The sequence below is a fragment of the Xenopus tropicalis genome, chromosome 3, assembly GCF_000004195.4.
Source record: "Xenopus tropicalis strain Nigerian chromosome 3, UCB_Xtro_10.0, whole genome shotgun sequence".
Lineage (NCBI taxonomy): Eukaryota > Metazoa > Chordata > Amphibia > Anura > Pipidae > Xenopus > Xenopus tropicalis.
In genome coordinates this window covers 21,966,440-22,095,144 of record NC_030679.2, presented here as the reverse complement: position 1 = coordinate 22,095,144, position 128,705 = coordinate 21,966,440, and the positions used below count along the sequence as shown (strand labels likewise).

Genomic DNA, 128,705 nt, shown 5'->3' with positions numbered 1-128,705 from the left:
AGGTAAAGAACTTTCCCCTCACCCTTTAATTTGATTGCCCACAAGGCCTAGGTAAATGGCCCCAACGAAGCATTGGATTCTTGATCTAAAATGAACCCTAGGTTATGCATTTAGTTGTTAATCTCTTTACAGATCTGTTTCTAATCCATGCAGACAATGCTTTCTGCTTTGTAGTGTGTCGGGGGCTGGACTTCCACTTTAACAAACGGTCTCTGATCTGCTCCCAAACTGTGGAATTCTTTGCTAGCCAATATCGGACATAACCTTTCTTATTAGCAGCTATAAATTTAATTGTCATTTTAGCACATCCGCCAACGTAACTGGGTACCCATCCTCTTATCCGCTTACACATTTCTTTAATCTTGTGTTCCACCTATACCTACTCCTTTTAGGCTGCAAGTCTTTGTGGACAGGGTCCTCTTTACCTACTTTTAATTAATTACAGTAAGTTTTTCATTGCTTCTCCCTAAATTTTTCATCCCACTGAACATTATCCACTATGTCAGGATCAAAGGGTTATGTCTCCTGGCTTCTAATACCCCACCTAGCCAATACCAAGTCATGTCGCCAGGGACTGCTAGTCAACCATGGTCCTGTACCATAGAAGGTGAAGGAACAGCCTATGTTTAAGAGCAACTATACCTGCAAATGCTTCAGCAGAGTATGGCATAAACATATGATATATCTTGTCACAGGTTAGTAAACCCAGTAATTTGTTCTTGGTAAAGAAGAGTTCCATTTGGCCAGCCAAAGTAAATACCTTGATGATCAGGTCACACCCTCTAATACAATAATCCCCAACCAGTGGCTCAGGAACAACATGTTGCTCCCCAACCCCTTGGATGTTGCTCTCAGTGCCCCCAAACCAGGTAGTTATTTTTGAATTCCTGACTTGGTGACAAGTTTTGGTTGAATAAAAACAAGATTTACTGCCAAATAAAGTGTCACGATCTCCCTGAGGAGACGCTGTAGAGTACCAGGAAGTTGGGAGCCTGAAGACTGGGTAACCCGGAGTGTAACCATATACCACAGAACTGATGTCAGAGGCCATGATGATCAGTGAAAGGAACTTTAATAAACATAGTGAAGTAAGTAACAGTGCACACTATGGAGATACACACTTGAATAGTTAAAAATAGCAGGCAGAGACATAATCCAAATCAGGCCAAAAGTCAGGGCCAGCACCAATCAAGCGAAGTCGAGGACAGGCCAAGGGAAAATGCTTTCGCTGCACCCAACTAAACCTCCACTTGGCCCTCTGTGTGTAATCATCTGCTTCACTTAAACATGGCTAGAGGTCACCAAACCAGTGGATCTTCAACCGATTTGGCACTGGCCCAACTTTAATCAATTAAATCATATATGAATCTCTACTTACTGGTAGGGGATTTCCTTTCTGATCTGTGCAATAAAATTTGATGAATAATGTTGATTCAGTGAGAATATTTTTCTATTAAGCTGTTTGTGGTTGTTCTTTTATCTTCAGACCACATGCAACAGCCCTATTAACAGAACGTGAATGGAAAATGAAAGAACAAACATTGTGAAACAGTGGTTACAAAAATACCATAAAGGAATACTGACCTAGATTTATTAATAAGCGTGAGGTTAGAAAAAGCTTCATTTTGGTAAAATGAAGGAATCACATGATTTAAAAAAACCTGATTGCTTGAGTAAAAAAAAAAAATGTATAAATATATATATATATATATGTCATACAGCCCAATTGTCCCAGTTTGGACTGGGCCAGCGGCCATGCCTGGAACAATATGTGGTGGCCCTCCCCTGGGGTGGCAGGGTGGGGCTTGCATCTTGGGTGCCTTTACCTTTTGATCTGACTCCGGTGGGAAAAGTTCCTTCCTAAATCCTAAATGACAATAAGACTGGTACCTAAATCAGCCTCATATTAGGTGTAATAGTAAGTACCCTGTATTTTATCCCTTGCTAGAATGACGTCCAGCCCTTTCTTGGACTGGCTATTTATTTTATGTGCCAGTAAGCTTGTTTTAGGGAGAGAATTCTATAGCTCACGGTTCTTACTGGAAAAAAGCATGTATTCACTGATTATATTTATTTTGGCTGTTCAGTTTGATTTAAGTTATTAATGTGTATATATTATAGTTTAATACTAAATTCTGAACCTGCAGAGATATCCCCAATATAGCCCTATAAAGCCTGTGCCTTTTATTAGTGCCATCTTTTGTTAGCAGCAATACCAGCCAGTTGGGGTGATGACACATGACATAAGGGCCATGGTGGTGGTAGTGACCTAAAGGTGGAGTTGTGATATAAAGGGAAGGATTAGGTGGGCATTTGGTGAGTAGAATGGGAATATGGAGCTGCTGGGGGGATAAAGGCGGAGCTGGGTTGGGGCAGAATGACTTGGAATGACAAAGTACATTGCTGGTAAATCTGCAATACCAGCCATTGCCTTGGCTAGTATTTTACCAGCTAGACCAGTAGAGTACTAACCAGATGTCAACCCTAGTACCATCTGACTGTCACTTTATACATGGTGTAGATTTTGTACAAGCATCTCATACATATAAATGGTGTAAATTTCCTTCCAACTCTCCTAGCACTTTTTTCCATCTCTCTTCTGCAAATGTCCAAATGTGCATTTTCTGGCCCAAATCTCCCTTGTGTACTTTGTGGCAGGTGGAAGCCAACAGAAGGCATGGGCTATATTAACACTTTCTCCATTGATGTTTATATGCCAGCAAAGACCCTGTGTTCCATAGCCCTTAAAATGTTTAGAATACCCTTTAAATTTAAGACAGTCTATTTTTTTGGTTTTCCCCTGAGACCGTCTAGTCTCTCTGTGCCGCAACCTTCAAGCCAACTTAATCATTATAGTTGCAGAATCCCCGATTGTAAATTTAAATGTCATCTGACCCCCTTTTCTGTAAAATGGTGGGGTTTAATTCTGATTGGAGTTGCAGCAAGGCAACCATTTCTAAGTCTATCTGTCCTTTGGGTAGATAACAGCATGTTGATGGATGTAGCACTGATTAGAAGGATTCTTACTGGAGATTCCTTATGTATCTGTAAGTTAGTTTGGGTCTCCCAAGGAGGAGTGCAAAAGAGTTTGGCTGAAGGGCCTTATATGGGCCTAAAAATGTTTAGAATACCCTTTAAATTTAAGACAGTCTATTTTTTTGGTTTTCCCCTGAGACCGTCTAGTCTCTCTGTGCCGCAACCTTCAAGCCAACTTAATCATTATAGTTGCAGAATCCCCGATTGTAAATTTAAATGTCATCTGACCCCCTTTTCTTTCTACCAAGTCAGGTGACAGTATTGTCTAGAGATCTGCTAAATGTGCAACAAGTTGCAGTGGAATTTCCCTTCTTGCTTCCTCTTACACCTTTACTTCCTTATGCAAGTGAAATATACGTACGTGATAGCAATATAACCTTCACTGCATGTCAACATTTTAAATGCTTTATAGACTTTGCATGGCAGTACAAAAAAATTAAGTGGACCAGGTAAATGCTTCAAAATGTCGCTGGCCTGTGTGACAGAAAATGTGGCGTGATTGTATCACAACAAAGTAAAGCAGGTTTCAGTGGCCCCACGTCATCACAGCTGAAGCACAGTATAAGACGTGGCAGTGTGCAGGCAGCACTAAATATAGCAAATCAAGATGATTTCAAACCAGATGTTTCTACTTTCAGTGCAAAATGTGTGTGGCCTCTGTATAGAATTAAAGAAACTTGGTCAGTTAAAGGTTAGAGATGAGAAGTCATATGATTTAGGTGCCCACTGTCATAGGGGCCTTTTGGGAGGAAGCAGGTATTTTTACTAGACACATAAGGGATGCCCAGTCTCTTGCCCTCAGCTTTGGGTGCTGCAGAACTGGCATTACTAATTTGTTTCTCCACCCAAATGTGGACTCCAGCCTTTCCGCAATCACTGCATGATATTTGTAGTCACTCTGCATTTTGTAGACTGTAGTACACAATGCAAGAATCAAATTAAAGCATTATTATCCTGAAAGGGCTGCATTATGATCCACTGATTGGCCTGTTGACCATATGATCGGATCAGCCTGATTTAGCCCAGCACAGGCCAAATTGCACACTGATCCACTCCAGTAGATCCTTATGTTTATAGCCTAACTGAGCTTCCAAATTAGAAGTGCAGAATATTCCAATTAAGAAGTGCATTAGTGTCCGTATAATAGGAGTATCTGTGATGAAACTGTTGCTTTTCTTGGGAGAGGGCCACATATTTCTTACTGTGCCTCTGGTGCAGAACGCCCTATTTCTTGAGGGGTTGAAATGTGTTTGGTATTATGTGTCATTCATATTTCTGAATAAATAACCTTTTCAGAGCAGACGATGCCCCATTGATAGCTACTCTCTGGCCATATAAAGAGAATTTCTGATTTTCTAGAACTTATAGTTTAAGGTGTATGGCTTTCCTCTCACTTAATTGTAACAAGTACATTTATTTAGCCAGATCTGTCCCTCATTAAACCATGATATGAATTCACCACAATTGATTGAATGAAAAAAACTTTTCTATAACTGCACGTGTTGGGGGCAAGTCTGTAGGGTTCTTTGGAATAGGTCGTCTGAACCTCAATTCCTTCGTGAAAGATTCTGGCGAATACCAAACTGAATCCAAATTAGCATTTGCAAATTCAGATAAGTAAGCTTTAAATAGAATTTTTAACTTTGTGTTGATATGACAAAAAGTCACATGATTTGAAGGATACCTATTTGGTTTGGCCAGAGGCATGGATTTGGCCAAATTGGAATCCTCCTGAAAAAGCCCAACTCCTGGATTTGGTGCATCCCTAGTATAAGTAGGATGGAGTTTGCCAGAGTTCTACCCTATGTATTTTAAGCCAACAGCTTCTTGTAGGAATTTCAAAATGACAGTATATTCTTGGTATACATGTTGTGGAACTTTGACTTTTAGGGTTGTATTTCTATGGATTACCCAGTATTTTGCCATCAGCTAATAAAAATGTAGGAACGTCATCCAGAAAAGGCAAATGTACACAGAATAAATTTCCCATATCCCTAATAATAAAATAAATAAAACACGTGCAAGGCTTCCCTATGCCCCATATCACACTATTGTGCTGCTGTTTCCTTGTGGCTTTATAAAGACCAATGCTGAGCAAGAAATGTGTGCACAACAGTGTAACCTACGGGCAAGTCTTACTATGGATAAAATACTGTACCTGATGCTATATTCAAGTGCAATTTTGGACATAACTAGTGATGGGCGAAATGTTTCGCCAGGCATGGATTTCCGCGTTTCGCCATTGGGGGATTGTTTCGCGAAACGGATGAAAAAATTAGCTGTGGAAAAATTCGCTGCACGTCCAAAAATTGTCGCCAGCATCAAAAAAGAATAGTCGTGCGACAAAATAATAGCCGCGGGCGAGAAAAGAATAGCCATGCGACAAAAGAATAGCTGCGGGCGACAAAATAATAGCCGTGCGACAAAAGAATAGCTGCGGGCGACAAAATAATAGCAACGCGACAAAATAATAGCCGCGGGCAACAAAAGAATAGGCGTGCGACAAAATAATAGCCGCGGGCGACAAAATAATAGCTGCACGACAAAATAATAGCCGCTGGCGACAAAATAATAGTCGCGATCGGCAATTTTTTTTGCTGCACAACATTTTCGCCGTTTCGTGGATCTTTTGAAAGATTCGCGAATTTTTCGGCGAAGTGAAACGGAACAGATTCGCTCATCACTAAACATAACCTCCATTTTTTTCCCCACAATGCACCATTTTTTCCCACAATTCATGCATCATTGTGGGACTGATTGGCGTTGAGTGCAACTATACAGAGGCAAATGAAAATGGTTTGAGATACAACTGACTGCGTAAAAAGTACAAGTGCATCTGCGGAGCCCTAGAATTTATTTCAATTCCACGTTGTTGCCAGTCAAAAGGATGGACTTTTCTGTTGTGGAGTTTCTCAGCCTCATTGCAGCAGTGCCCTGGTCATATAAGGTTGAATTCAACAGACATGTGGCTTTTTTCAACCTACTGTAAATGACTATGTTAGTAACGCAGACTCATACAAGTGTTGTCCCAGTGCCTACTTGCTAATCAGCTGATACGATCTAACATTACAAACTGTATAGAGCTGATTCACTCTCCTCGCTGCCTGATGAATCACCATGAGAACAGAACTACTCGGATGAGATTTGATTAATATACGGAGTAGTGGAAAGGAAATTATTCAAATAATGAGTGATATTTTATGCACAGTTTTCAATGATCGGTTTTAGGGGAAAAATATGTTTATACGCGGAGGTGGCTATTATTTATTTTCCTTTCAAAGGACATATGTTCTATGTATGACTGCAAGCTGGTTGCTTCTACGGGTCAGCTTTTTCTCGAAGAGCTGAAGTAAGCAATATAGCCCTAACCTTTGATGGACTAGGGTAGTCTGGGTGGCTAAAGCACTCATTGATGTGTGTAAGTTATCCAACCACTATAAGACTGTAAGGTGTATGGGGCAGGGTCCTCCTTCCTCTTATAGCTTTATAAGAGTTAGCACTGTAATGTTATAAGGGAATGCTGCCAGCTGACTTCATCAATTTGGTTTAGTTCTGTGAATTTTGTTTGATTTTATTTTTGTCTCATATTAATGATTTTACTCCAGGTATGTTGCATCATGGCAGAACCTATGAGCCCTATAATATCTGGAACCCTTACGGGTTAGCCTTTATATCCCAGAATATCTATCTTCTGACGCATCCCATGAAAGTCTTGCGAACTGTCATCAGTTGGGGCTTGGATAATTTCCTGAACAAGTATAATATCCAAGGCTACTGTGATACTAAAATCTAAATATTGGTATATATAGTTTATGTATAAGTAGTATACAGGTCTGTAAGAGTGTGAGTATATATGTCCACGGGGGTTGTTTTGGAGGGGTTGAACTTGATGGTCTATTTCAACAAATGCCAGAGGGGCTGCTGTAAGATGCCATAGACCAGTGGTTCTCAACCCTCCTAATGCCACGACCCTTTAATACAGTTCCTCATGTTGTGGTGACCCCCAACCATAAAATTATTCCTAAGACCATCGTAAATATGTGTTTTCTGATGGTCTTAGGCAACATCTGTGAAAGGGTTCTTTGACCCACAAAGGGGTCCCGACCCACAGGTTGAGAACCGCTGCCATAGACAGTCAGTAATTAGTGGGCTGGTGGGGGCTGTTTGGGCCTCTCTGTACTTGAAATGCCGGGGCCTATTTTGAATCCCGATCGAGATATGGTCCATATAATTTTTTGCCTTTGTAGAGAATTTAACTAGTATTTAGTAGAATTAAAACAACTGGACTTTTCTGAGTGTTTTCCTTGAAAATGTTTCACCACTCATCCGAGTGGACTCTTCAGTTTAAATGACAGGTAGAGAATTCTCCGACATTTAAACCCTTGAGCGTAGTACAGTCACAGGCATCCAATCATAATGGTTCCATTTAACTTATTCAGTAAGGTGTTGGCTGAAACTGACAGGTGTAAGAAGGTATGATCCAGTCACAGTAGTACCATGATTCTCATTGATGCAGGTGTTAATCCTTCAAAGTATGTGACTGGAAGTGTGAATTGTTGTGAAACCTCCGTTGTAAGGATGTCAAAGCGGCATTGTATGTTGGTGACAAGCGGTGTCGCAGGCCCCCTCCTCTGTTCTGGGATGGTTTTTCCAGGATGGCATAAATGGCCTCTTTCACACCTCTTTCAAACCATCTGTCCTCTCGATCCAAAATAAGCACGTTACTGTCCTCAAAAGAGTGTCCTTTTTCCTTGAGGTGTCGATAGACTGCTGAGTCTTGTCCTGAGGAGTTTGCCCGCCTATGTTGGGCCATTCTCTTACAGAGAGGTTGTTTTGTCTTCCCAATGTACAAGTCAGAGCACTCTTCACTACATTGGACAGCATAGACCACATTACTTTTCATGTGCTTTGGTGTAGGGTCTTTAGGGTGCACCAGCTTTTGCCTCAGAGTGTTGCTGGGTTTGAAAAACACAGAAATGCAATGTTTTTTTGAAAATGTTTTTTTTCTGATGTTCCAGCAACATATGGGATGACTATGTTGCTTTGCCTGCTGTGTTCCTCCCTTCTGTGTCTTGGTCTGGTCCTTTTGCTTGTCTTTGATTTAGTTTTGATAAAGGCCCAGTCTCTTCATGACAAGACTCAGCAGTCTATCGACACCTCAAGGAAAAAGGACACTCTTTTCAGGACAGTAACGTGCATATTTTGGACCATGAGGACAGATGGTTTGAAAGAGGTGTGAAAGAGGCCATTTATGCCATCCTGGAAAAACCTTTCCTAAACAAAGGAGGGGGCCTGTGACACCGCTTGTCATCAACATACAATGCCGCTTTGACATCCTTACCCCGGCGGTTTCACAACAGTTCACAGTTCCAGTCATGTACTTTGAAGGATTAACACCTGCATTAATGAGAATCATGGTACCACTGTGATTGGATCATACCTTCTTACACCTGTCAGTTTCAGCCAACACCTTACTGAATAAGTTCAATGGAACCATTATAATTGGATGCCTGTGACTGTACTACCCTAAAGGGTTTAAATGCCGGGAAATTCCCTACCAGTCATTTGAACTGAAGAAGCCACTCGGATGAGTGGTGAAACGTTTTTAAGGAAAAAACGCAGAAAAGTCCTGTTGTTTTAGACTTAATTCTTCTAGATACTGTATATCATGACCTGGATGAATGAGAATCTTCATAGACAATGTAACTACTGTAGTGAATGTCTTGGCTATTGATGAGCAAGTTTGCTCTGCCCCTTTTGTATTTTCATGAAATTCTTGAAAGTCAGTAAGATCAATAGACCATTAAAATGGTAGAAAATTTGCCACCTGGGTTTGCAATGCTTCCAATGGAAACATAATGAACTCTCACCCAATGTTTCACCTTAGGGCAAGAGTACATTAAGGTCTTTGTCGCCCCTTGGAAGCAAACTTTGGGCGACAATTTGTCCAAAACTACCTTTTCATGCAGAAGTATAAGCATGTATAAAACACGATTCAATTTTTTTTATTATTTATAAAAGTAAATGCAGTTAAAAGCAATGTTTGTTTACCCCTTTCTGTTCTGATGCACCGAATCCAGTATTTTCGAATACGTCCAAACCCTGAATCCTTCGTAAAACAATTGGGCCTAGTACCGAACCGATTTGGAATATGCATAGGAACACTAGGGAACAGGAGGGCTAAACAGAACCACGCACAACACAAGCATTTTTGCCCAGGAGCGTGGATTCAGGCAAATCCAAATCCTGCTGAAAAAAATCTGAATCTTGTTCAAATCCCGAACTGAATCCTGGATTTGGTGCATCCCTACTTGCAACACTGTTTCAGAGCCAGGAGAGCAGAGAATGTATAGGGCTTTCAATAGCAATTACATATACAAATAACTTTAAAACCATTGAGAATATTGAATATGTTTACACAATAGTGGAAATTTGCTTAGAAGTGTATATTTTTCTGCATGTAGTCTTTGTGAGCACAATGTTGCACCCATTTTCATGCTTCGTAATTATGCTTGTGTATGAGCAATTTGCTGCAGTATTTGAAGACAGTTTGAAACTTGTCTTTATCGTTTTATTTCGGAATTCTATGGGTGTTTGCAATGTAGCGCGCACGATTTGGCCTTAGATTAGAATTGAAACCATAATTTACATTATCCTATACAGTCGCTGACAAACAGCTTCCCATGCGACTTGTGGATGGAATTTACAAACTAATTAAATTGAATTTATGTAGAAAGGTAAAGCTTCTGGGCTTCCTTGATTCAGTATAAGGTATACATTGGTGGAATTCCCCATGTTCAGCCAACACATCACGGAAAAATGCTTTATAAGGTTCTGTTTACTGAGTGTACAGTTCCAGGCTTTTTTTAAAATGCATTAAATGCAGAGTACAATAGAAAAGAGGGGACCTAGTTTCTATCCACGATTCTTTATTACAATGCATAATGGCTGCCAAGTTCAGCTGTTCCCCTGAGACCCCAGCACATCTAAGTTAGATATTTGGGATACCCATGAGCTAACTGAGACATAACACTTTTAGGACCCAGGAATGAAGGCAGCAGTACAGATAGGGTACCATAGGGTTAATATGCCTTTATGGCTTTAAACCCTACAACTTCCTAGTTTATGCTGTTACTGGGCAAAGACCCATGTATCCAGTTATATTTTTGCATATGTGCCTTATTGGTTTACAGGTTGACTCCACCCTTTGCACTCCAATATAGTGTTTAGCAAAGGGGTGGGTCTTCCTCTTTGGCTGCCTCTGTATGTCTCAGGTGGAAGGTCCACTGAACCTAGAATCAACAGGGCCCCAGTAAAGCCATTCCTACCCTAGAGTATCCATCTACACTCTAGTAAAGTCAGGGACAGGGACCCTGTAAATGAGGACCAGTTATATAGTTATACTCTGTTGAGTACTTTCTAGGAAAGTGAGGTAGTTAGGTGAAGGAAGCAAGAGCAGATTTTGGCTCCAACCAGGAAAGTAGCTGGAAGTACAGGCACTGTTGCCTCAGCATAGGGCCAAGGTTAAGACACAGAATACTGGCTAGTACCTAACCCTGATCCACAGTCGGCTGTAGGACTCTTAAAGCTAGAGGTATTCAACCTGAGGACTGAGTTATCTATCCAGACTGCCCTCCATAGCGGTCCCGAGCTGACCAGGTGCTTTACCCTGCCCAGTCTCCCAAAAAGAGGTTGGATAAAACGGTGGCATCCTCTCTTGTTGTCCTCAGAGTGTACTACAGATATGGGACCTGTTATCCAGAATGCTCAGGACCTGGGGTTTTCCGGATAAGAGATCTTTCCATAATTTGGATCTCCATACCTTACGTCTGCTAAAAATCATTTAAATATTGAATAAACCCAATAGGATTGTTTTCATCTAATAATTAAATCCTTAAATAAGGATTAATTGTATCTTAGTTGGGATCAAGTACAGGTACTGTTTATTATTACAGAGAAAAGGGAATCATTTAACCATTAAATAAACCCAATAGGGCTGTTCTGCCCCCAATAAGGGGTAATTATATCTTAGTTGGGATCAAGTACAGGTACTGTTTTATTATTACAGAGAAAAGGGAATCATTTAACCATTAAATAAACCCAATAGGGCTGTTCTGCCCCCAATAAGGGGTAATTATATCTTAGTTGGGATCAAGTACAGGTACTGTTTTATTATTACAGAGAAAAGGGAATCATTTAACCATTAAATAAACCCAATAGGGCTGTTCTGCCCCCAATAAGGGATAATTATATCTTAGTTGGGATCAAGTACAGGTACTGTTTTATTATTACAGAGAAAAGGGAATCATTTAACCATTAAATAAACCCAATAGGGCTGTTCTGCCCCCAATAAGGGGTAATTATATCTTAGTTGGGATCAAGTACAGGTACTGTTTTATTATTACAGAGAAAAGGGAATCATTTAACCATTAAATAAACCCAATAGGGCTGTTCTGCCCCCAATAAGGGTTAATTATATCTTAGTTGGGATCAAGTACATGTACTGTTTTATTATTACAGAGAAAAGGGAATCATTTAACCATTAAATAAACCCAATAGGGCTGTTCTGCCCCCAATCAGGGGTAATTATATCTTAGTTGGGATCAAGTACAGGTACTGTTTTATTATTACAGAGAAAAGGGAATAATTTAACCATTAAATAAACCCAATAGGGCTGTTCTGCCCCCAATAAGGGGTAATTATATCTTAGTTGGGATCAAGTACAGGTACTGTTTTATTATTACAGAGAAAAGGGAATCATTTAACCATTAAATAAACCCAATAGGACTGTTCTGCCCCCAATAAGGGGTCATTATATCTTAGTTGGGATCAAGTACAGGTACTGTTTTATAATTACAGAGGAAAAGAAAACCATCTTCAGAAATTAGAATTATTTGCATTAATTATTCATATACACTATTTATAAGAACTGCTTATTATAGAGTAACATCAGCTGTTTATATTGGGATCTATTACTGAATTTTATAAGTGTCTCATACATGAACTTTTCAGCAGAGGAATGACTGGTTATTGGGTCCCACAGCAACATCATTAAGCCCCTACACTTATAAAAATGATGTAACGTATGCAAAAACTCACATTACTTTCAAAGAAACTTATGTAACTTACATATGAACTCTTAACCCCTCAGTTAAAATACTGACTTATTAGCACATTCATTATTTTTACTATTTTTATGAACTACTACTAGTTATTGTGTCCCACAGCAATATCATTAAGCCCCTAAACGTATGCAGTTAACATAGCTTATGCAAAAACTTACATTATTTCTATATGAAGCAATGATAGCAAAGAGCAGGTAGGTGGGAAGGGGTTAAACTTGAGGCAAACACCACTGGCCCCCAATAAACTGAATGACTTATAAGCACATAAATCAATAGAACTCTTTATATGAAATAGAAACAAGTGAAGTGGGCAAAATTTTGGTGCTATGCGCTTGTGTTCATGGGGACCCCCAAAGTTTCTGATAGCGGCCCTGAGTACCACAAATCTGTCAGAACAATTTAATACCAATTTGAAGGTGGTGTTTTTTGTTGTTAACAATATTTATATTTTTGGTGTTATTTTTGGTGTTAACAACACCTAATTCAGAAAAGCGATTTTGCATTAGTGAATTTATTCCTTGATTTGTCTCATTGCCGCTTTCGTCATCTGCGCCTGATCCGATTAGTAATCAGACGTGCAGTGTGTGAATATTACAGCTGTTTGGTTGTAAAACAATGATGTGGCAACCCATAAAAGTATATGCCCACAGATACCCTACATAGTTCTGACTCATGAGGCTAATGTTTCATATAGGCATGAAGCTGCTACTTGTGTTTGACTTTAAAAAAAAATGTCATTGTTTCCAGTGGGAGAAAATAATCCCAGTGTGTGTTTGTTTTGTCACAGTGGAAACGGTATTCTCTATGTGTTAATGGTTTAACATCCTGTTGGTTTAGATCAGACTGAATAATGCAAATACAAATTAAAACTATAAAAAATGCACATTTCCTACTCCCTTGTATTATGTATCATTACACATTCTGCAGGTGGCTTCCTATATACTGTATTTATGGTTTAAGGGCTCTGGCACACGGGGAGATTAGTCGCCCGCGGCAAAACTCCAGACGCGGCAGCCCGATTTCGCGCAAATCGGCGAAAAAGACTCGCAAGTCTTTTTCGGCGATTTCCTGAAATCGCCCTGCCGCGTCTGCCATCCCGCCGGCGACTTACATGTTCGCCAGTGGGATGGCTGGGGTAGGCAACTCGGGGAGATTACTCGCCCGCGAACAGGGAGTTTTGCCGCGGGCGACTAATCTCCCCGTGTGCCAGAGCCCTTAGGATGAAGACACACAGAGCTACTAGTAGCAGCTACTTGTCACGGCTACTAAAATAGACAATGCTGATAATTTACTGATAATTGTCTCTACATGTGTTTTAGCAGAGGCAATTTTCAGTATTGTCTATGGCAGGGTATTTTCTGGAGTTTAGTAGCCTTGAAAAAGTAGCAGCTACTAGTAGCTCAGAGTGTCTTCACCCTTAGGGCTCTGGCACACGGGGGAGATTAGTGGCCTCGATAAAACTCCCTGTTCGCGGGCGACTAATCTCCCCGAGTTGCCTACCTCTGCCATCCCACCGGCGAACATGTAAGTCGCCGGCGGGATGGCAGACGCGGCGGGGCAATTTCATGGAATCGCCGAAAAAGACTCGCGAGTCTTTTTCGGCGATTTGCGCGAAATCGCGCCGCCGCGTCTGCCATCCCGCCGGCGACTTACATGTTCGCCGGTGGGATGGCAGAGGTAGGCAACTCGGGGAGATTAGTCGCCCGCGAACAGGGAGTTTTATCGCGGGCGACTAATCTCCCCCGTGTGCCAGAGCCCTTAAACATATAAAGCTACCAGCTACCACTTTCCATTGTATGTTATTAAATTGAACATGGAGAAGACACACGAGTGAAAAAAGTTATAGAAAATAGTCAACCCCTACTGGAGCCACCTAGGAGCATGGGAAGTGGTTGGGACATGACAGAGTGTGGCACTGACGTGTGGACATGGCATGACATAGGCCAAAATCCTCCCAGATTCCCCTGCCGGACGTTTGTATTTCACCTATGAAACTGACGAGTGAAACAAAAGTAGTGTTTCTAGGCATCTATATGTTCTTATTGTATAGGAGTGATTATTAGAAGACACTACTAAAGGGTTTATGGTGGTTCCATGTACCTTTTGCTGCAAGGCAGTGGTTGGGTTGTGGATACAGCTTTTGTGGGTCCCCAGGAGCGAATTGAAATGCAGAAGACAATTAAATTGGTCATGCAATATTTTATCTGTGTAACCTCTGCTCTGAATAGTACTTCCCTACAGAAAAGATTGGGTTCAGTTAAATACATTCCCATAAGGTGGAATTCACAAAAAAATACACTGCAGGGGGGAATGCAGTTAAAACCCCCATGTGGGTGGGTGGAGCTTGACGGCTTGCTGGATGCTAGCAAGGGATCGGAGCTCATCGATTATCTCGGAACTTAATCCTGCTCCCTAACCTTCAGCAAACAGTGAAGAACCTAACAGATGGCAAGTTCAAAAGGAAGTAAGTAACCAATTCCAATGGCATCCTCTTAAGTCTAGTAAGTTTTCAAAATGGCGATGCTTCACGTACTAACAGCCCTAAAGGGGACAATTTGTGCCCTCTAATGTCTGATCAAGGCCAACTTAGGCACCAGTTTGGACGTCCTTTTGCACAAAATTTACAGGCAGAATTTAAATCTTCTGCACCTGACAAAGCAGCAGAGATTAACTCCTTGGGCACCAAAACAGATGCTTTTGAATCCAAACACTTTTCTCTGCTCATAAAACTTTGCAGCACCATGTAGAATCCCTACAACATGCAGTGACCAGTCACAGTGTAATTATTTTCATATTACCAGTGTGCCATAAACTTATACAGGCACACAAAAATTCCTGGAACTTTTGTTGTCTTCTACCTGAATACGGTCCTGAATTACTTATAGTGGACAGGGCTACACACAAGTGAACCACCTGTCCTAAGACATCTTCAGCATTTTGCTGTTATCACACACAGTTGCAGCAAACAAAGATAAACTTTATTTAAAGAAGAATAATGAAATAAAAATATGTATTATAAACAGTAATCCTGCCCAGGGGAAATTATTATTATTAGCCCCTATTAACCACTATTAGCCCCTAGCACTGTCTCCTAAGGTGCCACAGTCAATCCACACCGAAAGGGACAATTGAAGATTGGCAATTTGTCCCTTTCTAAGAGCTCTTTTAACACCACAGGTAGCACTATCTGCCCCAAAGTACCTCTCCCTTTGGATAGTTTCTCCCACATAGCAGACACATTATCAACACCTGTCCTCACACAGGGGACACACACTGAATTGATTTTAATTGCCATATAGATGATCCTTCTCAGTCCTGGCCATCTCAATTTCTACTTCTAACCTCCTCCTTTGACCTCCAGCAATGGACTAATACACTACCAATAAAGGTGGCCATACACGGACCGATTTTTTACTTACAAACGACCGATTCCCGAACGATCCGATGCTATCGTTAAGTTATCGTATAGTTGGTGGTGTACGAACGATCGTCGGCCCACTAAACGAGCCGACATTATCGTCCCCAAAATCGATTGGCCAGGTTTAAAAATTTTGGTCGTTTAACGATAAAATCTGCCAGTTGGTGTGAGTGTCAGACATTTGTCTTTCAACGATTGTTCTCTGCGCATGTCACGATTGCCAGCAACGACATCGATCGTACGTAGATGTACGATCGTAGGTATTTTACGATAATGATGCGACAAAATCTTTCCCGAATTATCGTTGCCCGTGGATGGCATGTCGTATGGGAACTCGATCGCCATACGATCGTTTGTCGATATAATCGTTCATCGCACAACGAGCGAAATCGCCTCGTGTATGGCCACCTTAAGGATGGTCATTTTCTTGCTCTGGTATTTTCCAAAAATCTAGATCTCTCTGAATTTAACAGTGAGCCTTTTCCTCTTTCAGATCATCATCTTATGTCTTTTTTTATCTCACTTCTCCTACTTCAGGTGGCCACACACGTGGAGATGTTCCAATCGGCCAGTAACGTTGAGGGCTGAAATGGCAGATAAGGAGGTAGAAACAATAGGATTTCTACCTCCTTCTGCCGATTCAGCTCTGAAGGCAGATTTTGCTCAGGTTTTGTACGTTATTATCGGTGCGTGTATGGCCAGCCTAAAACCCTGATTGGCAACACTCAAATGGTTGATATAACTGCTCTCTCAGTTCTAACCTCTCCTCCTTCTGTGCTTCCTCTGATCCTGAGTTACTGGTAAATACCTACAACTCTATTTTATCATCCTCAATAAAAGCCCATGCCCCTCTGCAGCTGCAATGCAGTGGTACCCACAATCCCCATCCTTGGCTTAAGTCCCAGACAAGATTTCTGCGCTCCTGGGCACAATCTGCTGAGCGCATTTGGAGGAAATCCCATGCAAAATCAGACTTCCTCCACAATAAATTATGACCTGCCTCAATGCTGCCCTATCCCAGGCCAAGCAAGCAGACTATAATACACTTGTAAGTTATAATAAATCAAACCCACGCTTATTTTCCATATTTCATCCTTCATCTAATGAATCACTCGCATCAGAACATACCCCCCAGGGCTTTGCTGACTGCGAATAGTAGTCGATTTTATCTGCAAACAATTTTCCAAACCATCAGATACCTACAATCTCAACCTTCCTAAATCTCCTCTTTCCGTATTCAGCTCCTTTGATCTTGTAACAGAGAAGTTTTTCAGTTTCTCCGTTCCTCTCCGCCTACTACCTGCTCACTGGATCCTATGCGCTCACTCTACTTAAACAGTGTGTCCCTGCCCTAACTCCAGCTCTTACTCATATATTGAATTCCTCTCTGGCTTCTGGTACTTTCCCCTCTCTATTCAAACAAGCATGTGTCAAACCCATTTTTAAAAAGGCTACGCTGGACCCGTCCTGTCTATCTAACTATCGTCCGGTCTCTCTCCTACCCCTAGCCTCTAAACTCCTGTAACTTTCTCTGCACCCACAATCTGCTGGACCCTATGCAGTCTGGTTTTGGCCTGCGCACTCCACTGAGACAGCCTTATACAGAGTTGCAATCTCCAGACTGCCAAGGCCAAAGGTCACTACTCAGTTCTCATTCTCCTGGACCTGTCTTCTGCTTTTGATGCTGTTGACCATTTTGTCCTTATGCAAATTCTCTATTCTCTGTGAATCTGGAATCAAGCTGCAGGGCAGGGACCTCCTTCCTACTGTGTCTCTTACCACATGGCACTTAATCTCTGTGTATTTATACTTATTTATTGTATTTATTATAACACTTGCCTCCCTGTGTGTAATTGTGTATATTGTAAGATTGTAGAGAGCTGTGTATCCTTGTAGCGCTTTATAAATAAAGTTATACAGACATACAGATCCCACAGTTTACTGCAAGTTTATATGCTACTGATAATCTGTTGTATTGATAATCTAGATCAGTGCTGTCCAACTTCTGTGGTACCGAGGGCCGGAATTTTTCTGGCCTCCGTGGTGGAGGGCCGATAATGGGAGCTAGTTTTGACCACTCCCCTTTTTAAAACCACACCCACTTAAAACCACACCCATGTTATCGCATGACCATAGCCATATTAATGGTGGTAGTACAGCAAAAACCTGCCATACTCTGCCTTCCCTACCCTGCCTGTGTGTGCCATACTCTGCATGCCCTACCCTGCCTGTGTGTGCTATACTCTGCCTTCCCTACCCTGCCTGTGTGTACCATACTCTGCCTGCCCTACCCTGCCTGTGTGTGCCATACTCTGCCTGCCCTACCCTGCCTGCGTGTGTCATACTCTGCCTTCCCTACCCTGCCTGTGTGTGCCATACTCTGCCTTCCCTACCCTGCCTGTGTGTATGGCACACACAGGCAGCATACGGCAGGCAGAGTATGGCACACACAGGCAGGGTAGGGAAGGCAGAGTATGGCACACACAGGCAAGGTAGGGAAGGCAGAGTATGGCACACACAGGCAGGGTAGGGCAGGCAGAGTATGGCACACACAGGCAGGGTAGGGCAGGCAGAGTATGGTACACACAGGCAGGGTAGGGAAGGCAGAGTATGACACACACACAGGCAGCCTACAGTGACACAATGCTGGCACTGCTCCTACAGCCCATGTCAAGGCTACTATACAAGGTACTCTCATTAGCTCCAATAAAAAGAAAGAATGCCTCAAGTTTCTGCATTAGCAAAAGATATTTCTAATCTAGAACAACAACATAGAGCACTTCCTGCTGCTTCCAGTTGCAGAAATGTTCAGAAATATAAAACTGTTAATCCTGTCATAAAATGTTGTTTTTTTCTTGTAAAGTAGTACACAACATCCTTTGTAGTAATTGGCTGAACACACCACTGCCACAGACCAGAGGGGACTTGTAGTTCCACATATAGAGGAGAATAAACTGGAGGCCCACACATTCTTGCAGATGAACAAGATGAACTTTATTCGCAGCCATCAGAGCAGCTTCTCTGGTAATAGTTGTCACATAATTTCCAATACTATTATCAATAAACAGAGAAAGGATTCCCAGGACGTTGGGCCCACATGTTCTACTTTTCTGCTTCTCCAGGACGCTGGGAAAAAACTCGGTGAGCCCCTGCCCTTGTGGGCTCCTCTGCCCCTGACCCAATCAATGTTGGAAACTGCGAGCCCTTCCCCACCCAATCAGTGCAGCTACGTGAAGGACGACAGTCGGCGCATCTGCATGTATGGGGGAGGGGTGCTGGGGGCATTGGGCTCAGCATGGCCCTAGAGGTGGCAACCCCAGTTGCCCTGGTTGCAGGCACACTCGGATATCGGTGCTCAAACATGAGAGTTTTCATTTCAGAGCTGATATCCATCACATCCGCACCCAGGCAAAGTAGGAGGCTAAAGCCAATGTAAGGGTTGATTCTCTGCCTGTGTTTTTCCACAGCCCAAGAATCAGCCCCATGTGGCAGATGTAGAATCTGCCTTATTATCCATACCCTACCTTTGATTGTTAAAGGAACAGTTCAGTGTGAAAATGAAAAATGTATAGACTGCGCAAAATAAAAAATATTTGTAATATACTTAGTTAGGGAAAAATCTAATCTATAAAGGCTGGAGTGGGCAGATGCCTAACATAATGGTCAGAACACTTCTTCCTCCTTTACAGCTTTCTAAGCTCTCAGTTAGTAAGTGACTTAAGGGGGGGCACATGGGACATAACTGTTCAGTTAGTTTGTGAACACACAGGTCAGATTCAATAGCAAACAAACTGAACATGTCCCATATGGCCCTCCTCAAGTCACCGATTGGCTACTGACTGCTAACAGCTTAGAGAGCTGTAAAGGAGGAAGTAGTGTCCTGGTTGTTATGTTAGACATCTGCCCACTCCAGCCCTTATAGATTACATTTTTCCCTAACTAACTATATTGAAAACATTTTTTATTTTGTGCCGTCTATCTATTTGACCCAGTTTCATTTTTACAATGAACTGCTCCTTTGACTGTATCTCAGATACTGTAAAGTCTAGTTAAAGGGAGGCTTAAATATATACAGGTAATGCACTATGTTTTGGTTCTGTTAGATGACATTCTGGAATAACAAAAGGCTATATGGTCTCCATATCAGGCCCAGACTGGCAATCTGTGGACTCTTGCAAATGCCAGAGGGGCTGCTGTAAGATCACAATCACTATTAGGCCTATGGGGCGTTGTATGGGCCTCTGTGTACTTGGAATTCTAGGGCCTGTTTTGAATCTGAGTATTCCATATAGCCTATTAACCCTCAAGTACCTCTACCTGAGGTCTCTGCTTTGCAACCCATTGATTATTGGCATCTAGTGTCTCCCTCCCCCAACGCGCTGCAGGTAAGTTTCTTTTAGGAGCACTTGGGGAGGGGGTTGGAGGGTGTTGGGGGCCTCTGCGGGGGGGTTAAAGGCTGCAGGGGCCAGTGGGGGGGGGGTACAGGGGCCCCTGAGGCAGAAGTCCTGGTGGGCCCTGTGCCCCCCAGTCCGACCCTGTGTTCTGATATTGTTTTCTGAATCTTGTTTCAAAACTAAAATAAAGAATTATGAAAACAAAGCAGTCTATACCTCCCAACTATACTGATTTTGGTGGGACAGGCCTGATTTTAATAGCTAAGCCTGCAGTTAAATTCTTATTGAAAAGTTCCTCATTTCCTTTTGATCTCCTGTACCAAAAAAAGATACAAAGTTTCTCAAACTTAATTAGATAAATACCTTTTGGCAGAAAGCCCTGAATATTCAACCCCCGCACTGAGATACAATTGTAACTAATAAGCTAAACAGTCTTTTGGGGTAATTGAGACTTACAGCTTAAAGAACAATTTCATCTTCATTAGCAAAACTGTAATAACACATAAAACAAGACCCCAAAACCCCCAGAAATGTGTTTAAACTTTAAATAACCTGCCAAACTTTGTAAAATGGGAGTGGTCACAAAAATGGGCGTGGTCACACATTTTGCACAGCATTTCTTTTTAAATGTTTGAAGGTATGGAGCCTATGTATAAGAGCCCTTAGTTATGTTAAAAAAACAGTGGGTACTTAACCAGTGACTAGTAAGAATGACTTTCTACAATTCTATATTAACTGCTGACATGTCAGTTATAAAGTGAAAAGGTTAAAATTTTTCTGTGGGATTTTAAGTGAATATGGCTTTACAATGGCTGTCTATGGGGAAAGTTTGGTGTCTGGGAAAATATTTGCCTCCTGTAAAAGTAAACAGCACAAGAACAGATTTTTTTTTCCAAGGTAACAAAAAAATCGCAAGAAGATTCTGAGTGAACCGAATGACCTGACTGAGTAGGTTTTAAAGGTTTGGGTGTGTCCGTCCTGCCTTCTGTTCCAAATAGAGTGCAAGTGCGGCTATCGATGCAGGGGAACCTGGGAGCTACCTCTAGTATTTCTAGGGTTCCAACTGTGGGCTGTTTAAATAGGCATGTGTATCAGTTATGTCAGATCAGGGCTGTTTGCGCCCAGCATCGGACTGGGCCGCCAGGGGCACAGGGAAAAAACCTGGTGGGCTCCAGCCCTAGTGGGCCCCGGCAGCCCAGACCCGAACCCTCCAGGGCGCTCCCGCGTTCCGCCGGTCTCCCTTCCCCAATGCGCCACAGGTGTTTCATTTAGGCACGCTAGGGGGCGGGGGTGGAAGGGTGTTGGAGGCTCCTATGGGGGGGGGTGAAGGCAGTGGGGCCATTGGGGGGTGCAGGGGCCCCAGAGGCAGAAGCCCCGGTGGGCCCTGCACCCCCCAGTCCGACCCTGGCTGCGCCTCTTGGCAGAAGTGCTTAACATTTCCATGCACGTGACCTCCACCCACAGAGTTGGCCAGGTACCCCCTACCCCCCACCTCTGCCACTGCTTTTCATAGAAAAGGATCCAGTGGCAGTGGAAAGGGTTTTTTCACCAAAATGAAAAATTATTTACTAAATAGACATCCAAGGGCCACCCCCCCTAAAGCTGCCGCCTCGGCACAGGGCCTTGAGTGCCTATATGGTAAATACAGTCCTGTGTCAGATGCAACTCCTACATAGCGACTGCAATTTCCCCCACAATTATGGGACAAATCACTGCATTGTGGGTAAAATATATGACCAGTTGCATCTGAAACCTTCAACCTTCAAAGCCCTCCATTCCTCTGCTCCTCACTACATCTCTTCCCTCGTGTCTCTGTACATTCCTGGCCGACTCCTTCGTTCCTCGCAGAGCAATCACTTGGTTGCGCCCCCCACTACTACTGCGGTTTCCCGCCTTAAACCCTTCTGCCTTGCTGCCCCTCACATTTGGAATGCCCTCCCTGATTTCCTCTGGAGAGAATCCTCCCCCAGTCTTTTTAAAACCAAACTAAAAGACTACCTTTTGGAGCACTCGCCCAGCACCTGATCTGGGAAATAGCACTTATATTGTAGTGTCACCCACTGTGACCTACAGCACTTATATTTGCCTATTTGTATCTGTAAATTACCCTCCCATGTAAGCTCTACGGGGCAAGGACCTCCATCCTCTTGTGTCTTTGACTCTTAACTTATTGCAACTGTAACTGTATCTTGTATTTATTTGTATTTATTGTTATACTTTGTATTTATCTTTTATCTTATCAACCCCGTTTGTATTAATGTATTCTACTGTACAGCGCTGCGTACATAAGTAGCGCTTTATAAATAAAATTATACATACATACATACATACATACATACATGTAATAACAGTGTGTCACTTTAGCAAATATTGGAGATACTTTCCAATATACATTTATTTCGAAATGTCAGCGGTTTTAGAAATATTTGTAGATACAAGTGTTATATCTGCCAGTCCCTTTCTGTTTTCTTCCCCAGTGGTTGTGCAGCTCAGTACAGTGCAGCAGAAGCCCAATGATTAACATGCAAGGCTGACTTCTGTTATATTGCTGTTGCTGCTATATTGTTTCAAGAGGCAGAACCAGTTGGACTGAAAGGAGCAGGCAGTCGCAATTATATTCAAAACCATGGAAACATTAGTGAATAAATTGTGTTGGTCATTTGCCTAGAATTCGTTTTTCTTTTATTAGCAAATTGTTTAGGTTTACATCCCCTTTAACCCTGTCTCTAAGCGAACTTTAGTTCAATACAATAATTGAGGGGCGGGATGAAGTTTCACAGCAACCAATCAGAACCTGGTGGGGAATTCCAAGCCGTTTGTAATAGGAAGTGGTGACAAGGTAACTTCCCTGGACAGAAATGAAGCGCAGCGACAGCACTTGCGGTGCTACAGGATTTTAGTCGCTAGAAGGGTAAACATAAGGGTAGAGAGGAGCCTCGGCCGAACAGACAGGAGAGGAGAGAAAGCTGGGTAAGCGCTGCCATTAATATGTGTATATTGTTCCTCCTCAATCCTGTGTCAGAGCCGCTTCATGCTATTCGCTGGCACAGCTTGTGACGTCCGTATGTTTAACCCCTTGCTGTATGAGTAGAAATGAGGGAAACATCTGTTTATATCTGCTGCTATATTTTAGCCTTTGTTCTCTATTTCATATTGATTTTCGGTTTTAATATATAATAATCCCGTTCAATTTTCAGCTTTCAGTAATGTAAGGACACAAGGTCGCAAGTTTGCGTGTTTTTTTAAATGCTGCAATGTAAACCCCCTAAAAAAAGTGCAATGTGAAGTGAATTGAGTGATACACACGGGCTTTTCTTTGTAAATGCACATGTATTGCGCGTTTGGTGCACATTTTAAAATTCAATTAGAAAGTGTAAAATGTTTTAAATGAAACACTTTCATTGGTTAATAATGGCTGCATGTGCCTTTATTGCGCTTGGGAATGTGTCCTCTTTCAAAATTGTCTCTTAAAATAAAGCATGGATCCTCCAACCTAGATTGTAAGCTCTAGCGTGCAGGATTCCGACAAGGCGCTGGATCAGAACCCACGTTTTCTGCATTTGATACAGATAGTTATCCCTATGGGTACAGACACACATTGCAGAATAAGACCCATTAATACATGCAGCTAAATGCTCTGTAAGCGTCCATACGCTTGTGCCATATGTGCAGCACTATGTCTAAACCACTGATCCCTAAAGAATGGCTTGCAATCAACATGTTGCTCACCAACCCCTTGGATGTTGCTCCCGGTGGCCTCAAAGCAGGGGCTTATTTTTGAATTCCTGGCATGGGGGCAAGCCATACAAACCAGGTGTACTACCAAACAGAACCTCCTGTAGGCTGCCAGTCCACATAGGGGCTACCAAATTACAATATTTACCACCCACAGGAACATTTTTGCTCTCCACCTTCTCCGGTTTAAATTGTCCAGAACTGTGCAAAAATATGTCCAGCCCAAATATCAGGTGTACATTATCATACTACTCTTCTCCATCTGTGGAGTGTTGGAGGAAGAATACACCCGTGGGGTTGCTGAGATTTAGGGTGATGGCACAATGGTAAGATTTGAATATTTGGGAGATTTGTCATCCATGGTAGCACAGATTTAACCGTGGACAAAAAAATCCTACTGTGTGCCATCAACCTTAAGCGCAGTTTTGCACACAGTGTTTCCCTAAGGAAAGTCTTGAAAAAGGAACTATAATGTTCTGAAAGCTTGCTATGATTATCTTAGTTAGCCAATAAAGGTATCACCTTTATACCACTTTTGTTATTTTTTATTTCAAAAGGTTTACCCTGTAAACATTTTGACTGGCTAGCACGGTACGTCACCTTTTCCTGCATCTTAAGGAAAGTCTAAATCACTGAGTGGTGGTAAATGTTAGGCACCCTGCAGTGAATGTAATCACTTATACAGAGGCAGATTTAAGCTGCCAATTAGAGTCCTTTAGATCAATTCTGCACCATATCTGCCCGTGTTTATGGCCTCCTGCTGGGCCTCCCCGATTAATATCTGGCTGAAAATTGGGCAGGTTTGATTTTCCCGTCGGATCGGGGACCGCATCGGCTCATTGATGTGGACCTCGGTCTGATAGCTCCTAGCTGTGATGAGTTAGTCTGATATGTACAGCAATGCGGAATATGTTGGCGCTTATATATATAAATGTTAATAATAATATTGCTCACTTTAGGTGGGCATATCTTGAGAAGATCCGCTCATTTGGCGACCTCACCAAAAAGCAGATCTTAATGTGTATGGCTACCTTTCCCTGATAACCAGGGCTGGTGCTTCTGTTTGCAGAAAACTGCACCAGCCGGGGGACTTTTAAGTGAGCACCACAGAGTAGTCCTCCTTCATTCTTCGCGTGGATGTGTATGTGCAGTAGAGTGCACAAACTTCTAGAAGCCGAACTTCAAGAAAAAAGTTGTCTTTGGCCAGGACCATTTCAGAAAGAAGTATTAGAAAAGGATCACTCTTGGTGCTTGCTGAAAAGTCCCCCAAGTTTCTGCTAACAGGAGCACTGGTCCAGGGTATCAAATAACTGATTGTAGCAACAGTTACTGTCCATTTAATGTGCCAAGTACCCTGTATGTATCAGCATTATCCAATTTTTTTTTCATTTTATTCAATTCAAATATGTCAATTGGATTTCAAATTTACTTCAGTATTTGGCCAAATCCTTTTGCAAAAGATTTGGTAATCAACTGAAAAAATATAGATTTAATGCTTTCCTACCAATCTGCTCAAATAAAAATTCAAATACTGTTCAGAGGCCAAGTTTATAAACTCAAGACTTAAACAGAGGCATATATGAAAAATATGGTACTGTTTCTAGAGGTTTGAGGAAGTCGCTAACAATGTATAGCGTGTTTAGCTGGGGGCCGTGAATTTCAGTGGGCTCTTCCAGGACTTTTCATTGGACTGTTTTATTTTTTTAAGGAATGTGGTCAGAAAGTGTCGTGTCCATATTGTATGATTTCCAAGAGGTGATAAAATGACATTTTTTAGTATGAGACACCTCATACCCCAGTAAGGGCTGTATTTCCTATATAGGTACCTAAGGCTGTCGGCCGGGAGCGGGCTGCCCTCAGGTGTCTGTTTTGGGAAAAATGCATTAAAAAAATTCCCCACATTCCGTCACCAGACATTTGCTGGTAATCTGACAGCAGTGCCAAGGCAGGAGTACTCCTCTCTTCGTTCAGAGCATGCTCATAGTGGCAGCTTTAAATACAGTGCTGTCATGCCTGGAGTGGCAATCTGTGGATTCTGGCAAATGCTGAGGGGTTGCTGTAAGATGCCATAGACTGTCTCTATTTATTGGGCTGGTGGGGGTTCTCTGTGTATTTGAATTGCCAGGGCATATTTGGAATCCCAGTCCAGGCCTGAGTGCTGTCTATAGTGTAGTCAGATGGAGAGGAATCCTTCCATGTTGCAATATAAGGAACAGCCCAGCCTATACATATTAGTCTATATAGATGTGTTTCAAACATATTAGCACATTGAAAAGCCCTGCTAGCCCTGCTCTAGAGCCTTTCTGACTTGCATTTATGAATGAATGAGCCTTGGGTGTGGAATAATTAAATGATCAATTATTTGCTGCCCTTGAATATTCTTCAAACTATGGCTGGTTGCCTGACATGTTATATAAGTCTGCCGCAATTTTATAGACCAAGGGTGGGCAGCCAAATGTTGGGCCCCAAAGGGTGTGCTTGACCCAAATGAGTCAGGACACAACTGGTATAAACCCTGCATTTACTGTGCACATTAAAACTCATTCCACCCAATGAACAGTAAAGTGCAAGCCAGTCCTGCCCTTCCCTATGATAAACAGGTGATCTCATGTTTGTACCATGACAATTAGTAGCAGGCGTGTGAAAGGAAAGTTTCATATGTAAATAGAAATCCTTATCAGCTAAATTTAAGGATAGCCCAGAATTTCTCAGTGGCCCACATGAACATTTGCGTGTCACTTTTTCATTAGCAAATCCCACCTTCGGCCTTCTAAAAAGTGGCAAGTATATCCATCTCTTCATCATATGGTTAATAATTACTAAGCACCTCACGTGCACTAAAGCTGGCCAATAAAATCTACCAGCTCAGTCCCTCCATACTAAGTCAGCAGCTTATTGGCCTGTGTATGAGAACCTTCCAGTAGCCTGCCCGACTTTTATCTGGCCAGATATCTATTGCACAGGTCACTGTAGGCCCCTATAATAAAATGATGAAACCAGTGGATCTTAAAGTGTTTGCCCAGTGTGCCAAGAAGGAATGGATAACTTCTAATAGCCAGGCTCTTTGCTATGGAAGATGTCAGTAATTCGCTTGAGGAGTTTGTTTTACATTACGGGATATTATAATACAGATGTTTAAATAAGTTGTGCCATAAGGTGTATCACTAAACAATGCCTATAACTAATGACATCACTAAGCAAACTGCGCATATTTCAGTTTATTCACGGCTCTTGTTATATAAATGTTTCCACTTGTCACACAATCAGCACATATAAATACTTCCTGTTACAGAACTTAAGAATGTATTCACGTAACCCTTCATCAGCTTAAAGAACATCAAAAAATGTTTTCAATTTATTTATGAAAATAGAAGTTACGGCCACCATGGGAAGCAGTTTTATAACCTCAAAACCATCATGTGAAGAACATCTTTCTTTAATTAAACATCCTTTGCTGCACTGTGAAGGGATAGCCCAGTTGAATTGTTTTAGGAAATGAGGGTTCCTATGAGAAAGCCCTGCTCTGGCCTTGGAAGTATTCAGAAAAGGTACCTTGTATTAGTAGCATGAACATATCAGGAAAGAGCTTTTACCATACACACTTATCAGTAGTAATAGTGTAATTTCATGACTATTTGCTTTTTATGACTGTTATATTCTAGTTGCAGCTTCAGTAAAAGGTTGCCAAAGGTTTGCATTATAGGACAGCTAAAGAATAAACTGCGGGGACATAGATTTATATGGAAGCTAATGTTTAACACAGCCCCTTAAAACACAGGCATTGACTTAAGACAGAGGTTCTTAACCTATGGGTTGGGAGCCAGTGCTAATACACTTGGGTCCATAATCTTTGTTAATGGAAACTTCTTTCTGCAATAAGATTTTGCAATTACAGCAAGTGCACAATTGGTAACAAACACATTTTTGGGTCTTGGCTTATTTCCCAATTTAATTTGGGTCCCCTGAGAAAATGGTTTAGAAACACTGTGTGACTTGAGTCATATGGTGTGATGATTCCGTAATGTTATTTCTAAATATTTTTCCCCACAAATACATGGGTATGATTGTGAAGACATTTTACTTTATTCTCTAAAGTCAGCCATACACAGGCCAATCCAGTCGATCTGATTTGAATGCTTGGGGCCTGTTTATATATTTTTTTTGTAATTTGGATTACCATCTACTAAAGAGGAAAATGTTAAATAAACACAATAGATTTGTTATGGCACCCATATGGAATTTTTATGCACTTTAGTTGGGATTAGGTATAAGATGTTTTATTATTATAGAGAAAAAATAAATAATTAGAAAAAAAATTGAATTATTTGCTTAAAATTGAAATTTTTGGACATGGCCCTCCAGTAAAAAAAAAAGCTGGGCATATACGCAGCGATGTAACTGTAGGAAACATAGTTTTGTATGATTTTCGGGCAGGTGTGGGCTCAGAATTATCGTCCTGATAATTTTCATACCAGGCAATTAGTCGATTAGTCAGTGGAACAGGTTAGAAAATGTAACAGTAAAATCTGTGAATGTATTGTGTATCACTATATCCTTGGGGGACCTACAGTGCATTTCTAGGTCACTTTCATATGATTGGTGTCTGCCAACTATTTCATGTTCAGAACATCCTCCAATTTGTTATATTTCCCTGCATATGTTATTACTTGGCAGATTTTAATCTATCACTTGGTATCCAAAATGTCGAGATACCAAACTAGTCATTCCCAAAAACTCACTGACAGATAATATGATGCATTGGAAGTTGAGTTATTAATAACGCTTCAGTTGCCCCTTAAATTGCTCCTTTGGTATCTAGGTATTGCAGAATGGGCAGTAGCCTCAATAGGCATAGAATACTATTAAGACCCAGATGTGTAAATTGTTTTTTTTTTTGTTGTGTCACAAAATTTCAGTCACCCTTCACCCGCATATTGCTAAAATGCACATAGCAGGGCAAGCCTTGTGATAGATATGTTGATGCATGCCACCCGTAATTTGGGCTGTGGTGCAAAAGTTTCTATATATCAGTTTAAATGTATGTTATACAAATGGCCCTTGGTTAGCCATAGTTTAACAGGTAGACCAATCAAAGACAGGCAGTGGATAGCACTGACAGTACTCCAGATAGTGTGTGCTGACATATTGGGCGCCCATAACTATAACCCGCCATGTGCCCGAAACACTGCTGCTGCATATTTTAGAAATCGGATGCAAAAATGGCATTGCTTGGAGACAGAGAAATGTATTGTATTGCTATTTTTTTTCTAGCTCCCTGCTACAGAATATTTTACTATCCGAAACACACTGAATCTTCTCCCCTTTTTTCTGTATAGGTTTTCCTGCACATATATTATGAATAAGCATATAAATTTGGTGATGTGTTATAGCTGAGCTGTCTATAGAATATTTACCAGCCTTAGCTCAAGGATCTATGTGGGGATTACCAGACTTTTAAGTGTGTACACTACCAAGATGAGGTCACTAGCAACGCACCAACAATGGTGAATTTTTCATATTTAACCCTAGTACAGTTAGAATGATGAGGGAGAAATACATAAAAGGCTGAGGGTAAGTCTGCTGTAGTAGCCAATGGCAATCTATAGATAGATAGCCATGGATGAGATCCACTTAAGGTGGGCAAACATGTTAAGATCTGCTCGCTTGGTGAAATTCACCTGGGTGGGCGATAACGGGTGAATTTATGCTAATTTGGTCCCCCAGGGCCAAACAATCGAATTAGAACGCCGGTAATGGGCGCAGATCAGGGACCGCATCGGCTCGTTGATGCGGTCCCTGATCTGGCTAAATTGTTTAACCTGCCCGATTGATATCTGCCCGATATCAGGACAGGTGTCGGTCGGGCATGCCCGTTGTTTGTGCCCCTAAACGGGATGATAAGCTGCCGAATCGGTCCTATATCGGCAGCTACAATCGGCCCGTGTATGGCCACCTTTACACAGTGAGGTTGCCAAATAATCAGCCTTACTGAGGGTATCTGGGAAGACACATAAGTTCTGTTTTTTCCTAGCAGAAGCACCGGCCGGGGGTTTCAGGTAAGCGATTACAATTACTGGGTGGGGGTGCCTAAAATTTTGCCACCACCAGTGATTGGAACTTTCCTTCTCCTTTAGGTAATTGTTGGTCAGAAAAACTCATATAGGTTCATATTCAGAGTTAGATTCATATTAAATCCTACACACATGCAGAGAAAAAACCCTCCTAGTTTGCATAATTAGATATGAACAAACCCCCAAAAATGTAAATGGGATGTTGGTAGTTAAGGCTTAAAAAGAGAGGAAACTATTTGTAAGAGCTGCTTTAAAACCCCTTCAGGTTTTCCTGCAACAGTCAGCTCCCTAAATTCATTATGCAAAAAACATCCACCAGTTAGGATACAGGGTGTTCCCCCATCACATCTCCCTCTAGCTCCAACCTGACCGAGAATGAAAATCCTTTCATACATCCTACAACCCTGCCAAATGTACATTGTAGTCATCCTGTATACAGTACAGTACAGTTCTGAGTGCAACCGCTCTGTGTAAGTGGAGAAAATGATTAACAACAAAATAGTAGAACCAGTCACTGGGAACTTGTGAGACAGTGGGTGGGTACAAAAATAGTTTAAAAAGGTTAACACCACCCAAATAATGAAAAAATACAATTATAAATAATGAAAGAAAAAGACATTCTAACTGACTTTCCAATGGTAATCAAAACTTTTCAGTGGTTTTACGGATATTTGTAAATGTAGGCTGTATGTGCTATAGAAAACACCATTATATGCTTGTTGTAAAAACACAAACACACTTTACCTGCCCATGCCAACCAAAAACCATTTTCACACGTAGGAGCTAATACATGAGGAAAATCAGAATCTATTAAAACAAATACACAAGTCATTACCGATTTTTTTTTTTTTTTAATTGAAAAAAATATGCTTTTAGTATTGTCTCTTTCAAGAGACAATACTATACATCAGTGATCCCCAACCAGTGGCTCGGGGGAACATGTTGCTCCCCAACCCCTTGGATGTTGCTCTCAGTGCCCCCAAACCAGGGAGTTATTATTGAATTCCTGACTTGGGGGCAAGTTTTGGTTGAATAAAAACAAAATTTACTACCAAATAAATCCCCCTGTAAGCTGATAGTGTGCATAGAGGCTGCCTAATAGCCAATCACAGCCCTTATTTGGCACCTCCATGAACTTTTATGGTGCTTGTGTTGCTCTCCAAGTCTTTTTTCATCTGACCGTGGATCACGAGTAAGAAAGGTTGGGGACCCCTCCTATAACATGAATAAAGCTATAGAGGGAAGGGAGAATGGGGTAGAGGGAGGAGTTCCTTTGCCCGAAGCTTTATTTTTAGATGAAAACACACATTAAGGCAAGGATGGGGGAATGGAAGGGGTTTAGTTCTCTTTTTCCTCAGATGTTGTAGTCCCTGAGCAGGATGTAGATAGTCATTCTCAGAATGAGGCCATTCCTGGAAAACCACAGCACATCCTTAAAGTAGAGACCCATGATTCTGTATGGCTGCCCTGAAACAGTTCATAAAGCACCGCTACCTTGGATAGCCATCCATGCCATGTCCTTTTGCTTTCTGGTCCGCTTGTCTGAAGAAACATTTCCCCAGGCAGAATGCTGTGACAGATGGAAGCCGTGGGATAGACTCCGACAAATTATTGGCTCTAATGAACTTGTGGATTGTCTTTGGTTTCCACACTGCCAAGACTATTGTCGACATTTTAACTTTAATTTGTGCAATATAAATACAATGGGTGTTCCAGTGTTTACCTAATTTAGTTGTGCATCACTCATTTTTATGGGCCTAAATTTTCATTTTTTAAAATTCACTTTCCTTTCCATTATTAATTGCAAAGAAAACATTTAGTCTGACTTGCAAAAAAGATGATGTTGCTCAAAATATACTGGGGGTCATTTATCAACACTGGGCAAAATTGCCTGTGGGCAGTAACCCATGGCAACCAATCAAACTGTTGCATTCATTGTTCTACCAGCAGCTAGCTGAATAAAGCCAATCATTAATTGGTTGCTATGGGTTACTGCCCATGTGCAAATTTGCCCAGTGTTGATAAATGAACCCCACTGAGAGAACAGAAAATAATGCAGCTAAATTGCCCTTTCTAGTGCCTCGTCAACACCTACCTTGCTATTCTTCCCTCCCTCAGGAGTGCCTACTCTTTCCTTTTAATTTCTGAAACATTGACAAAATAGAGTGTGTTTAAGTATATGCTGTCATGTACATTTCACAAGTTTCAATAATCAAAGTGAGGCGCTAACAGCACCAGGTGTAAATTGCAGTAGAGGCCCGCCTCTCTCCTCCCCACCCCTTGCTTATTCTGTATTTGGAACACAGTGGCTGGCATGTTTGGGCCAAACCACTTAGCCTGCTGCGTGATCACTGCAATCCCTGGAGTTCTGCCTCTGAGTCCACTTTAGGCAATAGCTACAGCTGCTACTGTCTATCGCTGTGGTTTTTACCCAAGCAGTATTGTTTTCAGAGGTCTTTTATTATACTAAAAATGTTATAATTAAATTTAACCACAGTGCAAAGCCCCTGTAGTGAGTCTCAAATCCACAAAGAGTTTACAAGTTGGTAGACTTTAGGAATCAAACCCAGGCCTTGTCGATACAATTCAAATTTCTTAATCTCCTATAGTCTACATGTCCATTACTATTTCTAGCCTTATCTGTTGAGTTTGAGTTTTGCTATAGAAGCTTCATATAATTGGTTCAGAAAACATGGGGAAATGCAACATGGTTATAAATTGTTCAGAGACATTCACTGGAATTAAAGGAGAAGGAAAGGTACAAACTAAGTAAGCTTTATCAGAAAGGTCTATGTAAATACAGCCGTAAGCACTCACAGAAAAGCTGCACTGAGTCCTCTATCAAAGGAAACACAGGATTTCTTGTCTCATTTTTTTGTTAACATGTTCTTTGGTATCTGACTTCCTCTCTCAGAAAAATCCTTCATTCCTGGGGCCAGAGTCTGCACAGTTCTCTCCTCTCTCCTGCTCCCCCTCCCATAATAATTCATAAAACTCACTCCCCCCTCCCTTAGGAATGTGTAATCTGACCTACAATGACTAGAGGTGCAGCAGGAAGCTATGAAGACCAAACTAAAATGGCAGCTGCAATTTTAAACAAACAGAGAAAGCTTCTATGGCTCTTTACTCAGTTATGATAAAGCTTTCTGCAGAATAAATATAGTGTTCTAGGTGGCACTAATGTGGCATATCTACTGGCAGTAAAATGCCAAAATGACATTCCTTCTCTTTAAGCCCTGAATGAACATTGATTTTTTAATTACTGTAATAGCAAAGGGCTGTTTCATTGTTTTCCAAGGCCAGTAACCATATTCCACTTAGGGCCATCTGTTTAGCCTAATTTACTTTTCAGGTTCCGCCTGCGCTGTCCTCCTGTTTTGAGCCTCCATTGTTCACCATCAGGGGTGTAGGGTACAGACTGAGAATCTGCCCCATGTGGCAGTAGCCTTAGAAGCGGCCATACACTTGCTGATATCCTTTAGTCTCCTACCAATCAGGCCCTGGGTCAAATGGATGGAGAGAGACCGAGAGGCTACACATACTGTATATGGCTACCTTTTAAAGGGGAAGGAAAGGCTAAGTCACTTGGGGGTGCTAAAATGTTAAGCAAAACTGCACCAGCCCGGGGCACCTGGGGGGATGCGCTTCCGCCTTCGTTTCCGGCGCATGCGCAGTAGAGTGAAAAAGCCGACTTCTCTGTTAAAGTTCGGCTTTTCACTCTACTGCGCATGCGCGCGCAGGGAAGAAGGAAGGAGGAAGCGATCGCTGCTACCCCGGGCTGGTGTGGTTCTCTCCATACAAGGGCACCAGCCCGGGGTAGAAGGTAAGCGATTAAAGTCACTTGGGGGTGCCTAACATTTTGGCACCCCCAAGTGACTTAGCTTTTCCTTCTCCTTTAATTGTTCCAAGCGTTTGTGTATCAGTAAAGCTAGCTGTATACCTTCAGATTTTAGTTGTCTCACGATGAATGTTCGGGAATCGATTGTACATTTTAATGCAGAGATCTAGAACTAACATTCTGACTGAAATTGTTAGATTAAAGTCTTAAAGATAACAAATCTGACGATGTTTTGGCCATTGATAATTGCCAGACAGCAATCATATGAAAGTACATCCCAGAAAGACGTCGTAGGTCACCCATGGAAATCATCAGATAGACAATAAATGGACAGATATTATCTTTATCTGACAGAAATTTTCTAACCTGTTCAATCAACTAAAGGACCAATCACAACACACGGTCTAAAAACTATGTAACAGAGTTTCTTTTGGTGCGTGTATGGCCAGCTTAAAGGACAAGGAAAGGCAAAGTCACTTGGGGGTGCCAAAATGTTAGGCACCCCCAAGTGACTTAAATCGCCTACCTTGTACCCCGGGCTGGTGCCCGTTAGTAGAGAACAGCATCAGCCCGGGGTACCTGCAGCGCTTCCTCCTTCCGTCTTCGCATGCGCAGTAGAGTGAAAAAGCTGAACTTTAACAGAGAAGTCGGCTTTTCACTCTAATGCGCATGCGCCGGTCCCAGGAATTTGCCCGCAAAACGAAGCAGCAAGGAGGAAGCGCTCGCTACAGGTACCCCGGGCTGGTTCTGTTTTCCCCTACGGGCACCAGCCCCGGGTACAAAGTAAGCGATTAAAGTCACCTGGGGTGCCTAACATTTTGGCACCTCCAAGTGACTTAGCCTTTCCTTCTCCTTTAAGGGCTCTGGCACACGGGGAGATTAGTCGCCCGTGGCAAAACTCCCTGTTCGCGGGCGACTAATCTCCCCGAGTTGCCTTCCCCTGCCATCCCACCGGCGAACATGTAAGTCGCCGGCAGGATGGCACACGCGGCGGGGCGATTTCGGGAAATCGCCGAAAAAGACTTGCGAGTCGTTTTCGGCGATTTGCGTGAAATCGCGCCGCCGCGTCTGCCATCCCTCCGGCGACTTACATGTTCGCCGGTGGGATGGCAGGGGGAAGGCAACTCGAGGAGATTAGTTGCCCACGAGTTTTGCCGCGGGTGACTAATCTCCCCATGTGCCAGAGCCCTAAGTCAAGAAAGGCTGAAGGCATCAGATTGTGAACTGTGTAGCACTAACCTTAGTCGCTCTTGTTCTGATTTCCGTGAGAATTTCTCTACATATCTTATGATTAGCTCACAGAAAGTAATCTATTTGCCTCTAATCTATTGCTTATCAGGGACAGACTTGACCAATGGCTCAGCATATGTGCATGAGAATAGGATGGGAGAATCCCAACTAAAAATAGGTTTTGGTAACAAGAAGTGAAAGTCAGTGGCTAACAGAATTTCCTATAGGAAACAAACGTAGGTACTGTCCAAGTGCACATTGCTGCCGGGGTGATTCTAGGCTTTTTTTACTTAAGGCAGTTGGCTTGATTATGTCTGCCTTTGTACCCCTCCTCTGCTTGGACAGGAGGAGTGATCGCTGGTGCAAAAACAATGCATTGTATAGCACACATGCTCAAAATAAGTGCCCTACTACTGGATCAATGCTATGTTTTCTTGGTAAATCTTTATTTCACACTAAAACCAAAATCTGGTGTGCTCTGATTTTTGGCAGCCCTGTGCAGTGTTTAAATGCTGGATACTGCTTTGTATTTGGAGTTTACATAGGCTATATTCCAGATGCACTGACATGTCATTAGATTAAATTCACATGGCTAGGGTGATTTCGGTTGTTGACAATTTTTACTGTTTTACTCAACTCTTTCTGCCATTTTTATTTGTATTTCTAAATCTTCTAATTTAACAGGTTAATGCTTTAAACAAGCTTTGTTTCTGTTGTTTTTGAGCCTGTCAGCTCAGTTTCTCATGTAGGCTAAGTCATCACTTTTAAACCTAAAATATGAACAGTTTGTAATGTTCTTTTCACCCAGTATGTTTATGAGCCAGTTCTGCACTCCTGTGTAGATTCATTTGCCAAATGCAATAATTGTTTCTGTCCAAGCCAGTTTAGTAGGTTAGTCTATCATTTCTGCATGCAAGGGAAGAACCTTGGACTTTATCTGCTCTTTGGAATTATCTTGAAATTTCTTATCAAAAAGGGGATTTCTTTTGCTTATGAAAGAACCTTGTTGGCCTGTAACTTATGAGGTAACATCAGAAAGTTACTGTAGCATTTGCCTTTATTGGGCCACTTACTTCTTTTTCCTTTTTGCAAGCTATAGCTGAACAATACACCTTGGTTTTCCTATGAATCTGTAATTTCACAGTGACTTGTTGGTCAGTCGGTATCCCGTTTTTGGCCCCTGTGCAAACAATTGTAACAAAACAGGAGGGTCCTATGGAATCCTTTCATAAGGCATCTATGACCTGATGGTGTCCTGAGCAAACAGGATTTTCAGTGCTTATAGGACTTCATATGTTTTGGGCAGGCTTTAATATTTCCGATGACTGACTTAGTCTGAAGTACTAATTTGGGCCACCAAAGTGACAAGGGAATTTTTCCTGAAGATATTGTTCTTATAGATTTTCCTCTCATCTGAATATTCAGATTAGGATTTTGATTCAGTTTAATTTCGACCAAAATTTTATTACACTTTATAAAATGGATCAGTGCTCCCTTCTGTGTTCAAAAAATGTGTTGTCTATTCAACCAGCTCCAGGGGGACTGAAATGTTGGAACACAGATACTGTTATGCTGATTGCATAAACATGTTTTTTGAACAAAGAAGGGAGTGCTGATCCATTTGATAAAGTGTATATATGTATATAATTAATGGTGCTAGGTTTCTCACCTAGCCAGTATTTTATGTGTCAAACCAGTAAAACACCTGCCAAGAATGGGGCTGGTATTACAAAAATGTAAGTTATAGTTGCCAGTAAATTTGAAATGCCCTTAATTTCAGCCCCTGGGCCAACCACTTAATCACCCAATAACATCTAGAGCTGTCTCTTCCTTAATGTTGTTAGAGTGGTCCTGTGAGTTTTTCTTCCGTGAGCTATAGGGGCCTCAGTCACTGCATATAAAATTGTCTATAAATACAGAGCCTTTCCTACTAGCCTAGCTATTAAAATGGCTGCTACCTTCAAATTTCCCTGCATAACTCTGCTAACCACAGGGTAATACCTATGCTGGACTTTATCTGTGGTACTTCTCTTTACATTTTACCAGAGGCTGTGATTTGATATACATATTCTTCATCCTATAGCAAATGTTACAAAAAAAGCTTTAATTTTTTTTCTTTAAAATACATGGCAAACTTAACAAATGTTTGTAACAGGTCTAGTTACCCATGACAACCAATCAGCAAGTAGAATTTACTGACAGTGGTACCAATGATGAACCATTATTACTGTATAAATAAAGCATAATAATTCTGCCACTAGGTGAAGCATGTTGCCCAACCTTACAGCAGTGCTAATTCTCTGCTAGATGTACAGTAAATTACTTTACTGCAATGGTCCTAGGCATAATTACAAGGAATTGCTATTGCTATTTTTTTACTGATTTACTCTGACTGTTATATAATACCTACTGCAGCAGGTCTGTAGTATCCTCATTCCATATCATTTCCACATGTATCTCTGCAGCTTCTAAATCTTTTTGTGAAAAAAAAACAACCACGAGAAGATGTGCAAAAATGGATAAATATTACAATTTTGTTTTGTGATGTATTTTTATCTCGAACTTTGGCTCCATAATTGTAATTATTGTGTGAAGGCTGGGTACTTAAGACTGACTGGGTGTACTGACATTTATATATTCACTGAATTCACCAAATTATTTACCTTAACAGAGTGCAACTTATATCAAGGGGCAAATAAACATAAACTGTACTGGCAGGAATCAGTTATGCTTGACAACAATGTACTTTACAGCCCTTAGGGCGAAGGCACACAGGGTGATTAGTCAGTTGCGGGGACTAATGGCAGCGTCTTTTCTGCCATCGGATAGAATAGAAGTCGACTAATCGCTAAAAAGCTGCAGCGACTAATCGCCCCGTGTGTCTTCGCCCTTAAAGTTACCAAGGGCAGCTATTTCCCCCCCCCCCCCCCCCCCAGTTAAGTGCCTGCTAAAGGGAGCTATATAATGCCCACCATTTCTTTTTGTTCTGTTTGTTGCAAACTGTGGCTCCTCGTCACTTCCTTATCTGGCATAGGGATCGTAGGGATTCCCCTCCAGTCCATATCAGAACTGTACAGGAAGCATATTATCCCTCGTGCAAACGGTATAGTGAAAGATAATTTCCAGCCATCTCATGCGCTGTTCCTTCCTTTGCCATTTGGTAGAAGGTTTCATAGTATTTGAACGGTAACTGCTATATATTAGTAAAGTTCTTCCTTCAAGCAATTAGAGTTTTTAATTCGTTGTCAATATAGAGAAAACTGATAAGCAAATAAAAAGTTTAAATTTGATTGTAAATGATTGAATCTGTAAATGGAGAATGATATACTGGTATTTTTCCTCTATAATAAGCAAAGTAAGGCAGCAATTCTCAAGGGCATAATGTCCCTTTACATTTTAATATATTGGTTACCTGTGTTTAAAATTCCATACATTTGGAACATGTTTATCAGTGATACATGGAACATGTTTCTAGATTTGGGATTTCCCAACATTATCCAGAAGTGGCTTTTGTAATGATGTTGCAATATGCTATAAAACCTATCTCTTACTGGAAAAGAGTCACTTGAGCGCTATACACCAATCAGGCAATACTGCTTTGGCAAATGAAGGGTTGTTATCTTAATGAAATATGGTTGTGCTGAAACAAGTGAATACACTTTCCCAACTCTGTACAGGTCACTAAGTGATTTCTCTCATATCGCATTTTCAGACAGTGCAGGTGTGCCACTGAATGGATGAGTGCATTATAGATGGAAAGCAAAGGACCCTACAGAATATATGATCCAGGGGGTAGCGAACCAAGCCCTTCCACTAACAAGGGAGTACAGACTTTGATGAAGGACAACCCAGCACTGAGGGAAAGCATGGAAGGAATTAGAAGCTTGGGTAAGTAAAACCTGTGAATTATCCTTTTCATTCAAACTAAACCCTGGTTGCTAAGGTAATTTGGATTCTAGCAACCAAACAGCTGCTGAAACTCCAAACTGCAGAGCTGCTGAACAAAATCTGAAATAATTAAATAACTACAAATAATAAAAAATGAAGACCAATAGCAAATTGTCTCAGAATATTACATTCTACATAATACTAAAAGTTAACTCAAAGGTGAACAACCCCTTTTATGTGTAAAATGTAAAACTGTGATGGCTGTTAATAAGGATATAACATCTGATCTCCAGATTCTCTGGGGTGGCACAGGGAGTCACACGTATGTACAGCTCCAGTCTACAGTAATTGGGACATAACAACCAACGTGTCTGTGCTAAAAGGAAGGAATTATTTCTCATTGAGGTGGTTCCGTTATGTAATAGAATTTTTTTGTTTGGTTCTTTATATAAATCCTGTTTCATAAATGTGAGTTATATTTCCCATTCATGCCACCTACCTTCCACCTTTGCATGTAATGCTGTATACATTATGAAAACGCAAAACTTCACAAGTGTCCCAAGAGCTTATTGTAATGGGCTTTGCTCCATACAACGTAACAAACTTTGCGAGGCAATCAGGCTTTATGGCAATACTTTCTGGCATCGCCTGGGAGCTGCTCGTTCACACAGAGATTAGTGTATTTGTAGAGCTTAGGTATTTGTAACTGGAAGATTTGTTTCCTTAGAGACAAGCAGTCTCCATTTTATTCCACCGTTACAGAGTTTACAGATACTAATCTCTCAGTGTTCAGTAAATCAAACCAGGATGTTCCCAAGATGGTGAAGGGTTACCTGCTCTTTAGCTGTTCTAAGGCTACAACATTATCACTTTGACAGCTAGCAGGGGAGTTAATGAAAATTGCACTTCTGCAACAGCTGGAGGGCTAAAGGGTGGACATGCATTGAAAGAGCAACAAAATGTGCTTCTGAAATGTGCCTTTATATTAGTTTAAAACTTTTTTCCGTTCAAGCACTCTTGAAGGTCCAACCTTTGCCCTGAACCCACTTAGCTCATGAAATGGTTACAAATAAAGGGAAATATTGATGTATCAGTAATTAAGCCATAGTTCTACAACTGTCTAGGGCAGGTAATACATATTCACCACAAATCTCACCATAACTGACTTTCAAGCTGGACTCTCAGGTGTATTTAGGAAAGCATATAGTCATCAATGGCCTCCATGGTGGCCAGCCACACCTTTTGGGGTGTACTACTCTACATCAATGGCTCATAAATTGAAGGGCGTAATTAAAGGCCAATTAGGAGAGATTTTCTTGGAATGCCCTTTAATGCTCCAGCAGGAAGGTCAGCTAGATTAAGATGGGGGGGGGGGGGGACAGTGTTTTGCTGTCTTTGATATTTCTGGAGCTAAGTTTATAACCTTGTTAGGAAGTGAGCCAAATGTTGGGCCTTAATTTTGAGCTTGACCTGAACAAAGACCGCCTCTACCCCAACCAAAGTTCATGTATCCAGCAATTGCTAACAGAATAATTTCCCTTTTAAATAAATTTATAGTTTTTGGAGGAAACTATTTTTGATGTTTATCTGCTATTTTATTACTTTGGACTTTACCACATAACATTCCAGCCTTACAGTATTAAAGCTCTGCATTGTACGAGCCTCCGCACACAAGGAACTTACACAACCAGTTTCCACTTATTGTTCTTAGCATAGATTTCCAAGAGTGTTTATGAGAGGAATAGTTCTGTTATTCAGTGCTTTTAAAGTACAAAATGGATAGTTTGTTCCTCTACTCAGAAACATAGGGACATTTTTTGCCTTCTTGCATCATCTGTTTATGTCCCAAATAGATAGTAGCTCCATTATGCCAATAAAAGTCATTTTCTACATGCTGCATTATGCAAACAAGGATATCTCTTTACATCAAGGGTATATTTGGTAATGGTGGGGTACACAGAAAATTATAATGAGGCTTATTATTGAATCAATTACAACCTTGCTTCCTGAGGCTCTCCATTTTCAGCTGTTAAGATACATCTCCTTGCAATCCCAGCCATCGGCTGGTGGCTTCTGGGGGTTTAATAAATAATGGGCCACAGGTTAGGCAAAGTATTACTTTTTCCATTTCGCCTCATTATACCTACTGTCTCTGTATTCTTCTTAACTACAGCTTCTGCTCTGGGCACATAATGCCAATATATATATAATATATATATATAACCTGCCTAACTGCTAGTTGAGGAAGGTAAAAAACCCCATCTGAAGTCTCTCTAATTTGCCTGACTCCAAGATGGCAGTCGGACCAGTCCCTGGATCAACTTGTACTGAGAGCTATCTCCCATAACCCTGTATTCCCTCACTTGTACTGAGAGCTATCTCCCATAACCCTGTATTCCCTCACTTGTACTGAGAGCTATCTCCCATACCCCTGTATTCCGTCACTTGTACTGAGAGCTATCTCCCCTACCCCTGTATTCCCTCACTTGTACTGAGAGTTATCTCCCATAACCCCTGTATTCCCTCACTTGTACTGAGAGCTATCTCCCCTACCCCTGTATTCCCTCACTTGTACTGAGAGCTATCTCCCATAACCCTGTATTCCCTCACTTGTACTGAGAGCTATCCCTCCTACCCCTGTATTCCCTCACTTGTACTGAGAGCTATCCCCCATACCCCTGTATTCCCTCACTTGTACTGAGAGCTATCCCCCTACCCCTGTATTCCCTCACTTGTACTGAGAGCTATCTCCCCTACCCCTGTATTCCCTCACTTGTACTGAGAGCTATCTCCCCTACCCCTGTATTCCCTCACTTGTACTGAGAGCTATCCCCCATACCCCTGTATTCCCTCACTTGTACTGAGAGCTATCTCCCATACCCCTGTATTCCCTCACTTGTACTGAGAGCTATCTCCCATACCCCTGTATTCCCTCACTTGTACTGAGAGCTATCTCCCCTACCCCTGTATTCCCTCACTTGTACTGAGAGCTATCTCCCCTACCCCTGTATTCCCTCACTTGTACTGAGAGCTATCCCCCATACCCCTGTATTCCCTCACTTGTACTGAGAGCTATCTCCCCTACCCCTGTATTCCCTCACTTGTACTGAGAGCTATCCCCCATACCCCTGTATTCCCTCACTTGTACTGAGAGCTATCTCCCATACCCCTGTATTCCCTCACTTGTACTGAGAGCTATCTCCCATACCCCTGTATTCCCTCACTTGTACTGAGAGCTATCTCCCCTACCCCTGTATTCCCTCACTTGTACTGAGAGCTATCTCCCATACCCCTGTATTCCCTCACTTGTACTGAGAGCTATCTCCCATAACCCTGTATTCCCTCACTTGTACTGAGAGCTATCTCCCATAACCCTGTATTCTCTCACTTGTACTGAGAGCTATCTCCCATAACCCTGTATTCCCTCACTTGCTAAAAAGCCATCCAACCCCTTCATAAAGCTATATAACGTATCAGCCGCTATATAATGTATCAGCCAAAGTATAATGTATCAGTAAAGTAGTTGTAACTAGGAATGGTCATTGTCTGACCCCGTATTATTTTATAGTGGTCACCCATGGTCTGGATGTAATATTTGGCAAGTGGTCATCACTTTTTAGAATGAGTTTCTATGGGCACTTATGCACTATGCAAACCTACTCCATCTTGTAGTGCCACTTTCTCTACTCCGTAATATTGGTGAACTTCCTTATCACCAACATCTCTTCTACTCACATGGAAATTTAAGATGGCATGTGAGTTAACCGTGTTCGGGGAGAGGGGTGGTAGTAGGGTAGGTATCAGGTAAGATTCAGAATAGTTACATAGTTACATAGGGTTGAAAAAAGACCATTGTCCATCAAGTTCAACCCATCCGAGTAAACCCAGCACACAACCTATACTAACCAATCTATACACTCACATACATAAACTATATATATACAACCAGTAATACTAACTGTAGATATTAGTATCACAATAGCCTTGGATATTCTGCTTGTTCAAAAACTCATCCAGGCCCCTCTTAAAGGCATTAACAGAATCTGCCATTACCACATCTCTAGGAAGGGCATTCCACAGCCTCACTGCCCTCACCGTGAAAAACCACCTACGCTGCTTCAAATGGAAGCTCTGTTCCTCTAATCCTCTAATGTCTTTGATGTGATTTGCATGTGTTGTACAGGTATGGGACCCATTATCCAGAATGCTCGGGACCTGGGGTTTTCCGGGTAAGGGGTCTTTCCGTAATTCGGATCTCCAACCTTAAGTTTGCTAAAAACATTATTTAAACAGTAATTAAACCATTAGTATTGTTTTGCCTCCAATAAGGATTAATTATATCCTAGTTAGGTTCAAGTACAGGTACTGTTTTATTATTACAGAGAAAAGGAAATCATTTAACCATTAAATAAACCCAATAGGGCTGTTCTGCCCCCAATAAGGGGTAATTATATCTTAGTTGGGATCAAGTACAGGTACTGTTTTATTATTACAGAGAAAAGGTAATCTTTAAAAATATGAATAATTTTATTAAAATGGAGTCTATGGGAGATGGCCTTCCGTAATTCTGAACTTTCTGGATAATGGGTTTCCGGGTAAAGGGTCTGATACCTTTACCATTCTTTCCATTTGTCTACTACTGCAGTACAATATCAGTTTTATTATAGTTAAATATAAAGGGCAAAGTTCAAGTTTGCAATAGGTCTTAGCATTTTATTTCTTGCTGGGGGTCATTTGCATTTCAGTTATGCTTTCTACAGCATGTTTATAGTATGAAATTCTATTGTTTTTTCATTATTATATATACAGTAATATTTAGTCAGGATACCTTCACTGTAGAGTTGTAAACCACAAAGAGAGAAAAAACCACCCCTTTGGTCCGTAGATTGGAGATTCCTCTTGTGTATCTTAAGGCAAAACTCAATTTGCAAGGGAATATCACAGGCAACAAGGGGGTTGTTCTTATGACTTCTTGTTGCTATGCCTTTTTTCACTTTCTCTTTCATTATTGTTCAGAACTCATTTTTTTTATTTTACACATAATAGCCCTTTTTTCATTTCTGTCAGGGGAACTTTTGGAAGAGTCGGAGAATGAAGTTTACAGGCTCCGTCAGAAGGCTGAAGCTCTGGTAAAAGATAATAAGCATCTACATTCCTCTTCTGCCATGGATTCCCAGCCATCCTTTCTTGAGGAGACCGTCCTTGGAAGAAAGCTGAGTGCAGGTGAGTCCTCCCATTTTACAGGACCTTTGTCCACATGGAAAACTGACCCTAACTTTCTCCTTATTTTTTATCAGCTATAAAGAAAGATAAAGTAAAATGAGTAATTATAGTGCATACTTTTTGCAGTTGGTTGTCTTTAATTGTGTCCTCTATTAAGATTGAGAGTTTCTTTTCTATCTGATGATGAAGGTAAACCAGGGAGGTGAAATCCCATAACCCACAAAAAGTTATAGGAGGCCACAAATACAGTTCTTGGAGGTAGAGAACAAACAGCATAAAATGTCAATGAGTCAGCTTGGGAAAATACATAATTATGTTTTCTAGTTCCCAGTTCAGTGCATTAGGCAAGCCTACCAAGGAACTAATCTGTGTCTGAGGAAACCCCATCTGAAGCCTCTCCAATTTGGCTCAGAGGGAAAAAAAATTCTTTCACGACTCCGGGGTGGCTTAAAGAAGGAAATAGAACCAAATATCTATTGTATTGACTAAAACATTGAACTAATGGGCAGATCACAACCCTCCTGAAGTCATAAGTCTCAACCAACCAGAGAACAGTCGGTGACTATCACCTCGGGACCTGAACATATTGTAGAAAAAATTTGGAAATACTTGTTAATGCTCTATATATTGACTGTACAGGCAGTGCAGCAGCGCCTATGCAACATAGTAGCAGCAGGGGTAATAGCAGCAGTGGGATAAACTTTCCCTTACTTCCTGCATAATGTATTGCTTATTGTCTGACTATAATTCATAATGTTAATGGGAATTATATAGGATTAATAAAGACTGGCAGTTGTATTTGTGTTGTAGCTGCTTTGGGATGGTGGCTGCATAGCTTTGTTGTATGAAGCTGCTGTACATGAAAAATGCAGCTAAAGACTGAAGTTTTTGGGCTTCAGTGCCAAAATGAAAGTGTGTGTATTATTAACAGTTTAACTTTTTTTTTTTTAAATCTAGGAAGTGAACAGGCAGAAGGGTTACAGAGCCCCAAAATGACTGATTTAGATTCTGATGTTCATCCGAAAAGCAACCAGAAAACCCCTCCTAGTGTGAGTACATATATACACGCCTATTCCTTATCTGCCTGGATCTCAGATCTTGTCAGTTTAACTCTGTACATCATACTAAACATTAATTTAAAGATAAACCAACTCCTTTAAATCATGCGTGTTGTTTTTCCATGGACCTTGCCCTGAAGATCATGCAGTGTGTGTCTTTTGGGGTTAACAATTTATTTATAATTTGCTTATTCAGGGAACTTCATCTGAGTTTGAGATCCTGAATGCATATGAAACAAGAAAGACTCCTGAAAGTAGAAAGTTGGTGAGTAAGTAACTAATCATTGCAAAGCCTTAGCTCGGCTGATTAATCAGATGACTGTAAATGAGCAGTAATAACAGTTACAGATAACAGATACTACTGATACTCTAGGACAGTGCTGTCCAACTGGCGGCCCGCGGGCCGCATGCGGCCTGCGACCCCCCTCTGTGTGGCCCCCCACCTGTCTGGCTGCTTTGATGGCTTACTCTTGTGTAAGTTTTAAATGGTATCAGTACTGTGATTAACTGCCCCCCCTGCATGGTTCTCACCTCAGATTCAGGCTGTAATCAGGCTGTATTGTTTAAATATGTAATCCCCTGTGTTGTTCACACCTTTTAATCTCTGCATTGTTCACCCCCTGCAGTGTTCACACCTCAGGCTCAGGCTGTAATCATCCACATTGTTCCCCTGTTCACACCTCAGGAGCAGTAGAAACCCACAACTAATCCCTGCACACTACAAAAAGAACATATACTGAGGTGGTACTGCAATTAAAAAGTTTTTTAATATATAGTTATTGTGCAGACTGTAGGAGCAGTGCCAGCATTGTGTCACTGTAGGCTGCCTGTGTGTGCCATACACACAGGCATCATAGGGCAAGCAGAGTATGGCACACACAGGCAGAGTATGGCACACACAGGCAGAGTATGGCACACACAGGCAGAGTATGGCACACACAGGCAGAGTATGGCACACACAGGCAGAGTATGGCACACACAGGCAGAGTATGGCACACACAGGCAGAGTATGGCACACACAGGCAGAGTATGGCACACACAGGCAGAGTATGGCACACACAGGCAGAGTATGGCACACACAGGCAGAGTATGGCACACACAGGCAGAGTATGGCACACACAGGCCAAGTATGGCACAAACCAGCCAAGAATGGCAAACACAGTGAAAGTATGGCACACACAGGCAGGGTAGGGAAGGCAGAGTATGGCACACACAGGCAGGGTAGGGCAGGCAGAGTATGGCACACACAGGCAGGGTAGGGTAGGGCAAGCAGAGTATGGCACACACAGGCCAAGTATGGCACAAACTAGCCAAGTATGACACACAGGCAGGGTAGGGAAGGCAGAGTATGGCACACACAGGCAGGGTAGGGAAGGCAGAGTCTGGCACACGCAGGCAGGGTAGGGCAGGCAGAGTATGGCAGGTTTTTGCTGTACTACAACCATTAATATGGGTATGGTCATGTGATAACATGGGTGTGGTTTCAAGTGGGTGCGGTTTCAAAAAGGGGAGTGGTCAAAACTGGCTTCCATTATCGGCCCTCCACCACGTAGGTCGGAAAAATTCCGGCCCTCGGTACAACAGAAGTTGGACAGCACTGCTCTAGGATTTAGCATTTAATTCAGAATTGTCAGAATCCTTTCTTCCTCCATGCAATATGCATTCATGACATGGGCAAGTAATATAGCTCATTGCTACCACCCAGTAAATCAGGGTTGGTCGGGGTTGGACTGATAAAAGAAATCACAAACTTTGTGCAGAATTGACGCACATATCAGCTGTGATCAGTGTGTCAGTTCATTAAATACTCTCCTTCTAGGTTCCCACTTTGATGAGAGTCATCTCACTAAGTTCATGGATTCTGTTTAGGAGTGCAGACTTGCCATAACAGATGTGCCAGTTAGGGAACTACAGTAGATGGAGGACCTATTACAGGTGGTAAGGACAGGGTTGGCGCTTTACTCTTCACCTTATAGCGGTGGCTTGTACCTGCCAGTGCTGCATTATGCGCCAAATGACAGGTGGTAACTACAGGGCTTCTTCGCAACTTGTGACCACCGGCGCATCCTGACTTGCGCATCTAAAGTAGATGACAGGAGAGCGTATGCCTACACCACCCACCCCGAATAAATGCAGCCAGGCAGTATGCACTGGGAAAACAGATGTCTCTGCACTCCATTTTTGATCTGTGGAAATTCTTCATGCAGCGCAGGGCACAAAGTGCAAACAACATGGCAGATTTTACCTGTATTGCCTTCAGTACAGCCATTTCAGGTAACCCTACCTGCATTCTAGTTGGTCCCCGATTTCACTGTGCAGTGGTATCTAAAGTTAGTATGCACAGATCCATGTGGCTTAGTTGCCATGTGTAGTCACAAGTACACAAGTAGAGAGTTCTGCGGCTACCAATTACATTTTTGTGGCTCAGGGCTCCAGAGACAGCTGGTGGTACTAGAGGTAATACCTTATCTCTTTCTGTAGCATAGGTAATAACTGGTATGATAAGTGACCATCTGTGAAATTTGATCTCCATACGTGTGTCGTACTGCACTCTTTGAAGGGAGGATCCTGCACAGTTAGTGTGTGTCTATGTATTTGGTATGCGATTATAGTTAAAGCCGGGGATTTCCACTCATTTTACTGACTGAGAGTTACAGCCTTCTATGGTGCCAAACGGACGCTTCCCCCCTTCACTAACTGAGCTGTGCTGGTCAGGAACATTCTTTGTGCCTATGAGCAAAGCAACATGTTTAAAGGGGACTTCCACCCTTATTAGAAAAAAAAATGTAAATGTAAGCAAGTTTACAATATACATTCATAAAAATGATTTTAACGGAATTTCTAAATGTAATTTTTTTTTAAGCAGTGGTTCAGACTTTTTTTGTTAATCAGCTAGCTTGCTGCATTGTTTCACGAGTCAGAATCAGCAGTGCAGAGAGTACACACTGAGAATGCGTGCAACAGTAAGTGTGTGTCTGTGAAAAGCAGTATTTGTTTTTCCCTTTCTGGTCTTTGGTTCTGACTTTTTTTTGTAAATCAGCTAGCTTTTGCTGCTATATTTCAGGAGTCAGAATCAGCAGTGCAGAGAGTACACACTGAGAATGCATGCCACAGTAAGTGTGTGTCTGTGAAAAGCAGTATTTGTTTTTCCCTTTCTGGTCTTTGGTTCTGACTTTTTTTTGTAAATCAGCTAGCTTTTGCTGCTATATTTCAGGAGTCAGAATCAGCAGTGCAGAGAGTAGATACAGAATATGCGTGCAGCAGTAAGTGTGTATCTGTGATCTGTGGTGATTTTTTTTGAATAGAAACATCTGTTTGCAGGCACAATGGTCTGATCAGTGGGCTCCCATTTCCTTTCTTGTGGTGTCCCTTGCGGTGACTAGTTTAGTCAGTCAGAACACACTTCCCTATTGTTTTGCAATCCTGTAATTTCTGGGCTTCTAGTGCTTTGCTCACTGTGAATCACCCTGTAAAAAATTTCTACAATGGGGACAAGGGATGGTTGAGCACAGTTTTGTCTCTGGGGCATTGTGTAAGAAGAAAGGTACAGGAAAGGCTATGGGCAATGGATTGCAGCCACTCAATTCTTTATCAGAAGTCACTTGTTGGGAATTTTCTCTTTATTTTGGGAAAATACACAGCAGGATGTATAATTTGCAAAATAAATGAATAAACATTTAGGCTTTGAATGCAGTAGAGGATTATGCCAAGCGTCCTCTCTCCCCTTAAGCTGGCCATACATGCACCGATAGTATCGCATGAAACCCATGTATGGCGGATCAACAAGATGACCGGTATCAGAAAAGCTTAGGATATCGATGGGTCATCGATTGGGCGGGTCAAAAGATTTCTATCCAAGCAAAATCTGCATTTAGGGCTGAATCGCCAGGTGGAGGTAGAATCCCTTGTTTCTACCTCCGTATCTGACTTTTCAGCCCTGAACGTCAATGGAAGGGACGAACGATCTTTTCTGTGACTATTGGTCGTAGGAAAGATTGTAATTGTAAGTTGTATGGCCACCTTTAGATCGATGCATCCCTGGCTGTGTGCCTTCCCTCTCTTGCATGACCTGATTCAGTGACTAGGGGGAATATATTGTTTAATAAGCGGGAGCTTACTTTATAAAGGTGTCCCCACAATATGACTGTTAAACACCAAAGCAGTGCTAGATCTATATATAAAGCGAATTAATATCCTTTTCCCAGAAAAATTTCAGAGAATGAAAAAATAAATTAGGGGAAAATTCCCTGCATAGCCCATTAGTGAAAATACTCTCACTACAAGCTTGAAAGATGATAAGCAATGAATGATGGTGCAAGCTAAATGAGTTCTGGTGGATTAAACAATGGAAAGGATATACTGTAAACAGTATTATGGTATGAGCTAATATTGATTTGGTGATACAGTGGTAGTAGGAAAACTCTTCCTGGACTGATAACAGTGATTACCAAACTGTAGGTACTTGGAACAATGGCAGGGGGGCTTTGGCTAGTGCTGCATGGGGCCGATTCTCACCCCGTGGGTAAAAGCAGGCCAAGAATTTGCCATGTATAACACTAGCCTTAGTCTGAAGGACTAGTTTGAGTTTTGGAGAGAATGTATAGCTGAACTACATATTACACGTTGTATTGTGCAATTGTGTTTTTGTGTTCCTAGAAAATAGTCAATCTTGTATTTCCCTTTGGGAGGTATTTATGGCAGTTTAATAGCAATTACACTGCCCTTGACACTATTGTGTAATAAAAGTGATGCAATTGCTCCAAAAATTCCCATATTGCTCCTAAACTGAAGTTCAAGGCAGTGTATTTGGAGATTTTTATTCCCTGAATTTTATTCTGTCAGTCCCCCCCCCTTTTAACGCACAGCAAGATCACAGATACATAAAAACTTAATTCCAAGAATATCCAGGACAGCAAATAAGTCATCAACTAAATCTCAACCCTTAAATTGAGCTGCCATCAGTATCAAGGATTAAAGGCAATATTCAAAAGTTCACCTAACTGGCCTTAAACTCCCTCACCCCAGACAAGTATACGTTATAGGTCAGTGGTTGCGGGACTTTTTAAATTCTAGCCACACTTGAAAGGCCCCTCTTTGCTCATGATGATGTTTCAGCTAGAGGTAAACATTGGTATATTAGTTATTAAGCCATAGCACTGATATCTATGGCGGCAGATAAGTCTTGACACCAAAAGCTCACACTAATTTGCCATCAAGTTGGTCTTCTAAGAAAGCAAAAACTCAGGAACATTGCTTGGAAAAGGATGAAATGTTTCACGCTTCATACTTCAGGCTGCTAGCTGGCAGAGAACAGGCCAGGGGGAATAGGCATTTGCTCTCCAAATAAAACATTTTCCTTCAGTGACACTTCTGCTGCCAGCTTGGCAAATGTGCAGTACAGTAGCTGCTTTTGTACAGAGACCAGGGGAGTCATGAGTCAAGTTCAACAAGGGCAATGGGACACATATCCAGTTCTGGTCGCCTTACTTCATACAAGTGATGCTAATTTCTTTTAGGTCTATAGTTAAGTTGGGTTGAAAAAAGACCAAAGTCCATCAGGTTCAACCTCTCCAAGTGAACCCAGCACACATAAACCTATATTGACCTATCTATACACTCACATACATAAACCCATACTGACCTATCTATCCACTCACATACAGACCCATACTGACCTATCTATACACTCACATACAGACCCATACTGACCTATCTATACACTCACATACAGACCCATACTGACCTATCTATCCACTCGCATACAGACCCATACTGACCCATCAATCCACTCACATACAGACCCACACTGACCTATCTATACACTCACATACAGACCCATACTGACCCATCAATCCACTCACATACAGACTCACACTGACCTATCTATACACTCACATACAGACCCATACTGACCTATCTATCCACTCACATACAGACCCATACTGACCTATCTATCCACTCACATACAGACCCATACTGACCTATCTATCCACTCACATACAGACCCATACTGACCTATCTATCCACTCACATACAGACCCACACTGACCTATCTATCCACTCACATACAGACCCATACTGACCTATCTATCCACTCACATACAGACCCATACTGACCTATCTATACACTCACATACAGACCCATACTGACCTATCTATACACTCACATACAGACCCATACTGACCTATCTATACACTCACATACAGACCCATACTGACCTATCTATACACTCACATACAGACCCATACTGACCTATCTATACACTCACATACATACATAAAACATATATACCAACATCAGTACTAACTGTAGATATTAGTATCACAATAGCCTTGGATACTATGCTTGTTCAAGAACTCGTCCAGGCCCCTCTTATAGCATATCCTTGTAGATTGTAAACTCTTTTGGGTTCTCTTTAGGTTCTCTTCACCTTTTGTATCGGTTATCAGGGCCGCCATCAGAAATCACGGGGCCCCTCACAACTAAATTTTCTAGGCCCTCCCACGCCCCCAATGGCCCCTCCCCCAGTGACCCCTCCCATCAATACAAAGTACACACAGACATTGGTAGCCAGGGCCCCCTAAAACATTGGTAGCCAGGGCCCCCCTAAAACATTGTTGGTCCTCCCCCAAATTATTCATACTATGGCCCGCTCCCCGCTGCTTACTGCTTCCTCCCGTGTCCTTAGGCTCCCCCCCAGCATCCTCCAGGGCCCCCCAAGCATACGGCTGCTTTTTCCAGGGCCCCCCCAAGCATACTGCTGCTTTCTCCAGGGCCCCCCAAGCATCCTCCAGTTCCCCCCTCCAGTGTCCTCCTGCTTCCTCCAGCCCCCCCCCAAAGATCCTTCAGCTCCCCCATCATCCTCCAGTCCCCCCCCCAGTGTCCTCCTGCTTCCTCCAGCCCCCCCAAAGATCCTTCAGCTCCCCCATAATCTTCCAGTTCCCCCCCCCCCAGTGTCCTGCTTCCTCCAGCTCCCCCAAGCATCCTTCAGTTCCTCACTGGTCCCCCTGCTACTTCCTCCGGCTTCCTTGACGTCCACCGCTATGTCCCGCTGCTGTCTGCAGCATCTGCGCTTTTATAAAGGTTGCGCCCCGTGCGTGTGACGTCACTACGCACGGGGCGCAACCTTATATAAGCGCAGATGGAGCAGAGAGCAGCGGGACATAGCGGCGGACGCCATTAGTGACAGGGCCCGGACTCGATTAAAGGGGGCCCGAGCTAAGAACTCTAGCACGGCCGGGCCCCCTTTAAAGTTAGAAACGTCCGGGCCCGGGATGACTGACCCCCCTGTGCCCCCCTGATGGCGGCCCTGTCGGTTATTGATTGCTTTATATGTTACTCTGTATGTCCAATGTTTGAAACCCACTTATTGTACAGCGCTGCGGAATATGTTGGCGGTTTATAAATAAATAATAATAATAATAACCTCACTGTGAAAAACAACCTATGCTGCTTTTAGTAATCTTATGGGCTGTAGATAAACTCACCAGCAGAGGGCGCCGAATCCTATAGTTTAGCAGGCTGCTTGGCAGTTGTGGAGACTTAAAGGAACGATAACACCAAAAAATTCAAGTGTATAAAAGAAATTCCAATATAATGTACTGCTGCCCTGCACTGGTACAACTGGTGTGTTTGCCTCAGAAACACTACTATGGTTTATATAACGAATGCAGCTGTGTAGCCATGGAGGCAGCCATTCAAAGGAGAAAAGGCACAGGCACTTAGCAGATAACAGATAAAACACTTTTGTATTCTACAGAGCTTATCCGTAACCTGTGCCTTTTCTCCTTTTTTCCAGCTTGAATGGCTGCCCCTGGGGCTACACAGCAGCTTATTTATATAAACTATAGTAGAGTTACTGTAGCAAACACACAACTTTTACCAGTGCAGGGCAACAGTACATTATATTTCATTTCCTTTAAAACTCTTTAATTTTTTGGTTTTACTGTTCCTTTAACCAGCTTTGTTATTACCCACACCCTTATATACAGTTGCTCGTGTTGTTTACTTTGCATGAGCTGTGTTACATTGTGGGTGATCATGTGCTGGTGTTGCCTAGTGTTTTCCTTTGCTACATGTTAACTCTGTAGAGTGCCCCACCGGCTGGGCTCTGTCCATGTTCACTAAACGTAAATCTAGAATTTCAGACTAATTTTGTTCTGTTGGTTTGCAACCAGGCATAGGTTGGCTTTGCCTTATGCTACGTGGTAAAACATAGTCGCTGCAAGGGAATGTACCAGTTGTTTGAGAGATTACACACACTTGTGACAGCCAGAAGCACAAGTCTGTCTATTCTGGATGTGACTTCCCATCCATTGGAGGCCAGTGTTAGCGTTAGAGCCTTAACATCCTAAGTGAAATAAAGTACAGGAAACAGATTATTTGCTGAGTGTTATTTGTTATTTTTTTAAAACTTTTATCATTCTGTTTGGACACTCATAATTTATTTGTAAATTCAGATAAATCGCTGGTTTATCGGATCAGTGAGCCTAGCAACGACATGGAAGGTTAAATCAAACTGAATTAAAAAAAAGTAAATTCAAGCTGCACATTTTCTTATGTCATTATCTGCAACATGCTTTCAGTTGAATGTAAATTAACCCCCCCCCCCCTCCATCTTTTATGACCCAATGGTACATTTTTTTAAGGCTTTAGTGGGAGCTTCACTGATTCATACTGGTCAATGGTGTGTCCAGGTGCCCTCCTGTACAGCTGGGTGCTACAGGGATAAACAGAACCTCCCATAATGCTGGCTATCCATTTATGATGGAAGCTGTAGTTTAATCACATCTGCAAGGTGGCAATCAACATAGATCTTTCTGATTTGCTGACATACAATAGTACTGTATATAAGTAACGAATAGTTACAGTAATTCTTTTACCTTTGTGTTGTTCCAGGACCCGGGACCCACCCTGCCACAGGAGGATGATAACGTGCAGCTCCACTTGCAACGCATGGAGACCTCTCTTAGTATGTTTGCAGAAGAGCCTGATCGGAAGAGCCCGATTGCTCACATTAGCCGCCTCGCTCTTGATTTCAGCCGGCTGGCAAGCAAAGTGCACAAGAATGAGCAGAAGACAGCGGTCCTGCAGGTACTCAACCATTGGTTGGTTTCTGAAATCCATTGACATGTATAAACTGTGAACCCTTTCCCATTTATGCCACTGCTTGTTGGTGCTGTCATATTTACTTATCTTTAAACAGACATCAAATCTGAAAAGCCTTCCCATGTAATTAAATGCATATTGCTCATTTATGAATATGAGACTTTTTTCAGAATTCCACATGTACTGTTTTGAGTGAGTTTTTAAGAACATTAACAGTAATAAATATAATCTCCTGTTCTAAGTGGGCCTTGCCCAGGTTGATACTTGCTGGCCTCTCAGTCGCCTATACCGAGCTGGCAGATGGGGCCAATTCAATGACCCCCAAAATCGGTCTGCAAACTGGGTTCACCAGACATTGGTGGAAAAGGCTGGAGAATCCTGACACATGATTTGTTTGTACAGATTACTTGTTTAAACTGATTGTTGGCAGAGTCCTGGCAATTAAATCGGGCAATTAAGCAGCAGCCTAAATCAAGAGGGGCCTAGCCAGAAGTCAGTGTTGCATTCCTCTTTTGTTATGTGAAGTCAGAATGTTAATAGAGCCACGCAGTAATGCCAGTGTCCTTGTTCACTTTTGACAGACTCTGTGTGAGCAGCTAAGGAAGGAGAATGAAGATCTAAGAGCCAAACTGGAAGCCGACTGGAACCAGAGGACACAGGCTGAGCAAGCCCTTAGGTGAGATATGCACTACATGTAATCATCACTTCACAGATGAATCAAACATGATTTAAGATATTTTGGACATCCTCTCCTTTATTTGGGTACTGATTGAAGAAAATATGGATCCTAAAACTTGTGGCACCTGGGCCATATCCTTCTCAAGTCTATTTCACCTATTAGTGAAGTCCTATCTCCTCTTGAATGAGAAAAGTCTGACAGAACCATTGCTGCCATTTTTCAGCCTGAAGATGCTCTAGTAAGCATGTTTGGGTTTAAAAGCTGCTACTGGCACTGTCAGGTGTCTTTTCCATTTGAGTGAAAGGGAGACTGCAGGGGCTGGTATCTCATTTAGCTAGTTCAGCTATAGCATAGGGCTATCGTTTAGACATAACCTGTTTTCAAATATTGAGATTCACACTGGTGACTAATGCTGGTTGTTTTCCTGACTACCTTGAAAGATATGAAAACCTGGAACTGAAAAAACTGATCCTGCAAAGTGATCGAGGGGGTGGGAAAGGATTCCATGCTGGTGGTGGAGTAGATTCTGCAGCACAAGAAGATGCAGTGAAGTTGGAAAATCCCGGGATTCAACAGGTGCGTTCTAATCCTATGCTATACTGTCCCATTAGGCCAGTCTTGTGTGAAAAAGACAGGGAACTTGTGTGATTAAGTTCCACCCTGTCAGGGGCCGATATGAAGGATAAACAATGCCAATAAAACATAAATATGTATACACTATATAGGAATAGTAAAAGAAAAGCATAAATCAGGAACCAGTGTTCCCACTCTCTGTACAGTCTTAGAGAAAAACTATGGACTTGTCAGATGTATGTTTACTTCCAGTTTGAATCCCAGTGTCCTCAATTATGTCAGTACACAAACCCCAGCGGCACTAGCTAATACTCTTTTTTGTTTTTTTATAAAGGGATTCTAACACAGTTGGAAGGCTATGGTCTTTGTATATATTGTGCAACTGGACAAATAAATTTGATGGATGAGGCCCTCAGGGCTGTCTAAAGTAAATGCCAGTAGCTGTGTGCAACTAAACAACACCAAACACTGGATCTGGTTTACATAGACCATTGGCAAAAAGGGCAAAATGCTTGGAATCACCCAAGTCTGGTTTCATTAATGAGTCAGGCCATTATTGCTTGCAAAAATGCTCACTGCTGACCCATGAGTGTACTGGCAAGGTCCAGGCAAATGACATAAAATTCAGTGGAAGTCAAATTGAGCCACAAACATGACTCTCAACTGGCCACAAATTCACATGTTGGGTCATGGGAATATATATTTACACATTTTGTTGCATTTTTTAGTGGGCAACAAAACACCCTCTTACCATCGTACCTTAAAAACTACCCTTTACCACCATGTCACAGAATAGCAAATTTTCCTAAATTGTGTGACAAGTGTGGCTGCATAGGCACATCTACTACATGAACTCCCATGTTTTTGGGCCTAGAAATCAAGGATTAATGAAAACTTCTGTTGCGTGCAATAGAATCATTTGGTTCTGTTGCTGATGTTACTTCTGCTTTATATTACACAACTGCAAGAATTTGCCAGCAGCGATGTCAAGGCAAGGGTTGAATTTCAGTTCCCAATCTCCCCCAGTTACCAGTGACTTATCTCTCTGTAGGTAGCAAAGCTGATGGAGAAGCCAGCAGTGAAAGATCCCAGTGTGTCCCTGCTAAAAAAAGTGAAAATACTGGAACACCAAAGGACAGAGGTAAATAGAAAAACACCAAGCACTGAAAAATGCATGGAGAAAATGGTATTAACAGACATTTATAATTAATAAATTAGTTCTTAGATAGAGGGATAATACAAGCTATGACAACGGCAGACAACACCATTTTGGATGCCTTGTCTAACATATTTTTTCCTCACTTAAAGTGCTTCTTAATATTGAGTCACTTGAAACTATGTTATAGTGACTGTCAGAAAAAAGGGGAAATTACAAGTACCAATGGAAGAAGTCCACTTTTAAGGTTAACACATTTGAATTAATGTTATTAGGATTAATGGTTTAATTCCTTTATATTATTATTAAAGTACATTTAAATTACATAATATATAGACAAAGGAGGACTGGCCCTGTTTGGTTGGCCGTAACCCCAATGATATAAGGCTGCACCACAGGACAGCTAGACCACACCCCTTCTGATATTTTGTTGGGTATATTTCAACAGGAGAGCTGTGGGTGGTAATAAGCCTAGCCTGAGACAATGGCAACTTTAAGCAAGGCTAAAACTGCAAGCTAAGTGGTACCTTCATTAAATCTATGGGTAAAATGTAAATTGGTTATAATTATATCAAATATATTGAATTAAACGATCAGTTTCCTCCTGCTGTGTCTTCATAAAGTATCCAGCTATATTGCAAAAAGATACATTATCTATTACTGGTGCCAATTCAGCCTATGGACATTTACCAGTAATTCTGCAGAGGTGCTCGTTTACTAATTAATATTTTCTCACTTGCAGCTTCTGGAAGTGAACAAACAATGGGATCAGCAGTTTCGCTCTATGAAAATGCAATATGAAGAGAAGGTAACTATCTTCCAATGAAGGGAATGGACATTCTTCTATTGCTTTTTCACTCTTATTTTCACGTATGTGATTAAATGACCTAATGCAGATTTCTGATTCTTCCCCACAGTTACAATTGTGTATTTTAGGTAGATTATTATGCTTTAAAACCTTCCACCTTTCCACTCTTTTTTTTACTGTCAAATTCCTCATTCAGATTACATCTCTGCGGCAAAAGCTCTCCCAGGCATCAAAGGCTGAAAGTGAGCAAGAAGTAGAAAAGGACCGGAAGCAGCGGGATTTTGACCGAAAACTTCTGTTAGCTAGAGACAAAATTGAAGAAAAGGAGGTGAGAGGATATAAAGGAGCTGGTGGGTAACAAGGAGAGGACAGATAAATGTCAAAAGGATGGATATAATAGAGAAGTGACCACAACCAGTGGCTCAGGAGCAACACATTGTTCCCCCCCCCCCTTGATGTTGCTTTCAGTGGCCTCAAAGTAGGTGCCCATTTTAAATGTCTGGCTTGGAGACAAGCTTTGGAAGCACAGAGACACAGTTTTACTCCAAGCAGAGCCTCCTGCAGGCTAGCAGTCCCTATGGGGCTACCAAATACCCAATCACAGCCATCCCCAAAGAACTTTATTCATGCTTGTGTTGCTCACCTTTTTACATTTGAGTGTTGCTCATGAGTGAAAAAGTTTGGGGATCCCTGTTATAGAGCGTAGCCCCTAATCATTGTATTATTCTTAGCATTCTGACCAAGTGCCACTAGAGGGTGCTGTTGGTGCAGGCAGTTTTCCATCTGTGGAGTTGCTTGGGAAACATAGAGGTGCCAGTGTCCCTTCCTGGCATATCATCTATTCTAAATATTTCCTAGACTTGCTAAAATGGAAGCAAACATTTTCTTTCATTATTGAATTTCCCCATAGAAGTGTTGTACAGACCTATTGCTGTTGCTGCTTTAATCTACAAAAATCACTGGGTTTTATTTCTTGAGCTAAACAAGGTAATTAAAGCTTTTCCATGTTTGGTTCTTGTAAAGCAAATAACTAGATTCCAAGTGAACAGATAAACAGAGGTCTTTTATGCAGAGAATTATCTGAGCTCTGGTAATCTAATTATCTAACTATAGCAAGTTGTAGAGGTTATTCTGTTGCAAAACAGATGAGATTCTTCCTGTGTGGGTTAGGGGAACTCGACCTTGTTTTTTTGGCTGTTTGCCTTATTTATTTAAAAGCAAATAATTATCTATCAGTGATCCCATTTGGCAAATCTTCACATGCACATGAACCACGTATTTGCTGCATGCCACAGGTAAAATAGTAACCGCGGAAAATAAATATTTACACTTTTGTGTTCAAAGTCCCTGCGATACCTTTGTATCTATTCATATATGTGTGATTCATAAATGTTTGATTTGCACCCAAATCCCAGTTACTCCTACCAGTTTTAAATTACTATAATGTGAAATGTATGAAATCAATGGGCCCCATGTAGCTTACAGTCCACAATTTCATTCTTTTCACTTCTCCCAAGCATGATTGGATGACCTAGCTTATAAGTAGAATGTTCAGCACTTCATGGAACATTATTAGAGCAGGCAGAGCAACATGTGTCATACCCTTATTCATAATGTAGTCATGCAAGGTCTCCTTCTGGGTTTCAGGGAGGTGTAATGATCGCTGATGTGTGCCTCTGAAGCACCATGTGTCCCAATTATTTACATCCAGTGTAATGTTAACCACCTCTATTTAACTCTCAGTGCATTCAACAAAAGCTCCCAGTGTTTGACAACACATTGCTGCATAGTAAGGCTGATGGAATTCAGCTTTATTTTGTGGATAAAGCTGGGTACATATAAATAACACAAGCAAATAAAATGCTTGTGTTCCTGGATCTCGCTGTGCTCTCCATCTCTTGTTGGATTAAACATTTGAATAGCGCCCAAGTTAGGAGCCAAAAGAGGGTCTATCAGTGTTACTTACTGACCACATTGTATTCATGTGGAAAGTGCATATTGCAGCACTCCAGTTAGGAACTCAAGGACCTGTGTCTTGTCTTTGGGCAAAAAACATTCTGACATGCACCTGTTCACACTTTTCACCCTGCTGTATGCTTGATAAATGACCCTTCTATGTTCTGGCTAGTGTTACCCACTATGCATGTTGCCAGTCTTCCATTCCATCTTTCAATCCATTTGCCAACTAGTCTCTCTTAACCCGTCTGCACTTCACAGTCCATTTATATGAAAAGACATGATGGTTGCATACAAGATCCCTTACAAAAGGGTTTGTTATGAAATTGTTAGCCATACAGTTTAAATGTTTGTACAATTGAAATATATACTTGATGGGTGCCCTGCTGCTTCTCTGGCATTATTGCTATCTAGATTAAGCACAGGAGCACCATATAGTTGCACCAGAGTATGTTCTTTCTAGGTTGAGTGAAACTCTTTAATGTAGGGCCCACAAACTTGATGTTTTACAAGGTTTCAGAGAACCAAAATTGTTTATGGTAGTGATGTGCCTATTCAATATAAGGTACAGCAGGCAGTGAGAGGCATAATGCGATAACAGCTGCTCACAGCTTTGAGTTTTCTCTGCACATTTTCTGAAAGTTTCTGTTATTCTCTTTTACAGTCACAAATCCAAAAACTAGAATCTGAGGTACGGGAACTGAAACAGAAGAATAAGTTTCTTCATGAGCAACTGAGCTCCACCAGCAAGCAAAGGGAATACCAGGAACGAGAGATTAGCCGGCTAAACAAGGTATTTGAGCAACATCAGTGCTTTCCACAGCTTAAACTTAGGGGGCTGGATGCCAGGCCCAGACTGGCACTCAAACGACAATTTGAGTGCGACATTTTTCTCAATCAGTGTCAGTTTACATTATCTCTGCTTATTTTCAGGCTCTGGAAGAAGCACTGAATATGCAAGGGTCTGGACCTTGTTCTCCCTCCTTAATTGCATCCCTGGAGGACCCCAGACTCCCCCAGCGGGAGGAACTGCAAATGCAGAATGATATCCTTAAGCAACAGGTATTTTGGAACCCTCAACTCCTCTCAGAATAGAGCTTTGGGTTTTCCCGAACTGTTTTCCATTTCCTGCATTTTGTCGGGATATTTGAATTTGTGTGTATCAAATTTAAATGAAGAAGCCACTAAAAGTTTTTTTCTTTTTCATTTTTTATTTGTATGGATTATTGACTAAGATGATTATATTGTTTTCTTTTACTTTGCTTCCCTTATATGAACAACAATGGGAAGGAGTAGCACTGTCCCTGTAGTTATAATAATGTTGATTTATCAGGTGATAACTGTGCGGGCAGTGCTACTTGCTGGGCTAGCCATTAGGGCGATGGCAGACTGAGAGATGCATTACCACCAGCAATAATATAAATTGCCGGTCGTAAAACATACATAGCGTTCTGTTTTCTCATAAAGTTTTTTCGTGAGGCAACTTCAGAAAACAAAGTGCCACATATGATTTCCCACTGGCGATTTACATTATTACTGGTGGGAAGGTCAGTTGCCTGGGGTAGCGACAAATCTCCTTATCGGCCATCACCCTATAGGAAGTGAATAAAGGGGAGTTTTGATCACTACACAAGTAGCAGTAATCTTACAGTCTTGCTTAAAATAACTTTGTTGGGGTCTAAATATACAAACAGCCCTGACCTTTACAGTAGCCCATACAGAGAAATACTTTAAAGCTTAAGCCAGCATATCATCCCCTAGAACATTTCTGCAGGAAAAATAAAAGTGAAAATAATTGCTTGAGTAATTGCTTTGCATAGTGTCAGTGCTTTGCATATGTCACTTACAGTAAAATCTGTTTAAATACAGTAAACACAGACTGTCTTATGAGAAACTGCAAATGTTTCAGTTCACGTCAGTTCCCAGAACCCAGAGCAATGGGCTGAATTTCCTTCTGCTGCTATACAAATAGACAAAATGATGGGAGAGTGCATTCTGTATTGACTACCTCAGCAATAGGATCAGCTCTTTAGCAGCCATTCACATTCATTTGTATTATTTGGCCACAAGATCTCCAATAATAATTATTCTTCATAACATTTAAAAACAACAACAGCATCTCCAAAATTCTGCATGTTTGAAATCATTAAACCATAATTTTGACCTATAATGATAGCTGCCTTTGTTGTCCCCCATGGCAATCACAGATATCTTTGGTAGAAACAAGTGCTGCAAGAAATAAATGGTTCCTTCTTGAATGAGGCCAAAGCTCCTCATAAAATAAAGATGATATACTCTAACAAATAGCACATTCTAGCTAAGTATGGGTAGCACCCCCAAGAATTTTTCCCTTAATTCAGTGTTATTATATAATTGTAAAGATATCTGGGTAACTGACCCTTTTGGTTTAAGTTGTTTTTGTATTTGTAAAGCACTTTTGGTAACCGGCCCTGTAATGTTGCCTGTTGTGTAACTGTAAAGAGCTTTGGGTAATAGATCCTTTAGTGTGTGCTGTCCACTTAAAGCACCCAAGCCTGTTTACTTAAAAGCCCTTCAGACCACATACTGCAACTGACTGGACCTCAGCTTGATGGTGCTGCAACTAAACCAGTTTGTCCTCCCCATATAACTCAGTGTATTGGCAGTTTTGGATTGGATGAACATTATAATAACCAAGATTTAAACCACTTTGTTGTAAAGCCTTCGGTAATTGTTGTAAAACCTACTGTGCCAGCCGTTGAGGACCTGACTGGCAGTGATTTTGTATTTCTGATGTATGCTGCTTTGTGTGTTTACTGGCAAGACACAGTGGGTTAAAGCCTTGGGTGCAGGTGAAAATCCTCTACAATATATACATAAAGGATAATTAAATATATTAAATTGGGACTTACTGCTTATAAGAGGTTAAAAGTTTTCTTTTATTAGGCAAAAAGTTATTTTTGTATTGACATGACCTTTTAGGGTAGAGGTATATTCCTAGAGACTCTCCCCCCCCCCCCCCCCCCCACTATTACATAGAGGCATGTGCCTCTTCTGCCTACCCCTAGTTCCAGCTATGACAGTCCAGTTTCTTTATAATCTGATTGGGTGGGCCACCTACCAAGCAATAAAGAGTTATGATGTTTGGCATCCTAGAGGGATGGGTGGCATGGGATTTTCTCTTTACAACAGCGCTTGCTGTGATTCATTGGGATGATAAGGCTCTGAACAGCTGCCCAAGGGCTCTGTACAAGAGTTATTTTAATGCCACCGATTAGGCCAACCATTACTTAACACTGTTCTCCTTATTCAGGTGAAAATATTTGAAGAAGACTTCCAGAAGGAAAGGAGAGACCGGGAGAGAATGAATGAGGAGAAAGAAGAACTAAAGAGACAGCTGGAATTGCTACAGACTCAACTGGGCCAGGTCAACACTCAGGTAAATACTGGACACCTAGATATTATCTGAGAAATCAGGGATTTGTATGCCTTGTGGATGTACTGTGAGGTGCTGCATTCCTGTTACAATTGTGTAAATAGAAAGGAGAGAAAACATTTTGTTTCATGTATCCATGTGGAGCTCTCAATAAAAATAGTCATGGATTTATGGTTATATGTTATGCATAACCAACCCTTGTCTGATTTCAGTTGCGCTCATGCCAGGAAGATTTGCGCAGGGAAATGGAATCTTCTCGTGACGCTGTAAGGAAACAGGTATAATTCCAATGATTTTTGTTTCTCCTTTTGTTTATGTTTTTGCCAAACTACAAGAATGTTTGAGTTAAAAAGAGCAACTTTTGTATATCACTATAAAAGAGATGTTAACCCAAACATAAGATTTTGCCTAATGAAAGAAAATGTAATTAAAAGCAACTTTCCAACATACATTGACATGAGCTCATTCAGCAAGGATTTATATTTTTGTCAGTTCAGATTTCATTTCATACATATACATAAGCCCAACTAATTGAGCTTATGTCAAAAAGGCAGTTATATTCTCTCTTTAAACATTCAGCGGTTTTAAAACTTGCAAAAATATATAGGTCAGGGGTCCTCTCTGTTATATAATCACCCAGGCCTAAGCCTGCTAGAAATGGAAAAAATGGGTTTCAGATGTGTGAGGCCCACTTTCACAAAAGGAGGAGGTTCTTCCCAGAAACACATAGTTTTGAAACCATCCTTATATAAATAAATACTAAACAGTAAGGGCTCTTCAGCTGAAAATATGCCTGCTCAACAAAGGGTTGAACAAACACAGATGAAGCTGTGGGAAGCAATATTCAGTATTTCTTTAGAAAATGGCCACAAACCTCTGTGCTGATAAGGTGGATTGTAGAACGTCTCCCTGTTGCTTCGATGAATAGTGTATTTTTGGAATACAGGAAAGTATATTGTTTTATTTGGAGCCTGCCTCATGAGTCACCAGGCGTGCGTCAGGCAAAAGCATTAATAAAATCACAGCATTTTCTATGAAAGGTCAGCAGATGCATTTTCATTAGAGCCAGATTTTTGGTTGAAAATGTGTAAGTCTGTCAGAGAATTATTTACTGTATTCTGTATGCATGAGTGGGCAGGCACAAATCTCACACTGCTAAATAAAAGCCTTAGGGCCTGATTCACTAAAGTGCGCTAAAAAATATTGCACGCTTTTTTGCGGTAAAAAAGACGCGATAATTTGCGCGCGATTCACCATAGTATTATCGCGTGCGATAAATCGCCATTTCCGCATGCGGTATTTCTCGCGCTAGTTTTACCGCATGCGTTAATTTCCGCACTGAAAAGTATATGATCGCATGATTCACTATAACTTTTGCGCGCTAAATATCGCATTCGGCTATGCGAAAATTAACACCTACTACAGGCAGGCGATAATTATAGAAAAGTACAGTAAATGAGTTTTTTGCAATAAAATATGGACTTTGCAGTGTTATTTATTGAAGTCGAATTTTTGGACGTGCGTTGAATTTTTTTGCGGCGGATTTTTTCATGCGTTTCGCAAAACAATCCGCCAATGGCAAAACGCATGAAAAAATTTGCCATGCAAAAATTCACCGCACATCCAAAAATTTATACAAGCGTCAAAAAATAATAGTCACGGACAACAATTTTTTTGCCCGCACAACATTTTTGCCGTTTCGTGGATCTTTCGAAAGATTTGCTCATTTTTCACTAAAGATAACCAGAACACATTCGCTGATCACTAGTGGCTACTATTTATAAGCATCTACTATTTATATGATACCATTTATATGCACTATTTATATGTGGCTAATATTTCTATGCTACCATTCATATGCGGCGACTATTCGCGTGCGTAATTTAGCACATGTACCGGCAAATACCGCATTGAAATAGTCTTCGCGAGTTAAATAACGCATGCAATATGGCGCGTAAAAAAGCGCGAGTATGCTTATAGTGAATCGTGCAAAACATTAAGACGCAGAAAAATTTATAGCGCACGCTATAAATAGCGCACATTTTATCGCACTTTAGTGAATCAGGCCCTTAGTGTTTAAAGGATAATGGTATAATCAGTAGGGGTGATAAATATTAGGTGACTATAATCAGTTACCTGAGACTGCAGGAGTGCTTCTGTTAACTTAAAACTGCACCAGCTTGGAGTACTTGTTGGAGCACCATGATCGTCTTCTGCTTATTTATTCTTCTTTGTGCTCCTGTTCCGCATGCGCATTAGAGGGAAGAGCCAGTTTTTGCTTCTAGACTTGGCTTCTCACTCTATCATGCATGCACATCCGGAACGGAACAAGAAGATCCAGAGAAAAGAACATGGCAATGTGTCGCTCCTACAGTTGTACCCCAGGCCGGTGCAGTTTCCACTCAACAGGGGCACCTGGTTAGGGTGTAAGGTAAGTGGCCCACATTACATTAAGGGAGAAGGAAAGTTAACATCACTGGGGGGGGGCCCAAAATGTCCGTATTGCTCTGTATGCAAGCAAATTTTCAGTGCGGCTTGGGTGGCATGCCACCCCTAAATTTGTGCCGCCCTAGGCTCGGGCCTTTGTGGTCTCACCACAAATACAGGCCTGGTGGGTGTCATGATCTTTACCTGAGACTTGAGGTGTTTGTTTATTAGGAAAAAGCACCTCAAAGTAGAAATGCAATCATCTGTGCTGAGCTGGATTTAGAATTATTATTATTATAAATAAATATAATACTAATAACAATAATAATAATGTGCCGACATATTCCGCAGCGCTATATCTAATTGAGTTTACTGATAAATTTATACAATAGGTAACGAGCGTCCTGTGCACAAAGGTTTACAATCTATAGGAGTGAATTTATGAATTCATTAAATTGCCTCTGTTTTTCAGGCTTTAGGGGAGAGATATATAGTAGATCCCCACATGGGCCATGTCTGCCCCCCATACCAATATCCGTACAGCCCACCTGGCCTGGTCTATCCAGCGTTTGAAGACTGGCAGATCCGTTATCCCCCTCCAGTGGTTCATCCCGAGCACTCACAAATACAGGATTTGAACAATGTTCCTCCCGTAAGTTCTGAGCTCATACATCTACATAACTTAGGCCAGCCTATACACACTGAAAGGTTACTTACTGGACAGGAGAACGGGTGCTAGGAAATATTGATCAAGCATTGCAGTAATGCAGTGGGAAATGTCAGTTAAATACTAGAAATTATCAGATAATGTGTAATGTTAATGTAATTACTACATTAAAAAGACACCTTTTTAGTTGCTTTAAACTCATTGCACATGTAGTGAGTCTCTGCCATAGTTGGGATCTGATCAAGAAACTGCCCTGGTTGTGCTGTAAAAGTCAGGGGCCCTATTTCAAAGGCTAGTGTGGGTAGACTAAATGAACTAGTGTTTTAGGGCATATTTCTCAACAGTTGAATAGATAATTCACAACAACATTCAGCAAAGGAGAATTTCTTAGCTCTGTTCACTTACTGTATATGGGAGTTGCAGTATGTTGCGTTGTTATCGGTTCATTCTTGTGCTATTACCTTACAGCCCGCATACCCATGGAGAATGGCAACTATCCTCCCCAGAATGCAGAACTCCAAAAATAAGAAGAAAGAACAAGGTAAGTAGTATAAATAGTTAAATGACTAAAATGCAACCCTGTTTAACATGAGCCCCGACAGTAGGGCCTGTGTTCTACTTTATAATTAGAATTTAATAATAATAAACAAAAAATTGAATTAGTAGTTGTAAAAGATTACTGTTGGGTCATTCATTTCTGCTTGTTACCTTTGGATTCCATTTATCTTTCATGCTGGAAGGAATAATTGTCTGAATCTTCTTTTGTTATATGATAAATGCATTGGGGAATCAAAATTCTTTTTTTGCCACATGATCATTGCATTGGGGAGTCAGGATCCAGGTGGGTGCTGAGTGATGCCAAGCACTGCCACCCAACAGATAGGCATGGTATTCCAAACACATACAACCAACATTAACATAATGTGTCAATTCATTGAAGACTTTGTCAGACTTTGTATATATAAATAAATAGACCTTATAAGTTAAACTTATATATTTGCTCTTCCTTTCTAGATATTGCTGGCAGTGGCACACAGAATGCACCAAGACAGACATAAAGCGCTACTACGGACATGATGCCCTATGCTGTTGTTATTACATCTACACGTATGTGCTTCTGTAAGGGTATTAACCCAGAGTGGGCTGGATCACTTGTAAGGAAATCCAAATCCTCTTTGAAACATAAAAAAGACTGGCTTTGTTGTTTGTGGATAGAAGAGGGCACAGGATGCAGGTGGAGAAGAAAGACGGAATCAATTCATTAGGAGCTAAGGTTTAATAATTATTGGGTGTCTATATGAGGTGGTTTTCTCCAAGATTCTGCATTTGTCAGTTATATTATATAATATAAATCTTGGTATGTTATTATAAAGCAGCAATAACCTTCTATGTGCAAAGGAATTATCCTGCTTGTATAAATATACTTATATAAATAGGGTTTAGGTTCCATTTTTATTTGCTTTCCCTGGTAAAGAATGTCTGAATAGAGCTTAGGTCAGCACTACACCTAATGTTCGTGAAAAGAAGGTCCTTTTACATTGCTGCGTTTGTAGAATTCCCATATTCATAGCTGGAATATATTTTTCAGTGTGGGGCCAAGTTGGGAGGGCAACCAAGGCACGCAACTCTGATCGTATCACCCCCCAGGAGCCAACTATGCCTAGCACCCCCTATAGTTGTGCCTTTTCTGCCTACCCCTAGTTTAACCCTGATTTTTTGCATTTAGAAAGCTCTGTGTGATTAAATGGTATCATATCTTAGGGGAAATAAATGGAAAATAAACTCTATTTATAAATAGATGATTAACAATTAAAATGATTAGGCATTAAAAAACTAATTTTCATGTTAGATGAATGTTGCTATTAAAAAAAAACCAATATATTTGTGATACATGGTCTTATAGGATTATCATTTGTGTTGGAGGGAAAATATGGCCACGGTGAGCTAGGGGGTGAGAACTTACTGGGGCTCATGCACCTGTGCAGTAACCCATAGCAACCAGTCAGAATTATATTTTTCCAGCCAGCTGTAGGTTCAACAATGAAAGCAGAATTGTAATTGGTTGCCGTGAGTTACTGCCCACGTGCAAATTTGCCCAGTGTTTATAAATGACCTGCCCCCCCCCTCCCCCCTCCATAGACATAGCCTCCTGCTTGCTCCTCTTTCTTCAATTTGATGTACTTGGCCAGGGGAAAAGCCTGGAATTATAGAGTGGCAGTAAATTCCAGAGACCTAGATATACCTGTACAATAACTGTGCTGACAAATGTAGTTCCTTCGACAGCGAGGCCTCTAGAAAGCCACTCATGCCTGTTAATAGCTGACCATGCCCAGTGATTCTAGACCAGAGCTGTCCAACTTCTGTGGTATCGAGGGCTGGAGTTTTCCTTGCCAGTGTGGCAGAGGGCCGGTAATGGAAGTCAGAAGTCACCACGCCCAATTTTTCAAAACACACCCACTTTCAAGACCCTTAAAATAGATCTAAAATCTATTACTGGAGAGAGGTTTTGGAAATAAAATGGTTAATCTTTGTATAATACAGTAGCATCCAAGCAGTTGCCCTGTCAGTCGAACTTTTTTGTTTTTCATGTTTATAGCGTTGTTTTCCCAATATGTATATTCCCTGATGCTATTTAAATGTTGAATAATAATTTAGTTTAAATGAAAGTGTTTAACTCTTTTACCATTCACCTATTTAGAACTAAAACTCAACTTACGGCCAGCCAGGTTTACAATGACATTAAATAACATCTGTATTTTCTGTTGGGATGCTCCGAATCCATTTGCATTCAGCCGAATCCCAGCACTTTTTTTGCAGGAACTGGACAAATCCAACGCTTAGGGCAATGTTATGCACTTAATTTGGGCAGGGGGGCAAAATATAAAGAAATGCTTTGGTGTCAGTGGTAATATATGGATCATCTAAGCACTGGAACATGGAGGAGGAGTTAGTTGAGGAGCTTACAAAATTCCAGTGTTTTACCACCAGAGACAAAATGTACCATTGCCCTTAGTCACATGACTTTAACGACTGGAGAGCTGAAAGCAACATCCTGATTTAGTTTAGTATTTGGACAAAGCTGTAAAAACTATGTATTCAGCACATCACTAATATTCATTAATAAAACACACCGTGCTCCTCTCTGTATGTTGGGTTGTGGCATCATAAGAGCTCAGACGTGTTTTGAATTTGTGTAGGCACTGTCCATTACATTAGAAAGGGGCTTCAAGCTCTCAGAACTGTATAAAGTAAAGTATCCCCTGCTTGTAAGCAGTCTTAACTGTTATTTTCCCTGTCATGGACTATGTGTGCATAGCTAAGGGTAAACAGGACCTTCCTCTACATATTAGCTGATACATATGGAAATTGTTAGGATCTGCCATATTGTTTCAAGTGAAAATACAGAATTCACTGGACCAGCCAGTGGCATAAATATAGGCTGTATGGCCCCATGGCAAAATCCCCAAGCCATTAGAAAAAATTCTATGTAAATACAAGAACACCTTGAGCCTCAAAAGGCTGCTGGTTCTGCTGTATGGATGTATCAATTTTAAGATCTCTTTAGGTAAAGCCTATGGAGAAGGTCTCAATTACAGTAAGGAGTATGGCAGCTCCATCTTTAATTACAAATTATATATAATAATATACAAAAATAGGAATATTCCATGCACAAAATCCATTACCCCCTACTCTCATATATAGGGTAGGCTAAATGTTATCTTTAGTACAGAAGGGACAGATCTGTCAGTGTTCTGTAAGTGACAGATAGTTGAAATGGACAAATATTCATTACATCTGCTGAATGAACGATGCAGAGACTTTGCCATTGCAGTTTCCAGATGACTGATCGACCGGGACATATATTTATTACTTTTGCACCAAGTTGGGCATGTACAGTACATTTTGCTGGCTACTTTGTCAGATACATTAAATTACCTCTGAAAGCCTTATAGGCTTTAACCCTTTGTAAATTCACCTTTATAAACCTTTTCATATGGTTACACATTCCTATATATATATATATATATAATATTAATAAAAATATTTACAGTTAAGTTGTCTGGTTTTTATTTGGGACACGTTTACAATGTGCATTGTTGCTGCAGCTTTAGTCAACCACACCAGCCAATCAGATGTTTTCTTTCACAAAGTAGACCAGAAAAATGGTAACTGCTGATTGGTTGCTAGATGTAGAATTTATACCATTCTACCCATGGGGGATCAGCCTACATTTTGTGATCCAGCACTTGGTCAGGTATATTCATAAAACGTTCATTCATCACTAACTAGGTGAAACCCATTGAGGAAAGTCAATTAACTTTCACCACAAATCCAGCCAGGCAGGTATTCAGGCAGAAAACACAACCCCAGAGAGACCAGCCACATAGCTTGGGAACTAGGGATCATATTTTCACATAATCTGGGGAACCATATTTTACATCTAGTGTTAATGCAGACCAGAGTTACCTCTTCAGTTACTGATATAGGGCTCCCCTTTATTGCACATTTTCTATAAGTGGGAGTCATTTGTAAGTCTTTTGATGACCAGAAATGGACTTCTTGGAGACCTCCTACAACCCTAAAATCCTCAACCATCTCAAGCTTTTGGGGTTCTGGTAATAATATAGCTAATCAACATCTAGAGGGCCACTATTTGCTCTGCTCTGTGCTAGACTAAACACAGAGAGACCGATTGGCAGATTGGACTGTGACATCATTAAATTTCTAATCCATCACAGCCTTCAAGATCATATTTTGTGTCACTCCAAACCCCTTGAATTATATTTTATATAATATTGAACACATTGAAACTTCAGGAAGGCTGTTTACAAACAAATATTATTTATTGAATATTGGCACACATTACATTCTATTCTAGTGCTCAAGAGGTAAGTTGGAAGCTAAGGGTAACACTATGAAGCCTATCCCAGTCTGGCACAGATGCCTGAATGCACTAAGTAGCATCTGCCCCAGCACTGGTTTCCAGACAAGTCCCACACATGAGTGCTTTTTGACTTGGCCTTCATACAGATAGCTTATAGATTCCCTCAGATCTCCAACTGACCACTCAAACACATAGATGATCACAGCAAACATACAATCATGGATTGAACAACATGGACACAACTGCAATGGTTTTATTTTTGCTCCAATCCAAGCATAAGAAGTCTTTGTGTTCCCGGCTGTAACTTCATGTAGGACATGATCTCTCTTCTCACTTGGGCGACAGGTGTGCGGGGGAGCCAGCGTTTCACTGGGCGGCCGTCTGGTCCCACAAGAAACTTCTCAAAGTTCCACTTGACGTCGTTGACCTTTATGGGTTCCCACATGAGTCTATTTGTTGCACTTCCAAAGTTGTCACCAACAGGGGGGCAGGAGTTCTTGGTGATAAAGAAATATATGTTAATATATATATATATAAATATATATATATATAGATGATAGATAGATAGAGAGAGGAGCCCTTTCAACCAAACTCCTGCACAGTATTACCTGAGACAATGAGAATAAGGGAAACGTTTAAAAACGCTGGATTTTAGCAGCTAAGTAGCAATGCAAGATAAAATTAAAATGCAGTATATATCATTATGTATAATTATTACACTCCAATGGCAGGCAAGTGTATACCTAAGCCGACCACAGACAGGGTTACGTGACAAATTAAAATTGCTTGCATATTGCCACACACAAGGATTCCCAGTTTTGCTCATCTGGCTCATTATGCCCTATGCCAGTTGTTTGGATCAATGTACAGAGGTGTGGGTCTGTTTCTGCTCCAGTTAATGATTCATACCTGGGGTAGCCATGTTGTGTTGCTGTGTCTGTACCCGAGCTTCATAGACAAAAGTGACAGGGGCTACATATGACTTTTTTAACACAGTAACATTAGCAGCTCTCTGCTTTATATAAGAAAGGTTGTAACTGGATACCTTGAGAAAAGTGTAGAATTTCTGTTCTTTTCGTCCATTAATATCTCCCTTCTCAAATAATTGGAAGTTTGGAACGAATTTTCCCCCGGGACGCACATACCTGACAGGGTAATTAGAAATTTGTGTTGAAAAAGTTACATTGTCACAAATGAGGTGATTAAAAACAATGAACTATCAGTTAAGTGTGGTTGTGAGCTTTAATTTAATTGTTATTTTTTTCTAACTATAAAGTAGCAACAGAATTGTTTTGCTTTCACTCTTACTTCCTCCCTTGTAACTAATTGTTAGAATAAACTTGGGAAATCTATAAACAAACCCCTTCCTTTACTGATTTCATTTTAGTTAGCTGTAAGGTTAGGCTGATGCCACACATGGCGTAGGGCTGATTTTTTCGGCAAGCGGAAAAACACTTGCCGAAAATTCAGCCCTACGCCTGCTACTTGTGCCTGCACCTGAATGAATGGAATACGCTTGGGTGCAGGCACATGTAGCCAATATACGCATGAAAACGCGAGACTTTGCATTCTTACGCGTTTTCATGCGTATATCAGCTACATTTGCCTGCATCCGAGCGTATCTCATTCATTCGGGTGCAGGCACATGTAGCAGGCGTAGGGCTGAATTTTCGGCAAACGTTTTTCCGCTTGCCGAAAAAATCAGCCCTACGCCATGTGTGGCATCAGCCTTAAGCAGAGGTAATGGGCTCTGTATAAATATATGAACAAACCCCTTCCTTCCCGTTGTGACTGTTTTGGCTTACAGATAAGTAGAAGTCCATTTTGCAGGGGGTCAGTCTGTATACTGGTAATCTGATAAAGTACCTCACAAGAACCAGGTAGTAAAATATATTTATTTTCTCTGTTTAGCTCAAAAACAATAAAATCTCTAGTGCTTGAACACCTAAACTGATACAAACCGTGGCTTTTGCCTTTTCTACAATACAGCACAGATTTTTCTATAATCCATTACTAGTACCCACAAATCATTGCACTCGCTTCCCTGTTCTCACCCCACTTACTCAAGTCCCAAAAGAATTTCATCATTCCTTCCAGGCTCCTGCATCCCGAACTGATTAGAAGGAAATCCCAAAATGACAAAGTTATTGTTTTTTAATTCTTCTTGTAGTGCATTCAATTCTGGAATAGAAAAACATTGCTGATGTTATAGAATATAGAAAAGGATACGAAAACATAGAATTCAAGCAAGGAACACCTTAAAACTGCTTAGGACCATACAAAGAATTCCTGCTATTTGTTGCAGTGATATAAACCTTGCTGTCAGCTGCAATTTGCTTCCCATTCACATAAATACAAAGTAGTAATGAGTCCAGGTGCTGGTTTGCATGGGTGGCGGGCCAAGCTTCACACAGAGCCCCTCCCCTTTACTCATGCAATTGTGCTGACTCCTCCCATTTGGTGATCAATCCCACCCATCGGAGGCATGTGGGCAGGTCACAGTAAAAGTGTTTTTTGGACTTGGTTGGTTGCAGGCTGGAAAGCAGCAGGTCACGGGTTAGGTTAGTGCACAAAAACACAGAAAGCAACTTTCTCATTAAACCATATTGTATAAAGGCAATACCAAGGGCAATGGAACATTAAGAACTAAAAATGGTTATAACCATCTCATGGTAAACTGCATGGCAGCTGCTTACAACTGGGTCGAACTGGGATATTGGGGAAAATACCGGTGGGCCCCAACCCCATTGGGTCCTGCCAACATGCCAGCCACAACTGGTCCTTGCTTCACTTACTTTGCTTTTTAAAATTAAAGATGGTGGTGCATTCCACAGTGAAAAGTGTAGAGCAGCAGAGCAGGAACAGAGGTGGCTGGGGTGGGTCCATGAGTCAGGTACCAAGTGGCCCCAGATAGCCCAAGTCTGAGCACACCTGACTGAGAGCCCATAGCGAGTATTATTAGAGAAGGCTGCAATGCTTGCTCAGGTATACAATAGGCAAAGTGATTCCCATGCACTATTATGGTACCCAGCTGCCAGAGGTTAAAAGGATAGTTTGGCTAAAAATGAGCTCAGTATAATGCAGACATCCAAATTCTAAGACAATTTAGTTCTGCAATTCTCAATCATGGTATCTGGTTGCTAGGGTTTACATAACCAAGCAACCAGGCAGCAGTGTGTAAGTCAGAATGTGAGATCAAGAGGAGAGGACCTAAAAAGAAAGAAATGCCATTTAAACAAGGAAAGAAGCTGCAATCCAGTGCTACCAAGTCTTTGGCTGGCATGATTGCAGCAATTGTAACACCTAGTATTGTGCCGCTGCCCTAATGGGATTAGACTGCTGCCAATTGTAACTGGATCAAAAGAAATCCTATGATATATGGTTGCCTTCATCCTTACAATCTACCAGAATGACAAACCATACAGATGAAACGTCCCACAGAGTCTTAGAGATAAAGCTGCTTGTGTATACAAGCCTAAACATCTGAAAAAAAATTCCTTTTAAGAATGTTCTTGTGTGTACTTGAGTACAGACTTGGCACATGAGAGTATTAGAAGACTAAAATGACAAAAAGGACCAGCCAAAGTGTAGGGTGCAAGTTAGGTCATCAATGTGCTCCTGAGGATTTAGTATGTTGCAGGAGGGTGTTTGGCTTTGGCTTAGGTTCTGTAGCTTCAGGGTAATAAGAAGCTTTTTCACGTGGGTGGGTCTTTTATATGAAATAAATACATCACACAGATAACACATCTGCAGCTGTGACATTCTATTGAAGTTAACCGATATTGTATCTGACCTCGGGGGGTGGAAAACTACAGGGCCAAGGGCAAGGTGACTAAAGGTGGCCATACAAGGGAATGACCTTAAGCATATCTGGGGTTAATGAAATGTTCTGAATCCATTTTCTACAATGATCTTACCGGAAGGTGGGTTAATTCGATGCTCTGCTTTTTGTCATGTCTTGAGTTAATGCAATCAGGCCCAGATTTGTGGCGAGGCCACAAAGGCCTGGGCCTAGGGCGGCTAGCCACACAGGAATTTTGCTGGCATAGGGAGCAACGTGGACTGGACGTGCATGACACCATGCGTTCTTATGAGCAGAGCATGGGGGGGTGCTCGATCGTTCGAGGTGGCGCCCTATTCTGAAATCCGCCCCTGAATGCAATACTCTGAATCTCTCTTCTGTAAGAAGGCGTTAATACAATGCTCATGCTACATGGGAGGGTGTGAAGTGATCTGCTCAACATTTGCAGCACGCCAGTCACTGTACATTTTTCAGACCACAAGTTTTGCCTTATGCCCCATATTTAGATGCCCTGAGCACAAGGGACCTTCTGACCCTCAACCCAAATGTTTACCCACTTGTACCTGCTAACCAACCAACAATAACTTTACCCTCAACCTGACTAATCTCTGCCCAACTGACATTATAAATACAGAAGCAGATTCGGTACGGCTGGGATTTGAGTGGGGGAAAATCAAAGTTGGTTCCAATTTCAGTAACCTATAGCAACTAATCAGCAAGTAGCATTTACTGTTTTATCAAATGTTACTTATGTATATAGGAACATTTATGACCTAAGCAGCATATTGGGGAGATATAATTTAAGTGCCCAAGGAAATTGGTTTCCAGTCCTACCTTGGTACTGCATGGTGAGACCTCAGTATGTGGCCACATTCACAAACAGGATGTACTTCCCTTGGTACGCTTTGAAAGGGATGAACTGAGTCCCGTCTAATGTAGTGGCCCCATAATCATAGATGGTCCCATCGATGGAGCTGTAGCAATCCACCTAAAGCAAGAAAAGCAGCAGATAAATGATTTCATTAGGTGAAATCTGTAAATTCACAGTCCTGTTACTAAACCTTCCTTAAAACTGACCCATTGTCCCCTTTTAGTTATCCAGAGTAGTCAATCTAAATGTAATTACAGATCCAAAAAGTGTTCTCCAGTGAGAAATGCTTACTTAGGGCTACCATCTTTCACAGGAGGCAATACCAGCCTTTGCAGAAAAGGGGTTGGAGGTTTATGTAAGGGGCAGGGTTAGGAGGGGAGGAGCTATCATGTAGAAGGGGTAGGAGATGAGAAGCCAACTGGCTGAATTACTTGGGCCTGCTTGCTCTGTGTACACCCAGTTCTTTCTCAGTTCTTTAATGTCCAGATTTCCTAATGGAGAAACTTTTTATGTTCGTAGGTTTGAGCAGCCTACTTTGAAGAAAGTTAAGCTCTACATGTACAAATGTAGAGTGACTTGCCTAGGGACCACAATATGCACCTTATGTGTGAACCTACATCGGAAGATTTGCTTGTTTGCTGAGGTCGCCAAATAATTGATTCCAGTGGGGGCACATAATGGTCTTGAAAAACTGCCATCCAAAGGAACCCTGAATAGAATGTGGGTAGGGGGAATACAGGTGAAGATTTACTAATTGCTTGTCTACGTGCAACATTCCTTCTAATTCATTGCTGTTTCTACAGGACAGGCACAAATGAATTATACTTGCTCATTACTACATTTGATATTGCTCCCAGTGACCTCAGAATAGGTTCCCATTTGTAAATTTCTGGTATTGGAGCAAAGTCTGGAAGCACAGGGACACAGTTTTACCCCAAGCAGAGCCTCCTGCAGGCTAGCAGTCCCCATGGGGCTACCAAATAGCCAATCACGGTGCTTATTTGGCACCCCCAAAGGACGTTTTTCATGCTTGTGTAGTGTAGCAATATGTATGGGGATGAACAAAGGTGTTGGGGGTAGACATATTGCACACAGGATTTGAATGTAAGGGCTGTATAAATTAATTTACACATTCTTGGTAGTTCCTGACCGTTGGCTCATCAACACTTTGTACATTGTGTGGCTCATGAGTAAAAAAGATTGGGGATCCCTGTACTAGATGCTTATAGGACAAAATATTATGTCGTTATGATGCCATCCAAAGAGGTCAGTGGAGCTCTTGGGCAGTTTGGGGCCATGAAAATCCTTAGGATCAGACCTACAGATCTCGAGTTGTACAGCCCTACTCATTAGTTGTGAGCTTTTTTTTTGCACAGAACTTGCAATAGCAATTTATCTTTGTCTATACAAAATTATTGGTGCACCCCCAATTTGTGTATGTGCTGGTGTTATAACTAGTGTGGGTGGGCATGTGTGCCCAGCTTAGAGGGAATAGTCAGGGCCGAGCTCTGTGTTGAGCTTATTGCTTTCCTATTCTTTGCCTTTAACTCCTCATATCTGGTGGGTGAGGGGAAGCTATAACATGGGGCCGCTGATTGGCTCTGGAATTTCTTTCTGTTCTTCCCTTCAGACCAGTGTTGACTAAAGAAAGAAGCAGCAGGAGATCAATTCACATATTTTGAAAATGGAAATGCCTGGCAGGCTGCCTTCTGCAGAGCAATGCCGTGTTTCAGGGAAAAACCATTACATGATAACAAGCATCAGAGAGCTGTAGAAATTTCTAGTTTTCTGTCTGAATCCAGTTGTTTCCATCCTTTTCTCATGTCACTATAATTCCCTCCACATTGAGGCATCAACACAGCAAGTTGGGAAGGCATTTTTTTTGCCAGACATCATGTTGTTGAATAGCTATCTGGGGATCTTGGGAGTTGTAGTTTATAAACAGCTAACAAACAATGTGAGGTTACTGCAACAGAGAAACCATAATGATATGCAAACAGGATGTAGAGCAGGAGATTTTTTACATGATTAAACATACTAAGTAATCCATTAGTCATTGAAAATGCTACTCACTGTCTACTGATTAGTGCCAAGGGCTTTTAGGGCTCTGGCACACGGGAAGATTAGTCGCCTGCGGCCGGTGGGATGGCAGACGCGGAGGGGCGATTTCGGGAAATCGCCGAAAAAGACTCGCCGGTGGGATGGCAGGGGAAGGCAACTTGGGGAGATTAGTCGCCCGCGAACAGGGAGTTTTGCCGTGGGCGACTAATCTCTCCGTGTGCCAGAGCCCTTACTGTGGTACTATCTTTATAGCTATTTAGCACCACCCCAACTATGTATTGTTCTATTCTGAATTGTCCCTGCCCCAAAAGACCTTCTATTCTTGTCTGTACCTAAAGCTGGCCATACACGCACCGATAATATCGTACGAAACCTTGTTTCGTATGATATTCGGTGCGTGTATGGCAAGTCGGCGAGACGACCGATATCACAGGAAGCTGCTGATATCGGTCAACTCGCGAATCGGGCCGGTTAAAAGATTTTGATCGGGCACCATAGAAGGCGCCTGAGCAAAATCTGCCGTCAGGGCTGAATCGGCAGAAGGAGGTAGAAATCCTATTGTTTCTACCTCCTTATCTGCCTCTTTCAGCCCTGAAGGTTAGTGGCGGATCTGACGATGGTCGCACAAAAGATCCTCAGATCGCCAGATCGGCAGTTGGGTTTCATTGCAAGTGGAATAATTAATGATATGAGTTGGTTACTATGAGTAACTTCACTGGGAAAAATCCATAATACAGATATCTTCTTTCATTCAGACACTAGAGAATGACTCTACTAAGCATTCCTGCCACTAATTAGATACAAAATGCCTATGGCAATGGTACCTAATTGCTGCCTGTTACTTGTGTACTAGTCCTAATGGTTGTAAACATCTCCAACAGAGTGATCCCAAGGCTATGTGCTGGGGATGAATGTGGATGGGGTTAGAAGTGGGCTGCAAATACGGTTTATATGCTTGCTCTGCCTCCAATGATGTGCACCAGTGAGTTTGCTGGCTTTCAGTGATATATTCCTTTTGATGGAACAATGTCAGATTAGGGTGCCAGGGGCCCACCAGAAACCCTTATAACAGGGATCCCCAACCTTTTATACCTGTGAGCCACATTTAAATGGAAAAAGTGTTGAGGAGCAACACAAGCATGAAAAATGTTCCTGCGGTGCCAATAAGAGCAATAATTGGCTACTTAATAGCCCCTATGTTGACTGGGCAGCCTACAGAAGGTTCTGTTTGGCATTATACTGGGTTTTTATGCAACCAAAACTTGCTCAAAATCCAGGAATTTAAAAATGAAGACCTGCTTTGAGGCCACTGAGAGCAACATCCAAAGGGTTGGAGAACAACATGTTGCTCACGAGCCACTGGTTGGGGATCACTTATAACATAGTCCCACTCTCCAAACAAGTTTTATATCTCTGTTCCTTCTCTGTCCTTCCCGCCATTTTTCCTCTTTTTTTCCCAGACAAACGGGGATTGGCCATGATACAGGCATACAAGACAGCTGGTTGGGTGAGCAGTAGAGCACACTGACACCTTTGCCCCCCCGGGAGTTTTCCTGGTATCCCAGTAGGCCAGTCTGACACTGGGTGATGAGATTGGTCTCTTACTGAAAGTTGCTCTAACCTTGAGTTATTTAGAAACACCACATGATGCAACACGTCTGTTTTTTTGATAAAGTTAACTTGGATGATCAAATACATCCTAATAGGGGTCACCAACCAACCAGGCTTGACCTTGGAGACAAAGTTTTGTCCAGTCAGCATTTGTGTAAAGCTGGCCGTACACCTAAACATAAGTTTGTGTGGCGTTCTCTTTGTGTTCTGTGTCTGATTTGGCAACCTCTGCACTGGGCCAGTCTGATCAATTAACCCCCCAAGCTGGCAATCAGATTACACCACTAGCCTACCGAGACCTGTCAACATACTGACGCAATCCTTACCCAACAGGATTTACTAACCTGAATAATAGATTTATGGGCAACTTTTAGCCAGATATCAGGGGTTTTTATCAATACGGCCGCCTTAAGTGTACAAAACCTTATGACAAAGTTCAAACAACACTTACTAGGTGCTGTATATGGGTGTTAGGTGAATTATTTTCATGTAACCAATGCACAGTTAAAACAAGTGTCATTTTTTTTTTAGTAATTTAACCTTTAGGTCCACTATATTAAAAAAAGAAAACATACCTACAAATATAGAAAATGTAATTATCAATATATACTAAACTAGCTGAGGCTACTTATCTCCGTTTTCAACCCTTAAAAAGCAACAGAAACTTTGGCACTTAGAGACGGCCACACTGGCAATGACTACAGAATCGGGAGCAGGATATGTCTGCCAACTCTATGTGTGTTTAGCACAGACGGACTGGGACAGTGCAGACTAAAGGTGGCCATACACGTTGCGATCCACTCTTTTGGTGAGGTCGTCAATCGAGCAGATCTTCTCCCATTATGGCCATCTAAGGTGGGCGATATCGGGCTAATTGGCCTTGGTGCCAAGTTGGTGACATCACAGGGCGGGGCTAATTAGCTAATTGCCATTTACCCCATCAATCACAGAGAGTTCTGCCCGGTAACACAAAATAGACAGTTTTAGACTCACACTCACTAAATACCAGCAATGGACTCTTTTGACACTTTTTTGAAATTCTGCACTTTTTTTGCATTGGTGAGCATCTGAATAGGTGCAGGTAAAACAGTTCACTCGTGTACATGCCCCTCCTCACACTTTTCCTAGCAAAGTGTTTCACCATTAGTGATCCAGATTTGCACCAGTATAAAGGTATTTTCAGCTACTTTGTCAGTGCACGATTTTATGCAGGCTACAAAAGCCCCTTTGTCTGGACTGGGCTTCACAATAGGCCCTGGCATTTCAAGTACACAGAACCCCCACACCAGCCCAATAAATAGTGCCTATTGGTCTATGGCACCTTACAGCAGCCCCTCTGGCATTTGCCGGAACCCACAGATTGCCAGTCCAAGCCTGGGCAGCAGGGATAATTTATTATTTGTTGTCACTGGCGGACTAGCAATTGTATGTAAAGGAATTGAAAAACTGAAAATCCAAGGTGCCCTACATGAGTACCTGCAAGGGGTTGCTGGGAGTTGTAGTTCAACAGCTAGTGAAAAGCTGCCAGGTGAATTAGAAATAATGGGGACTGGCATACAATAGTTTGGTCTGAACCCTGTCACAGGGCTCTGAGCTACTGGGCATAGAACAGAAATGCATCACAAAAGGTCCCCTCACCTGTTAGACATATGGATGCTTCTGTGTGCTTTTTCTTAGCATTCTTAAATGTTTTTCTTTCATTTACATTTAAGCAACCCACAAAGAACAAGCACAGAGCAGCACTGAGTAAATATTAGCTATGTGCTAAGTAGGAATATGCCTGCTAAGTGCAACTGGAATTTGAGAAATGCAAATGGAACCCCTTGATGCTGCTGAACTACAGCCGTTGCACAGAAGCCTCTCTCCAGCCAATCCTTTGGCTCCTTTTCTGAAATAACTTCTACTACAGGAGACATCTGGCTCCCTACCAGAAACACATTGTGAAGGATGCACTCAACTATTTTGGGAATTCGGCTGAACCCCGAATCGTTCATGAAGGATTGGGGCGAATACTGAACCAAATACGAATTTGCATATGCAAACGAGGACTGCAAATTACACACTGCAATGTCACAGAAGGGTTAAAGAGAAACATTTACAACTTTCACGGTCATGTGAGGAACAAGTCAGGTGATTTTAAGGATTTGGTTCAGACAGGACCATGGATACAGCCAAATCCGAATCTTGCTGAAAAAGGCTGAATCCTGAACTGAATCCTGGATTTGGTGCATCCCTATTTTATATATAGTTACATAATTGTCCCTGATTCAGATGCTGATGATTGGGGCGGAGGCCCTGATTAAAAATACGATTTATTACTAACAATGGTTTCCTAGGGTCAGGAGACCAGGGGGGATACTGTGTGGGCAGTAAGCAGTGGTGTAACTAGATGTTACTGGGCCCCACAGCAAATTCAATTTAGTGCTCCAAAACATTGCTATGGTGACCTATTCTGGGCTCTCTACTCTCCTGGGCCCCCGGCAACCACAGGGTCTGCTTCCTCTGTAGTCAAACCCTGTCAGCAAGCACCTATCAGCATTTATACATATAGTATTTATACATATAGCTATGGACTGCTGTCGTTATCAACAGGTTAAGCAAAACCATCTTTTTTTTTTAACCAGAGATATTGATGTTTTACCAAAGCTTATTGAGAATGTCTCGGCCAAGGCAAATAATATGACGGTTAAAACTAAACCCTCTTACCGGGGACCAGTACTATTGTAATATTTTAGCCATGTAAGCAAGAGTTTTTTTTAGATTCCTTGCTGTTGGGGTACCGCCCATATGTACTTTCTATGCCCTCTGTTGGCTGTATTGCTTATTATCATTATTGTTAACAGACAAATGATGAAAGGGATTAATTACATACCGCTTTTTGAAAAAGATGAAGGCTACTTAGTAGCAGCTACTTGTTACTGCTACTAAACGCCTCTGCTAAAACACACATAGAGACAATTGGCAGTAAATAATAAGCACTGTCTATTGCCATGACAAGTAGCTGCTACTAGTAGCTCCGTGTGTCTTCACCTTTATCAGTAAGAGGTGTGTAATTAATCCCTTTCATCATTTGCCTGTTAACAATAATGATAATAAGCAATAAGAGGAAAAATGTATTTTCCACACTGACAGGTAAACAACTTAGAACATCCTACATCAGTGTTATACTTTGGACGAGTTGGCAACATATTGGCAAAGGGACATGCTTCACATCATTGGCATTGGTAGTTGGGGGGGAACCCAAAGCCAAAAGTCAGACAAACACAATTTTGTTTTGTCTCTCCTACCCCTGCTTAGCATTTACTAATGTTACCTACCAGCAACTACCCTATCACAGAGATAGAAATTGGCATCTGAGAGCATAAACCCCCATGAGAAATATATTCATTAGCTAAAAACATGTTTAAAAACCACCCACATGCTCACCGACGTACAACAGCAAATTCTCAGGCACATTTGCATTCAGATCAAACATAATAATAAAGAATAGCAATAAAGCTTTCAGACGAGAGAGAGAGATTTTTTCTTACCGATTTCTGATCCATTTCATTTTGTGCATGGATGAGAGCAGCCAGGAAGCATGGGAGCATTAATAGCCCCCTAAGTTTGACCCCCATCTTTGGGAGGTACAGGAATCAGCTCTCTGTGTTGTGCTGGGCTAGAGGCGGCCCCTGCTCTATTTATCTCTGTTTTCCTCCAGCACTCAGGAATAATCTGACCAATTCCAGCCTCACACAGATAAAGGCTTAAGGCAGTGTCACATTCAGCCAATCCGGGAGAGGAACAGCTGGAAAACTGTTAACTCCCAGAATAGCTGAATATTCTAGCAGTTTATTTTGTCTCTCTGAAAAGCCAACACTGGTAAGGCTTCCAAAGAAAAAAAAACAATGCATTAAAGATTTCATTACCTATAAATAATAAACATATTTTGCCCTGTTCCACTTTTTAAGTTCTAGTTTTTGTTGATTCAATTTTTGGCCAAAGGCTGTACACGTTAATTGTTCTGTCTTTTGTACCCCTTTATTCTGTAAAGCGTGGTGTAAACTGATGGCGCTATATAAGTAATAATAATAATAACAACAGAACTAGTGGACAGGACTAATTGCCTTTGCAGAGCCATATACTGGGCTTAAATTGGAACTCCAGCTTCCAAACCAACACAGAAACCTCTAATATACCCCTAAATCCATGTAATCTGCTCCTTCAAAAAGTATGAATAAATACCATTTTTATAGGCTGAAATCCAGCTGCAAAACAGTTCTTCTCCGTCTGCATAATTTGAAATCCTGGCAGGGGAGGAGAGACTAAATAAAACACTGATGTTACCAATTGTAAATGCATACATAGGATTTTCTTGAGACAAATGTGTGATCCGGTGGTGCCAGACAAGTGCTGTTCAAATGAATAGCAAGCCTGACTGGGTTTCAGTAGCTCTACTACTGTGTAACTCTACCCCTAGGGCAGTGATTGTCAAACTCTTATTAGTTCAAGCCCACTTGCAGATCCAACCTTTATTTAGTTTATCCTTTCAGTCTCAGATCCAAGAAAGAAAAGCACTAGTATAAGGAGTAGGAGTGTCTCTAATAATACATAGAGAGTGAAACACTGTGCTGAAAATATACAGGACCAAGTCAGTCAAACCCACCTTAACTTGCACAGTATATTCAGTTAATCGAATAACACAGCACTAATTGGGATTGGATCACTGGCTCTCCATGGAATCTAGCAGCAGTATACTGTATATATATATAAGATGATCAGACAGTCTCATTCGGAGCCGAGCCAAGTAGTGCTGGCACCAAAGGCAATACTACTTGTCCTGGTTCTATGGCTGCCTCCCCACCTGCTCCTTAAATCTGCTGCTCCACCTCTTGGTCTGCACTCCAGCACCTTGTCCCCCACCCACTCTCTGCTAACTCTCTCTCTATAACTGCTGATGTCTCCCCAATTGCATTCCCTCCTTTAAGAGGCACATGTCTCTTCTGCCTACACCTAGTTCTGACCCTAAACCAACTCAAATGTGTGGCACTTAGCATAGGTACAATAGTTTGTTGTATACAGCTATGGGATCCCTTATCCGGAAACCCCTTATCCAGAAAGTTCTGAATTACGGAAAGGCCATCTCACATAGACTCCATTATAAGCAAATAATTCTAATTTTTAAAAATGATATCCTTTTTCTCTGTAATAATAAAACAATAATAAAAAATTGTACTTGATCCCAACTGAGATATAATTAATCCTTATTGGAGCCAAAACAATTTTATTGGGGTTATTCAATATTTAAATGATTTTTAGTACGATTTTTTAGTTACGGAGATCCAAATTATGGAAAGATCCCTAATCCGGAAAACCCCAGGCCTGGATAACAGGTCCCAAACCTGTATAATGATATCAGAAATCTCTCTATATGGGACTTTTCTTCTCCATAGACTTTAGACCTTTTAGGATAATCAAAAGGTCCTGGTCCCTACAGCTGGCATTAGGACTGGACTTACAAAAGGCACACACCCAGGTCCCCAGACAGTCTCCCACATCTCGTGCCCCTCTAACCTTTTATTTTAATTTCAGTCTATTAATGCAGTTTCTGTCTGCCTCCATCCTTGAAAATATTTTATTCTAGCAATATACATTTAATCAGAACTAAAGGTGCCCATACACTATAAGATCCGCTCGCTTGGCGATGTCACCAAGCGAGCGGATCTTCACCCGATATCCCCACCTACGGGTGGGCGATATCGGGTAGCAACTAGCTTAAAAAAAAAAATAATCCGATCGTTTGGCCCTGGGGCCAAACGATCGGATTACATTTGAGCTTATGTGGCAGTCGGTTTGGGGACCGCATCAACGAGCCAATGCGGTCCCCAATCCGACCGGATTTTCTAACCTGGCCGATCGAGATCTGGCCAAGTTCAGGCCAGATATCGGTCGGCCAGGCCGCTCGGTTCTGCCCATACACAGGCCGATTAGCTGCCGAATCGGTCCAAGGGACCGATATCGGCAGCTATAGTCGGCCCGTGTATGGGGACCTTAAGCCCTTTCCTGATGTCTGACTGCAGGGCCAATGGGTAGCTTGATTGTTGGCCTGGGCACATTGATCTGTAACAATACAAAGACATAGGGCCTGATTCACTAAAGTTTATCGCACGCTTTTTTGCGGTAAAAAAGACGCAACAATTAGCGCGCGATTCACTACAGCATTACCGTATGCGATAAGTCACATTTTCGCATGCAGTATTTCTCGCGCTAGTTTTACTGCATACGTTCGTTTCCGTGCTGAAAAGAATATGATCGCATGATTCACTATATCTTTTGCGCGCTAAATATCGCATTCGGCTATGCGAAAATTAACACTTACTACAGGCAGGCGAAAAATTATACAAAAGTACAGTAAATTATTTTTTGCAATAAAATATGGACTTACAGTGTTATTTATTCAAGTCTGTGTTTCCCCTAGAGTGACGCAGCCGCCAGTTTGCAGGGAAATGGTCATTTTTAATACAGTAATTTTCTGCAAGTATTGGCGTGTATGGCTAACATGGCGTGCGTTCATTTGCGCAACTATTTATATTTGGCTACAAGTGATGAAATGTTTCGCCAGGCATGGATTCACAGCGAATTTTTGGACGTGCGTTGAATTTTTTTGCGGCGGATTTTTTCATGCGTTTCGAAAAACAATCTGCCAATGGCGAAACGCCTGAAAAAATTTGCCACGCAAAAATTCACCGCACATACAAAAATTTATACAAGCGTCAAAAAATAATAGTCACAGCAACAATTTTTTTGCCCGCACAACATTTTTGCCGTTTCGTGGATCTTTCGAAAGATTTGCTAATTTTCACTAAAGAAACCAGAACACATTTGCTCATCACTAGTGGCTACTATTTATAAGCATCTACTATTTATATGATACCATTTATATGTGGCTAATATTTATATACACCATTTATATGCGGCGACAATTTTTATACACTATTTCTAAGCTACCATTCATATGCGGTGACTATTCGCAGGCGTAATTTAGCACATGTACCAGCAAATACCGCATTGAAATAGTCTTCGCGAGTTAAATAACGCATGCAATATCGCGCGTAAAAAAGCGCGAGTATGCTTATAGTGAATCGTGCACAAAAATCGCCAAAATTAAGACGCGGTAAAAATTTTACCGCACGCTATAAATAGCGCACGTTAAATCGCACTTTAGTGAATCAGGCCCATAGTGTTAAGGTGGCCATACTAATTTGGGTCCTGCAGACTGATCTCAATGCTCATGTATGGGGCCCTTCTACTGGCTTCCCCAGCCACTTGGTGAGGCTTAATTTTTCTGTTGGATCGTGGACCTCATCAGCTCATTAATGTAATCCTCACTCCAACTTCTTGTATCCCCTTCCTTATAATGCACTCATTTGGCCCTAGAACCCCTATGTGATTCATTCAGTCAACACAATTTAGTTGGCCAAGTTTTAGGTCAATTGGCCAAACTGCAAGCCAAATCTGTGTTTGTATGGCTGCTGTACATGAGTTTAACTTAGACCTGTATTATTTAACCAAAAACAAGAGTTCCAGTATAGCAGCAGCCTGTTGTGAAGAGTTCCAACCCCTTTAGCCCTTTGCATTGCAGAAACCTTGCTCCCTCCCTGTTTCAATATTGATCTGCATTGAGAAGAATATCCACTGTTGCTAAACAGCTTTAAACCCATTGTGCCTTTATTGACACTTCAACCTTAAAGACCTAAATTCTAAAAATGAATATAGCTAGAAATGTAACCATATTTTACATACTTATTGCACCTGCCTAAAGGTTCAGCATCTCTACAGTAGTAATGATCCAGCCCTTATTTATCACAGGAGCTTTCCGTCTTGCATTCTGTTGGAAGTGTCAGTGACACTGCACATGCTCAATGGGCTCTGAGCAGCTAAAGAGAAGCTAAGCTTAGGTGTTGTTGCAAAGTATCAAACAGAACATGAGATTCACATGTCATAAAAGCTGATTTTATAGGGCTGAATTTTACATTCTGATGCTGGATGCACTGAATTTGGAGCTGCCATTTACTAAAAATCTGTATCATGTACAAATCTGCTTTATATTGTCAAATATATATTCTATATGTAGCCCACTTTTGTGACAGTGCTGCTACTGGCTGATTCTGTTGGCACTACAGGAGCCCTGCTATAGCCCTGCTATGAAGATGCCCTCAGTAGCTGCCCATCTTCTGCTGATTCACAGGACCTGCTGGCAGTTGTTTAACTAATCATTAATTCATATTTACATTACATGGCAGCTCAGATACCAATGCATTGTGCAAATGTGCTTACACATCAGACCTGTAGTATCAGTTTCTATGAATCAACAAACTTCTGAGGTACACAGAGGCCCAAACAGCCCCCCACAGGCCCAATAAATAGGGGCTGTCTGTGGCATCTTACAGCAGCCCCTCTGGCATTTGCCAAAATTCACAGATTGCCAGTTCAGACCTGGTCCTAAGGAAACTGAAATGAATATTTCTAGATATGCTGTATTTTATATAAGGTACGTTCTGTACCAGCTTCATAACAGGCTTTTAAAATTATTCATAGGAGCCCTACACTGACAATGCACACGCTCTGTGTGCTCTGAGCTGCTCTTAAGCTTTGGGGTTATGAGAAACCATCAATCAGAAGTTTGTTGATTCATAGAAACTGATACTACAGGTCTGATGTGTAAGCACATTTGCACAATGCATTGGTATCTGAGCTGCCATGTAAGGTAAATATGAATTAATGATTAGTTTTTGAATGTAAATGTTATAATATGTATACTGTACATTATGAGCAGCTGGTCCCTAAGCTCAGGCAACTGCCAGCAGGTCCTGTGAATCAGCAGAAGATGGGCAGCTACTGAGGGCATCTTCATAGCAGGGCTGGTACTAGGGGTAGGCAGAAGAGGCACGTGCCTAGGTCTCCTGTTCCCTGTGGCTCGGCTCTGCTCAGAGGCACCGATATTTCCTGCTAAGGGGCTGTGTACCCCGAGTTAGTACCCTGAGTTAGTATAGAAGCCCATTCTCACTGTCAGCCACTGTCAGAGATTTTTTTTTCATCATCGTCATTTATTTATATAGCGCAAATTACACTTATTTATTTATATAGCACTTTACATTCATTTATAAGAAACAGGGGTCCATACATAAATGTCTGATCAATAAAATATACACTGAATGTGCTTCACTAAACATGTGGGTCTTTAGGACTTTTAAAAATTTGGAAGGAAGGAGAGATTTTGATGGCTCGAGGCAGAAACGTCCAGAGACAGGCAGAAGCCCAAGAGAAATCCTGCAGTTGGGAATGGGATGAAATGATGAGAGGAGAACAGAGGCGAAGGTCAGAAGAAGAGTTTAGGTTGCTTAAAGCAGGGGTCCCGAACCGCCGGGCCGCGGGCTGCTTTGTAGTGGGCCGCCTCTGTTCCTGATCGCGCTGAATGTGCGCGTATAAAAGCGCGAGCGTAACCCCGCCCACCCACCCCCCGGTCCGTGGAAAATTTTATCCGCTTGCCACCGGTCCTTGGCACAAAAAAGGTTGGGGACCACTGGCTTAAACGAGTGTATTTGAGATTGAAATACAGAGAGGGGCTTCATTGTAAAGGGCCTTAAATGTGAGTGTTAGTAATTTGAATGTGAGCATTAGTAATGGGAATTGAATGTGAGAGGTAATAGGGAGCCAGTGAAGGGATGTGCATAGAGAAGCGGCTGATTATATGAGAGAGATGAGTCTTTCAGCAGCATTTAGAACAGATTGGAGTTATGAGAGGCAACATGTTGGATACCCGCAGAGAGTGAGCTGCAGTAGTCAAGCCAGTAATTACAAGAGACAGATTAAGTGTTTTAGTGGTAAAGTCCTATTTAGGCAGTTTTGCACAGATGAAGGATAAGGGTGGTACTGAAGTCCCAATGACTGAATATGATTTCTTAAAGAAGTAGTATAGAGTGAGAACAGCAGAAGAACCAAGGCAGAGAAACTCCAACAGAGAGAGGGAATGAGATAGAGAAGACAATCAGAAACATAAGATTTATACCAAGAAAGATTACTGAGTGATCAGACCCGGACTGGTAATCTGTGGATTCTGGCAAATGCCAAAGGGGCTGCTGTAAGATGCCATAGACTGTCACTATTTATTGGGCTGGTGGGGGGGGGATGCTGTTTTAGTACAGGTATAGGACCCACTGTCCAGGGGTATTCCGGATAAGGGATCTTCCCGTAATTTGGATCTCCATACCTTAAGTCCACTAAAAAATCAATAATATATTAATTAAACCCCATAGGATTGTTTTGCATCCAGTAAGGATTATTTATATCTTAGTTAGGATCAGTTACAAGGTACTGTTTTATTATTACAGAGAAAAAGGAAATCAGTTTTAAAATTCTTTATTATTTTATTAAAATGGAGTCTATGGGGGACGGGCTTTCCGTAATTCGGAGCTTTCTGGATTATGGGTTTACGGATAAGGCATCCCATACCTGTCTTGGAAATGCCAGGGCCTATTTTAAATCCCATTCCAGACCTGTGTGTGATGTTGGCTTGCTAATATTTTGCCGCAATCAAAGATTAAAATGGCAAACACAGTACTGAGCCATGAGAAACAGCTACTGCTTTCACAACAACTAATTTGTCAGTATAACGCATCTTTAAGCATTAAGTAAGTCTAACCTTTAGGTTTATATGCTATTGCATCACTGGGCAAGGATTTACACAATGTTTGTGATTCTCGCCCTGGGGCAGCCGGTGAAAGCCTTCTTTATAAGCAGTCAGTGCGTCAGTCACTGTGGGGCTGCATTAGGCCGCAACCTGTTCTTGTACATCAAACACATACTTTGCCCCAGTCTTGCTCAGCAGATCCCCATAATATTACTCACTGCATAATTAAATCCAGTTCTACCACAGCCCTTGACCTGTACAGAATTTAGGAAATCCTCTGTCTCTCTGAGAAAATTGTCTCTAAGCAGGTGTGAGGGGGGCAAACGCCATTACCATGACAGCTCAGAAGAGCTAGACCCAGGTTACGTTTGTGCGAGACGCCGCACATACTTATTATTATAGAGTCGAGCATTCCTGTTTTTATCATATGTAGATTTTAGAGATTGCATGCAAAGCTGCAGGTGTGTCTGGCCGGGGTGCGGCCGCGTCAGGGAATACATTTCTGCTAGGAAACACTGAGTAGCATTTGCCTTTCTCTCTGCCAGATGTAAGAAGTAAATAGCACTGGCAGAAACATCACCTTGGATTGTGCTACACCAAGCTACCTGCTAATTCCACGGAATAAACCCAAAGGGCAGCCAACGCTTCCCCTTGGAAACACTGCCTCTCTTCACAACAGGTAATCTTCGGGAATTTATATCAATATATATATATATTTTTTTTTAGGTAGTCATCAAAATAGCTGGAATGGGGCTGTTTAACTGCAACTACTAGTTGTGCTTTAAGCTAAAGTAATTCTAATTAATACCATTCTTTATTCATATAACGTTGATATATTCTGCAGTGTAATACAGGGATTATACATCATTTACTGCTCCAACAAATCTTACAATCTAATCCCCTATCACATTCACACACATTATGGACAGTTTGAGTAGAAGCCATTTAACCTGCCTGTATGTTTGTGGTGTATGGGAGGAAACCAAAGTACCCGTGCAAGCAGGGGGAAAACATTCAAATTCCTTGCAGATAGTCAGGGTTGGACTGGGGTGTTTGGGACTGTTGCCTGGGGACCCCCCTCCCCAGTCGTGATTCCAAACCTCTCCCCCACTGTGTACCACACTTACTCCTTTTGGCCTCAATGGAGGCCGGCACCTGGGTTGGCAGAGGTAGCAGGCCTGGGTCGTTGGGTGGCATGGGGCCCATGAGGACTGTGGCCCACCGGGTTTTTTTAATGGTGCCTGGCCAGCCCAGTCTAACCCTGCCGATAGTGCCCTGGCTGGAATAGAACTTGTGACCCAGGGCTGCACGGCAGTAATTGCACAATATTGTTGAAAACTGAGGCCTACATCATTTTCACTTTGGAAAACTCATTCACAAACTGTAGATCAAAGTGTATTAAGGTTTTTATGGTTTACAAAAAACTTAAAATGATTGTTTTAGCCTGAAAAACCCTATAAAATATATAATAGTTTAATGTCTGTAGAAAATTTTCCACAAGGGAAAAGTGTAATCTAGAGAATAAGGGTCATTCCTTTGTGCCAGCAACAGTTCAGTTATGCTTTGTGGCTGATACTATAGCTATTCTCTAGACCGTGGTCAGTGGTCAGAGATCCTAAAAAGCACCTTGTTTACAGGTAAGAAAAATGTGAAGGGTAATTGGGCTAGAGGGCTTATGCTTTCAAATTCTGTGTACAGTAAGTTATATTTGACTTTTACACACTATAGAACAAAGTCCTGCCTTGCTTTGCATTGATGAATGTGATAGGGTTTTTGGAAAATTAGATTAAAGACTAACCCTATTTTAGGTTGGAAAAAGGACACCAGTTGTGCCCACTCCCAGATAATTCCTTGATGACTGATCCAAAGGAAGAAAAAAAAAAGAAATTAAAAAAAGGGGGGGCACTGAGAAATTCTGAAGTTCTGCCGGGTTATGTGCCAAAAAATTATCTGAAAATTTCCCATGCACGTTTAAATGATTATATCCAAATTAACCCTTTGGATGCCCTAGCCCATCCACTTAAGCCCCTACTCTGCCCCAATCTTACCTTTTCTCTTCCCCGTTCTCCCTCTCTCTAATCCACCCTCAGTGCTGGGGTGGGGGTCGTTTTGAGTAGCTTCTGTACACTTGGCACTAGATGAGTCAAACTTTGAAAATATAGGGTATGTAATACCTTTCATTGGCCAATTTAGTAGACTATAAAATGCAAGCTTTGGGAGTTACTTACGTTTTTGTTTCAGGCATTGTCACACCTGCAGGAGTAATCCATGGACCATGTAGAGAAAAATAGACCGGCACAAGCTGGACCTCATAAATGCTGCGTAAATATATTTATTTAAGGTCTTTTACATCTTGTATATAGTGCAAAAAAAAGCCTTACACATTTTGTGCCATAAGGGGGCCGTTAGTCATATTCGTGCCATACGGGGGCAGTTAGTCATGTTAGTACCATACGGGGGCCGTTAGTCATATTCATGCCATACGGGGGCAGTTAGTCATGTTAGTGCCAATACGGGGGCCGTTAGTCATATTCGTGCCATATGGGGGCAGTTAGTCATGTTAGTGCATACGGGGGCCGTTAGTCATATTCGTGCCATACGGGGGCAGTTAGTCATGTTAGTGCCATACGGGGGCCGTTAGTCATATTAGTGCCATACGGGGGCAGTTAGTCATGTTAGTGCCATACGGGGGGCGTTAGTCATATTCGTGCCATACGGGGGCAGTTAGTCATGTTAGTACCATACGGGAGCCGTTAGTCATATTCGTGCCATACGGGGGCAGTTAGTCATGTTAGTGCCATACGGGGGCCGTTAGTCATATTTGTGCCATATGGGGGCAGTTAGTCATGTTAGTGCCATACAGGGCCGTTAGTCATATTCGTGCCATATGGGGGCAGTTAGTCATGTTAGTACCATACGGGGGCTGATAGTCATATTCGTGCCATACGGGGGCAGTTAGTCATGTTAGTACCATACGGGGGCCGTTAGTCATATTCGTGCCATACGGGGGCAGTTAGTCATGTTAGTGCCATACGGGGGCCGTTAGTCATATTCGTGCCATACGGGGGCTGATAGTCATGTTAGTACCATACGGGGGCTGTTAGTCATGTTAGTACCATACGGGGGCTGATAGTCATATTCATGCCATACGGGGGCAGTTAGTCATGTTAGTACCATACGGGGGCTGATAGTCATATTCGTGCCATACGGGGGCAGTTAGTCATGTTAGTACCATACGGGGGCCGTTAGTCATATTCGTGCCATACGGGGGGCAGTTAGTCATGTTAGTGCCATACGGGGGCTGTTAGTCATATTCATGCCATACGGGGGCAGTTAGCATGACTACATGCCCTGTGTCACAGGAAACACGTAAGGCTTTTTTTGCTCTACATAAAAGAAGCAAAAGACTTTCAATGCATATTTTTAAGCAGAATTTTTGTTGAGTGAGTTGAGTATTTTTTCACCTGGACCCAACATCCCGTGTGGTGGGTTTACTATATTTATTTAAAGAAAGGAGTAATCCATGGACCATGTAGAGAAAAATAGACCGGCACAAGCTGGACCTCATAAATGCTGCGTAAATATATTTATTTAAGGTCTTTTACATCTTGTATATAGTGCAAAAAAAAGCCTTACACATTTTGTGCCATAAGGGGGCCGTTAGTCATATTCGTGCCATACGGGGGCAGTTAGTCATGTTAGTACCATACGGGGGCCGTTAGTCATATTCATGCCATACGGGGGCAGTTAGTCATGTTAGTGCCAATACGGGGGCCGTTAGTCATATTCGTGCCATATGGGGGCAGTTAGTCATGTTAGTGCATACGGGGGCCGTTAGTCATATTCGTGCCATACGGGGGCAGTTAGTCATGTTAGTGCCATACGGGGGCCGTTAGTCATATTAGTGCCATACGGGGGCAGTTAGTCATGTTAGTGCCATACGGGGGGCGTTAGTCATATTCGTGCCATACGGGGGCAGTTAGTCATGTTAGTACCATACGGGGGCCGTTAGTCATATTCGTGCCATACGGGGGCAGTTAGTCATGTTAGTGCCATACGGGGGCCGTTAGTCATATTTGTGCCATATGGGGGCAGTTAGTCATGTTAGTGCCATACAGGGCCGTTAGTCATATTCGTGCCATATGGGGGCAGTTAGTCATGTTAGTACCATACGGGGGCTGATAGTCATATTCGTGCCATACGGGGGCAGTTAGTCATGTTAGTACCATACGGGGGCCGTTAGTCATATTCGTGCCATACGGGGGCAGTTAGTCATGTTAGTGCCATACGGGGGCCGTTAGTCATATTCGTGCCATACGGGGGCTGATAGTCATGTTAGTACCATACGGGGGCTGTTAGTCATGTTAGTACCATACGGGGGCTGATAGTCATATTCGTGCCATACGGGGGCTGTTAGTCATGTTAGTACCATACGGGGGCTGATAGTCATATTCATGCCATACGGGGGCAGTTAGTCATGTTAGTACCATACGGGGGCTGATAGTCATATTCGTGCCATACGGGGGCAGTTAGTCATGTTAGTACCATACGGGGGCCGTTAGTCATATTCGTGCCATACGGGGGGCAGTTAGTCATGTTAGTGCCATACGGGGGCTGTTAGTCATATTCATGCCATACGGGGGCAGTTAGCATGACTACATGCCCTGTGTCACAGGAAACACGTAAGGCTTTTTTTGCTCTACATAAAAGAAGCAAAAGACTTTCAATGCATATTTTTAAGCAGAATTTTTGTTGAGTGAGTTGAGTATTTTTTCACCTGGACCCAACATCCCGTGTGGTGGGTTTACTATATTTATTTAAAGAAACCCTTGTTACCCCTGTTTTGTATTAGTATCTTTATACACCTGCAAAAGTGTCATCTGAGGTAAGGCTCTTACCCTAAAGAAACTGCTATATTTATTGGAATATGTGTGTTTACTTATGTGAAGGGAAGCACCCATGAGTTTTCTTATCTCCAGACTTCAAGGAGAACTTCCTGTGGCCACATTATCAGCCACAATGTTATGGTAATAAAAGGCTTACTCAGCACGCCATGGCACACACGGCTGTCTCTATATCACTTCCAAGCAGTTTAATTAGGGTCAGACTGGGACGTGCAAGGCCCTGTTGCAGCCCCCACTCCCCAGCAGCCCCCGCTAAACGCCCTCCCACCACCCGAATGTGCATATTATATTTATCTTCAGCGCGATCGGGGGAGGGATATCAGCAGGGGAGTGCCTATGGGTAAGGGCCAGCCGGGCCCACAAGCACCAGGGCCCACGGGTTTTTCTAAATTAAATGGACATCTTGCACCTGCTACTAGTGCCAGTGAGAGGCGACCCACAGAGCTTTCCTGTCACATCAGAACGTATGTGTATGCGATTGCCTTTTGACATTGGAATGCCGTTGTTGACAAGGCAATATAAAGCATGTATTGTTATCTATACCCCTAAATGATTAGTATATTGTCCCTGTAGAACTCATATTTTGACAGCAACTATGTTCTTGAGGAGAAAAGAAGCAGCCAAAACACCTATAATGTCACCACCTCCCATAGCAAAGCATGGAAAAACACAGCTGTGTGATCCACGCCTGTGATGCAAGCTTTAATTATACAAGGCCTATTTCATCTGGACATGATGGGAACACAAAATGGGTGTTGAGTGAGAATTTTGCAGGTTAACAAATTTTAATTGTTCATCGTGCATCGTGCAATTGATGTTCCCATTCTCACAGACCAAACCTGTTACTCTTCCTTCCACTGGTTCCCATTAGGGCCAGGCCTTGTATATTGCTTTTTGACATGCTATGACAGGGCAGGTAAGGGTGTAATGTCTTTTAGGTGGGGCTGGGAACTGGCAGGTTGCCTTTTGTTACTTCTGAGATTGGGAACAAACTTATGACCAAGGCTGGCTGGCACAGGCATCTAAGATCCCTCCACATTTGCTATCAGAAGACATTTTGTGCCACATTAATGAGGCAAGATAGGAGATTCTGCTTATCATATGGTTGCCATGGCAACAGTATCTATGCCAGCACTGTAATAACCAGCAAATAAAATAAATCTACTATGCAAAGCTAAGGAAAATGATAAAGTCTGCATCTGGGGATGTCTGAGTTTGTCACTCATTTACACCCTACATTTTCCTACCATGTATATAAGTTCAGCACATCTCCCTGAACCGTGTCATTTATACTGCAAATATCGCCTCCATCAGCCAGCGCCAACACATTTTCCTAAAACAAATGCCAGTTTTCACCCGGCAGTCATTTTCCCTGTGACACATCATCAGTGACATTTAAATCTGCAAACAGCATATGTGCACAAAGTATTCAGTGTAACTTTCATCAAGAATGCAGGCTTACACAGGCATAACTTACTTTGATAAAAAGTCCTGCTTGGATTGAGTATTGTAATGGTTAAGCTATGGAAACCAGCAATGCCATCTCCTCATTGGTTGACTGTTATAGTGGTGGGTGTGTTTAGTAATCTGAGTTGAGAAGAACTGAGCATGCTCAGTAAGCCAAGAGCCAAAGTAAATTCCTAAGGAAGGGGGACGAGTGCGAGGAGGAGAAGGGATCCTAAGTGATTAAGGGGATGCTGCAGCCTTACTATTAATCTTTGAACCATGAGTTCACATTGATTTGGTTGTGCATTTCCAAGATGGTACCCTAACACAATAGTCCCCAACCTTTATTCTTTCGCCCACACTACCCTGTTTCTTCCAAGTATTCACATTAAAGGCAACCTGGATGGATGAAGTTCTTTTTATACATATGGCTTCAAGAGTAGTTGGCAGGTGTCTGTAGTAATCATTATGTTATAAATGATCTAATGTTTTGACTGGCATCCAGTTGTTCATGTAGATGTTGCAGGACTATAACTGGCATTAGGCTCCTGGCCACTTTATCATAGCCCATGGACACAAACAACCAAAAAATATTAAAAGAGATTCTTCCACCTTACTACTCTTCTCATTTTCATTTTGCATGTAAAAGTACAGGAAACAGGTTGCAAATGAAAATATTCCCCTCCACTCGAGTCCCACTGCCATGCTACTTGAGAACCATTTTAACAGATGGGGCACATTCTTCAAGCATTATAATATCGGCCACAGGGTGTTATTCCCCATATGTGGGTATTTATGACACAACAAATAGCTTAGAGATGATTGTAAAGCGTCTTTTATTCTGAACTTCCCAGGTAACTTGTTTGACTGGAATGCAGAGCAAAACACTCCATTTGTTCTCTTTGATGTTTATTTAAAGGCACTATTAAATACATGCATTCCACCACATTTTGTGGTATTTATGGCAAATATGAAACATTACCAGAAACTAGGTACAGTAATCTGCACATAAAGAAAAGAGGCAGGCGAAAGCCATTCAGTCCAGCCAAAGCAACCTCAGCTTCAGCGCTGAATTGTTTCCATAATCCTTCAGTCAGTCAGTGCTTTCAGTTTTCCCATCAATCAGGTTTAGCACCGTTTACTTATACCAGATCAACACAAGCAAAATCATTCAATTTACTAGCCTTAAAAAGGGGTCATAAGCCTTCCACTAGTGTGTTGCACCCCCAAACATCACAGCCCAGAGGGGAAGGTGCTCCAAGGGCTAATATGGTTTATATGGGAAATGTGACAGAAACAAAGTGATGGTGGGAGCAAGGCACAGAATCTTGGGGAAGATGTGGCACCGCAGAACCCGCTCCCTAACAAACCATATGTAGGACAGATGAGAGAATAGAGCCAATGGGCAATATTCCATGTAAGATTTGGCTGCCACTGCCTCATTCATTTATTGTCCTTTTTTTATATAGTGGCAACACCAGTCCCTGTCCCAGTGTGTAGCTTGAATTCCAGTATTTTGTGCCTATACATGGCATTATTTGTAGGAAAAGGATAACAGCATATAAAGCACATAATGTAAATGTCAGTATAATAAAAATCAGTATAGAATATATGTAAAAAAAAAAAAATGTTGGCCTTTATTATTACTTGCATCTCATGACCTGGGAACCTAGCAGGTTTGGTCTGGGGTTCAGAATAGGCCCTGGCTTTGCAAGTACCCAGAGGCCCAAACTGCCCCCACCAGCCCAATAAATAGGTCTGTGGCATCGTACAGCTTTTGCAAGAATCCTGAGATTACCAGTCCTGGCCTGGAACCCAGTGCTGTATAAAAGTGTTATATTTTTATATATACTTTGTACACTTTAATAGTATAGACATGGGAACAAACACTGAAATGAAAGGAAAAAAATACAGACTGTTCAGTTACAGATATTAAGGGCATCGTTTTAAGAGAATCAGGAGGAAGGGGCCCACCCCTATAGAGCTTATAATATGAAATCAGATTTTAGCTATTTTGAAAAGTAAAAGATATAACCAGCACATATTTTGTGGGAGGCTTTGTAACCAATAGCAACCATCAAGATGTTTAAATTCAAACTACTGGTATAGGTCTTTTATTCCACGGTTTTGCTTGTTGGGATATAAAAGCAGAAAAGAACAGAAAAGCATTTCATTAAAAATGTATTTGAAATAAATGCAACTGCAGAGTTACTTTATTGTTACTGCATATTATACATTGATTAATAAGCTAAATTCCTTATTTATACAATTTTTATTTGTCTAAAACGTTATATTGGGGAGTTTTATTTGTATATATTTTGGATACCACAAGGGAAGCAAAAACCCCAGTCATACAGAATCCTATAAATAGTATTTGTGTGACTGTAGAACAGGCCTCGCCACAACTGCATTGTTTTCCTGCACAAAAACCTTGGCCTTTTTTTGTAGCAGACGTTCCAATGAGTCCAACCCCACAGAGCATTGTCCTGTTCTAGAAAACACTGCAAACAAGCAGCTCTGCAATATAAGCTCTTCTGCATTCTCATTATAGGGCAGCTTGGGATCACATTGTGCCTTCTGCTGCAGGGACAACAGAGCATCATGGAAAAGCTGCTTCTCATTCTAGTGTTTTCCATTCAGTCCTCGTCCTATAGTCTTGGGGGTGATGTCTTGTCTCCATTACATGCAAATCATATGAGTAACGCCAGGAGCCCACTTCCTATTGGACAAAGAGTGGATGGCTTTCTACGCATGGACAAACCTTCCAGGTAAGTCTTCAGTTAGACAGTAAATACTGTAGGACAATGCTGTTGCCTTTTTCTGGATGCTTCATGACTTCTTCCCTGGCCTACAGACAGTGTATCTTTCCAACACATGGCATTAAATTAGGACGAAATTGCCAATAAATCCAAGAAAAATGCTTCTGTTGAAGAACATTTCAACATTAGGCTATCATGCATTGTATGGGCATAAACTGGACCTGAAGCACCCACACAAACACAGGGAGAACATAAAAGCAGGTAGTGCAGGAGTCTAGTACCGAAAAACAGCAATGCTGTAAACCTATATGCAAGTACAATATATATAGTATGATAAAATGATGATGTTGTGCTAGGGAATCTATGCACTCTTGGAGCCATAAATGCATCTATAAGGTCCATAATTGTCCCAGGTCCTCCAGCCCAGTTAATTGTATAACTGATGACCAAGAAAGGAGAAAGAAATATGTTTTTGGGAGCACGTGAAGGCAAATTGTTTTTGCAGTTCCTGTTGAAAACTTTTCATGACTGGATTGGATTTAACATTAACTATATCTGGCTCATGTATCAAAGCATTTCCGCCTTTCCCCATTGAGATTCTATTTAACCAAAATGTTGTTACTGGCTTTGAACAAGCAGAAGCTATTCTATCCTATGGACCAAAATTCTAAATTCTGTCATATCTTCACATATAAATGTGGGAAATGGTGATTAAAAAGTGAAACAGAAGGTTTCATACATGTAATCCTAAATCTCTATCCATTTACTTTAATTTTACCTGCAAAAATTGCCATATCCAAATATTGGTTGGTCAGTCTTTCTTTCTTAAAGACCAGATATATGAAAATATTATTATTATTATATCTATGCCCTGTTACATCATGGCCATGACCAATTATGCCCAGCCACACCCAGATATTCCCAGACCTAGTGCCCAGCTCCACCCATGAGCAGCTCCAGGAAATGAAGAGGATTTGTGCTGTGCATATTTTTTGCCTATTATGTTAAAAATCTATATTTTTTGTTATTTCTTAAGGAAACTGGATCTACTCCATGTCTGTGCATAATGTAGGTGCATAATTAGGTTACCAATGTACAATTAATCCCACTGCATAATGGACTCCTGTTAAACAAAACTGTATTTTTAACTGATGAAAATGATTGAATTTAATATTTTACTTAGATTTAATGCTAAAGTATTAATTTAAGTTTGGGTAAGTGGCTTTTCTGGAAATGCACCCCTTCCAACAACAATGTTTAAACTTCCTGTGGAACTCAGTGTTATTTATATATGATTGTATAAAGATAGGAGTTCACTGATAATTCCAGTTTTAGGGCAAAGTTTACTTGGCTTTTCCAGTAAGGCAAATGCAAACAAACAAAAGGGAAAGTCTTTCTGTTAATCCCTTCCCCAAAATGGACCTCTGCCCTTCAGTTTAGCCTTTACATAAGGAGCAACAAGGCCAGTCGTTATTGTTTAACATTTCTTACATAATTTACAAAATCAAAATAAAAGCTCACCTTGCTTTCTGTTATTTTGTATTTGATTATACAGGAAGAGCAAATGTACTTTATTCTAGAAAGATTTTTGGTCTTGGAGCATGGCCCTTAGAGCCTCCCATGCCGGCGCCTCTTGGGTTAAGTGCTGCCCAACACACTATGCAGCCTACAGACCAGCAATATCTGTACTGCAGCTCCAAAACACTCACGGGAATGTTTTATGTACAGAGGTCTGCCAGTGACAGTCAAAATGCCCCAAAAGCCACTGGTTTTAGGCAAAGCCAATGTGTGCTATTATATACAAATAGCCCTATAAACCATTACCCCATTTCTTTAATGCAGCAAGGCATGTAAGTCAATGGTGGCCTGCATCTGTCCTCTAGGCCTCCAAATGGAAAGTCATGCTGTAAGCTAATACAATGATATCAGCTATATATATAATAGATAACATCTAATGAAATTTTATAAAAAAGCGTAACAGTAAATTCAGCATTTACTGAGTTTTTTTAGTTAACTTCTGGTAGGGCAATTTGTACCCCAGTTCAGTTGTTCAGGGAGAAATACCTGGTTGGAGAATAATGGGGACACACTCCTTTAGTTATCAAATCAAACAGTCTAAAGGCTCAATGGTTGTGCCAGTGATCACAAATAGGATCATATTGCATATGTGATCCCAGTGGTTAGATAGTATATATCAGTTCTTGCTCATCTAAAGCAGGGATCCCCAACCTTATACTTGGGAGCCACATTCAGAAATACCTGTAGATTTCCCAGCCATACTCAAGCACAAAATCTGTGTGAGACAATCTGCTGCAGCTGCTTCATAAACCATGAGAGTGAGTGCCTAGGAACCCGCTGCCAACAATCTAGAAGTACTATGAGGAGCAAATGGGTGGTGATTGCATTAGCTTGTGCTTCTGGTTCCGTAGGGGAACTACTGATTGTACTGCAAGAAGTTCTAATTTATATCTCTCTTATTTCTGCTCACTGCAGTGTGTCTTCTCTCCACAGATTTTACTTTGTTGCAAATGGAAGTCATGACATATTGACTCTCAGAGTAACTCCATGTGAATCGCCACTTTTCTGGACCCTATCTGGCGTACACAACAAGAGGGCTCATGGGGCAGGAGGTAATGTTGGTTATAACACAACTCCCACTAAGAACATTTAGCTGTACCCGTGGGCAGCAATTTGCACCAGCACCTTGCCTCATGATTAAAATACCCCCGCTGAGAAAATATATTAGCCGACTAAATTTTATAATTTATAACAGGACACTGAAAAGGCAAATAATTCAAATAGAGACTGGCAGGGGGTTAAATGTTAGTGGAAGCAGATCCTGCCACTGCTGTGGAGCTGCTGTGCCCAGGAAGTATTCAAAAAGTGGGACCCTGAAATGATTGTGCTGTGGTGCCCAGTAACCTCTCGATACAACACTGTAGCAGCCTATGGTGTTGTATAGATACTGGGCACTACAGCTGAGGCCAGATGAGACAGTGTACAGTGACAGTCAGGTTTACCAGCACATAAGTCAAATGGGATGGTAACAGGATGATGAATAAGGAGCACAGAGCAGTTTTCTTAAGGAGAAGTACAGTGGTAAAATGCACCCAAGCTATTTCCAGTTGGCAAACTAGAATCACATGACTTGGAGAAAAAAATATAGGTCCATGTGTAACAAGAGAGGGCTATAAATGTTTTCTAACAGAAGGAATTTGTTAGTCACTCTGGTGAGCAAAACTTTCACCATGGGCTGCTATGCCTCTTCCACTAAAGAAAGTGGGGAGGCACATGCATATATAGTTATTCTTGAATTTGCTGTGTACGGCACAAAAACACTGAAATGAGAAAGAAAAATGGTGCTGCCACGCTCTGCCCAAAGCTGTTTAATAGCCTCTGGCAAGGGGCCGTGGTTGTGGCATAGCAGGCATAGCATGGTGAGATGGAGCCTGTAATAGCCTGTAATAGCCCTTAGGAATGTACTGTAGTTATATAAGATGATGATGCCTTTAGTAGTAATGGGGTAACTGTCTAATAATAGTTTTGAGTTCAAAACAATTTTATTCTTATAAATTGTATTTTTAAAAGTCAACTGTTCCACCACAAAGAATTTAATTGGTGTTATAACTGTATGTGCACATGTAGTGCCTTGTCAGTCAAATAAAAAAGTTTATCACTATATTTTATAATATGACACATTTATCATTTTTCTGAATTGTCATTTTTTTTATTCTAGGAGTTAATAAGGGACACCTCAGGCCTCATAACCAGCCTCTGCACACCAGGACACTTTTTTCCTTTCAGGGCAACGGAGAAGAGACCTTCACTACAGGTGTGACCTCAGATAGTTTGTATTTTCTTGACATTGCATCTCTGGAGTCAGACACCAGCTTCCAAGTCTTTGTCTGGGACCACAAAAATCAAGGTAACCTGTGGCCTCAGCTTCCAAATGATTCTCAGCTTGAGATTACTTCTGCGGAAGAGGACAGAATAAAGCTGTCATGGAAACCCAGTCTGGGAGATGGCAAGAAGATCAATTATTGTGTATTTGTAAATAAGCAACACAATGTCAAAACCTTGTGTGCTACCGAGTCCAACATAAATAAAATGTTCAGTAATCAACTGAAGGAAAATGAAGGCAAATCGAGTAAATCTTTGGACCCAGCTATGAAGACATCTAAAAAAAATTCTAACAATCTTAAAGAAAATGTTATGGAGCAAAAGATCAACCATGATCAATTGTCTAGCAAGAATTTTGTGGGAGCTCAAAAGGTGTGCGTCGGGCACTGGACAAATGCCACCATTTCTAAATTAAAGCCTAAAACTCTTTATTACTTTGATGTTTTTGCTGTGAACTCTCACACAGGCACAAGTTTAGCATATACAGGGACCTTTGCAGAAACTAAAAACAAGCACAGGTCACAGTTAGCAACTCTTCCTAATGATGAGATGGTGAACATCTTCCTCAAAAGCAAAGTTCTAAGAATGATGACTGTTGACCTTCCAGCCCATGGGGACAAATGGCTCTTCATTCATTCATGTCTCCATAAGGTTCATCTTCAGGTCACAGTAAATGGAAAGGTCATTATATCCCAAAACATCCACAGAGCTCATAACTTCAAGATTTCTGGCAAACCAAAAACCAGCTGCATCATTACATTGAAATCTAGCAAGGGCGGTCCAGGTCTGGTGAAAATCCTTGCTACTACTGCCCATAACCACTTGCCCTTCCCGAACCTTTCCTCGGACATCGGTTTTTCTGTTCATAACTCAACCTGCTCGTCAGCTACCGTGACATGGACCGGAAGTGGACATGGGACCAAATACTGCATTTATGCCAGGCACCTAGAGCAGAACTTGGATCTAAAGTTGATTCACAAGCATCAAAACAGCTGCCTCAGCACAAACAGCCGCTCTAAAGCTGAAAGAGTGTTTTGCAAACATGCAGGGCCCCATTCCCCAAGAGTGGAAAAAATCAAAGATCTGAAACCTGGGAAAACCTATCTCTTGGATCTGTACTTCATAGGTCTTCACAACAGCACCATCAAGTTCCCCAGCCGTGTTGTAAGAACTCAGGGTTGGTGCTCCTGAGCTGATTCAAAGCACAAGCACATAATATATAGTTTGCGATGTCTCTGTGGGGCACTAATAAGAACATAGCTCACTGCATGTAAAATGCTTATTTGTTTCTAAAGATGAGGCACATCCATGTATAAATATATATGCTGAAATATAAATATCTCTGCAACTAGAAACACCAGGCACAGATGTCCAGCAACAAATACTCTGAAGTTAAATCCACCATAAAGGTGATCTCTGTAATATTAGGGTCTGAGGCTGAGGCAAATAAATATTCTTCTTAAATGCCCTTTATGTAGAAGAACAAATAATCCGCCATCTTACTACTACAGATCTTTTTGAGTTATGCCACATGAAAATGGATTGAGATGCCAGTGTGACTCCATGTGAGGAATTGTCCCAGCTAATTATATTCTCCTATAGCTCATAAACACATAGCACCGAATTCAGTTGGCAAGCAGGTTTGCGGTGTGGATTTTGGTTTGTGAGCATAAAAGTATGTTTGGCACTGCCTTGCACACCAGATGCATTAATCTTTACTATATATAGTGGTGCTGTCTGGTTCCTGGATGCTTGAAAAGAACCTCCATTCAGGGCTGGAACTAGGGGTAGGCAGAGAAGGCAGCTGTCTTGGGTGCTGCAGGTAGGGGCACAATTAGAAGTAAAAATACTATACGATCGCCCCCATCTGCCCTGTTCTGTAAAGCAAGTGGTAGTGATCTGAAGCAGAAAGCAGTGGGGGAAGGGAGGTTACTGAAGCACAGAGGGAATTGCCCCAGCAGGCAAGCTGTAGTGAGGGGGCAAGTGGGAGCCATAGTCTTGGGTGCAAGTACCTCTTGCTCAGCACTGCCTCTATTCACAAGCAATTCACAATTACACATAACACTTGTATAGTGCTATGTGCAGCTTCCAATTGTGTCTTGCATTAGCACATAGCACTATACACACGCTATAGATGCAGGAAAAGGTGATGAACCGTGTTAGCCAGTCAAACTGTTTACAGGGTAACCCTTTTGAAATAAAAAATAACAAAAGTTGTATAAAGGGAATACCTTTATTGGCTAACTTAGATAATCATAGCAAGCTTTCAGAACATTTTAGTTCCTTTTTCAAGCTGATTACACACTATACAGTGCTCTTCTACAAGCTGCTAGTTGCCACACATGCATTGGATGCTACAGGCACATTTTAGTACAGATATAGCACTGTTGGATCTGTGATCCCGATATGGTATTGATATCTAAATATGCAATGGCTCTTGAATGAAACATCTCTTATTAATAGCTAAAACCTTGAAACTCAGGGACTGCCCTAAGGCTGATGGCACACTAGGTACATTTTCCAACAGAAAAGTATCCAGAACTTCCCTTGCTGCCTGTCATTGGCTAGAACTAAAACAGTGCCAGGTGGATTTTAGTCCAAAAATGTATAAATATGCACTTTAGGGTCAAAAACTGAGATGTTTGTTTTGATCTACCTAGATTCTCCTCTGAGGTGGCACTATCACATTAGTTGCAACTAGATTGTCTGGCCAAACTATATGTAAAATGAAATATGATTGTTCTACAAAAATATAAATATATCACAAAAAATGGTCTCTACGGAAATGCCAAACATGAACAGCAATCAGCCAAGTATACACTCATACCCATATGTTTGCGGACTATGCTGGGGGCCATAAAAATCCTATAGAGGGTTACATCCTTCCCCATGGGCTCCAACTGGGCAGCCTGATGTAAGTCATTAAACATTTTGCTATACGTTTACTCTTGTCCATTAACAGGAATGGTATAAAGAATTCAGAATTCTGTACAAAGGTATATACACATTAAATCTGGCCATAAACATATTAGAAAGAATGCAATATTATATTTTTGCACAGAATTTATTTTGCAACTAACTTTAATATCTGTAAATAAAAATTTTTTGATAAAAAAATAGTGTTTTATATGTTACTAAATTGAAACCATTTTAAAATATTTCCTGGAAATGAGATGTGTTAATGGGGAACCAAAGCCCCACAAAGTACTAGAATATAAATGCTCCAGCCTATATTGTCTGCTTCTGTATCAGCCACCCATTAGCAGGGAAGATCTGTGCCTCCAAAATGCCCCAATAGCCCCATCTTCTTTCTGCTGATTCGCTGATTCTCATTTCATGGCACCAAGCATTCTTTAGCAATCGTAACTAGTGATGAGTGAATATGTTGCGCGTTTGACGTGCAACAATACATTTGACGCGCAACAATTTTGTGGCACAAGACAATTCTTTTGATGCGCAACAATACATTTGAGGAGCAACAATACTTTTCATGAGAGAAAATTCTTTTTGGCGGGAGACAATTCTTTTTGATGTGAGAGACAATTCTTTTGATGCGTTTGACAATACGTTTGACAACCAAAACAATGCTTTTGACTTTTCCGCAGTAAATTTTATCACCCATTTTGGGAAAAAAAAATCCGCCAGAGGCGAAACGTAGAAATTTGCTGCAAATCTATGCCTGACAATTTTTTTGCCCATCACTAATCTTAACCTTACTTTCAGTGACATAAGTACCTATACAGTAGACCCCACGGTTGTAGGAAGCGCAGGCAACAGGGGGTCTGCTGTATCGTAATCCCCCCTCCCTGGCCCCTCTCCTAACGTTAAAATAGCTGTGATGATGCAGTACAAGTGGGCTGGAAGGGGAGGCGGGGGAGGACTGTTTGCCCCTAAGAAGATTATATTTGGAGGGCCCAGCACAGGTTACACTACTGCTCACGTTTTGCTGTTTTTGATGATTTCCAACAACCCCTAAGCACTGAACATGTTTAGTGGCAAGCAACCAATGGGTGAACATAGTTTACATAGTTTTGTTCCCCATGTTCATGTTTTAAAGCAAATCTTTCTATCATATAACCATCTGGATTTCTGAGAACTGATTTCTGGTACTTCATGCCAAAAAACCAATGAGGTGGCACACTGGCGCCTTGTGGAATATTTAGGAAGTTCAAGTTGTTAGAAGCCTCCTCTAACACAAATAGCATTAAAGGGGTTAAACAGATTGAATAGCCCTCTTAAATTAAACAAGTTCTTCACTGAGTTGTGTACTCATTTTTTTTTTGTTTATTTATTTTGCATAAGTCCTATTAGTCCTTTAGTGGGCCCTAACACATTTTATTGTAGAATAAACAAGAACAATATAGAAATCAATTTAGAAGCATTCAAGGTGATAAAGCTTACAGGGATTCAACGTCATATAATATTATACATCTTAGGGGCCAGTATCTTTTAGTTATGTGACAGCAGGGGAATGACTGGTCATTGGGCCCCACAGCAACATCTTTGGGCCCCTACACTTACGCAATTTATGTAACTTATGCAAAAACTTGCATTGCTTTAAAAAACATAACTTATATCAGTGCTGTCCAATTGGCAGCCTGCAACCCCCCTCTGTGTGGCCCCCACCTGTGTGGCTGCTTTGATGGCTTACCTTTGTGTAAGATTTAAATGGTCAGTACTGAGATTAACTGGCCCCCTGCATGGTTCATACCTCAGATTCAGGCTGTAATCCCTCTGTATTGTTTATACATTTAATCTCCTGTACTGTTCACACCTTTTAATCTTTGCATTGTTCACACCTCAGGCTCAGACTGTAATCACCCACATTGTTCACCTCTTCATACCTCAGACAGTGGCAGCATTGTGTCACTGTATATACTGCTTGCCCTATGCTGCCTGTGTATATGGCACACAGGCAGCTAAGGGCAGGAAGAATATGGCACACACAGGTGGGGTAGGGCAGGCAGAGTATGGAACACACAGGTGGGGTAGGGCAGGCAGAGTATGGAACACACAGGTGGGGTAGGGCAGGCAGAGTATGGCCCACCAGAAACCTCACCACAAGGGCCCCCGCTCCAGTTATAAACCCTCCTTGTACATCCTTGCAGTGTACTTCCCACCCATGGATACACTTTGCCCTTGTCTATCCCACAGATCCTGGACAGGGAGCAGGCCAGAAGTCATGTGGATAACAAGGGCTTGTACATTTAATATATTAAGATTATGGTCACACCAGTAGTCCGTCACCTTTAGCAGAATGAAGCAAAGGAGCCCCTTCCCTCCCCTCAGTATTCACCATATGGATTCAAGAAAAACACAGAGACATGTCTATGGGGAAACCTGTTGGTGGGCACAGGATTTATTCAAATTAAAATCTGATTGGGGGCTGGGCATTCCTAAAAGCCAATGATACAGAGGAAGGCGAAAAACCCCAGGGCTCAGCCAATTTGCCCTGAAGGTAAAAATTCCTTCCTGACTCCTAGAAACGGCAGTCGGTTTTACACCCTGGATCATTGCTTTGTATGTTCTGTGTGTAAAGGGGTGGGTGTGTGGTTTGGGCCTTTTGTACTGGGGTGGGGGGGTATGGGCTTATGCAGTGGAATAGGTGGGCTGGGGCTTGTATCGAGTGGTGGGCAAGTGTGTAGAGAGTTAGATGGTTTGGGCACTTGTGTATTGGGGTGGGTAGTTGTGGGTGGGTTGAGCGCATGTGCTGTGAGGTGATTTGAAATTAAAGAAGGCAGCTGGTGGAGGAGGATGGGTGGGAAGTGAATCAGGGAGCAGGTGGAGGATGATGGCAGCAGGCCTCCCTCATGAATCTTCTGGTGGAGTGCTGAAAATAAAAAAAAATGTTTAGAAATTGTTGCGATATAAGTAAATTACAGACAAATACTTTTATCATATAAAAGGCTGAGTTTAGAGAATTTGAGCAACCTGGAATGGCACCTTTTATTCTTCATCCAATCACCCTCTGCCAGTCTAGTTTCTAGTGGGGATACCCATTTCCAAAGGAGGATATCTAAGCTAGTGCTACAGCAGCCCTATGAGAGTTACCTATCTACCCCCACTTTGGCCTACTAGAGAATCAGCAGTGATATCTGTAGATATGGCCAGATCTTTACTAAGAATCAGCCACCTAGTACAGCCTAAAGACTGATCAGCCTAAAGAATAGATAGCGTATGAGGGGGCCATACTTGCTATGGCTACATTTCTATCAGGACAATTCAGAAAGCCCAATTGACATGGACAGCAGGAAGTGAGGTGGGGCTCTGCTGGCTAACATGGTGCGTTTGCAAATTAAAATAGATTACCAGTAAATAGATATATTACCCAAATCCTCTGGAACCTCCTTCTGACGGCGTTCCTAAGCCGTTTATGCAGGGTAGGTCTTTCTACCGCTGCAGCAGGAGATTCCATTTCCCTGCTCTCTGCCTCCTCTGCAGTGGGAGGTTCTTCCCAGATCTTCAGTTCCTCCTCTTCTACGCCAGGAGGCGCCTCTTCCTGGTCTTCAGTGGGAGGTTCTTCACTGATGTTTATTGCCTCCTCTGCAGCAGGAGGGGTCTCCTCCCGGGTCACTGCCTCCTCTGCAGCAGGAGGGGTCTCCTCCCGGGTCACTGCCTCCTCTGCAGCAGGAGGGGTCTCCTCCCGGGTCACTGCCTCCTCTGCAGCAGGAGGGGTCTCGTCCCGGGTCACACCCTCTGCTGCAGGAGGCTCTTTCTGGATGTCTTCCTCCTCATCCTTGGCAGCAGGAGGCTGCTTCTGAAGATCACTGATTCTGAAGAGATGAAAAATTTTAAAATGAGTCAGTATTGTAATTTGCTTTAAAAATACGTACTGTGGTTGTGTTCCTATATCCCCCCAAAATATGAACCTCTAAGGGGGCTGAGAAACCAGTGGCTTCTAGGAAGGTTTCTGAATGATTTAGTCTTTTTTTGCCTAAGTTTGCTCTATGATATTATTATTCCTAGCAGCCCTGCCTACTTTAAGGCACAGTTATGATTATAATAGGTCCCTAAATTTAAAAAAAGCTGATTCAGAAAAGGTTCAGTGGTTTTCGATATCAATATGGCAAAGACCAACATGCTTCCTATAAGGTAATAAATAATCCATATATTGCCCTTATATGTCAGTAACTGGAATGGGAAGTGAAATTTGTAAAGTACATACCCAGCAGCTTCTTTCAGTTCTTCTTCCTTCTCCAAGATCTTCATTTTTATCTCCTCAAGCTTAGATGTTACAGTCTGTGAGCGCAGGGGAGGCACAAGGATAGGAACAAAGGGGGAAGAAAGGAGACAGTTATGGTTATGCCTGTATAGATGGTGCCAATAGTTCCTTTATACAGTGAGGGCAGTAATGGTGTGGAAATCCCTGCCAGGTGATATTGTGGTGGCAGATTCTATTAATGACATTAATATTGGCACAAACACACAGTTCAGAGATTTATGTTACCTATAGTCTGAAAAACAGTCATTTTTCAATAAAAACTCAAGGACTGCATCAGGGACAGTGATCAGAAAACTTACTTTATGGAGTTCGACTAATTCCTTGTACTGGTCCTTCAGCACTTGTCCTTCTGCAGTTATCTGTGAAAGTAGAGTCAATGTTAAGCACTGCTTTGTACCAATGTGCCTATGTGGCCCCTTGTAACAACATTCTATGCATAACCCCATAATGCACTGTAACAGTTGCTAAGAGTTTTGTTGCTTGTGGAAATGGCACTTAGGTGGGTGACTTTAGAATCCCCCGATTGGAGAAAGAGATAATAACTTCTTCTATAATAATAATACTAATAATGGTACTTACGTATGGCAGAGACTCCAGGGTGTACAGGACACGATATGTCACTGCTAGACTTTCCAGTTGTTCCTGTAACATGAAAGAAGTAGCAATGTGAAAAAGGAATCTAGGAATCAGTACAATTAATAGCTATCAAAGCAGCATCCAATGTTATTGCCTGGGCCTTGTGCCATATTATCATATGGAGCAAATATCCAGCCATAAAATATACTGGGACAAGAGCTGGCAATCTAATATCAATTGTTCCATATTTATTTAAGCATATATTTTGGATTACTTACCAGATGTTGGTTCATCATCATATATTGGGGGATGTTTTCGTCCCAAGAAATGCTGCAGTCCATTTCATACCAGTACAGAAAGTGCTCTCTGCAAAAGAATCCCATTGAGCTTTAATAAAGTGTTCTGCTATTGCACTGTATTTCTACTATAAATGTACCTATAGCAGGTACAGTGTGATGCCCAACATGAAAGGTCCCATAATGCATTGCAGTGAGCAGATGTTTTGGGAGCTACTTATCCTATATAATCAGGTTTGAATGATTTTTAATTTAGCAATATTTTTGGCAAACAGCTAGTTTGCACTTTATTCAGCTACACAAGGCAGAGTAACCCTTTACTTACCCCATGCCCATATCAAGCATTAAATACCCTGTGCTTGTCAGTGCTGCGTTCTGCATCTTGCACTGGGTTCTGAATCTGGCGCAAGGCACAGACCAATCGCTAAGTGCATGGGCCCTAAGGGATGCAATTTTTCACCCTTATTGCTCTTGCACTTACCCCCTGTGACTGTGACAATGGCAAATGATTCCCAACATTTGATAAGAACATTTTTGTTCTACTTACAAGTTGTCAATCACACCAAAATGGACTCTGTAGTGATGTTCTGCAAAGAAAAACACATTTCCATTAAACAGCTAAAAGGGAAAAGGAATTCACATTCAATAAACTAACCCTGCCACCTTTGCCAATCACAATCGCCATGTTGGGACTTTTCCCATCTTTTATATTTTGGGCTAAAGTACCATATTCTGTTGTGCTGGAGATTGTGGAAGAGAGAAAGTCTAAAATACCAGGGACAATGTAAGATTTTTAACCCCCAGAAACCATAATTGTTACTTAGTACTCTAGCCATGTGTCTCATCTTGCATGCCAGCCCATTCCCTTGCTCCCAGGTATCCCTTCTACTGATCCAAGCTGAGTACATGGGCAGTCGGGTACCAAGTAAGTGGCTTGTATGAATAAAGCTGCAGCAAAATAAAGCTGCTGAATATAAATGGCACTTTCTAATTTTGGGGAAAGGCCGTAAATCAGAACTGATGATTAATATAGGATTTTACCATAATAGGAAACCATGGCATCAACATCGGTTTCTTCATCCATGAACTCCTCCAGGGCCTGTAAGTGAAAGAAAAGAGCATTAGGGACACAGTACTAAATGGATCTAAATTCTGCTCACAGTCAGTCAGGCTTTGAGGATAATAGTGACAGAAAGAGATTTAGGATCTTTATAGCACATATCTGTATAGCACATATCTGTATAGTGCCTGTCTCCTTCTGCCATCTCCCCTAGTGACAAGGGCCCTGGCTGACACACACGGAGCAGAATGTGCTATTTGCACAGAGGCAAATGCTATGGCAGCTCCCACCTAAATGTATGAACGGAAACCATGAGAGAAGTAGGATGCTGCCCAGACAGACAGAGGTGAATAAGGAGAAGATATATTGAACAGTGAAAGGGAAACACAGTTTAGAAGAGATGATTTTACAATTTCTCTTTTGTGGAATTACAGAGAAGACAGAGACATTACCGGAAGAGTTGGCCTCCTTCTGATGCAACCTAAAGGCAGACAAATGGGCATTATATTAGGCAGAGCAATAGGAGAAGTTTCAAAACTTTGACATGAATTCTACAGGGATAATAGACACAAGTATTTACTTATCTATATTCTCCCACCTGTATTAATGCTTTTGAGAAAGGAGAATAAAGGGTACAGGAAGCTTGAGTCACTGGGGGTGCCAATTTGGTACGGCTGTAATAATTTACCTGTTACCACAGGCTGACTATTCACCAGTCAACAGATGTTTTTTAGGGTGAGCTGCCATCTTCCCAGCATTCCCTGCAGCTCTTCAGGCTTGAGACAGGTACAGTATGGATCTCTTCAGAAACATTCTGCACAGGCACCAAATGTGACTAAGGCACAGGGGATGCTGGGAAGCTGGTGAGAGCCTGACCTGTAGAAAACTGGGCTGGTGCAATTTTGAAGATGAGGCGAGCAGGCCTGGGAAAGGGATAAGCAACCTAACATAGTGGCACCCCCTCAATTTGTCTAGGACAGATTTGCTGTAATTGCAAGATTACCTCTTAAAAGTTGTTTGACGGTTGCCATTTTAAAATTCGAGGAAACCCCTAAAATGTTATATGATGTTGGCCCACAGGGGCCGGCACAAGGCCGGGGTACCCCAAGGGGTCTTCCTCAGATGGTGCTGGTTCTCCAATCAACAGTTGTTCAGATAAAGATGTTAAAAAATAAATTGAGGAGAAACCAGAAAAAAAAATCCAGAAAATCACTGAAGAAAAAAAATCGCTCAAATCGCACGTAAGTTTGCACACTATCGCAATCTGTATAGAGAAGAGAATAAAAAGTTAGCTTTAGGGATATTGCATTTAGCTCTTAATATTTTCTATAAAATACAGAGAAACAGTGTCGGACTGGCCCACGAGGATACCAGGAAAACTCCCGGTGGGCGCAGGTGTTAGTGTAAGTCATCAAGAGGTGCAACATCTGCCAACCTAGGGGGCCTCACCCAACTATTTCCCATCTCTTTTTACCTAAAATAAGGGTTATTTGGCAAAAAATCTCACTAGAGGGGATGTACACTTACCTCTCACCACAATGCCAACCAACGGACTGAACCAACTGTCACATTCCTGGATGTGAAGCCACCTCTCATCACATACCATGTTATGAGTAAGGTTTATATGGTATTATACGTATGGGGACATGTATGTATGGGGGCAGGTCTTTAATTCAGTTACACATTAAGGTTGGTACATGAGAGTAGGGCATATACCTAGGGCAGAAGGGCAAAACCCAAAGAAGCCTGTCAGTACTGGGAACAAAAATGAAGTATTTTATGGTTTGGCACAGGGGTCACAAAATATCACGTTTTTTCCCCATTAAAAAAATGTGTATTTTTGCTCTAAGCCCTGCAATAACTGCCAAATCCTGGTGTCTGTGTCTCCCAACAAGCGCCAAGATCAAAGACATCTCCAAAGCCCCTTTTAGGGGAAAATTCTCCTAATTCACTAAAATCAGTGAGAGGAGCAACATCCGCTAGTCTAGGGGGACATCACCCAACTATTTCCCCTCATTTTTCCAACAAAATAAGGCTTATTTGTCAAAAAATCTATCAGAGAAGATCCATGCTTACCTCTCACCACAATGCAAACCAACGGACTGTACCAACTGCCATTTCCATGGGTATGAAGTCAACTCTTATCATAATGCAGGGGCCACTGTTAAAGGGAAAGTGTACCCCGTTTATGAGTAAGGTTTATATGGCATTTGTTTTCCCTTAGATGTGCAGTACATACATAGCTTATTATGTACATAGAGCATGGCTTTGTATGTGTGGCCTATTGAGTCAGTGCAGTTACTGTGCTGCCATATCAGTAGGAAAGATTCATTCATTCATTCATGCATCAGCCATGGCTCCAATCACTGCTGCTGCTGCTAAGTCTGTGTAACCAGGGGGCCCTTAGCTTGTAGGGTGTCCCTTCCTTAGCCTGAATAGTGAGTAGAGATGGGGGTTACACTTAGCTGCAACAATAGGAATGGCTTAGTATGTATGGGACAGGTTTCTTCTAGTCAGGGGGCAGATCAGCAGCACAAATTATTCATTACTCTGGCAGTGACCAGGCTGCTTGGCTGGTTGGGCCTTCTACTATTCGCTCAGTAGAAACTATTGCATCTTGGGAAACAAGAAGTGACCCTGCATCCAGACTGATGCCAGTAACACAATATGCCATAATTTTTATCATATCACTGCTCTCTCCTGTAAATCAAGCAGCCATACTGCAGGTGTGCCATACGTATGTGCTTCATTAAATGACTGCTGCACAATGGATTATAGAGGTATGGGACCTATTATCCAGAATGCTTGGTTCCTGGGATTTTCCGATTAAGGAGTCTTCCTGTAACTTAGATCACCATATATCTTAGTCAATACAAGGTATGTTTATTATTACAGGAAAAAAGGAAATCATTTCCTTATTATAGAGTGCATGGAAGATGGCTTTTCCATAGTTTGGAGCTTTCTGGATAACTGGTTTCTGGAGAATGGACTCCATTCCCGTAATAGGCAATGCTAGTGAATGAAGTACATGGGCTGAGGGCCCTATAGATCAAGTGAGGGCCAAACATGGCAGTGGGCCTTGCCTAACATTTCTTTTATTGTACAGATAGCTTGGCCCAACCTTACTTATTACCCCCCACAGTGCTCCTATAATCCATATCCAGCAGGGCATATGGCCTAGCAAACAATGGAGGGTGTCTAGGATGTCTAGAGCTATGACACAGGGGAGCATTAAGTGCAAGCAACGAATCAATGAGCTCTTGAGTGCTGTTTGCTTGTTTACAGGGGAGCATTAAGGCCAGATTACAGGGAAGAGAAGAAGTTGGATTTGGCCAACTATATTGCTGGCAAATTTTTAATACCAGCCTCAGACTTGGCAGGTGTTTTACTGGCTAGGGCTATTACACTAGGGGAGCGCACCCTTCTTTGAATGTGTTTCATAGATATATTCAGTTTGACCATCTGTTTGAATTTATCACTGCTTTAATTGATCTTTGGGACTACTTAAAATTTAGCAAACTGTTTTCTCATGGGAGTTTGTTAATAATTGCTTCATCTTGGTATAACTCATTTTCATTCTTACCCCCTTCAAGCACCCCCTTGATATAACTTTTATTAAAGTCTTAGGAAAGACTTACATTGAAAAACAGCCTACTTTGCCAATTGGTCACTAGGTGTTAGGGAGAAAAAATGAATTGCCCGGTATGTTTTCCCATCTACGATTCACTTGGGGCAGTGGGGGCCCACCAATGAAATTTTGCCCAGGGCCTGCTGGTACCTTAAGCAGCCCTGGGTATAGATGCTACAAAATAAAGGCCTAATAAGAAGCAGAATGACTGCATGAATTGAGGCCCAGACCCATTATTGCACCAGAACCTGTGGCCTTTCTAGCCTGGAAACACAGGAATGTCTAAGCTTCTATGAACTGGAACAATGGCGTCACATTAGCTGAAATAAGTGTCACTCAGAATTCTGCAAATATGTTACCCTGGGCTGGTGCTCTTGTTATCAAAAAACTGCACCAGCCTGGGGTATTTCCAGTGAGCTCCACAGAGCGATTCTCTTCTTCAAATTTCTCCTCCTTCACAACCCCCAGGGCTTTACAGAAAAGTGCTTTTTACTCTACTGCACATGTGATCAGTGGGGCTCACTGGGAAGAACCCCAGGCTGGGGCAATTTTCTGTTATCAGGAGCACTGGCTTGGGGTATTAGGTAAGTAAATACAATCACTGGGGGGGTGCTTAAATCTTGGTCAGTTAGAGGTGGACCTCCATGTATGTATGTACTAAGATGTATCAATTGTGGCATAGTGTCCATTAGGGCTCTGGCACACAGGGAGATTAGTCGCCCCCTGTTCACGGGCGACTAATCTCCCCGAGTTGCCATCACCTGCTATCCCACCGGCGAAAATGTAAGTCGCCGGTGGGTTGCCTCGCTTTTTTGGCGATTTGCCAAAATCGCGCCGCCGTGTGTGCCATCTCACCGGCGACTTACATTTTCGCCGGTGGGATGGCAGGTGATGGCAACTCGGGGAGATTAGTCGCCCGCGAACAGGGAGTTTTGTCGCGGGCGACTAATCTCCCTGTGTACCAGAGCCCTTATGTGACAAAATCATGCTGTAACTACTGGACAGTGTTTATAGTAAGGGGACAAAAAAGAAGGCAGACTTCACAGATAAGGACTCTGTACATCAGCCATTTTTACATATATATGAGGACTGCCATAGTGATTGTTCTGGATGCCTGTTGTTTCTTTAGGGTGAAGACACACGGAGCTACTAGTAGCAACTACTTGTCACTACAAAAATAGACAATGCTGATTATAACTGATAATTATCTCTAGGTGTGTTTAAGCGGAGGCAGATCTCAGTATTGTCTATGGCAGGGTATTTTCTGGCGTTTAGTAGCCTAGACAAGTTGTTGCTACTAAGTATCTCTGTGTGTCTTCACCCTTATTCTTTAATAGAATGCTATATGTACAGTGGCCTGGTCTGTGCCACTGATATTTCTCTGATATAGCATCAATAGATTAATGAATGTAGCAAACTGTAACAGATTTGGACCAGACAGAGCCAAATATCTTGGCTTTAATATCAACAACTTCCTATGAGGTCATTTCTGATTTCTACATATCATAATATCTATTAGTGGCGTGGGTAGATCCTGAGCGTGGTTCAAAATACACTTCCTTCCAGCCAATCAGGGCTTTCCCAACATAACTGCACTTGTGCTTCTGATTGAATGGTCTTATACATAATGCTGGTTGGTTCAGGCAGGCCCTAGCATTGCTGTCTCCTTGGGCAGAGCTAGAAGCACCAGCGTTATCCTTTTCCTCTATGGCAAGAGCGATCAAGGATATTTTCATTCTATATGTAAAAATATAATTTTATATAAAGGAATATTTAATTCTCTTGTTTGGGATGTTTATCAATAAAAGTGCCAAGTGGTATCTATACCAGAGCAGGGCTCACAGGTTTCTAAATATATATATATAAATTTAAGCAAATCCTTAAAGATACATAACATACTGTATGAGGTGCAATGAGCACCTTCACTTGAAATGACACATATGGAATTACAGGAGCTGGTTATCTGGAGCTGGAAAAAGAAAATGTATTCTCTCTCTTAACTTCTTCATCTTTCACAAGAGAAAGCTGAAAGAATGTATTACAATCCGTTCAAACTGGAAATTTTTTTTATCTCTGTGATTGGCATAAAATAAGTGATTTGATTTCTAGTGATATTTTAATGCAGGAGGGGTGACGTTTCATCATTCAACCCCCCAACATATTCAGTCTCTTTGCACATCCATTCTTCAATAAAGGCTGAAAATGAGACTGCAGTTCTTTCATGTGGGACGAAGATTTGTCTCTTGTCCATTGTTAGTCCAAATCTACAAATCTGTAAATAAACTGATCCTGTTCCTGCACCGCTACCTGGTACTTCGGATTGGGTGTGTCCATACTCTGTACATAACAACAGCTGCTGTTGGAAAGAGCAACAAGGAGGCCATGACCAAAATGGTGGCCAGTATGATGAGGACAATGACCCAGACATCCAGGATATGCTTGGGACGTTCCACTGGCAAGGGTGTGCTACAGTCACTCATGTTGGTTTCCAATCCACAGAGCTGTTCCTGTAATGAGAAAATCCCATGAGAGGAGGCAGTTACATTATAATGTAGAACCCTGCCCCCCGCCCAGTAATAATCATGAATCATTTCTATGTAGAAAGTACCCTAAGAAGCGCTGTGTCACTACATATTGCTAGTGAGACATCATTCCATTCATTCTGCTGTGTGTGACGTGGGGAAAACACTTACATATCTGCCAGCTGGCTAGATACCCTGTGCCAAGCAGACTCCATTTACACTTGGCGAGAGTTCTTTGCTTTATTAACCCAACCCTTGCGAATGATCTGCACTGACAAGCACTTATAGGTATGGGTCATCATGTTCTCAACTAGTTTCATATTTCTTATTAAAGTTTATATATCAGCATATGAATCACGGAGCACTCATATGTGAATCTTCTTGAGAATATAAAGTGACCTATACCTATAAGTGCTTGTAGGTGCACTTGACTCTTATGCTGATATTTATTCATATGGTACAGGGTATATATTTATATGCGCACATACAATATATATACTACTACACATACCCACTACTTTGGGCCACCAAAGAACTAGTGTTAATAAAGAAACTTGTATTGTAGCTTTTGTTTCCTTTTACGTTCAGTGCTGCCATTACTGTTCAGGAAACCAGCATTAGTTTTACTTCAAAGTGACATAACAGAGACTCTAAAGGCATTTGTGAAACAATTTAGCTCTTTGGAGGCCCGAGAAGAACTCTGTGTATTTTGTAATTAATTGTGGAAAATGGGCTGAAATTCGATAAAATATGAGCGTGGTATATGGGTAGTGGATATGTGCAAAAATAAAGCCGGCTGCTATTGGGGGCAAACTTCCTATGAAGTCACCGGGAACTAAAGAAGTTATACTCTTGTAATACTGACTCTGAAACTATTCATTGCAAAGATCTCATAGATTCTTTTCCATTTTAAAGAGTGACACAGGGGTGAAGGCAAACTGAGTATATCCATATATGAACCTAAAGTGGTTTATAGTTGTTTAAACTAACTGGTAACAATTACGAGAACTTACAGTACTGCACTACTGATACCCATTTGTAATGACTTACCATTTAAATTGCCAATTTACTGCCAAAATCCCAGGAATCTTTGCTTGGCCTATAGGTTAGACCATTTAGCCCTCTGAATTAATGCAGAATTCAGTGGTTTTGTGGTTTTTAAGCAGATAGGCGTCATCATGAATCAGATGAGCAGATAAGCATTGCACACACAGGCAGCATAGGGCAGGCAGAGTATGGCATACACAGGAGGGGTAGGGCAGGTAGATTATGGCACACACAGGCAGCATAGGGCAGGTAGATTATGGCACACACGGGCAGCATAGGGCAGGCAGATTATGGCACACATAGGCAGCATAGGACAGGCAGAGTACTCCCTGTGTGTGCCATACTCTGCCTGCCCTATGCTGCCTGTGTGTGCATAATCTGCCTGCCCTATGCTGCCTGTGTGTGCCATACTCTGCCTGCCTTATACTGCCTGTGTGTGCCATACTCTGCCTGCCCTATGCTGCCTGTGTGTGCCATACTCTGCCTGCCCTATGCTGCCTGTGTGTGCCATACTCTGCCTGCCCTATGCTGCCTGTGTGTGCCATACTCTGCCTGCTCTATGCTGCCTGTGTGTGCTATACTCTGCCAGCCCTATGCTGCCTGTATATGCCATACTCTGCCTGCCCTATGCTGCCTGTGTGTGCCATACTCTGCCTGCCCTATGCTGCCTGTGTGTGCTATAGTACACCTATGCTGCCTGTGGGAGGTCAACCTGGCAGGGGTTTGTTTTGGGAGTTTGTTAGCAGTTGGAAATAGCCATTAAATGGTCCGTAAAGTGTGTAATTATATGCTGGGGGTTGCTGTACTATCTACAAGGAAGGAGGAGGCATATGGATTTAAAGGTATGTCTTAATATGACATAATATAATTCTTTCACATATGAATGATGGTTGATATCCCTACAGTGAGCACCAACCATTGGGTTTTTGCTGCACTACCACCATTAATGTGGGCATGGTCTTAAAAGCTCTTGTAATAACATGGGTGTGGTTTGAAGTGGGTGCAGTTTAAAAAAGGGGAGTAGTCAAAAAAGGCTTCCATTACCAGCCCTCCACTATGTATACTAGAGAAATTCTGGCCCTCGGCACCACAGAAGTTGGACAGCACTGACTGATAACATCAGCTGTTTATATTGCACAGCCAAAATGTAGGTACTGCTCGTGTTCATGGGGGCCCCATATAAACATACGGGGCCCCAAAGTTTCTCATGGCAGCCCTGAATGTACTGTAAGTACTTCTCCATATTGGGGTTTTCATCTTTTTTATTTTACAAATACTATTTATCGAATCATGGATAAAAAGAGGGCACCCAACTGCTTTGCTGTATATGACTATAAGCATATTTATTATTATAATAGTATCTCTTCTTAAATATAATATGTTATAACACCTTGATGTTAGTAGATGGCACTCTTGCCTTGTTTTCAAAAGGGATACAAGTTCTAGGTGTCAGTTTGAAAAAGTCTGAAAAAAAGGCCAAAGGCAGCCTAAAATGTTGCTTGTTTGTCCAGGAATAAAGCCATGTATTAATAAAAGCTTTTTATATTTTTCCAGTTGTACAGTGCCGCTCATTAAGCCTCACTTGGCAGATGTCAACTTCGCTGTGCTGCTCTGCAGCTCTTTAGCTGTGATAGGGGAACAGTTACATTTGAAGCAGTGGAGAATGATGTGGTTGGCTGGGCACATAATTATGACTAGTGATGAGCGAATCTGTTCCGTTTCGCTTCGCCTAAAAATTTGTGAATCTTTCAAAAGATCCACGAAACGGCGAAAAATTCGCGAAACGGCGAAAATGTTGTGCGTCAAAAAAAATTGCCGCCCACAGCTATTCTTTTGGCGCCCGGCTATTGTTTTGTCGCCCGCGGCTATTATTTTGTCGCGCGGCTATTGTTTCGTCGCCCGTGGCTATTATTTTGTCGCGCGGCTATTATTTCGTTACCCGCGGCTATTATTTTGCCGCCCGCGGCTATTATTTCATTGCGCGGCTATTCTTTTGACGCCCGCGACTATTCTTTTTTGAGACTGGCGACAATTTTTGGACGTGCGAATCAATGCCTGGCGAAACATTTCGCCCATCACTAATAATGACTCTAAAAGCAAAAATCTGCCTTGGTTAGTTCCCCTTTAAAAAAACAATACAATGCCTATTATAAATAGGACTTGCTCTCCATAAAATGCCCCCTGACATATGATTCCATAAATGTGCCCATGGCACATGTAGCTCACTTAACCAAGACCAAACTTTATACCTGTGTTTGTTCTTACATAATCCTACTTCCTTTCTATTATGTCCAAGATTATATTTTTATATTAGACACGATTGTATGATTTTACTGGCAGGGTAGGGCCAACAGTGCATATACTACCATGTACAGCTCTTAATAGCATTCCCTGGATTGACATAGGAGATAAATGTATCATCTCAAACTTTTAAAGTGTGGGACGATGCGGCTGAACTCTTGAAAGAGTAGAAATATTTGTATTATTATTATTATTATTATTACTACTACTCCATACTTTGGGTATCCTGTCTGGCAATGAGTGCTACCCCTTGCATAGATTTGTTGCTGGATATAACATTAGTTTTACTTCAAAGTGACATAACAGAGACTCTAAAGGCATTTGTGAAACAATTTAGCTCTTTGGAGGCCCGAGAAGAACTCTGTGTATTTTGTAATTAATTGTGGAAAATGGGCTGAAATTCGATAAAATATGAGCGTGGTATATGGGTAGTGGATATGTGCAAAAATAAAGCCGGCTGCTATTGGGGGCAAACTTCCTATGAAGTCACCGGGAACTAAAGAAGTTATACTCTTGTAATACTGACTCTGAAACTATTCATTGCAAAGATCTCATAGATTCTTTTCCATTTTAAAGAGTGACACAGGGGTGAAGGCAAACTGAGTATATCCATATATGAACCTAAAGTGGTTTATAGTTGTTTAAACTAACTGGTAACAATTACGAGAACTTACAGTACTGCACTACTGATACCCATTTGTAATGACTTACCATTTAAATTGCCAATTTACTGCCAAAATCCCAGGAATCTTTGCTTGGCCTATAGGTTAGACCATTTAGCCCTCTGAATTAATGCAGAATTCAGTGGTTTTGTGGTTTTTAAGCAGATAGGCGTCATCATGAATCAGATGAGCAGATAAGCATTGCACACACAGGCAGCATAGGACAGGCAGATTATGGCATATTTATTATTAAGCATATTTATTATTATAATAGTATCTCTTCTTAAATATAATATGTTATAACACCTTGATGTTAGTAGATGGCACTCTTGCCTTGTTTTCAAAAGGGATACAAGTTCTAGGTGTCAGTTTGAAAAAGTCTGAAAAAAAGGCCAAAGGCAGCCTAAAATGTTGCTTGTTTGTCCAGGAATAAAGCCATGTATTAATAAAAGCTTTTTATATTTTTCCAGTTGTACAGTGCCGCTCATTAAGCCTCACTTGGCAGATGTCAACTTCGCTGTGCTGCTCTGCAGCTCTTTAGCTGTGATAGGGGAACAGTTACATTTGAAGCAGTGGAGAATGATGTGGTTGGCTGGGCACATAATTATGACTAGTGATGAGCGAATCTGTTCCGTTTCGCTTCGCCTAAAAATTTGCGAATCTTTCAAAAGATCCACGAAACGGCGAAAAATTCGCGAAACGGCGAAAATGTTGTGCGTCAAAAAAAATTGCCGCCCACAGCTATTCTTTTGGCGCCCGGCTATTGTTTTGTCGCCCGCGGCTATTATTTTGTCGCGCGGCTATTATTTCGTTACCCGCGGCTATTATTTTGCCGCCCGCGGCTATTATTTCATTGCGCGGCTATTCTTTTGACGCACGCGACTATTCTTTTTTGAGACTGGCGACAATTTTTGGACGTGCGAATCAATGCCTGGCGAAACATTTCGCCCATCACTAATAATGACTCTAAAAGCAAAAATCTGCCTTGGTTAGTTCCCCTTTAAAAAAACAATACAATGCCTATTATAAATAGGACTTGCTCTCCATAAAATGCCCCCTGACATATGATTCCATAAATGTGCCCATGGCACATGTAGCTCACTTAACCAAGACCAAACTTTATACCTGTGTTTGTTCTTACATAATCCTACTTCCTTTCTATTATGTCCAAGATTATATTTTTATATTAGACATGATTGTATGATTTTACTGGCAGGGTAGGGCCAACAGTGCATATACTACCATGTACAGCTCTTAATAGCATTCCCTGGATTGACATAGGAGATAAATGTATCATCTCAAACTTTTAAAGTGTGGGACGATGCGGCTGAACTCTTGAAAGAGTAGAAATATTTGTATTATTATTATTATTATTATTACTACTACTCCATACTTTGGGTATCCTGTCTGGCAATGAGTGCTACCCCTTGCATAGATTTGTTGCTGGATATAACATTAGTCATATTTCTGCACTTTCTTAAGTGTTTAAGACACGAACATTAAAATATATTTACCACTAGAAAGACTGAGGTTTCTGTTCCAATGGAAGGTCACAGGCCGTGCATACACACTGCAATGCTTATCTGCTAATAAACCTATTTGTATCTAACAACAAGCCATATATTCAGAAACCAAGTTTTATTCACATTTATAGAACTGGCATATTCCTGGCAGAATCCCAAACAGCTTCTATAAATACATACATTTCCCTTCTAGTCCCTATGGGAAGTTAAGCACTTAACTCATCAGACATTATAGTGATGTTTAAATCCTGTTGCGTGATTCTTCCCATACCCTTGAGTAAAGAGTGACCTGTAGTAATAACTCAGTTACATCTAAGTACATCTAACTAAGGCTGGAGAGCTTGGGAACCCAAGCAGCTTAATGTTGTTCCCTTGTACTTGTCCAAATTTTGATGAACATGCTCAATATCTGGAGGGTTTTAACCCCAATGTGGCAGGAAAACAATTTTTTCTACTATATGCTGCCTTCCTGCCAAGCAGGTACCACTGGGCTGCTGAAGGCTTTGGAGCACTTTTGCTCAGAAATTGATTTATTACTTTAATGAAATGATTATGAGCATCTCAGCTACTAATTTGCCTGCATGAACTACTGATCCAACTGGCCTGTTATTGGACCTTGGAGAAGTGCAGAGTCTGGTTTTGTTCAAATGCCAAACTAGACAGTCTGGAAAATAGGGTTGCCACTTGGCTGGTAAACAAGTGGCTCCTACCTGAGGGCCATCAGAATGTGTTGCTTGAAAAGTACAACTTAATCAAATGAATGTATTCTTTCCTAAGGGACTACTTGTGCCAATGTCACATTTCTCGATGCAAAGTATATTTAAAACCCATACATAGAGTCCCTCTCCAACATAAATACGCATCTTAAGCGGACAATAAATTTAGAAGTAAAAAACAGACGGCTTCACACAACTGTCTCTCATGTAGAGACTATATCTAAGACCTACTGGTTCTAATAGTAGTCAGATCTTTTAAAGCAAAGAAAAAAACTCTAATTTGAATTATGGTTTGAAAACTCAAATATCTGGTAAGTACAAAAAAACTCCAAAAACTCGAATGTAAAACTTAGCCATCTAAAAACTTGCACGTTTGGATAGATGTCAATATGAGTCGTCCTAGGCAAAGTTAAGGGATATTTTCCATTTGAGATATGAGTTTTTTGAGTTTTATTAGCGTTTGTAAACTCGATAATTCAAGATATTTGAGTTTTTTTATTGAACTAGTTTACCACATTGATAAATAAGCACTTGATGCAAGTTTTTTAAAATGTATAATAATTCACAAAATCAAAAACCATGTACCTCTGTGGCGCCCTTCCACCAGACTGTCACCAATACACCAATTAGCATTTGTTTAAATAAAACCACCAATATAATCAGTTAGGGCAGTGATCCCCAACCAGTGGCTCATGAGCAACAGGTTGCCCACCACCCCCTTTGATTCTTATTTTTAAATTTCTGGCTTTTGGAAGCACAGAGACACAGTTTTACTCCAAGCAGAGCCTCCTGCAGGCTAGCAATCCCCATGGGGCTACCCAATAGCCAATCACGGTGCTTATTTGGCATCCCCAAAGGACTTTTTTTCATGCTTGTGTGGCTCACCAACACTTTTTACATCTGAGTGTGGCTTACAAGTACAAAAGGTGGGATCCCTGAGTTACGACATGGTTTTCTGCCTTAATAACAGATTGTGTTGGGCCTTAAACACTGCTGTGCAATCTAGAAAAGCATGCCAAAACTGATAATAAAGGTGGTTTAATTTAAACAAGTAAGCTAATGATATTGTAATTAAAATTGTCTAAACACATGCTCTGTATATTTGGCTCCTGTTGAACATAGGCGTACATTTAACCTTTGAGTCATAGGGATTTCCTGGCTGCTGTATATATGAGATGCTGGGTTGGTTTTTTATTTTTCAGAGATGTCTGTATGGAACAAACCCAAAAACGGCACAGTCTGTGCTGCATGATAAGCGAAGACAGACCTCAAGTGCATAAATCCCTGTAAAATACATAAGAAAACTAAGTGTGGCCAAGTATCAAGCAATGCAGGCTCTCTGTGCCTTATTTGGATGCGATAAATTTGTCTTGAATGTTTTCCACAAAGCTTAGATTTCTGTATGGATAACAGTATGCTAGTAGATGCTACCCAGGGATGGATTTATCCATTTGGGATAGATTCATGTACAAATCTACATGTACAAAGTTTTATTGACAGGCCAAACATGGGGTGAGGCATTCAGAGAAGTGGGGGGGGGGGATTTGGGTTGATTCTGGAAATGTTGGAGGTAAAGGGGTTTGGCTGAATTCTATTATACATTCTACTTAGTTGGCAGGCCTATTGCACAATGAGACCAGGCAACCAGTAGGCTAATTACTGGGACCCCCTGGGGAAGGTCTCAGCTAAGTAGTGCAGGGCCCATGATATCTGATGGTAGTCCTGAATATATATCTGATACTCAGCGCTGTTCATCTGTACAATGCACTAATAGTAAAATTGAAATAAATAAGTTCAAAAGATTAAAGTACAATATAGGACCCATTATCCAGAATGCTCGGGACCAAGGGTATTCCAGATAAGGGGTCTTTCTCCAGGGATCTCCATACCTTAAGTCTACTAAAAAATCAATAAAACAAATATTAAACCCAATAGGATTGTTTTGCAGACAATATGGATTAATTATATCTTAGTTGGGATAAACAAGGTACAAGGTACTGTTTTATTATTACAGAGAAAAAGAAAATCAGTTTTAAAAATCTGAATTATTTGATTAAAATGGAGTCTATGGGAGACAGGTTTTCCGTAATTCGGAGCTTTCTGGGTAACGGGTTTCCAGATAATGGATCCCATACCTGTACAAGGAAAGATAGAAGCACTGGGGATGCATATTTTTTAGGCACCTTTTCAGGTATTCGAGTTGCTTCAGACCCCTTGTCAGTGGGGTCCCTGCCCCATAGAGCTTGACTGTAAGAAATATATGGTGTGAGGGGACCAGCATCCAGAATAATGGGCCCATTCGGCCAGGTTTGTCGGTGGGCCCCATGTATCCCATTTCAACACTAACAAAGGATAACTGGGAAGTGCAAATGGAAGAGGAAAATGAAAGGTAGGATCACTTAAGGTGCCAAATAGTAGGGCACCCCCAAGGATTTTAGTTGCTTATTACTGACCCAAGTTGGCATTCATTACCCTACAATGATGCAGTAACCATACACTAAACAGAGCAAAGACACAGCAACATTTTACCTGCAGAAATTACCCTGAACCTAGCAGATATATAGGGCCTGATTCACTAAAGTGCGATTTAACGTGCGCTATTTATAGCGTGAATTAAAATTTTTACCGCGTCTTAATTTTGGCGATTTTTCGCACGATTCACTATAAGCATACTCGCGCTTTTTTACGCGCGATATTGCATGCGTTATTTAACTCGCGAAGACTATTTCAATGCGGTATTTGCTGGTACATGTGCTAAATTACGCCCGCGAATAGTCACCGCATATGAATGGTAGCATAGAAATAGTGTATAAAAATTGTCGCCGCATATAAATGGTGTATATAAATATTAGCCACATATAAATGGTAGCATATAAATGGTATCATATAAATAGTAGATGCTTATAAATAGTAGCCACTAGTGATGAGCAAATGTGTTCTGGTTTCTTTAGTGAAAATGAGCAAATCTTTCGAAAGATCCACGAAACGGCAAAAATGTTGTGCGGGCAAAAAAATTGTTGCTGTGACTATTATTTTTTGCCGCTTGTATAAATTTTTGTATGTGCGGTGAATTTTTGCGTGGCAAATTTTTTCAGGCGTTTCGCCATTGGCGGATTGTTTTGCGAAACGCATGAAAAAATCCGCCGCAAAAAAATTCAACGCACGTCCAAAAATTCGCTGCGAATCCATACCTGGCGAAACATTTCATCACATGTAGCCAAATATAAATAGTCACGCAAATGAACGCACGCCATGTTAGCCATACACGCCAATACTTGCAGAAAATTACTGTATTAAAAATGACCATTTCGCTGCAAACTAGCGGCTGCGTCACTCTGGGGGAAACACATACTTGAATAAATAACACTGTAAGTCCATATTTTATTGCAAAAAATCATTTACTGTACTTTTGTATAATTTTTCGCCTGCCTGTAGTAGGTGTTAATTTTCGCATAGCCGAATGCGATATTTAGCGTGCAAAAGTTATAGTGAATCATGCGATCATATTCTTTTCAGCACGGAAATGAACGTATGCGGTAAAAATAGCGCGAGAAATACCGCATGCGAAAATGCGACTTATCGCATGCGATAATGCTGTAGTGAATCGCGCGCTAATTGTCGCGTCTTTTTTACCGCAAAAAAGCGTGCGATAAACTTTAGTGAATCAGGCCCATAGTATCTTGCTTAAATTGCCATAATACTATATTAATAAACAGAACCTAGCCGAGGCATAAACTGCCTTAAACTCGTGATCATGCAGTGATATACTGAACACAAAAGCATAGTAATAACTCACCTATCTAGGTATAGTAATTTACACAACATCATTTTTACCTACAATAATCTCTGTGTATTAAATAGCAGAGGCACAGTCATGCTAACTTGCAACGTTGTACTAATAAATTGAATAAAACAAAGGTACCGTATACTGTATACTCGAGTATAAGCCGAGTTTTTCAGCACCAAAAATGTGCTGAAAGAGTAACCCTCAGCTTATACTTGAGTATATGGATTTGAATATGTATCTTGCTGGCATTCGTTGTGCGCGCACCCCCCCCCCCCCGGGTGCATGCGTGAGTGCATCCGAACGTGCGTGCGTGCGTGTGTCCGAAGACTTTTCCAGTCCTTCAATGAAGCCATAGCTAGCTAAGGAAACCAGGCTATTAGAAGCTCTCTTATTAAGGGGAATGGCATAAACGTAACTTACCCAATTGCCCTAATCCTAGCTCTCTCTTCTACCGTTGCACTTAGCAAAAGTCTTACCCACAACCTTAGTTTGGCAGCATTTTAAGGAAATGCAAGTGCCCTGTAACCCCTTTTTAAAAGTAGTACTACTACTATTAGTAGCAAATGCGACTGCTACCTGCCCAGCCGTAATGTCGTAGGCATACATGGTACCCTACAATGCAAGTGCCGACTTTTAGTCCCCAGCTGCCTA

General features: G+C 41.6%; 3 protein-coding genes across 3 annotated transcripts; 2 read left to right on the top strand and 1 right to left on the bottom strand.

The window, feature by feature from the left end:
• Positions 1-22,884: 22,884 nt before the first annotated feature.
• On the top strand, positions 22,885-67,694 carry tnip1 (TNFAIP3 interacting protein 1). Its single transcript, NM_001079235.1, has 18 exons — positions 22,885-22,943; positions 38,560-38,735; positions 43,803-43,958; positions 44,916-45,007; positions 45,213-45,281; positions 53,916-54,110; positions 54,707-54,801; positions 55,245-55,380; positions 56,429-56,518; positions 57,276-57,341; positions 57,538-57,669; positions 59,962-60,090; positions 60,231-60,359; positions 62,590-62,715; positions 62,925-62,990; positions 65,612-65,791; positions 66,275-66,347; positions 66,821-67,694. The coding sequence occupies exons 2-18, from the start codon at positions 38,600-38,602 to the stop codon at positions 66,862-66,864; spliced, it is 1,914 nt and encodes a 637-aa protein (NP_001072703.1). The 5' UTR covers positions 22,885-22,943; positions 38,560-38,599; the 3' UTR covers positions 66,865-67,694.
• A 2,932-nt stretch (positions 67,695-70,626) lies between these two features.
• Positions 70,627-82,769, bottom strand: gpx3 (glutathione peroxidase 3). Its single transcript, NM_203630.2, has 5 exons — positions 82,567-82,769; positions 75,328-75,481; positions 72,755-72,872; positions 71,737-71,836; positions 70,627-71,187 (listed from the first exon to the last, which is right to left on the bottom strand). Exons 1-5 carry the CDS (start codon positions 82,651-82,653, stop codon positions 70,945-70,947), a joined length of 702 nt encoding a protein of 233 aa, NP_988961.2. The 5' UTR covers positions 82,654-82,769; the 3' UTR covers positions 70,627-70,944.
• A 7,233-nt stretch (positions 82,770-90,002) lies between these two features.
• ndnfl1.1 (neuron-derived neurotrophic factor like 1, gene 1) lies at positions 90,003-104,182 on the top strand. Its single transcript, XM_002937258.5, has 4 exons — positions 90,003-90,384; positions 98,607-98,823; positions 101,326-101,444; positions 102,551-104,182. The coding sequence occupies exons 2-4, from the start codon at positions 98,657-98,659 to the stop codon at positions 103,903-103,905; spliced, it is 1,641 nt and encodes a 546-aa protein (XP_002937304.1). The 5' UTR covers positions 90,003-90,384; positions 98,607-98,656; the 3' UTR covers positions 103,906-104,182.
• Positions 104,183-128,705: the final 24,523 nt, after the last annotated feature.

Coding starts and splice junctions, on each gene's coding strand:
- tnip1 (NM_001079235.1), top strand. CDS start 38,600: ATGGAAAGCAAAGGACCCTACAGAATATATGATCCAGGGGGTAGCGAA. Junction 45,282..53,915: donor CTCCTGAAAGTAGAAAGTTG/GTGAGTAAGTAA, acceptor GTGTTGTTCCAG/GACCCGGGACCCACCCTGCC. Junction 65,792..66,274: donor ATTTGAACAATGTTCCTCCC/GTAAGTTCTGAG, acceptor ATTACCTTACAG/CCCGCATACCCATGGAGAAT.
- ndnfl1.1 (XM_002937258.5), top strand. CDS start 98,657: ATGGAAAAGCTGCTTCTCATTCTAGTGTTTTCCATTCAGTCCTCGTCC. Junction 98,824..101,325: donor CGCATGGACAAACCTTCCAG/GTAAGTCTTCAG, acceptor TTCTCTCCACAG/ATTTTACTTTGTTGCAAATG. Junction 101,445..102,550: donor GAGGGCTCATGGGGCAGGAG/GTAATGTTGGTT, acceptor TTTTTATTCTAG/GAGTTAATAAGGGACACCTC.